The 115293-nt window shown below is 44.5% G+C and overlaps 2 protein-coding genes across 4 annotated transcripts; both read left to right on the top strand.

The window, feature by feature from the left end:
- Window positions 1-26270: 26270 nt before the first annotated feature.
- mta1 (metastasis associated 1) lies at window positions 26271-77903 on the top strand. 3 transcript variants are annotated; one of them, XR_006084537.1, is made up of 19 exons: window positions 26271-26436; window positions 26529-26629; window positions 26753-26794; window positions 34828-34895; window positions 44429-44522; window positions 64624-64756; window positions 64944-65007; window positions 66807-66924; window positions 67597-67699; window positions 68032-68131; window positions 69653-69841; window positions 70712-70845; window positions 71277-71467; window positions 71881-72032; window positions 72226-72415; window positions 72685-72774; window positions 72961-73116; window positions 75742-75995; window positions 76814-76951. XR_006084537.1 is itself a non-coding variant. In XM_042329862.1 (19 exons), the coding sequence occupies exons 2-18, from the start codon at window positions 26602-26604 to the stop codon at window positions 76915-76917; spliced, it is 1956 nt and encodes a 651-aa protein (XP_042185796.1). In that variant the 5' UTR covers window positions 26281-26436; window positions 26529-26601; the 3' UTR covers window positions 76918-76956; window positions 77191-77903. The 3 variants fall into 3 exon arrangements, 1 of the variants encoding a protein (XP_042185796.1); XM_042329862.1 differs by lacking the exon at window positions 75742-75995 and adding an exon at window positions 77191-77903 and having other exon boundaries at window positions 26281-26436; window positions 76814-76956; XR_006084538.1 differs by lacking the exon at window positions 26753-26794 and having other exon boundaries at window positions 26274-26436.
- A 65-nt stretch (window positions 77904-77968) lies between these two features.
- tmem229b (transmembrane protein 229B) lies at window positions 77969-94758 on the top strand. Its single transcript, XM_024436976.2, has 2 exons — window positions 77969-79541; window positions 91989-94758. Exon 2 carries the CDS (start codon window positions 92197-92199, stop codon window positions 92746-92748), a length of 552 nt encoding a protein of 183 aa, XP_024292744.1. The 5' UTR covers window positions 77969-79541; window positions 91989-92196; the 3' UTR covers window positions 92749-94758.
- The last annotated feature ends 20535 nt before the right edge of the window (window positions 94759-115293 follow it).

Here is a 115293-nt window from a genome sequence, read left to right as displayed (position 1 = left end):
TGTAGAATTCACAAATAGATCATGTTACAGATAATATAGTGCATTCAAAATGTGCTGTATTACTGTATATTCCTCATACATATCTTACAGTACATTGTGATTTTCAGACTTGCATTTACCTTTACAATAGTTGCTGTATTGTTGTGAATGAAATGCTGTACCAAAAGTAAAGAACGAGTACATGTTAACCTGTTTTCCCAACAGAATGTTTGCACAATTGATGACACTGTGGACCTGTTTTACATTAGGCTGTACTCTCCGACCAGCCTCTTCCATTGTCAGACCATGGTTTATGACACGGTTCACATTTGTGGCTCTGATTTCATCCTTCATGCCTTCTACCTCTTCCTCTATTATGTCTTCCCCTAACAACACCACCACCACGCATTCTTACACATCTTCTGATTTCTATTCCACGAGCATGTAGTTGCTGTTCAGGGTTGTGATGCCCCTCCGTGTTCAAAATGGCAGTGATTGTGCTGTGGGCAAGCTCCATATATATGCTTCCAAACTTGATTGGTGATTGGTAAGATTGTGATTCCTAGTGGTTAGAGCGTTGGCCTAGTAACCGAAAGGTTGCAAGTTCATATCCCCGAGCTGACAAGGTACAAATCTGTCGTTCTGCCCCTGAACAGGCAGTTAACCCACTGTTCCTAGGCCATCATTGAAAATAAGAATTTGTTCTGAACTGACTTGCCTAGTTAAATAAAGGTAAAATTAAAACATTTAAAAAACTATGTCACCTGGCAGGTAATTTGCCAATTTAGCAGACATCACAAACATTCCATGTCATAGATATTGATGGAATATACATGTATGTATATATGTCTGACTGATTCTGATCATTGAATGGATCATTTTGCATGTGATGGCCCACACGATGAAAGAATGTTTAGAAGTTGTGAAGAGTATGATAATTACACTGAGAATCAACTCACCAGTTTGTTCAGCCATGGGCATGTAGTTATTGTGCAAATTGTAGACAATTGTACTTACTATTTTGCACACGTGCCAAAACACGTACAAAGTTGTTTAAATGAATAAGAAATTAAAATCTGGTGTGAACAACAAACTAATTGTTCAGAGATTTGAACCTATAGTTTTGAATTTTTTAAATTCTCATTAGAGAATTGAGCTACAGCGATTGAGAAAAAGTGTAATAACTTGAGATCTGAAAGAGATGCCTCCCAGCCTGTGGTAGGGAAAGAGAACCGACTGAGCATGAGAGTTAGGCAGGAAAATGGTGAAAGATAGCAAGAGAGATCAAGACAAAAAGGGGGGAAAGTATGGTGTAAAGATAATGGATGAGGGGATGAAGGGAATGGATGAGGGGGTGAAGGGAATGTATGAGGGGATGAAGGGAATGGATGAAGTGATGAAGGGAATGGATGATGGGATGAAGGGAATGGATGAGCGGGTGAAGAGAATGGATGAGGGGATGGAGGGAATGGATGAGGGGATGAAGGGAATGGATGAGGGGGTGAAGGGAATGTATGAGGGGATGAAGGGAATGGATGAAGTGATGAAGGGAATGGATGACGTGATGAAGGGAATGGATGAGCGTGTGAAGAGAATGGATGAGGGGATGAAGGGAATGAAAGACTGGTTGAAGGGATGAAGAGAATGGATGAGGGGATGAAGGGAATGGATGAGGGGATGGAGGGAATGGATGAGGGGATGAAGGGAATGGATGAGGGGATGAAGGGAATGGATGAAGTGATGAAGGGAATGGATGATGGGATGAAGGGAATGGATGAGCGGGTGAAGAGAATGGATGAGGGGATGGAGGGAATGGATGAGGGGATGAAGGGAATGGATGAGGGGGTGAAGGGAATGTATGAGGGGATGAAGGGAATGGATGAAGTGATGAAGGGAATAGATGACGTGATGAAGGGAATGGATGAGCGTGTGAAGAGAATGGATGAGGGGATGAAGGGAATGAAAGACGGGTTGAAGGGATGAAGAGAATGGATGAGGGGATGAAGGGAATGGATGAGGGGATGCAGGGAATGGATGAGAGGATAGAATGGATGAGGGGATGAAGGGAATGGATGAGGGGATGAAGGGAATGGATGAGGGGATGAAGGGAATGGATGAGGGGATGGATGGAGGCTGGAATAAAGGGGGAAAATGACAGTGTAAAGGGGGTCGATGAAGGGAATGCTACGGTGAGGCCTATTTATATACAGTCTATGGGCCTAGAACGTGCCTGGCCTGGGCTTGGTCTGGAGGGGACTGAAGTGGCTGGACAGATCCAGGTCAACAGGCATCAGAAAATCACTCTGATCTGCTACTTGCTTCAGAGTTTAGACCTTGACACTAGCCTTGTCGCAGATCTGTTTGTACTGTAAGTTATAACCAATGACCTAGTAGTTGGCTATACGGCACAAACAGATCTGGGATCAGGCTACTAAACCACTGCCACCATCTCAGACAACATATGGTCCCACTCTACAGAGTGCTCTGATTATAGTGTTCCATTTTGAGTGTTTTTGTAACACTTCGTGGTGTAGGAAATCAACTCAAATTTAACACTATTGGGTAAGTAATACTCACAGTGTAATTTATATTCAAAGCTAGTGTTAATCTAGAGTCAACTCCTACTAGTGGTATGCAAAAACACTGTTACAATAAGTGATTTTGGGTGTTATTTTAGCACTAATTTGCATATGGTGCCTTTTCTTTTCGAGCGAATTGTAGAGTTACCACCCATGACTGTATTTGTTAGTGACAGAGTTGTTGAATTCTTGCCTTTTAAAAGCCTGTGGCTTTCACCAAATTAGTACCTTAGGTGAATATTATCATTACACATTTTACTTGATGACAATACATCACATATATCATAAGGCCTTGCTTTGATGGCCTAGTTTCCCCCCTAACAGAATGGTGTTAGGAAAATCCTGGTTTACAAATTACAGGCATCATCAGGCCTGCAAGTCACATTATGCTGGCTGGCAATGTGATGTCTAATTCCTTTTAGAATTCAGACAGAGTTTTTATTCAACCACAACTTGTATTCAGAATGACTACCAGGGTTAGGAACTCAGGTAAAGGAGACTACCTCAACCATTTAAACCGGAACAACCATTTCAGTGTCGCGTGCAATAAATGTAACTAACTGATTGTATTTGTTTAGAAAAATGTATGTTATTAATCTTGAAAAATGTTATTTATTATCTTTGTGTAGCATAAGATAATCAATCAATGTACATGCATAGCATGCTGGGAAATATGGTAATGATGGGTGTAGTTTTGATGGGACTGTTTTACTCTCCACAGTGTAAAACAATAACTCTGGTTATTAACACCAACACTGGGGTTGTTTTTACACTACTGGGTGTTAATTTAACTCTAACAGAGTGAATTCTCTGTTGGAACATTGCTGGAACATTTTCTGTTGGAGAGGAGTCAGTCAGTAGGCCTAAGCAGACAGGGAGAGTGACAACAGACAGACAGACAGATAGATAGTCTATGATCACTAGTCTCGAACTCTAAAGTCTTATCAAGGATGGAACATTCTGAGTGAGAGTGAGTGGGCATGTATCTGTTTTAATGGATAAGAACAAGGGGAGTGAGCTTTATCCAACCTCTTCTCTCTGTATCTCGTCATCTGAAGGATGTAAAAAAAAACAGTTAGACAAAGCCCAGGCTCCAACCCCAGTCTCAGCCTCTGCCCCAAACTCATACCCTTGCCTCAGCCCCAGACTACCCTCCCCGCTACCCAGGCTCAGACTACATGCCCTCTGGCTGGGGCTGCCTATGTGCCCTGTCTCAGATTCCACTGAATGTCATTTTCACTGTTAAAGGGGATATTGTTTCACTCAGCGATGCACATCCTTATGGCTCTCTCTAGGGAGTTCCCCCTAGCCCCCACTCCCCAGTGTTCTAACCCTCCAACCGCAACCCCTCTCTGATCTAAAACATGCATTTATAGACAAAGTGTTTATTCAAATCTGTTATTTAATTTCCAGCTCTGCGTTTGTTTACAAAGGGGAGAAGCATATTGCATATTGGGTTGTTTGGATGGATGTTTGTTTCCAGGGTTGTGTCTCCAGGGGAGTGGCATACATCAAAATTCACATAGTGGATGGAAGGAAGGAATAGCGGGTTGAAACAGCAGTAGGAGTAGAAGCTTTTGAGGTTTGACATTTCTATTTCCACCATATAGTTCTGTGTGATCCCTACCCTCCTTCATCTCCCACAGTATATACTATTACAAAATAGTATTATGCTATTACATAATAACATACTATTACCCTTACTGGAATGGCCAGCTCAGAGGTTCAGCATTTGAGGATTACACAGTATGAAGGCGTTACACTGTAAATGCACACAGGAGAAAGCATGTCGTAGACATACTGTGTATTTGTGTGTTTGAAATCAGCAATTAAAAAACGGCTGATGTTTTTATTAATGAAAGGAATGAAAGACTAAGCTGTGTTCAGTGTTGTTGCTGCCTTTTGTGTGACTGATTGGTAATTGATCAGTGATCCATCGTCGCAATGTTTGTTTGGCTGAGCCAGGGAAATTGTCAGCCGTTATTCTGCTGTGTGTGCCCTTCTTTTATGTGATGTGCTCTTTTACACGGCACCCTTCAGCAGAGGGCTCCCTCACCACTGCCAACCTATCAGACAGCTCATTCATCATCATGTCCTTCTGCATTATCATGCTTATGTAACGGTGGACCTAAAGACTTGTGTTAGAGCCCCAAACTAGTGCCTAGACTTAAGCTCAGCTGACTGACACATTTCATCCACCCCTAGTTTGTATGTGGGAAGCCTTTAATTAAAGATGCACTCTCAAACATTTGTACAATTTTAGCCACTAGTTTTGAAAATGGGCTCATGAGCCAGTGTACTACTTCATCCAATTGTGTACTATGTGATCTATTTCATATGCTATGTTACAAATCCAATTTGTGCAATATGATACCAGTAGTGTAGTCATAAATTATTTGGTGGGTGGGCCTGCAGAAATGTGTATGGGCCAAAGAAAACAGCTAACTTCCTGCAATTATACACATTTAGCCATGGGACAAAGCTTAAAATGTGCAGTTTTATAGCTAATCTCATGCTAATCTACATATTTTGCCAGGAGGCTGAGGGAAAATGATACATTTTTTAAATCTAATTCAAGCTAAAACATAGGTGTGTTGACTGTGATAAAGGCACTGGATTATAATTCATGAGATGTCTTGTTTGCTAAATTAATAAATGAAGCAGAGGCATGGTGCATATAGCCATAGAATCACAGTGACATATGCCTCAATGCGGTCATATCTGTGGCTTATTGGGGGTGTGGCTTTCAGTTAGTTATTTTTGGCCACCAATCCCATGAGAGTGAATGTCATTCCAGTGCACTGATTGCTATGAATTCTATCTGATGGTGCTTGCATGTTTAGGTAAAAAGACAAATAATGTCCCATTTGGAAAACTGACAAGTAGAGAGCATAAGAAATATATACAATACCAGTCAAGAGTTTGGACACACCCATTCATTCAAGGGTTTTTCTTTATTTTGTACTATTTTCTACATTGTAGAATAATAGTGAAGACATCAAAACTATGAAATAACATACATGGAATCATGTAGTGACCAAAAAAGTGTTAAACAAATCTAAATATATTTTATATTTGAGATTCTTCAAAGTAGCCACCCTGAGCCTTGACGACAGCTTTGCACACTCTTGGCATTCTCTCAACCAGCTTCATGAGGTAGTCACCTGAAATGCATTTCAATTAATAGGTGTGCCTTAAGTTAATTTGTGGAATTTCTTTCCTTCTTAATGCGTTTGACCCAATCGGTTGTGTTGTGACAAGGTAGGGGTGGTATACAGAAGATAGCCCTATTTGGTAAAAGACCAAGTCCATATTATGGCAAGAACAGCTCAAAAAGTAAAGATAAATGACAGTCCATCATTACTTTAAGACATGAAGGTCAGTCAATCTGTAACATTTCAAGAACTTTTAAAGTTTCTTCAAGTGCAGTTGCAAAAGCATCAAGCGCTATGATGAAACTGGTTCTCATGAGGACTGCCACAGGAAAGGAAGACCCAGAGTTACTTCTGCTGCAGAGGATAAGTTCATTAGAGTTACCAGTCTCAGAAATCGGCAATTAACTGCACCTCAGATTGCAGACCAAATAAATGTTTCACAGAGTTCAATTAACAGACACATAAACATCAACTGTTCAGAGGAGACTGCGTAAATCAGGCCTTTGAATTTCTGCAAAGGAACCACTACTAAAAGACACCAATAAGAAGAGTCAAAATGTGAGATTTTTGGTTCTAACAGCTGTGTCTTTGTGAGACACAGAGTAGGTGAACAGATGATCTCCAAATGTGTGTTTTCACCCTCAAACATGGAGGAGGAGGTGTTATGGTGTGAGGGTGCTTTGCTGGTGACACTGTCAGTGATTTTTTTAGAATTCAAGGCACACTTCACCAGCATGGCTCGCACAGCATTCTGCAGGAACACGCCATACCATCTGGTTTGCTCTTAGTGGGACTGTCACAGGACAATGACCCAAAACATACCTCCAGGCTGTGCAAGGGCTATTCGACCAAGAAGCAAAGTGATGAGTGCTGCATCAGATGACATATCCTCCACAATCACCCAACCTCAACCCAATTGACATGGTTTGGGATGAGTTGGACTGCAGAGAGTTGGAAAAGCAGCAAACAAGTGCTCGCATATATGGGAACTCCTTCAAGACTGTTGGAAAAGCATTCCAGGAGACTACCTCATAAAGCTGGTGAGAGAATGCCAAGAGTGTGCAAAGCTGTCATCAAGGCAAAAGGTGGCTACTTTGAAGAATCTAAAATCTATATTTTGATTTGTTTAACACTTTTTTGGTTACTACATGATTCCATATATGTTATTTCATAGTTTTGATGTCTTCACTATTAATCTAGAATGTAGAAAATAGTAAAATAAAGAAAAACCCTTGAATGAGTATGTAAAGCTCGTCTGAAGAAGTGGACCAAGATGCTGCGTGGGGTAGGTTAATCATATTCTTTAATGCTAACCAGGAAAACCAAGAAAGAGAAAACCAATGACACGTACAGCCTTGTAAAGCTCAACCGCAACAAACAAGAACAAGATCCCACAACATAGGTGGGAAAAAAAGCTACCCAAGTATGATTCCCAATCAGAGACAACAATAGACAGCTGCCTCTGATTGGGAACCACACTCGGCCAAACACAAAGAAATACAACACATAGAATGCCCACCCAAATCACACCCTGACCAAACCAAATAGAGACATTAAAAGGCTCTCTAAGGTCAGGGAGTGATAGAGTAGGTGTGTCCAAACTTTTGACTGGTACTGTACATATTTATTGTTGTTGTTGCTCAGTCTGATTGGGTGGGCCTGGCTCCCCAGTGGGTGGGACCCGGCCCACCAAGGCCCACGCTGCTGTATAATACAAATGTGTTGTGCTTTAAGATCCCAGAGTGCATCTTTAACAAGCTAATGTAACAGAGGTGGTTCGGGTGAACTATGCCGGTGTGATGATGAGTAAGTAACTTTGTCTGAGACTTCAAGACTTGTGTTAGCGAGCTAACACATGGTTGTAGGAGGAAGGATCCCAATATTTTAACCCCAGTCCGTCTCACTTATACAAATCATTATTGAACGATGTAGCCTAAGGGCTTATCACATGAAGAGCATTCTCAATACGAGGTGCTGCAGATTCAGAGAACTACAGAGTCGCATCCCTACATCGTTTAAGAATGATTGCGGAAATCAAACCAACTGTGGATTCAAAATGAAAAAAGGTTTTGACAAAAAACAGATCTGTCTTTGCTCTGTTTGACATGGCTGTGTGTGTGAGTGTGTGTGTCAGAGAGAATGAGAGAGAGAGAGAAAGAGTAGAGAGGGAGAGAGAAAATAGTTCATTGTCTCCTGTTTGACATATTCTGTCTGCTATCTTTTTCTGCTGGGAACTCCCTGGCTAAATCGGGAACGATATCTGCTCTGCCTCAGTGCGGAGGTCTTGCCCACATGGCCCTTCCATGGCAAACCAATTTTTTTCTAATAAAAAGGATAAAATCCCACTGGAAAGTTTCCTGAAAGCCAGCGTTTAACAAAGACTAGTCTGTGTTTCTACATCATAGCAAGGCAAGGGGCCCTTTTAAATTTCTAACAGAGCCTAGTCAGTACACTTGGTCTCAGCCAGCAGCATTTTATTTTCACAGTTTTGTTCCACTTGATGCAAGCAAGGAAACTTAGTTAGCGCACACAGTGTTCTGCTCCGTGTCGCATAAATAAACCCTTTCAACATTGGGCACTAGACGGAACTGGAAAACAAAGCCTCCTTGTCTCTCTGAGGTACACACAGGTCCCATCCTGTTGTTAGTTAGATCCTGGAAGGGCCCTTTACAAGAGGACATCCCTTGAGTTTTCCTGCTGTTTCCTATTGGAGAACAGGGCTTGAGGTGTGGATGTCTGTGGCAGACAACTCTAGTGCAGCCTCAGTCTCGCCATCTGGTCCACCTGATCGTCTTGACTCCCCACCATTTATATTTTAGTTATCAGACACTCTTATCCTGAACGACATACAATCAGTGCACTTAACTAAAGTAGGTAAAACAACCACATGTACGTTTCCACCATCCCCTTTCTTTCTCCATTTACAGACCTCACTATTTCCACATTGCATCTGTAGGCAGTCTGTAGGCAGTCTGGGCACACAGTACAGTACACTCTGTGACACTGACTATACCATTTAGCAATGCATCAGAACTAGGAGGAGGCCAGCTAAAGAAAATAGTTGGCAAATATTGAAACGTGTGTGGGTGTGTACTGTATAACCAGATGACTGAAGTAGCAGCTAACTGCCAGACTTTGAAGTATCACAGCTTTGGAAGGTGGTGGTGTGGTGATAGCCAATAAAAAGACAGACATGGAATTTGGAATAAGATCAATTCTGAATTGGGAGTCTCTAAAGCCAATTGCCATTCCATATTCCATTGATATCTTTGCCATTGCATTGATACCATTTTCATGGTCTCCGCTTTGTGGTTTTCAGCAGACACCACACATACCATCATCCCTCCACCAACTGTCAGGGTTTCTCTGTGAAGATTGAACAGCACTTGGAGGACATTTGTAACAGCTATCTCTCCAACTGAACGTATCTGGGTCTTGGTTGGATCCTGCCTGGAATTCTTGGCATATGGTGTTCCCCCTGTGCTATGGAGGGTGAGTGGATTCCCCTGCAGGTTGGGGCAGATGGAGATAGTGGTCCTTGGCTTCAGGAGAAGAAGATGGAGGTGCATTAGACACACACTCATAAAAGAGGCATTATAAACTTGGGTGGGACGAGCCCTGAATGCTGATTGGCTGAAAGCCATGGTATATCATACCGTATACCACGGGTATGACAACATTTATTTTTACTGCTCTAATTACGTTGGTAACCAGTTTATTATAGCAATAAGGCACATTGGGGGTCTGTGGTATATTGCAAATATACCACGGCTAAGGGCTGTATCCAGAAACTCCTCGTTGTGTCGTGCGTAAGAGCAGCCCTTAGCTGTGGTATATTGGCCATATACCACACCCCCTCAGGCCTTATTGCTTAATTAGACTACAACCCACACACTTTTTGACTTTACAACATTCCCAGAAGGCATGGATTATTGAGTCATTATTAGTTTTACACGTCAGATATGTGTCACGTTCTGACCTTAGTTCTTTTGTTATGTCTTTGTTTAGTATGGTCAGGGCGTGAGTTGGGTGGGTAGTCTATGTTCCTTTTTCTATGATTTGGGATTTCTGTGTTTGGCCTGGTATGGTTCTCAATCAGAGGCAGCTGTCAATCGTTGTCCCTGATTGAGAACCATACTTAGGTAGCCTGGTTTCACTTTTGAGTTGTGGGTGATTATTTTCCGTGTTAGTGTTTGTTCCACACGGGACTGTTTCGTTTGTTTAATTTATTCACGTTGTTATTTTGTACTTTTCAGTGTTCTATTAAAAGTAAGCAATATGAACACATACCACGCTGCGCATTGGTCCTCCGATCCTTCCTACTACTGCTCCTCGACTGAGGAGGAGGAAGACATTCGTAACAATATGACTCTGCCATTGTGCTGTAGAATTTATGTTTTATGTATCTTGTATAATAAATTATAAAACATTTATTTATACTGGATTAACTTCTTAGTGATCCCTTCGCGCAACGGGATTGATTTGACAACACCCAGTGAAATAGCAGTGGAACAGTGCAAGGAGGGATACCGGAAGATGAAGGCAGCACGGCAGCGTGGCTGGGACGAGAGGCAGCCCCAAAGATTTCTTGGGGGGAGGACACACGGGGAGTGTGGCTAAGTCAGGTAGGAGACCTGAGCAAACTCCCAGTGCTTACCGTTGAGAGAGGTGGACCTGGCAGGAACCGTGTTATGCCTTGAGGCGCATGGTGTCCCTGGTGCGAAAGGCATAGCCCGGTGCGTTACATAGCAGCGCCTCGTATCGGCCGGGCTAGAGTGGGCATCGAGCCAGGTGCCATGAAGCCGGCTCAGCGCATCTGGTCTCCAGTGCGTCTCCTCGGGCCGGAGTACATGGCACCAGCCCTACGCATGGTGTCCCCGGTTCGCCAGCACAGAGCAGTGCGGTCTATTCCACCTCGCCGCACTGGCCTGGCTACGGGGAGTATCCAGCCAGGTAGGGTTGTGCAGGCTCGGTGCTCGAGACCTCCAGTGCGCCTCCACGGTCCGGTCTATCCGGTGCCTCCTCCACGCACCAGCCCTCCGGTGGCAGCCCCCGCACCAGGCTGTCTCTCCGTCTCCACCCTACAGGTGCTCCCGCCTGCTCAGCGCTGCCAGTCTTCCTCCTGCCCAGCGCTGCCAGTCTTCCTCCTGCCAAGCGCTGCCAGTCTTCCTCCTGCCAAGCGCTGCCAGAGTCTCCCGTCTGTCCTGAGCTGCCAGAGTCGCACATCTGTCCTGAGCTGCCAGAGTCGCCCATCTGCCCTGAGCGGCCAGAGTCGCCCGTCTGCCAGGAGCTGCCAGAGCCGCCCATCAGTCAGGAGCTGCCAGAGCCGCCCGTCAGTCAGGAGCTGCCGAATCGCCCTTCACTCCGGAGCTGCCGGAGTCTCCCGCCTGTCCGGTGCTGCCGGAATCTCCTGTTCGACCGGTGCTGCCGGAATCTCCCGTCCATTTGGGACCCATTGCTAGGGGCCCCAGTCCGAGGTCGGCGGCAAGGGTCACCGCTCTAAAGAGGCCACGGAGGCGGTTAAGGAGGCGGAGAAAGATTATGGTGGAGTGGGGTCCACGTCCCGCGCCTGAGCCGCCACCGCGGACAGACACCCACCCAGTCCCTCCCCTATAGGTTCAGGTTTTGCGGCCGGAGTTGTGCTGTAGAATTGATGTTTTTTGTATCTTGTATAATAAATTCTATAACATTCATTTATACTGGATTAACTTCTTAGTGATCCCTTCGCGCAACAATCCCGTTAATGGGATTGATTTGACAACACCCAGTGAAATAGCAGCGCACCAAATTCAAAAACAGAAATACTCATAATAACAATTCATAAATCATACAAGTGTTATACATCGGTTTAAAGATGAACTTCTTGTTAATCCAGCCACAGTGTCAGATTTCAAAAAGGCTTTACGGCGAAAGCAAACCATGCTATTATCTGAGGACAGCACCCCATCAAACAAACACATGGAAATCATAATTCATCCCGCCAGGCGCGACACAAAAGTCAGAAATAACGATATATTTCATGCCTTACCTTTGAAGATCTTCTTCTGTTGGCACTTCAATATGTCCATTAAACATCAAAATGGTCCGTTTGTTCGATAAATACTGTCGTTATGTCCCCAAAATGTCAATTTATTTGGCGCGTTTGATTCAGAAAATACACCGGTTCCAACTCGCGCCACATAACTACAAAGTATCTAATAAGTTACCTGTAAACTTGATCCAAACATTTCAAACAACTTTCCTAATCCAACTTTAGGTATTTTTAAACGTAAATAATAAAATAAATTTAAGACGGAATAAACTGTGTTCAATACTGGAAGAAAACAAAATGGAGTGAGCTTTCACCCACCAACGACAACAGTACACTTGGCTATCCACTCAGATAGGAAATGGCTACTTCTTCATTTCTCAAAGGAAAAGCATCAACCAATTTCTAAAGACTGTTGACATCTAGTGGAAGCGATAGGAACTGCAAGCAAGTGCCTTAGAATTCTCGATCCACATATAAAACCCATTGAAAAGAGAGTGACCTCAAAAACACATTTTCCTGGATGGTTTGTCCTCGGTGTTTCGCCTGCTAAATAAGTTCTGTTATACTCACAGACATAATTTTAACAGTTTTAGAAACTTTAGAGTGTTTGCTATCCAAATCTACCTATATGCATATCCTAGCTTCTGGGCCTGAGTAGCAGGCAGTTTACTTTGGGCACATTTTTCATCCGGATGTGAAAATAGTGCCCCTAGCCTTAAGAGGTTTTAAGCCTACATTTCCATTAACTGTAATCTCATTAGTTATGTTTCAACATTCCTTCAATCTTGTGCCAACATCAGTTATTTTTAAGTCTGGGTTCCAAAAGTTTATATTTTTTCTAAGAGATTGTCAGTTGGATAGGCTCTCTGCAAGAATCTGTATAGCTTACCAATCACATGAATATCCTTTTCTGACTCAAATAGGATTCCCTCAAGATTGCTCTGATGTCCAAAAGATTTCAAAACTAAATGTTGTGACATAAAACTTAAGTTGCAATGTATTTGAAAATATCTACATTGGTCAATCCAAAATGTATTTTAAAAGCTGTAATGGGAATGTATTTCTGTTTTACCAAGTTATTTACAGTTTCCATGCCTTTAATTTTCCATGTGGACCAATTTATCTGTGAATTCCGAAACGCTCTCCAAGGATTGTTCCATAAGGGTGTGTTTTTGGGGAGTGATATTGGTTCGTGTAGAACACGTTTCATTTTCTTCCATATTGTTATAGGGTTTCTAACTATGAAGTTAATGTCCTTTGCTTTATCCATTTAAATTTCACACGTAAAAAGATTCTGGGGACGAACATGCGCATCTTCAATATGTGCCCATTGCTCCTCCTTAATGCATTTAACTATATGTCGAAAGTAAAAGCCTTGGGTAGCGAGTTGATACAATTCCAAGTCTGGAAGGTTAAAACCCTCATACTTAGGAAGATGTAAAACGTTCCTTTTAATTCTATGAATGTTATCTGCCCATATAAAGTCTGTTATGACCAAGTATACTTTTTTAAAGAATATATTCAATGGGGTAATTGGTATTACTGAAAATAAAGATAAAAGCTTTGGGAGCCATGCCATTCCGTATGGTTTATTCTACAGTACTGTACGATTTATGGGAAGATTGAATTAGACCTGCTTTTATATTGTTGAGTTAATTTCCAGCAGTTTCCAACACATTTTGCCATGGGGCGGAGAGAATTTTTGTCCAGTTTTAAAGCTAATTTCCTGCAATTCTACACATTTTACCATGACTTATGCCATGATATCTGAGTGATATTAAAGGGGGCCGACATGGGCTAATTGAGTGACTGTGAGTGACTGAAATAACAAAACCAAATTGCTGATGCACAACCAAATTCCGAACTTGCACATTGTGTATTCTACTAATCTATCTCTCAACAGTATGTTGAGACCCTGACTGAGGCCCTAAGTGACAGCTTATGTTGCTTATGCCTGGAGCCGGCCCTGGAAAAGGCCATTCAAGACAGTTATAAGTGTTTTCAGCATCAACAGCCATTATTGATAATTGTATATCTTGTTATTTTGCGTGTTATATTAAACTGAAACATGTTCATGTATTTCCTAGTAAGGGTGTATTTTTTATAAACCCTGTTTGTTTTATGTGTATCAAGTCTGGTAAGACGTTTGCCATTCTATTGCTTATAAGCTTTGTTATTATTTTATTGTCACAACTTATTAAACTTATGCATCTGTAATCAGTCGGAGACCCTCCAGATTTTCTGAATTAATTACAACATTTTCATTGATCGGAAACAACAGTCCTATATTCATTTCATTCACCTGTAAGAAAGCCTGTCCCTTTAAGAGTGACTCACAACATCACAGCTAGCAGTGTTAATGTGTTAATGAGCTCACAGTGTTAATTAGCCTAACTCCCAAGTTCAGCTCACTACCTGTGGCTGTGCAGAGAATCTCCGGTTTTATAACATGTTTTATCCTTCATTGTGAGTGAATGCAAGAACTATACAGTATTTGTTTCCTTATGTTTCCTGACGAAGTTGTCAATGTTTTAGTCATATTTTTGTCATTGTACACAGTGGCGATTTTAGCATGCAAATCTAGGTGGGGCAAACTCCCCAATTTTTTTTGTATGCATGTCAGCAAAGTCACTACACAAGGCAACACTGAACAATACATGAATTTCTCTATAACGGTGACAAACGGAGCCCACAAACTGTGCCCACAAATTGTTAGGGCCTTCATAAAGCTGTCCCAAAAGCAGAGTCCCAACACCTTACTACTGCTACACCTGGCTATCAGCGGAGCCTTGTGTCATGACGTTGCCCTCTTTGGGTACAGCAAGCCCCATCCCCCTCTCCCTGCCTCCCCCTTGCCTCCTTCAACTAGGCTGCTGTGGTCAGAGAGAGGTCGTAAATTCCTGAGGAGAAGACCCTGCCTCATGGCCACACAGTATAAGAGAGAACAAAGGAGAACAAAGGAATTTCTTCCACCTCACAGAACTTGAGGTCCGAAGAAATTTCATGATCCGGAGAAAGTATGAAAGATCGGTGAAGAATCCAGCTACGAACTGGTCCGTTTGTTACAACTTGGGGAAGCTCATGGGAGACGGTGTGGCCACATTACCATAACGCTGTTTATATAATAGCCTTAGATATGAGGTTTACATCTACTTGTTGTATAAGATGAATGAGTGAGTATGATACTGTTTGTAAAATTGTGTAATGTGATTTTGGACTGTTTAATGAAGGAAACTCCAATTCCCTTTTGAGTTGAACTAAATCAGAGGACAGCTCACGAGCCATTAAACGTTTAGACTATCGATACCGACAGAATAAGAACAAGACCTTGATATTAATTACTAGTCTGCAGCTAGGAATTCGGTATCATTGAACGCGAAGAACGACAACCGCCGAAACATACATTATACAACAACATAAATGAATGTCACTCTGAACTAGCCACTATAACCACGACAGAGAGAAAGTGACGGACAATCCTACAAAAGAAACAAACTTTTCAACAGCGATCAAGACGACACACTGAGCGTAAATATATATATTGATTGCAATTGTTCCCGAATGAGTGAGCGTTCATGTGCAAAGGATTAGCATTTCAATTGTTATAATTATCACTCTGTAGTGACTTCTCAGCTGACTCCCCCTTTTGTCCACCAAGCCGCGATGCCAGTTTAGCCCACTAGGGCACATTCCCCTATCATTTCTTGTAACCATATTGACTTTGTTTGTTTATTTATGCATTTCTGTGAATTACTTAATTAGTAATAAATAAATGATTTAAGACAATTGATGTAAGGATGACTCATAGTGAAGACTGGGTTGGTGCAGATAACCAACAATTTACGACATTTGGAATGAGACTAACGTGAGGAAAAATAAGTAATTAATTCATCAGAAGACTATTTGATCAGATATAAAATATCTGAAAAGTTATTTTAGGAAATGATAACTTTGTAATCTGAATATTTTCCTTGGTGCCCCGACTTCCTAGTTAATTACAGTTACATGATTAATCAGTTTAATCGCGTAATACTAATTACAGAGAATCTTTGATAAAAACTAAGTCTTCAATTTAATAATAGTAAAGACACGACACTTGTCTGGCAGCAAAACAGTTCATTCAGCCTCATTTACTGCCTTTAAAAAAACAGCTGATATGGCTGACTCGCTTAAACCAATGTGGTTTCTACTGACACTCGAGATGTACAAACTATGGCATAAGGGGACGACGAGCGGATAAGAGGCAATCCGTAATTCCGATGAAGACATTAATGAGCGAGCTAGGATGGACGTAGTCAATATAACTATTTGTTCAGCATGGACTCCACAGCTTACTACACAACAAGCACTTGGTATTACTTTCCTAGCTACAGTATACAGTATATCACAAAAGTGAGTACACCCCTCACATTTTTGTATATATTTGAGTATATCTTTTCATGTGACAACACTGAAGAAATGACACTTTGCTACAATGTAAAGTAGTGAGTGTACAGCTTGTATAACAGTGTACATTTGCTGTCCCCTCAAAATAACTCAACACACAGCCATTCATGTCTAAACCACTGGCAACAAAAGTGAGTACACCCCTAAGTGAAAATGTCCATATTGGGCCAATTAGCCATTTTCCCTCCCCGGTGTCATGTGACTCGTTAGTGTTACAAGGTCTCAGGTGTGAATGGGGAGCAGGTGTGTTAAATTTGGTGTCATCGCTCTCACACTCCCTCATACTGACTGGTCACTGGAAGTTCAACATGGCACCTCATGGCAAACAAAACTCTCTGAGGATCTGAAAAAAAGAATTGTTGCTCTACATAAAGAAGACCTGGGCTATGAGAAGATTGCGAAGACCCTGAAACTGAGCTGCAGCACGGTGGCCAAGACCATACAGAGGTTTAACTGGACAGGTTCCACTCAGAACAGGCCTCGCCATGGTCGACCAAAGAAGTAGATATAGGTAGATATAACGTCATTTGACTCAATTTTATCTGTGGCCAACGACCTTGAGCCTTCTTGGATGGGCACTTCTAATGTAACTCTATGGCAGCACCCAAGGGGCTTGAATTTTCGAGTACCTCAGCAAAAAATGGTAGAATAAGAGTGAAGACATCAAAACTATGAAATAACACAAATGGAGTCATATAGTAATCAAAAAAGTTAGATTTGAGATTCTTCAAAGTAGCCACTATTTGCCTTCATGACAGCTTTGCACACTCTTGGCATTATCTCAACCATTCATGAGGTAGTCACCTGGAATGCATTTCAATTAACAGGTGTGCCTTCTTGAAAGTTAATTAGTGGAATTTCTTTCCTTCTTAATGCATTTGAGCCAATCAGTTGTATTGTGACAAGGTAGGAGTGGTATACAGAATATATCCCTATTTAGTAAAAGACCAAGTCCATATTATGGCAAGAACAGCTCAAATAAGCAAAGAGAAACTACAGTCCATTATTACTTTAAGACATGAAGGTCAGTCAATATGGAACATTTCAAGAACTTTGAACGGTTCTTCAAGTGCAGTCGTAAAAACCATCAGGCACTATGACGAAACTGGTTCTATTGAGGACTGCCACAGGAAAGGAAGACCCAGAGTTACCTCTGCTGCAGAGGATAAGTCCATTAGAGTTACCAGCCTCAGAAATTGCAGCACAAATAAATGCTTCACAGAGTTCAAGTAACAGACACATTTCAACATCAACTATTCAGAGGAGACTGTGTGAATCGGACCTTCATGGTCAAATTGCTGCAAAGAAACCACTACTAAAGGACACCAATAAGAACAAGAGACTTGCTGGGCCAAGAAACACGAGCAATGGACATTAGACCGGTGGAAATCTGTCCTTTGGTCTGATGAGTCCAAATGTGAGATTTTTTTCCAACCGCCGTGTCTTTGTGAGACGCAAAGTAGGTGAATGGATGATCTCGCATGTGTGGTTCCCACCGTGAAGCATGGAGGAGGTGTGATGATGTGGGGGTACATTGCTGGTGACACTGTCAGTGATTTATTTTGAATTCAAGGCAAACTTACCCAGCATGGCTACCACAGCATTCAGCAGCGATACGCCATCCTATCTGGTTTGCGCTTAGTAGGACTATCATTTGTTTTCAACAGAGCAATGACCCAACACACCTCCAGGCGGTGTAAGGGCTAAGGTATATCTCACTGGTCACCCCCAAAGCCAATTCCTCCTTTGGTCATATTTCCTTCCAGTTCTCTGCTGCCCATGACTGGAACGAATTGCAAAAATCTCTGAAGCTGGAGACTCACATCTCCCTCACTAGCTTTAAGCACCAGCTGTCAGAGCAGCTTACAGATCACTGCACCTGTACATAGCCCATCTGTAAACAGCCCATCTATCTACCTACCTCATCCCCATACTGGTATCTATTTATTTATTATTTTGCTCCTTTGCACCCCAGTATTGTCACACCCTGACCATAGTTTGCTTTGTATGTTTCTATGTTTTGGTTGGTCAGGGTGTGAGCTGAGTGGGCATTCTATGTTACATGTCTAGTTTGTCTATTTCTATGTCTGGCCTGATATGGTTCTCAATCAGAGGCAGGTGTTAGTCATTGTCTCTGATGGGGAACCATATTTAGGTAGCCTGGGTTTCACTGTGTGTTTGTGGGTGATTGTTCCTGTCTCTGTGTTTTGCACCAGATAGGGCTGTTTTGGTTTTCCACGTTTGTTGTTTTTGTAGTGTTCGTGTTTATCCTTTTTGTTATTAAACATGAATCAGTATAATCACGCCGCATTTTGGTCCGCTTCTCCTTCACAACAGGAAAACCGTTACAGAATCACCCACCACAACAGGACCAAGCGGCGTGGTAACAGGCAACAGCAGCAGCAGGAGCAGCGTGACAAGAATTTCTGGACTTGGGAGGAAATCCTCGACGGGAGAGGACCCTGGGCTAAACCAGGGGAGTGTAGCCGCCCCAAGGTGCAGCAAGAGAAGGAATGGACATGGGAGGACGAACTGGACGGTGAAGGACCCTGGGCTCAGCCTGGAGAATATCGCCGCCCCAAAGAAGAACTGGAGGCGGCAAAAGCTGAGAGGCGCAGGTATGAGGAGGTAGCACGGCGAAGCGGATGGAAGCCCGAGAGTCAGCCCCCAAAAAAATGTCTGGGGGGGGGGGCTCACAGGGAGCATGGCGACGCTAGGTAGGAGACCTACGCCAACTTCCTGTGGTTACCGGGGGGCTAGAGAGACCGGGCAGGCACCGTGTTATGCAGTGGTGCGCACGGTGTCCCCAGTGCGGGTGCATAGCCCGGTGTGGTATATTCCAGCTCCGCGTATCGGCCGGGCTAGATTGAGCGTCGAGCCAAATGCCATGAAGCCGGCTCTACGCATCTGGTCCCCAGTGCGTCTCCTTGGGCCGGCTTACATGGCACCAGCCTTGCGCACGGTGTCCCCGGTTCGCCTGCATAGCCCAGTGCGGGCTATTCCACCTCGCCGCACTGGCAGGGCGACCGGGAGCATTCAACCGGGTAAGGTTGGGCAGGCTCGGTGCTCAAGAGCTCCAGTGCGCCTGCACGGTCCGGTCTATCCAGTACCACCTCCACACCCTAGCCCTCCGGTGGCAGCTCCCCGCACCAGGCTTCCTGTGCGTGTCCTCGGCCCAGTACCACCAGTGTCAGCACCACGCATCAGGCCTACAGTGCGCCTCGCCTCTCCAGCGCTGCCAGAGCCTTCCTCCTCACCTGCGCTGCCGGAGTCTCCCGACTGTTCAGCGCTACCAGAGCCTTCCTCCTCTCCTGCGCTGCCGGAGTCTCCCGCCTGTTTAGCGCAGCCAGAGCTGCCAGCCTGCATGGAGCAGCCAGAGCTGTCAGTCTGCATGGAGCAGCCAGAGCTGCCAGTCTGCAAGGAGCTGCCAGTCTGCAAGGAGCTGCCAGAGCTGCCAGTCTGCATGGAGCAGCCAGAGCCGCCAGTCTGCATGGAGCAGCCAGAGCTGCCAGTCTGCAAGGAGCCGCCAGAGCTGCCAGTCTGCATGGAGCAGCCAGAGCCGCCAGTCTGCATGGAGCAGCCAGAGCCGCCAGTCTGCATGGAGCAGCCAGAGCCGCCAGTCTGCATGGAGCAGCCAGAGCCGCCAGTCAGCATGGAGCAGCCAGAGCCGCCAGTCAGCATGGAGCAGCCAGAGCCATCAGTCTGCCAGGATCTGCCAGTCAGCCAGACTCTTCCAGATCCGGCAGTCAGCCAGACTCTTCCAGATCCGCCAGTCAGCCAGACTCTTCCAGATCCGCCAGTCTGCCAGACTCTTCCAGATCCGCCAGTCTGCCAGACTCTTCCAGATCCGCCAGTCTGCCAGACTCTTCCAGATCCGCCAGTCTGCCAGACTCTTCCAGATCCGCCAGTCTGCCAGACTCTTCCAGATGCGCCAGTCTGCCAGACTCTTCCAGATCCGCCAGACTCTTCCAGATCCGCCAGTCAGCCAGACTCTTCCAGATCCGCCAGTCAGCCAGACTCTTCCAGATCCGCCAGTCAGCCAGACTCTTCCAGATCCGCCAGTCAGCCAGGATCTGCCAGAGCCTTCCTCCTCTCCTGTGCTGCCGGAGTCTGAAGAGCCCCTCTGTCCCGAGCTGCCCCTCTGTCCCGAGCTGCCCCTCTGTCCCGAGCTGCCCCTCTGTCCCGAGCTGCCCCTCTGTCCCGAGCTACCCCTCTGTCCCGAGCTGCCCCTCTGTCCCGAGCTGCCCCTCTGTCCCGAGCTGCCCCTCTGTCCCGAGCTGCCCCTCTGTCCCGTGTTATTAAGTAGGGTTGCCGTGGCTAGGAGGTCACGGAAGCGGACAAGGTGGGGGACTAAGACTACGGTGAAGTGGGGGCCACGTCCAGCACCAGAGCCGCCACCGCGGACAGATGCCCACCCAGACCCTCCCCTATAGGTTCAGGTTTTGCGGCCGGAGTCCGCACCTTGGGGTGGGGGGGGGGCTTGTATGTTTGCCATGTATGTTTGCTTTGTATGTTTCTATGTTTTGGTTGGTCAGGGTGTGAGCTGAGTGGGCATTCTATGTATGTTACATGTCTAGTTTGTCTATTTCTATGTCTGGCCTGATATGGTTCTCAATCAGAGGCAGGTGTTAGTCATTGTCTCTGATTGGGAACCATATTTAGGTAGCCTGGGTTTCACTGTGTGTTTGTGGGTGATTGTTCCTGTCTCTGTGTTTTGCACCAGATAGGGCTGTTTTGGTTTTCCACGTTTGTTGTTTTTGTAGTGTTCGTGTTTATCCTTTTTGTTATTAAACATGAATCAGTATAATCACGCCGCATTTTGATCCGCTTCTCCTTCACAACAGGAAAACCGTTACGAGTATCTCTATCTGCACAATCATCTTCTGCTGATCTACCATTCCAGTGTTTAATTGCTATATTATAATTACTTCGCCACCATGGCCTATTTATTTCCTTAACTTACCTCATTTGCACTCACTGTATATAGACTTTTTGTTTTCATTCGTTCTACTGTATTATTTACTGTATGTTTTGTTTAATCCATGTGTAACTCTGTGTTGTTGTATGTGTCGAATTGCTACGCTTTATCTTGACCAGGTCGCAGTTGCAAATGAGAACTTGTTCTCAACTAGCCTACCTGGTTAAATAAAGGTGAAATAAAATAAAAATTTGACCAAGAAGGATAGTGATGGAGTGCTGCATCAGGTGACCTGACCTCCACAATCACCTGACCTCAACCCAATTGAGAAGGTTTGGGATGAGTTGGACAGCAGAGTGAAGGAAAAGCAGCCAACAAGTGCTCAGCATATGTGGGAACTCCTTCAAGACTGTTGGAAAAGCATGCCAGGTGAAGCTGGTTGAGAGAATGCCAAGAGTGTGCAAAGCTGTCATCAAGGCACATTTTATCTTTATTTATTCTTTATTAAATAAAGTGTGGCTACTTTGAAGAATCTAAAATATATTTTGATTTGTTATTCTACAATGTAGAAAATAGTAAAAATAAAGAAAAACCCTTGAATGAGTAGGTGTATCCAAACTTTTGACTGGTACTGTATAAAAACTCTTTGATGTACAATTAAAGGTCAAATACACTGTATTTAAAACAGTCAGCAATAATCTAATGAAATCAGAGCTTTTGAAATTATACCTAGGCTGAATATATGCCGTACACAACCGTAAGACCCACTAATAATTGAATTATTCTTTTGCAATAATCACTGATCTGGCTTTCAGGTCTGTCTATAAAAATGCCCTTTTTGTTACAATTTTAACCAGAACCAAGCATAATGCCCATTCACTAATATTAAAAAAATTAACACCTGTCTTATAAACAATATCTCAAGCATAAGTTCACGTGCTAGTGAGTAGCCGCTAATATTTATATTTCAAGTTTAGCCAACTGGGATCTAGGTATAATTTCACAAGCTCTGAATTCAGCTAACAAGGCAAAACAGTTGTTATGAACACACCCTTCTGTCCGTCTCCAACAGTTTGAACAGCATGCTAGCCTGTCCACTTTGTTCAGATGTTTCAATCAAGTGGCCTACCGTATTTCTCAGAATGAGAGAACGAGTTGCCAGTTCCTTATATAATTGTTTTATGCATATTGCACATTTATAAAACACAGACTAAACAGCTAGTATAGCAATCTTTATTTTACTAAAATGCTGCTAGAGATACGTGGTACCGTAATGTGCGCACGACCAACTGAGCATTCATTTGTCAAAATGAATGTTCACTGGTACATCCATTTTTAGTAGTCTGCTCTTCTCAAAATTGTCGGGGTTGAAACATAAACAGGGTATGGTTCGAAAGGTTAACTTCTCCTCTAATACAGTAAAATAATATAAGGAAGAAGTGATCTCTCATCTTTGTTGTTGTGAGTGGTAGGGAGAGGGGCTTGGGAGAAAGAGGCGAAGCGGGAGGTTTCACTTTCGCCAAAATCTGTCTAAAATCAGCCCAAAACGTTTCTATGCGTTTATTTTGAACCTAAACTCACCACCTGCCTTCTCGCCTTTGGGACAACGACTCCCATTGTTAGGGACATGAGCATCTCGTCATTATACAAATCTCTGGTGTAAATGGGAAGGTGCACGCAGCACCAAACATACAAGAGAGCAAGCAGACATAAATGCTCATAAAAACGAAAAACATTTAAAAAAAAAACTTGATTCTGCGATACAGGCGTTTGGAATATCGAGCAAAAACATAAATTCTATTTAATCAAATGAATTCGATATATGGCCCAGCCCTATCGTAAACCACCTCCAACCTCATTTTAGAGAATTTGGCAGTACATCCAACCGGCCTCACAACTGCAGGCCACGTGTAACCACGCCAGCCCAGGTCCCCCACACCCGACTTCTTCACCTGCGGCATTGTCTGAGACCAGCCACCCGGACAGCTGATGAAACTGAAGAGTATTTCTGTCTGTAATAGCCTTTTTGTGGGGAAAACAGTCTGATTTGCAAGACCTGGCTCCCCAGTGGGTGGGCCAATGCCCCCCCAGGCCCAGCTAGGGTCTAATTAATTGATTTAAATCGACTGATTTCCTTATATGAACTGTAACTCAGTAAAACCTTTGAAATTGTTGTGTGTTGCGTTAATATTTTTGTTCAGTATATTTAATAAATATGATGAAAGGGTTTCTGAAGGAAATACAGCCATTTGGGATTAAAACAACATAGGCTGAGATGCTGGTTCTGGTAAAGAGTGAAATCTCCACTAAACTTGTATAACCGCCCTCCTTCATGGCACTGCCCTTATCTTGCCATGGACTGTCTCTCCACACCCAAACTGCCAACCTTTATCATTCACACTTTCTCACACACGCACAACCCACAAACCTCTTTTTCCTCCTAATCTAACAGACCAACAGGGAAAGGAACGGGAAGGCGAGGGCAATAATGGTGGAAATAAAAACAGTGCCTCAATTAATAAAATGATGTTAATGGAGGTCAGCAGAGGCTAAAGCTCTGTTGGCTGGTCTGGGCCTCAGTCGGAAAAACACTGACTGTGTGACTCAAACAGTCCCAAAATACATAATAAATCAATTAATGAAGTGTCATGTCTGGATCCTCAGGGATCGCTGCACAGCCTGAACAGTCTGCCCTGTCTGCTGTCCATTCAGCACTGCTGTCAAGGGAGCATGTGAGGACAATGTGTTTGTAGCGATCTCTGCTGATGAAGATAGGAAACTGCATCTTAGTGCATCATGGAAGTAATGGAAAATGGGACAACAGTGCCACCTGCTGTCTCATTCATACCAGTACAGGAACGGAGTAATGCATGGTGCAGTAACAATATTTTTTATTTATTTTAATTTTACCTTTATTTAACTAGGCAAGTCAGTTAAGAACAAATTCTTATTTTCAATGACGACCTAGGAACAGTGGGTTAACTGCCTGTACAGCACTCTGACATCACCAACATCTGGAAGAGGAGCCAGCCAATCAAAGACGTCTGCACAGCAGCCAGAGAGCAGCCAAGAAAACAAACAGCATCACGCAGGAACTCCTATTCACAGTTCCCAGTTCCCTACAAAGATACACACGCACATCTGCATGAGTGCATACACACATGCACGCGCACGTGCACACTAACAGTTCATAGTATAAAACAGGTAAACAAGTTGGAAACAACTTTCTTCTAGTTCAATTTGAGAGCCTATTGGCTTGGGTTAGATCTCTGATGAATGCTTGGGTTAGATCTCTGATGAATGCTTGGGTTAGATCTCTGATGAATGCTTGGGTTAGATCTCTGATGAATGCTTGGGTTAGATCTCTGATGAATGCTTGGGTTAGATCTCTGATGAGTCACAGGAAGATGCTGTCTAGTTATAATTACATCACACTGGCAACAACGTTGGTAAAAGTATAGAAGTGCCAGCCTACAGTGGCATATACGTAAGCGCACACACACACACACACACACACACACACACACACACACACACACACACACACACACACACACTGTTACTTAATCTTGAATGTGCAAGTAGACAATAGTATCCCTCTCTACTGTTGCAAAGAGTTACTTCATTTTGAGTGCACTGGTGGTAAAATATATAGAGAGACTTGTGATTGGCTTACCATGGTCATATGACTGCAGACGCTTGGCCTAGTAGTTGAGCTTTCCATATGGAAGGGTGCTTAGTTACATTCGGCAGTTGGTCTATTTTTTCTTTTTTTAGGGGGTCGGAACAGAGTTATAAATAATTTGTACACTGCAGAATCTCAAACAGATATAGCATTTGAGAAAAAGATAATAATTTCAAACCTTGATTGCATTGGGATACACAATCACATATGCCTCACTTCTTAGGTGTGGGGATACTTGGGAACAGATTTCCTAAATTAAAATCACTTTGAGCTCATGTTGTTTTGTTCTCAGGTGACTTTAGGGGCCAAATAAAATCACACACGGGCTGAATTTGGCCCACATACCACCTATTTGGGAACTCTGCCATATGGTATAGATCAGATGTATACCAGGGGAATTCCTCCATGCCTACATTTACATTGAAAACCACCTCATAAAACACGGTAGAGATTCAGTACACCATCAGAGGAAGCACCGTCTTCCTGGAATAGACTCTCTGCTCTGTATAAAAAAACTCTCTCCCTCCTCTCTTTTTCTCCTCTCCCTGGGTTTCTCTCTCCCAGTCTTTCTCTGTTCTCTCTCCCTCTCCTTCTCTCTCTCTGTGTCACTGTCTGTCTGTCTGTCCCCCCCCCCCTCTCTCTCTCTCTGTCTCTCTCTCTCTCTGTCTCTCTCTCTCTAAGGAGACCACCCAGGATCATGTTTTCACAGCAAGCTACATCTCCTTGGACTCAGACATAGGCTATAACACACACCACAGTACTTGAAGGCATGAAGCTGTCCAAACCAGAAAGACTACGGTGTGGATAGTGGATAACTAAGGCCACTATCAAACTGTTTTAAACAGCAACTCCCATAATTATGTTTTACCTAATTTAGTTCAGAATTAGCTGTTATGTGACATCAGTGTTGGCCTACCAGTCCAGGACATGTGTTGCCTAATCATGGTCTTCTATTCTACTCTGTTTTGCTCTTATCCTTTACAAAACAAAGGAGTGATCATACGAGAATTAAACTATACTTTGTCTGATAGTAATTGAAAACACATAGCCTACAATATAGCCTAGTTAAAGACTACAGCATTATCCATCTCTCTCTTCCCTTTGAAGATGACGGGACAATGAAAAGGCTAGTTCAGGGTTATTCAACTCTTACCCTAAGAGATCTGGAGCCTGCTTTTCTCTCCTACCTGATAATTAATTGCACACACCTGGTTTCCCAGGTCTAAATAAGTATCTGATTAGAGGGGAACAATGAAAAAAAGCAGTGGAACTGGCTTCAGTAAGGTTGAGGGGGCTAGACAGAGGGAGATATGAACATACATTTTTAAAGGAACTGGCCACAATCAAAAAAATTTTTTGTTTTTGTAGGCTACTCAAACAGCAACAGTTTAATATTTTATAAATGTTCCCGTTAGTTTTGAAATAACACAGCACTGTTGTGTTGCGTGCAGGTAGGGAGGCGGGGTAGTGAGAGGGCAACGATGGTGAATAGTGCCCCCCTCCCCTCCCCTCCCACTGCAGCCCACTCCTCGTTCGTGCACTGACTTCCAGGGGAAACCGCTTTGTTACGAACTGTATCCACATTTTACGCGGGTTACTCAAGTCCGCCTCAATTAAAAAATACAGCAGGACTACCCGGACGAGTAGGTGTTGGAGAAATAACGCGTACTGTCTCTTTAAGATCTCTTGGCTAGTCTGCTTCGTATTGATCAATCCACCATTTTCCAACACACAGCGGCGGCAGTGGTAACAGCGACGGCTCCTGCGAGAGATAGCCCTACCTGGAGACGCCAGGACCCGGGGCAGTCATGGCAGCGAACATGTACCGGGTTGGAGGTAAGGGGAACACAGCTATGGACAATTTTGTGTCTCGTTCTCCCTGGTTCGTCGCGGGTTTTGCAGCATGGTTTTGTCTTTTTAAATTTGATTTCCTAAAGCTAAAGTGCCTTGTGCTTTCAGTCGGTGATGAAGATGATGGTGACTATGAGGAGGAGGAGGATGGTGATGAAGAGTCTCGTAGGGACCCCGGGTCCCCCCCTCGTTGTTTCTAAACGTCTCGCTGTTGTTGTCACACAAACCAATATGGTCGTCTTCAGAGTTAACATTTTTTTTGTTTCTATTAAAGTAATTTTTCAACGGTTTCGCTTTTAAAAGTAAGTTTGGCTTGCCAGCCGGCTGGCTAGCGCATTAGTTGGCTAACAGGCTATTTGGCTCTGGTGAGAGTTGAGCATTTTGAGGCAGAGCACGGTAACGTTAACTGCTGCCGGTCTCTGAAGTTGTACTTTCAGAGTAATGAAAATACATTACGATGGTGCCTATTGTCTAATCTGTATTTTATATTAGACCGACCTTTTTTTTTGAGCCTATATCAAATGGATCAGCGTTCGCATTTCATAATATGTACCACTTTACAGTAACAATAGCTACCTAGCAAGGTTAGTCTACTCGGGTTCAAGTTGACTTATATTTAGTTTTCAACTCACCTGGCTCGTTCGGTGCATACTGAGGTCCGGTGTCACACTCCCGCCCCCTTGCAATACATTTTAATCATCAAATTGGCAACTGTATCCAGCAGTAGGCTAGTCATGCCACAGGTTTTAAACCAAGCTTCATTCATTGTTAGCTGGTGTGTGAACATGTTTCTGTTCGACCACGACAGTGTGTGTTCAGCAGCACCAGTTGTGGATTGTGATGGATGGGGTCAATGTGACCAGTCCTAGAGGAAACGATGTTTTACTTATTTTTATTGGAACTATTTAACACGGAGGAAACACTACTATATAACAATAGCCTAGCCTAGTCTCTTACTATTACTCATGTCAACTGGCTTCCAGTTGTGTTATGAATCATTTGGTTGTCAGACGAGTTAGACAATCAAGCTAGTGTTCATAAAATATATAGTTTAGGTGGCACTGTACAGAAATGGTGACAGTTTGTCTGTCTGCTTGTGATCATGCTGATTCTGCTGAATAGAGGACCCATTTAATTGTTTTGGAAAGTGGGGAATTTAAGCCACTCATTGCTATGCACACAGTTGGTGCACACAGAGTAGTTTACAGCATATCATTTTAATTGATAGCTGGGGAATGGAACTTTTTGACAGCAGATTCAGTACTGCTGCACACATTTTTTTTAGAAATGATGGACTTTTGATGGAACTGTTTTGACAGTTTCTCAAGAACCTCTGAATAGCCATTCAATCAGTGCCAAGATAGTAAAGGTAAGCCTACATTTTAGAGGGAGAAATTATTTTGAATTGCCATGTCAATCAATAAAATGTATTTTATGAAACCCTTTTTACGTCAGCAGATGTCACAAAGTGCTTTACAGAAACTCAGCCTAAAACCCCAACGAGCAAGCAATGCAGAGGCCGTTCAGCACAGTGGCTAGGAAAAACTCCCTAGAAGGCAGTAACCTAGGAAGAAACCTGGAGAGGAATCAGGCTCCCAAGGGGTGGCCAGTCCTCTTCTGACCTGCTACATTCCCTTTAGGTCCCGTTTGGCCCGACAACCACAGTCGTTGCCTCAGCTCTTTGGTTCAATGTCGAACCACTCATAGCAGTACACTGAAATCTAATAAGGTCCAGGATCAAATGGATGCTTCTCTGGGTAGGTGCCTTGTCCCCTTCTCCAGTCTAGGGCATTGCCTGGCATCTGAGCAAAGCCGGGTTCCCCTCAAAGATAGCTGACACTTAAAAATACAATGCTGTGGACAATGCTGGATCATCAGAGGCAATGAGGAGGACTTCCCTTGTGGCTGAAGCATAGACAAAGCCTGTCACACATACACAGTAGGCTTACTATGACCTAATGTTTTTTGTTTCCACACAGCAGATCACTCTTCTGGGCCCTCAACATTTTACACTTTAAAGTCCATTTAGCCTTATTCCTTCCGATAGATCTCTTATTTGTCTTTGTTTTCTGGAGAGCGAGCCTCTTCTGGAGAGCGAGCCTCTTCTGGAGAGCGAGCCTCTCCTGGCATTTAGGGTCCCTGACCATTTTTACCCTCCAAAACCCAAGGAAAATGATAAAAACAAGGGTCTGTATGGTTGCTTTTGATTTTGGAATCACACAGCATTTTTGTGAACTAACATCATAATATCCTAAACCGATGTGCTGTTTCTGGCATAGGAGGAAAGTTGCTTGATCAGTAGCATCAATCTGGCATTTTCAGCTTATTGTCTTGGCTAACACGCACTGAATGAGCACCAAATTGAAAGCACCACGGCCACTTTCCCTGTAGGTGTGTAAACTCAGGCCCCCTGGGGTCAAAGTTCAGGAGAGGATCCAGGTAGTTGGTTGCTTGGACAAGCTTTACTATTCAGTTGAATTGGCTCTTTGGTGAAATCCCCCCTTCATGGCACTATCACATGGCGTCTTCCTTACAGATGTGATTGGAGCCGAGCTCTGGTAGAGCCATAGATACACTGCATCTCCTTGGAGCCGAGCTCTGGTAGAGCCATAGATACACTGCATCTCTTTGGAGCCGAGCTCTGGTAGAGCCATTGATACACTGCATCTCTTTGGAGCCGAGCTCTGGTAGAGCCATAGATACTGCATCTCCTTGGAGCCGAGCTCTGGTAGAGCCATAGATACACTGCATCTCCTTGGAGCCGAGCTCTGGTAGAGCCATAGATACACTGCATCTCCTTGGAGCCGAGCTCTGGTAGAGCCATAGATACACTGCATCTCCTTGGAGCCGAGCTCTGGTAGAGCCATAGATACACTGCATCTCCTTGGAGCCGAGCTCTGGTAGAGCCATAGATACACTGCATCTCCTTGGAGCCGAGCTCTGGTAGAGCCATAGATACACTGCATCTCCTTGGAGCCGAGCTCTGGTAGAGCCATAGATACACTGCATCTCCTTGGAGCCGAGCTCTGGTAGAGCCATAGATACACTGCATCTCCTTGGAGCCGAGCTCTGGTAGAGCCATAGATGCACAGCATCTCCTTGGAGCCGAACTGTGTTAGACGGCATAGATACACAGCATCTCCTTGGCAGCAGAATTGATACAGGCTCTCTGACAGAGGGCGAACACACCGCTCAGATAGAAGGCATAGCCTCCACCTTTTTCCTAACAGTCACAGACAGTATGGATGATCATGCCAAGTTTGGCCGGTGTTAGGTAAAGAAAATGCAGGGCCTATTCTATCTGAGTGAGATGGATGGACACACTGTCTTTGGGGCTCAGCTACATGCTACGATTGGCTCTGAGGGAATTTGACTGCACTGTGACGTGGCGGGTAGTGATGGCGCATGATTGGCTGAGGCAGGCAGTGGGGGAGGGGTGGGGGTAGCAAACGCGGGCTGTGGGCACATGCAGGCTGATCTGGCAGGAGGGTAGGCGAGGGCTGGCAGAGACAGGCAGGCAGGAAGAGAGACCGACAGAGTGAGCTGGAGAGACGGGCAGGCAGGTTTGCCTGTTCTGTATGTTTTTATTACATTTTTGAGCTCTTTTGAAGGCTGTGGTTGAGCATGTTCAGCGTAACATTCGCTGCATGTTTCCCATTAGTAAACCGCTCAAATTGAGTTGGTTAGTGTACTTGCCACAGGAGTACACACGTGAGTGCATGGCTGAACATTACAGTGCCTCTGGAAAGTATTCAGACCCCTTGACTTTTTCCACATTTTTTTTCGTTAGTCTTATTCTAAAATGTTTTAAATAAATAAAAATCCTCAAATCTACACACAATACCCCATAATGACAAAGAGAAAACGGGTTGTTGTACATTTTTGTTTTTATAAAAAAATATATATATAACAGATCTTATTTACATAAGTATTCAGACCATTTGCTATGAGATTCAAAATTGAGCTCAGGTGCATCCTGTTTCCATTGATCATCCTTGAGATGTTCCTACAACTTGATTTGAGTCCACCTGTGGAAAATTCATTGATTGGACGTGCTTTGGAACGGTCCCAGAGTTGACAGTACATGTCAGAGCAAAAACCAAGCCATGAAGGAATTGTCCGTAGAGCTCCGAGACAGGATTGTGTCGACACAGATCTGGGGAAGGGTACTAAAAATGTCTGCAGCATTGAAGGTCCCCAAGAACACTGGCCTCCATCATTCTTAAATGAAAGAAGTTTGGAACCATCAAATCTAATTGTATTTGTCACATACACATGGTTAGCAGATGTTAATGCGAGTGTAGCGAAATGCTTGTGCTTCTAGTTCTGACAATGCAGTAATAACCAACAAGTAATCTAGCTAACAATTCCAAAACTACTACCTTATAGACACAAGTGTAAGGGGATAAAGAATATGTACATAAAGATATATGAATGAGTGATGGTACAGAGCGGCATAGGCAAGATAAAGTAGATGGTATTGAGTGCAGTATATACATATGAGTATGTAAACAAAGTGGCATAGTTAAAGTGGCTAGTGATACATGTATTACATAAAGATGCAGTAGATATAGAGTACAGTATATACGTATACATATGAGATGAATAATGTAGGGTATGTAAACATTATATTAGGTAGCATTGTTTAAAGTGGCTAGTGATATATTTTACATCATTTCCCATCAATTCCCATTATTAAAGTGGCTGTAGTTGAGTCAGTGTGTTGGCAGCAGCCACTCAATGTTAGTGGTGGCTGTTTAACAGTCTGATGGCCTTGAGATAGAAGCTGTTTTTCAGTCTCTCGGTCCCAGCTTTGATGCACCTGTACTGACCTCGCCTTCTTAATGATAGTGGGGTGAACAGGCAGTGGCTCGGGTGGTTGTTGTCCTTGATGATCTTTATGGCCTTCCTGTGACATCGGGTGGTGGAGGTGTCCTGGAGGGCAGGTAGTTTGCCCCCGGTGATGCGTTGTGCAGACCTCACTACCCTCTGGAGAGCCTTACGGTTGTAGGCGGAGCAGTTGCCGTACCAGGCGGTGATACAGCCCGACAGGATGCTCTCGATTGTGCATCTGTAGAAGTTTGTGAGTGCTTTTGGTGACCAGCTGAATTTCTTCAGCCTCCTGAGGTTGAAGAGGCGCTGCTGCGCCTTCTTCACGATGCTGTCTGTGTGGGTGGACCAATTCAGTTTTTCTGTGATGTGTACACCGAGGAACTTAACTTACTACCCTCTCCACTACTGTTCCATCGATGTGGATAGGGGGGTGTTCCCTCTGCTGTTTCCTGAAGTCCACAATCATCTCCTTAGTTTTGTTGACGTTGAGTGTGAGGTTATTTTTCTGACACCACACTCCGAGGGCCCTCACCTCCTCCCTGTAGGCCGTCTCGTCGTTGTTGGTAATCAAGCCTACCACTGTTGTGTCGTCCGCAAACTTGATGATTGAGTTGGAGGCGTGCGTGACCACGCAGTCGTGGGTGAACAGGGAGTACAGGAGAGGGCTCAGAACGCACCCTTGTGGGGCCCCAGTGTTGAGGATCAGCGGGGTGGAGATGTTGTTGCCTACCCTCACCACCTGGGGGCGGCCCGTCAGGAAGTCCAGTACCCAGTTGCACAGGGCGGGGTCGAGACCCAGGGTCTCGAGCTTTATGACCGGATTGATCACCAAAACTCTTCCTAGTGGTGGCAGAAGGGCCTTGGTCAGGAGGGTGACCAAGAACCCGATGGTCACGCTGACTGAGCTCTAGAGTTAGGCTGTGGAGATGGGAGAATCTTCCAGAAGGACAACCGTCTCTGCAGCACTCCACCAATAAGGCCTTTATGGTAGAGTGGCCAGACGGAAGCCACTTCTCAGTAAAAGGCACATGACAGCCCGTTTGGAGTTTGCCAAAAAGCACCTAAAGACTCTCAGACCATGAGAAACAACACTCTCTCTGGTTGATGAAACCAAGATTGAACTCTTTGGCCTGAATGCCAAGCGTCATGTCTGGTGGAAACCTGGCACCATCCCTACGGTGAAGAATGGTGGTGGCAGCTTCATGCTGTGGGGATGTTTTTCAGCGGCGGGGACTGGGAGACTAGTCAGGATCGAGGAAAAGTTGATTGGCGCAAAGGACAGAGAAATCCATGATGAACCTGCTCAGGACCTCAGAATGGGGCGATGGTTCACCTTCCGACAGGACAACGACCCTAAGCACACTGTCAAGACAATACAGGAGTGGCTTGGGGACAAGTCTCTGAATGTCTGAGTGGCCCAGCCAGAGCTTGGACTTGAACCCGGTCGAACATTTCTGTTGTGCAGCAACGCTCCCAATCCAACCTGACCGCGCTTGAGAGGATTTGGAGAGAAGAATGGGAGAAACTCCCCAAATACGTGTGCCAAGCTTGTAGTCATACCCAAGGAGACTCAATGCTGTAATTGCTGGCAAAGGTGCTTCAACAAAGTACTGAGTAAAGGGAATGAATACTTAAAAATGACCCCCCCCAAAAAAAAAAATAATAATAATAATAATAATAATAATAATCTGTTTGCTATGTACTTGCTATGTATGGGGTATTGTGTGTAGCTTGAGTGGGGGAAAAAAATATTTAATCAATTTAACAAAATGTGGAAAGTCAAGGGGTCTGAACTTTTAAGATTATTGAAATGTAATTTATTTATTACATTGCTCTCTAGCTCTTTGTTTATATGAACTGGGTGGGGGGTGGGGGTGATATACAGTACCAGTCAAAAGTTTGGACACACCTACTCATTCAAGGGCTTTTCTTTATTTTTACCTGCAAAACACCAGTCTCGACATCAACATCGAAGAGGCGATTCTGGCCTTCGAGGCAGAGTTGCAAAGAAAAAGCCATATCTCAGACTGTCCAATCAAAAGACAAGATTAAGATGGGCAAAAGAACACAGACACTGGACATAGGAACTCTGCCTAGAAGGCCAGCATCCCGGAGTCGCCTCTTCACTGTTGACGTTGAGACTGGTGTTTTGCGGGTACTATTTCATGAAGCTCCAAGTTGAGGACTTGTGAGGTGTCTGTTTCTCAAACTAGACTCTAATGTACTTGTCCTCTTGCTCATTTGTGCACCAAGGCCTCCCACTTCTTCCTATTCTACTCTTCTTCCTTCCTATGCCAGTTTGCGCTGTTCCGTGAAGGGAGTAGTACACAGCGTTGTACGAGATCTTCAGTTTCTTGCCAATTTCTCGCATGGAATGGCCTTCATTTCTCAGAACAAGAATAGACTGACGAGTTTCAGAAGAAAGGTCTTTGTTTCTGGCCATTTTGAGCCTGTAATCAAACCCACAGACGCTGATGCTCCAGATACTCAACTAGTCTAAAGAAGGCCAGTTTTATTGCTTCTTTAATCAGAACAACAGTTTTCAGCTGTGCTGACATAATTGCTAAAGGGTTTTCGAATGAGCAATTAGCCTTTTTAAAATGATAAACATGGATTAGCTAACACAACGTGCCATTGGAACACAAGAGTGATGGTTGCTGATTATGGGCCTATGTAGATATTCCATTTCCAGCTACAATAGTCATTTACAACATTCACTATGTCTACACTATTTCTGATCATTTTGATATTTTAATGGCCAATTTTCTTTTATTTCAAAAACATGAATTTCTAAGTGACCCCAAACTTTTGTGTGTTTTATATATATATATATATTAAATAATTCCTAGGAGAACAGAGACCTGTTTAGTCAGATGAGATGAAGAGTTGGACCGGAGAGGATGGGGGTAGACGAGGGGGTGGGGGGTTTAGCTCCAGGCAGCCTATCAAGTGTGGGGTATGATAATCTGACATTAGTCAAGTTGCATGCAGGTTTAAGAGGAAAGGCACGCACTCTACTAAGCCCAGGGCCTGAGGGAGAGTGGAGAGGAGTGACGGAGGACTGCAGAGGGGGGGCTAGTTTTAGAGCAAGGGGAGAGGGAGGGAAAGAGGAGAGGGAGCTAGAAATGCAGTGGACAAATAATGGGAAGAAAATAGTGTTTTGATATACTGTACAAGTTATTGAAGTCCTCCATTGGTCCAGATGGCCAAATCACGCCGCAAGAATACAGTTGACGCTGTCTCTGTTGGCTATACAGAGTAGGCTAACCTTGTTAAGACGCTCTACTGACGTGTTTTCTCTCTCTCTCCCTCCTCCTACTTCTCTTCCCTCCACCCCTTTTCCTCAACAGATTATGTTTATTTTGAAAACTCATCCAGTAACCCACTGCTGATCCGGCGGATAGAAGAGCTCAACAAGGTGAGACGGTGGTGCGTGTGTGTACAGTCTCTCTGGCCATAACTAGGGTTGTGGTGGTCATGAAATTGTCAGCCGGTAGTTGTCACTCAAATAACTGCTGGTCTCACGGTAATTTACCTTTTTTTTTAATGAACATAAACACGTTTTAGCATCTCAGGGCTTCCACACGTAGCCTTCAAGCATGCCACCGATTCGGATCTTTGGAACATGAATCTATTTATTATAGCCGACACCATCACAATAAATCCATGATTTAATTTAGGCTAAAGAAACATTAGGCTACATTATCTCATCATATTTCAGAAGAACAGAAATGGCATATTCTGAGTCTTAAGTTAGGCTCTGATCTAGCTATGCTATATGGCCGTGGGCTGCAGCAGTTCATTTGGCAGGTAAGATTTGCTTCAAATTCCTGTAGCATTACATTATTTTAAAGTAAGGAGAATACAGTTGAACATGGCTCAGTAAAATTGCAAGGATATTTTCCCAGAACTATTTCCAAATATTCTGTGTTGAGAGGTTAATGAAGAAACAGATCCTCGTCTTGCCTAATTTAGTTATTTGTGATACATACTAGTGTTGCATGGTATACCGGTACCACAGTAATATCATGTTACCAAAATGTCATACTTATGATACCAACATTTTAGAATACTTTAGTTCCGTTTTGTATGGTACTACCTCTTTATTTATATAAAATGACATTCTGCCCTGCCCGTTCAAACCTTCCTCTAACCCGGACGATGCTGGGCCAATTTGTGCGTGCCCTATGGGATTCCCGATCACGGCCGTTGTGTTACAGCCCGGGAACAAAACTCGGGTCTAGTGACGCCTCGAGCACGGCAATATGGTGCCTTGGACCGCTGCGCCAGTCTGGGAGACCAGTTGCGCCATGCTGTGTTAGAATGTATTCGCGAAAAAAAAGAATATAGGCTATAGGGATTTGTTACATTGAAGCAGCGCCCAGAGGGAGCAATATTGCTACATTGTATCATTTCATCACCTGTTATAACCAGGAGTACAGGCCCAGTCTCAGCAGACTTTGCAAGTTTACTGACAATGCAGCCTCTGAAAATGGAGCACTGCTTTGCGACAGGCATGTTTACAGCCAAGAAAATGGCTGGTCTCTAGCCTATACGGTTACCAAAATATGACCCATATTACCAGATGCATATTTTACTTTCTATCGAATTTCACGTGCATTTTGTATAGTTTCACAAACTGTGTTGCGGGCCGTTTTTAAACTAATCCTGGCTCGCAAACTATTGCTTTGATAACAAACAACGTTGTTCAGTCATGTCACATACAGTGCCTTGCGAAAGTATTCGGCCCCCTTGAACTTTGCGACCTTTTGCCACATTTCAGGCTTCAAACATAAAGATATAAAACTGTATTTTTTTGTGAAGAATCAACAACAAGTGGGACACAATCATGAAGTGGAACGACATTTATTGGATATTTCAAACTTTTTTAACAAATCAAAAACTGAAAAATTGGGCGTGCAAAATTATTTAGCCCCCTTAAGTTAATACTTTGTAGCGCCACCTTTTGCTGCGATTACAGCTGTAAGTCGCTTGGGGTGTGTCTCTATCAGTTTTGCACATCGAGAGACTGAAATTTTTTCCCATTCCTCCTTGCAAAACAGCTCGAGCTCAGTGAGGTTGGATGGAGAGCATTTGTGAACAGCAGTTTTCAGTTCTTTCCACAGATTCTCGATTGGATTCAGGTCTGGACTTTGACTTGGCCATTCTAACACCTGGATATGTTTATTTTTGAACCATTCCATTGTAGATTTTGCTTTATGTTTTGGATCATTGTCTTGTTGGAAGACAAATCTCCGTCCCAGTCTCAGGTCTTTTGCAGACTCCATCAGGTTTTCTTCCAGAATGGTCCTGTATTTGGCTCCATCCATCTTCCCATCAATTTTAACCATCTTCCCTGTCCCTGCTGAAGAAAAGCAGGCCCAAACCATGATGCTGCCACCGCCATGTTTGACAGTGGGGATGGTGTGTTCAGGGTGATGAGCTGTGTTGCTTTTACGCCAAACATAATGTTTTGCATTGTTGCCAAAAAGTTCAATTTTGGTTTCATCTGACCAGAGCACCTTCTTCCACATGTTTGGTGTGTCTCCCAGGTGGCTTGTGGCAAACTTTAAACGACCCTTTTATGGATATCTTTAAGAAATGGCTTTCTTCTTGCCACTCTTCCATAAAGGCCAGATTTGTGCAATATACGACTGATTGTTGTCCTATGGACAGAGTCTCCCACCTCAGCTGTAGATCTCTGCAGTTCATCCAGAGTGATCATGGGCCTCTTGGCTGCATCTCTGATCAGTCTTCTCCTTGTATGAGCTGAAAGTTTAGAGGGACGGCCAGGTCTTGGTAGATTTGCAGTGGTCTGATACTCCTTCCATTTCAATATTATCGCTTGCACAGTGCTCATTGGGATGTTTAAAGCTTGGGAAATCTTTTTGTATCCAAATCCGGCTTTAAACTTCTTCACAACAGTATCTCGGACATGCCTGGTGTGTTCCTTGTTCTTCATGATGCTCTCTGCGCTTTTAACGGACCTCTGAGACTATCACAGTGCAGGTGCATTTATACGGAGACTTGATTACACACAGGTGGATTGTATTTATCATCATTAGTCATTTAGGTCAACATTGGATCATTCAGAGATCCTCACTGAACTTCTGGAGAGAGTTTGCTGCACTGAAAGTAAAGGGGCTGAATAATTTTGCACGCCCAATTTTTCAGTTTTTGATTTGTTAAAAAAGTTTGAAATATCCAATAAATGTTGTTCCACTTCATGATTGTGTCCCAGTTGTTGTTGATTCTTCACAAAAAAATACAGTTTTATATCTTTATGTTTGAAGCCTGAAATGTGGCAAAAGGTCGCAAGGTTCAAGGGGGCCGAATACTTTCGCAAGGCACTGTAGCTAGCTAACAACCTGGTAATGTAACTTGACAGTAGGTTTAGGCTAATTTGATTGGCACAGGAAGAAAGGAAAAGAGTCTGCTACTCGTGAGATGTGCTTCAAAGGTAGGATTCATATAGGCCTAATATAAGCCTAAACTGTATCACAAATCCTATTTCTTTCTGGTGCTCTTTAAATTTTGTTTGGGGCCTAACGTATTAAAAGTTGGGAGCAGTGTTTGGGAGAGCGAGAATGGTGTGTGTTTAGTATGAGGGAGACGGTGTGGGAAGGAGAGTGTGTGTGGTTTTTAATTGAAGAGTAGAAGGTTTCATGCAGTGTTTTCCCTTACTGACACGCAGATCATTATGCATGTACAGTTGAAGTTGGAAGTTTACATACACTTAGGTTGGAGTCGTTCACTCATTTTTCAACCACTCCACGAATTTCTTGTTAGCAAACTATAGTTTTGGCAAGTCAGTTAGAACATCTACTTTGTGCATGACACAAGTAATTTTTACAACATTTGTTTACAGACAGATTATTTCAGTTATAATTCCCTCTATCACAATTCCAGTGGGTCGGAAGTTTACATTCGCCAAGTTGACTGCCTTTAAACAGCTTGGAAAATTCCAGAAAATGATGTCTTGTTCTGATAAGCTAATTTACATCATTTGAGTCAATTGGAGGTGTACCGGTGGATGTATTTCAAAGCCTACCTTCAAACTCAGTGCCTCTTTGCTTGACATCATGGGGAAATCAAAAGAAATCAGCCAAGACCTCAGAAACAAACACCTCCACAAGTCTGGATCATCCTTGGGTGCAATTTCCAAACGCCTGAAGGTACCACGTTTATCTGTACAAACAATAGTGGGACCACACAGCCATCATACCACTCAGGAAGGAGAGGCGTTCTGTCTCCTAGAGATGAACGTACATTGGTGCATAAAGTGCAAATCAATCCCAGAACAGCAGCAAAGGAACTTGTGGAGATGCTGGAGGAAACGGGTACACAAGTATCACATATCCACAGTAAAACAAGTACTATATCGACACAACCTGAAAGGCCTCTCGGCAAGGAAGAAGCCACTGCTCCAAAACCGCCATAAAAAAGCCAGACTATGGTTTGCAACTGCACATGGGGACAAAGATTGTACTTTTGGAGAAATATCCTCTGGTCTGATGAAATAGAACTGTTTGGCCTTAATGACCATTGTTATGTTTCGAGGATAAAGGGCGAGGCTTGCAAGCCGAAGAACACCATCCCAACCGTGAAGCACAGGGGTGGCAGCATCATGTTGTTGGGGTGCTTTGCTGAAGGAGGGACTGGTGCACTTCACAAAATAGATGTCATGAGGAAGGGAAATTGTGGATATATTGAAGCAACATCCCAAGACATCAGTCAGGAAGTTAAATCTTGGTCGCAAATGGGTTTTCCAAATGGACAATGACCCCAAGCATACTTCCAATGTTGTGGCAAAATGGCTTAAGGACAACAAAGTCAAGGTATTGGAGTGGCCATCACCAAACACGGACCTCAATCCTATAGAAAATTTGTGGGCAGATCTGAAAAAGAATGTGCAAGCAAGGAGGCCAACAAACCTGACTCTGTTATACCAGCTCTGTCAGAAGGAATGGGCCAAAATTCAACCAACTTGTGGAAGGCTACCCAAAACATTTGACCAAAGTTAAACAATTTAAAGACAATGCTACCAAATACTAATTGAGTATATATACTTCTGACCCACTGGGAATGTGATGAAAGAAATAAAAGACATTTCACATTCTTAAAGTTGTGATCCGAACTGACCTAAGACAGGGAATTTTTACTCTGATTTAAATGTCAGGATTTGTGAAAAACAGTGTTTTAAATGTATTTGGCTAAGGTGTATGTAAACTTCTGACTTCAACGGTATATTCCTCCAGCCAAATCACAGGTAGGCCTTTGGCTGATTTTGCTCATATTTGCATTCTATGCAGTATTCTATTATTCACTAAACAGTGTGAAAGTAAATTCAATCTGCTGTATTGAGTAGAAGTGTGAATTTCAGTGACAGTGTTTTGCATAGCACACGCGCAGAACGGGAACAAGTGTCAACAAGTATTCCCCCTATTGTGACAACACTAATACAAACTATGCATACATGTTTGCCTTTTTTTCCCTAATACATTCTAAGGCTGCATGATGCAACTAATGATTTGAAAAAAAAGTTGCATGAAAGGAAAGAGCTCTGCTATTTCACGTCATCAGTCTTTCATCCACAATTTGACAAGCCCTTGATAATATTCTCACCTGTCAAACTATTGTCAATTTAAATCTGGTCTTTACATATCTACTAGTATGTGTGGATTTATGTTATTTAGAATGGCCCACAAAAAAAACCCATGTAATCCGTGGGCTGCACTTGAATAGGGAACGGAGGAAGAGCTTCCCATGGCTATGTTAATGTTCCAGGTAGGCTACACCGGTTGTAAAGCAGATTGATTGTGCTTCATTTTAAGAATTGAGCAAATAAATATAGCAGCACGAGGAAGCTGGCATCCTCTTTTAAATAGCTGGGAGTCAAAGCTCTGTTTTCACACGCTATTGCGCAGTTACTGGGCTGATATGAATCTGTTCCGTTAGGCTCTGTGTGTAGGTTATGAGCTCTGCAACCATGTTCCAGGACTCCTAGGCCTATTGGCTATGTTTTGTAGTTATTTGGACTCTTTAGTTGTGATGGGCCTAAATGTTTTTGAGGTTTCTATGGGATCGACTATATGATGCATGCCACTAGGATTTGGAAAAAGTCGTACTGTATGTGAAGTTTCTTGTCTTAGACTGAACATGCTGGGCATCATTCACAAGTGATGATATTCTCACCCATCAGACTATTCTCAATTTAATCTTTTACATATATTAAATAATATGTGTGAAATTAGTTTTGGACTTAGAATGGGCCATTTTCATGCACCTGTGCACTTCAACCTCTCCCTGTCTGAGTCTGTAATGCCATCATGTTTCAAGCAGACCACCGTAGTCCCTGTGCCCAAGAACACTAAGGTAACCTGCCTAAATGACTACCGACCTGTATAGCGCGCACGTCTGTAGCCATGAAATGCTTTGAAACGCTGGTCATGGCTCACATCAACACCATTATCCCAGAAACCCTAGAACCACTCCAATTTGCATACCGCACCAACAGATCCACTGATGATCCAATCTCTATTTAGGCTCTGAGGACTCATGCCAAGTCTTTTCAGTCCCCTGAGGGGGAATAGGTTTTGTCGTGCCCTCTTCACGACTGTCTCGGTGTGCTTGGACCATGATAGCTTGTTGGTGATGTGGACACCAAGGAACTTGAAGCTCTCAACCTGCTCCACTACAGCCCAGTCGATGAGCATGGGGGCTTGCAGGATCCAGTTGCAGAGGGAGGTGTTTAGTCCCAGGGTCCTTAGCTTAGTGATGACCTTTGAGGGATCTATGGTGTTGAACGCTGAGCTCTAGTCAATGAACAGCAGTCTCACATATGTGTTCCTTTTGTCCAGGTGGGAAAGGGCACTGTGGAGTGCAGTAGAGATTGCATCATCTGTGGAGCTGTTGGGGCGGTATGCAAATTGGAGTGGGTCTAAGGTTTCTGGGATAATGTTTTTTATGTGAGCCTTGACCAGTTTTTCAAAGCATTTCATTTCTACAGACATGAGAGCTATGGGTCGGTAGTCATTTAGGCAGGTTGCCTTAGTCTTCTTGGGCTCAGGGACTATGGTGAAACTTCTGCTTGAAACATGTTGGTAATACCGACTCAGACAGGGAGAGGTTGAAAATGTCAGTGAAGACACTTGCCAGTTGGTCAGCGCATGCTTGGAGTACACGTCCTGGTAATCTGTCTGGCCCTGCGGCCTTGTGAATGTTGACCTGTTTAAAGGCCTTACTCACATCGGCTGCGGAGAGTGTGATCAGTCGCCCGGAACAGCTGATCTCATGCATGTTGCAGTGTTACTTGCCTCGACGCGAGCATAGAAGTAATTTCGCTCATCTGGTAGGCTTGTGTCACTGGGCAGCTCTCGGCTGTGCTTCCCTTTTTGTAGTCTCTAATCGTTTGCAAGCTCTGCCACATCGGACGACCGTCGGCGCCAGTGTAGTACGATTTGATCTTAGTCCTGTATTGATGCTTTGCCTGTTTGATGGTTAGTCGGAGGGCATAGCGGGATTTCTTATAAGCTTCCACTCCTTTAAAGCGGCAGCTCTACCCTTTAGCTCAGTGCGGATGTTGCCTGTAATCCATGGCTTCTGGTTGGAGTATGTACGTACAGTCACTATGGGGACGACGTCATCGATACATTTATTGATGAAGCCGTGACTGATGTGGTGTACTCCTCAATGCCATCGGATCCTGGAACATATTCCAGTCTGTGCTAGCAAAACAGTCCTGTAGCTTAGCATCTGCTTCATCTGACCACTTTTTAAAAATATTTTTTATTAACTGAGACATTGGTGCTTCCTGCTTTAATTTTTGCTTGTAAGCAGGAATCCGGAGGATAGAATTATGGGTCAGGTTTGCCAAATGTAGGGCGAGGGAGAGCTTTGTACGCAGCTGTGTGTGGAGTATAGGTGGTCTAGGTCTTTTTCTTTCTCTGGTTGCACAATTAACATGCTGATAGAAATGAGGTAAAACGGATTTAAGTTTCCCTGCATTAAAGTCCCCAGCCACTAGAAGTGTCGCCTCTGGATGAGCTTTTTCCTGTTTGTGTATAGCTGTATACAGCTCATTGAGTGCGGTCTTAGTGCCAGCATCGGTCTGTGGTGGTACGTAGACAGCTATGAAAAATGTAGAAACTCTCTAGGTAGATAATGTGGTCTACAGCTTCTTATGAGAGATTCTACCTCGGGTGAGCAAAACCTTAAGACTTCCTTAGATATCATGCATCAGCTGTTGTTTACAAATATACACAGACCGCCACCCCTTGTCTTACCAGAGGCCGCTGTTCTATCCTGCCGATAGTGTATATCCCGCCAGCTGTATGTCATTCATGTCGTCGTTCAGCCACGACTCGGTGAAACACAAGTTATTATAGTTTTTAATCTCCTGTTGGTAGGATATAGTTGCTTTTTAGTTTGTCCAATTTATTATCCAGTGGCTGTACGTTGGCCAATAGTACGGATGGCAAAGGCAGGTTAGCCACTCGGCGGCATATCCTCACAAGACACCCGATCTCTTTCCGCTATACCGCTTCTGTCTTTTTCTCCTGTGAATGACGGGGATGAGGGCCTGTTCGGGTGCCTGGAGTAAATCCCTCTTGCCCGACTCCATTAAAGAGAAATTCTTTGTCCAGTTCAAGGTGAGTAATCGCTGTTCTGATTTCCAGAAGCTCTTTTCGGTCATAAGAGATTGTAGCGGCAATATTATGTACAAAAAATGTGGAAAAAACGAACAAAATAGCAAGGTTGGTGAAGAGCCCATGATACGGCTGCCATCTTACAACCACCATCTACAAGCTTTTACGGCAGTTATTTTTCATGCCAGCCAGGTAGGCTACTCCGGTTGTAAAGCGTAGCAATGTGCTTAATATTAGGAAAGTTGAGAACTAAATATAGTAGGCCAAGCCTAGAGAGAGCTTATTTTTTTGTTGTTGCAAAGCCTATAGAAGAAATGTTGTGCAACACTTACTTATAGGATCACTTATTTCATTCCATGCATCAACCAGCTATGAGGAGCTGGCTTTCGCTGGGCAACTGGGGATCCTATTCCGTTCAAACTCTGAATGCCAGGGCTCTCATGAAGTGTTTAATTCGATTGTATTTGCATTGACGTCCAAGTGATTAGTGGGACAGTGGCGCGCTGAGTACCAGACCATTAGCGACTAGCTGTTAGCAAGTTTGATAGGCTACTAATGACCATCTGCGACATCAGAGTGCAGTTTTGGAGAAGCCTAGTTACTGTGATTCAACGGTCATGTGGAATTTGGTGAGGTATGACTCATGACTGCCGGTGTAGTGGTGATACTGTCACTGTAACATCCCTTGTCCTAACAGGTGCCAACTGTCCTGTCTGGTTGTTTAATTGTACTGGAGACGAGTGTCTGTGATTGACAGACACAGAGCTGAGTGTAGGCCTAGCTAAGCTGCCTCTCTAATGTCACTCAGTCAGTCTGCCCAGACAGGCATAACACTGTCTCTTTCCCGATAAGACTCTCCTGGATCCCTCATTCTCCGAATCCTCAACGCATTGGAGGAAAAGGTAAGAGGGGAGGGACTTTGGGTCATCTTCTCCGAAGCCGTTTGAGAAAGGAGGTGGTGATGAATCAAGCGAAGACTAATTCAGAAAAATGTGCCTCATCAATGAGTAGGCGATCCACTTTGATCAACCAATCAACACTGAAATGTAAAATAGTTTAGTCATTACGTAGGCCTAGCCTAGTTGTGCTACTGTTTCTACAACATGTAAAACTTCACCAGGCTAGTTTCTCATTAGTACGTATAAGCCTAGCTGGTATTGATCCTTCTGTTCTCAGATCATCAGCAAACTCCAACTCTACTCTCTCGGTGTGTGACCAATGACGTGTGGCAGGCTGGGCTGGCGGATTACGGTCGTTACCATGGTAACCCTCCATCTCATCTCTCTCTCGTGTTGTGTTACAGACTGCCAATGGAAACGTGGAGGCTAAAGTGGTGTGTTTCTATCGACGCAGGGACATCTCCTCGACACTCATCGCCCTGGCCGACAAACACGCACGTGAGTGACACGCACGGTTCACTGTTCAGTCAGAAGTCTTCACCATCTAACCACTGTTCAACATCGAATGCCAAAATTCAAATCCCCTAGTAGTGTGACTGTTCAGTCAGAAACCACTTTTAAATGGATGGAACCTTTAAACAGGCTATTCTCATTCCGATTAAACGTCTTGCAAGAGACCTGTTCACTAACCACCATTCAGCATCCAATGACACTTCATCGCCTTGTATAGATCAAATGGACAGTTTAACTCAAGTGCTCGGTGTATAAGGTTTTCAGATGTGCAATCTAAACCTAATTTAACCTAATGACTTCTGCCTGAAGAGTGAATGTGTAGTGAACGACCTATGTATCTGTCTTGGACTAATCTAGGCAAATGTCAGTGTGTATGTTTGCTCGTCTATGCAGATTTGTGTCGGCGTCGTGTGTGAATGACTGTGCATGCCAGCATTGCGTTATATTTGTGTGTGTGTGTGTGTGTATATGTATATATTTTTTTAAATAATAAATAAATAAGCTTTGAGGTGTTTGAGGCTGTGAGGGTGGTAGGTGTTGCTGCCGGTAGCTGTGAGGGTGGTAGCTGTTGCTGCCGGTAGCTGTGAGGGTGGTAGCTGTTGCTGCCGGTAGCTGTGAGGGTGGTAGCTGTTGCTGCCGGTAGCTGTGAGGGTGGTAGCTGTAGCTGCCGGTAGCTGTGAGGGTGGTAGCTGTTGCTGCCGGTAGCTGTGAGGGTGGTAGCTGTTGCTGCCGGTAGCTGTGAGGGTGGTAGCTGTTGCTGCCGGTAGCTGTGAGGGTGGTAGCTGTTGCTGCCGGTAGCTGTGAGGGTGGTAGCTGTTGCTGCCGGTAGCTGTGAGGGTGGTAGCTGTTGCTGCCGGTAGCTGTGAGGGTGGTAGCTGTTGCTGCCGGTAGCTGTGAGGGTGGTAGCTGTTGCTGCCGGTAGCTGTGAGGGTGGTAGCTGTTGCTGCCGGTAGCTGTGAGGGTGGTAGCTGTTGCTGCCGGTAGCTGTGAGGGTGGTAGCTGTTGCTGCCGGTAGCTGTGAGGGTGGTAGCTGTTGCTGCCGGTAGCTGTGAGGGTGGTAGCTGTTGCTGCCGGTAGCTGTGAGGGTGGTAGCTGTTGCTGCCGGTAGCTGTGAGGGTGGTAGCTGTTGCTGCCGGTAGCTGTGAGGGTGGTAGCTGTTGCTGCCGGTAGCTGTGAGGGTGGGAGCTGTTGCTGCCGGTAGCTGTGAGGGTGGGAGCTGTTGCTGCCGGTGGGAGCTGTTGCTGACGGGAGCTGTGAGGGTGGGTTGTTTTTTGAGGATCAGCAAGGAGGAGCTCTACATTTCATTTAAGGGGCTTTACTGGCTTGGGAAACATGTTTACATTGCCAAAGCAAGTGAAATAGATCAAATTTTAAAAAACAAGTGAAATGAACAGTAAACATTACTCACAAAAGTTACAAAAGAATAAATACATTTCAAATGTCATATGTCAGTGTTGCAATGATGTGCAAATAGTTAAAGTACAAAAGGGAAAATAAATAAACAGGTTGTATTTACAATGGTATTTTTTCATCACTGGTTGCCATTGTGACCTGTTACCACAAATCTTCCTGCTGTGATGGCACACTGGTATTTCACCCAATAGATATGGGCGTTTATCAGAATTGGAGTACTTTTCGAGTTCTTTGTGGATCTGTGTAATCTGAGGGAAGTATGTGTCTCTAATATGGTCATACATTTGGCAGGAGGTTAGGAAGTGCAGCTCAGTTCCACCTCATTTTGTGGACAGTGTGTACATAGCCTGTTTCTCTTGAGAGCCCGGTCTGCCTGTGGTAGCCTTTCTTAATAGCAAGGCTATGCTCACAAAGTCTGTACATCGGTCAAGATTTCCTTAATTTTGGGTCGGGCACAGTGTTCACGTATTAGCCACTGTGTACTCTCTGTTTAGGGCCAGTAAATTCTTTGCTGTGTGTCAAGTAATTATCTTTTTGTTTTCTTATGATTTGATTGAATCTATTTGTGATGCTGTCCTGGGGCTCTGTGGTGTCTGTTTGTGTACAGAGCCCCAGCACCAGCTTGCTTGGGGGCTCTTCTCCAGGTTAATTTCTCTGTAGTTGATGGCTTTGTTAGGAAGGTTTGGGAATTGCTTCCTTTCAGGTGGTTGTAGAATTTAATGGCGCTTTTCTGGATTTTGTTAATTAGCGGGTATCAGCCTAATTCTGCTCTGCAGGCATTTGCTGTTTTACGTTTTACGCAGAGGATTTGGTGTTTGCCCCATTTTTTTTGTGAATTATTGGTTGGTGAGTTGACCTCACAACCATAAAGGGCAATGGGTTCTATAATTGATTCATGTACTTTTAGCCAGATCCTAATTGGTATGTTGAATTTTGTTGTTTTGATGGCATAGAAGGCCCTTCTTGCCTTGTCTCTCAGATCGTTCACAGCTTTGTGGAAGTTACCTGGGGCACTGATGTTTACGCCGAGGTATGTATAGTTTTTTGTGTGCTCTAGGGCAACGGTGTCTAGATTAAATTTGTATTCGTGGTCCTGGCAACTGGGCCTTTTTTGGAACACCCATTATTTTTTGTCTTACTGAGATTTACGGTCAGGGCCCAGGTCTGACAGAATCTGTGCAGAACATCTAGGTGCTTCTGTAGGCCGTCCTTGGTTGGGGACAGAATCACCAGATCATCAGCAAACAGACAATTGACTTCAGATTCTAGTAGGGTGAGGCCGGGTGCTGCAGACTGTTCTAGTGCCCTTTGCCAATTCGTTGATATATATGTTGAATAGGGTGGGGCTTAAGCTGCATCCCTGTCTCCCCGTCCCCCCTGTCCCTGTGGAAATAAAACCATTTTTTTTGACAATTTTATAATGTTGTATGTGTTTTTTCTTCTTTTTTTCCCCACACCACGTTCCATCAATTTGTATAGCAGATCCTCGTGCCAAATTGAGTCATGCTTTTTTGAAATCAACAAAGCATGAGGATTTTGCCTTTTTGTTTGTCTATTAGTTATTATAGGACTATTTCTCTCTCTACCATTTGTATTTCATCTACCTTTGACTATTGGATGTTCTTATAGGTACTATAGTATTACCTGCCTAATCTCGGGACGAACTTTATTTAACTCTCTGCAAACTGGAAACGATTTATCCGGAGGCTGCATTCAATTGTAGCTGGGGATTTTAACAAGGCTAATCTGAAAACAAGACTCCCTAAATTTTATCAGCATATCGATTGCGCAACCAGGGGTGGAAAGACCCTGGATCATTGTTACTCTAACTTCCGCGACGCATATAAGGCCCTGCCCCGCCCCCCTTTCGGAAAAGCTGACCACGACTCCATTTTGTTGATCCCTGCCTACAGACAGAAACTAAAACAAGAGGCTCCCACGCTGAGGTCTGTCCAACGCTGGTCCGACCAAGCTGACTCCACACTCCAAGACTGCTTCCATCACGTGGACTGGGAGATGTTTCGTATTGCGGCAGACAACAACATTGACGAATACGCTGATTCGGTGTGCGAGTTCATTAGAACGTGCGTTGAAGATGTCGTTCCCATAGCAACGATTAAAACATTCCCTAACCAGAAACCGTGGATTGATGGCAGCATTCGTGTGAAACTGAAGGCGCGAACCACTGCTTTTAATCAGGGCAAGGTGTCTGGTGACATGACTGAATACAAACAGTGCAGCTATTCCCTCCGCAAGGCTATCAAACAAGCTAAGCGCCAGTACAGAGACAAAGTAGAATCTCAATTCAACGGCTCAGACACGAGGCATGTGGCAGGGTCTACAGTCAATCACGGACTACAGGAAGAAACCCAGCCCAGTCACGGACCAGGATGTCTTGCTCCCAGGCAGACTAAATAACTTTTTGCCCGCTTTGAGGACAATACAGTGCCACTGACACGGCCTGCAACGAAAACATGCGGTCTCTCCTTCACTGCAGCCGAAGTGAGTAAGACATTTAAACGTGTTAACCCTCGCAAGGCTGCAGGCCCAGACGGCATCCCCAGCCGCGCCCTCAGAGCATGCGCAGACCAGCTGGCCGGTGTGTTTACGGACATATTCAATCAATCCCTATACCAGTCTGCTGTTCCCACATGCTTCAAGAGGGCCACCATTGTTCCTGTTCCCAAGAAAGCTAAGGTAACTGAGCTAAACGACTACCGCCCCGTAGCACTCACATCCGTCATCATGAAGTGCTTTGAGAGACTAGTCAAGGACCATATCACCTCCACCCTACCTGACACCCTAGACCCACTCCAATTTGCTTACCGCTCAAATAGGTCCACAGACGATGCAATCTCAACCACACTGCACACTGCCCTAACCCATCTGGACAAGAGGAATACCTATGTGAGAATGCTGTTCATCGACTACAGCTCGGCATTTAACACCATAGTGCACTCCAAGCTCGAGATTTTGGGTCTCGACCCCGCCCTGTGCAACTGGGTACTGGACTTCCTGACGGGCCGCCCCCAGGTGGTGAGGGTAGGCAACAACATCTCCTCCCCGCTGATCCTCAACACTGGGGCCCCACAAGGGTGCGTTCTGAGCCCTCTCCTGTACTCCCTGTTCACCCACGACTGCGTGGCCATGCACGCCTCCAACTCAATCATCAAGTTTGCGGACGACACAACAGTGGTAGGCTTGATTACCAACAACGACGAGACGGCCTACAGGGAGGAGGTGAGGGCCCTCGGAGTGTGGTGTCAGGAAAATAACCTCACACTCAACGTCAACAAAACTAAGGAGATGATTGTGGACTTCAGGAAACGGCAGAGGGAACACCCCCCCCCCCCTATCCACATCGATGGAACAGTAGTGGAGAGGGTAGCAAGTTTTAAGTTCCTCGGCATACACATCACAGACAAACTGAATTGGTCCACTCACACAGACAGCATCGTGAGGAAGGCGCAGCAGCGCCTCTTCAACCTCAGGAGGCTGAAGAAATTCGGCTTGTCACCAAAAGCACTCACAAACTTCTACAGATGCACAATCGAGAGCATCCTGGCGGGCTGTATCACCGCCTGGTATGGCAACTGCACCGCCCTCAACCGTAAGGCTCTCCAGAGGGTAGTGAGGTCTGCACAACGCATCACCGGGGGCAAACTACCTGCCCTCCAGGACACCTACACCACCCGATGCTACAGGAAGGCCATAAAGATCATCAAGGACATCAACCACCCGAGCCACTGCCTGTTCACCCCGCTGTCATCCAGAAGGCGAGGTCAGTACAGGTGCATCAAAGCTGGGACCGAGAGACTGAAAAACAGCTTCTATCTCAAGGCCATCAAACTGTTAAACAGCCACCACTAACATTGAGTGGCTACTGCCAACACACTGTCAATGACACTGACTCTACTCCAGCCACTTTAATAATGGGAATTGATGGGAAATGATGTAAATATATCACTAGCCACTTTAAACAATGCTACCTTATATAATGTTACTTACCCTACATTATTCATCTCATATGCATACGTAGATACTGTACTCTATATCATCGACTGCATCCTTATGTAATACATGTATCACTAGCCACTAACTATGCCACTTGGTTTACATACTCATCTCATATGTATATACTGTACTCGATATCATCTACTGTATCTTGCCTATGCTGCTCTGTACCACCACTCATTCATATATCCTTATGTACATATTCTTTATCCCCTTACACTGTGTATAAGACAGTAGTTTTTTGGAATTGTTAGTTAGATTACTTGTTCGTTATTACTGCATTGTCGGAACTAGAAGCACAAGCATTTCGCTACACTCGCATTAACATCTGCTAACCATGTGTATGTGACAAATAAAATTTGATTTGATAGTCTTGAAGTCATCAACAGCGCAATGCTTGAAGCATTGCGAAGAGCTGCTGGCAAATGCAGTAAAGTGCTGTTTGAATGAATGCTTACGAGCCTGCTGCTGCCTACCATCGCTCAGTCAGACTGCTTTATCAAATATCAAATCATAGACTTAATTATAATAACACACAGAAATACAAGCCGTAGGTCATTAATATGGTCGAATCCGGAAACTATCATCTCGAAAACAAGACATTTATTCTTTCAGTGAAATACGGAACCGTTACGTATTTTATCTAACGGGTGGCATCCCTAAGTCTAAATATTCCTGTTACATTGCACAACCTTCAATGTTATGTCATAATTACGTAAAATTCTGGCAAATTAGTTCGCAACGAGCCAGGCGGCCCAAACGGTTGCATATTCCCTGACTCTGCGTGCAATGAACGCAAGAGTGACACAATTACCCAGAGTTTAATATTGCCTGCTAACATGCATTTCTTTTAACTAAATACGCAGGTTTGAAAAAATATACTTTTGTGTATTGATTTTAAAAAAGGCATTGATGTTTATGGTTAGGTACATTCGTGCAATGATTGTGCTTTTTTTCACGCAAATGCGCTTTTGTTAAATCATCCCCCATTTGGCGAAGTTGGCTGTCTTTGTTAGGAAGAAATGGTCTTCACACAGTTTGCAATGAGCCAGGCGGCCCAAACTGCTGCATATACCCTGACTCTGTTGCACAGAACGCAAGAGAAGTGACAGTTTCCCTAGTTAAAATAAATTCATGTTAGCAGGTAATAGTAACTAAATATTAAGGTTTAAAAATATATAATTGTGTATTGATTTTAAGAAAGGCGTTGATGTTTATGGTTAGGTACACGTCGGTGCAAACGGAGCAACGGAGGTACACGTCGGAGCAAAAAAGATTTGAAGTGATATATCCATACATCTCTGTTTTAGATGACTCTGTTTTCCAATTTTCCCAGAAGTGGTTAGATTTGATGGATTCTTCAATTACATTGAGCAGATTCCTGATGTGCTGTTCCTTCTTCCGTAGTGTATTTCTGTCTTCAGTGATTCACCATAGTGAAGGCGTAGACTCAGGTTTTCTGGGTCTCTGTTTTTGGTTGGATAGGTTCTCAATTTCTTAAGTTTTTGCATTCTTCATCAAACCTTCTGTCATTGTTAATTTCTTAGGTTCTCTGCTTTACATTTTAAAAAATTTGATAGGGAAGCTGAGGTCAAATATGCTGTTCAGATTTTCTACTGCTAAGTTTACACCTTCACAGTGAAACCATTTTTCCAGGAAATTGTCTAGAAGGGATTGAATTTGTTGTTGCCTAATTGTTTTTTGGTAGTTCTCCACACTATTTTCCTTCCATCTATAGCATTTATTTATTATTCAATTCCTTTGGCTTTGATGCCACATGATTTTGCTGTGATGTCAGTGGACTGACTGAATGCTCTAAGAGACTCTGGGTTGAGGTCAGTGATAAAGTAGTCTACAGTACTACTGCCAAGAGATGAGCTATAGGTGTACCTACCGTAGGAGTCCCCTCAGCCTACCATTGACTATGTGCTTACCCAGCGTGTGACAGTGCTACAGGAGGTGTGACCCATTTTTGTTGGTTACAGTATATTGTGTCTAGTGAGACATGTGGCGGAGGGAATGCTGTCACCTCCAGTTAGGTGTTTGTCCCCCTGGGTGTCTGGTTCTTGTCCAGTTCTGGCATTTTGTTCGCCACAGACTAGTACATGTCCCTGAGCCTAGAAATTGTTGAGATCCCCCTCTAGGATGGAGACGCTGTCATCGTTTAAAGTATGGGGATTCTGTTGGGGGATATAGCTAGCACACAAGGACATTTTTCTCTGAGATCATTTCTAGTCAGATGTAAAATGTTCCTGTTTTGACTGATTTTAATAGTGGATTAGGTCTGCTCTATACCAAATTAGCATACACCCTGAGTCTCTTTCCTGTTTCACACCTGGTAGTTTGGTGGATGGGACTACCAGCTCTTTGTAACCTAGAGGGCAACCAGTGCATCCAGCTCTTTTATATAGTGTTTCTTGTAGGATGACTGTCTGTATTTCCAATTTCTTTGAAGTCTAGTTTGCTGCTCTTTAGGCCAAATGCATATGACCTCAGACCTTGTATATTCCAGGATGAGATAGTAGAAGCTTTGTGTTCCATAGCGTCTAGTGTGGTTTAGGCCCAGACCATCACAGTAGGTGTGAGCAGAGCATGTTGAGTATCTGATACATACCGCTTAGGTCGCAGGATGGGCTTGGGTGGGGGTAATGGTGAGGGTTGGGCTTGGGCTTGGGTAGGGGTAATAGTGAGGGTTGGGCCTGTTGCTCTGCTCATGGCCTGTTATGTTGAGGTCCTTGCCGCAGGGGCGGGGGGCGTAGGTTCGACAGAAGGGTCATAGGTCTGATATGGGATGGCCTACATAGGGTGTGGTGAGGGTTTGCTTGGGGTCGTCTTAGCTGGTTGGGGTGTGGCTGGTGATGCTGTGGTCTGGGTATAGGTCCTCTTGGCGTGGGTTCTCTCTGCATGTCCTTCGGGAGGGGGTTTTGCCGGTCTGGGAGGGTGTCTCGCTGGTCTGGGCGTTGGTGTCCGTTGCTCCGTTGCTCCTGCCTGAGGTGCTGGGGCTGCAGCTGAGGGTGATGTCCTTCAGGGTCCTGGCAAAAGTTTGGATTGCTGCCTTGTAGAGGTGGACCTGGTTGTATGTAAAGGCTGTTCAAGTCCAGGGTGGAGTGGTGGGCCAGGTAGACATTAGGTTTTGAGGCATAGTCTCGTGAAATTCTTGCATTCACCCTTTGTATGGTGTCAGTGTGAAAGTATTTTCGTGGTAGCAGGGTGGAGATTACCACTTGTGCGCTGGGGAAAGTGGAAGAAGCTTTTCAATCACTCCCTTGAGTGCTGTTGTCACCCTTTCCTGCTGGCCTCTCGGGTCATTTGTGCCTGTGTGAATTATGTGGCTGTGGAACCCTAGTCTGTCATCTGACAATAGCTCCAGGCCATGCCTTGTGTTTGGGGACCAGGGTTTAGCCACTTTGTGTTTGGGAAAAAGTTTATCCTATTGAATGCATTTGCCATTTTAAGTCAACGTGTAGCACAGTCTCTGTCATGTGTGTCCTCAGTGGATGTGGGGGGTTGTCAGGAGGGCTATCGGGGGAGCTGACAGGGGGCTGTTAGGAGGGGGTGGTGTCTGTTGGGTTGGCGGGTCCTTTGTTGTCTGTCCCACTGTGGTGTTGAGGTTGTGGTCCAGGTCTGAGGTGGGCTGTTCTGCTGTCTTGTCTGGGGGATTGTCCTGCTCTCTGTCACACCTCAGCTTTCTGACCTCGTCCTTCAGTGCCATCTGTACCCCTTTAAGTTCTCTTACCTCAGTCCGTAGAGCAGCCAGCTCTCTGACAGCTGTCCATCTCCACCTTCTGCCCTCCAGGTCTTGTTGGGTGGGGGGGGGGTGCTGCTAGTCTGTTTTGTGGGCTTGGATTGTGTGGACTAGCGCTCTGAGCTCCACCGTGTCGCGCTCTGAGCTCCACCGTGTCGCGCTCTGAGTGATGGAGTAGTGCAGTTGTGGGACCTGGATGTGTTCAGTGCTGGAGGGGGGTGGGTGGTGTGTGACTATCCTTTTAGTTTGAAGAGGTGTGATCAGACTTAGGGTAGCTTTACATAACAAAATTACCTAGAGATTATTGTCCTTTCATTTTTGGCTAGTAGCTTCGGACTGAATATTACTCACTCAGTTTTGTGTTGGAGGGTATTTCCAGGTTCCACTGTGTTTCTTCTGCAGGTTTTGGTTTGTTAGAAGTGTTTTTCCTTGATAGTCCTTGTTAGTAATAGTCCATTCAGGTCATTTTGTCCAAAATGAAGTTTACATTTTTTTGGGATTGGAGGTTTTAATGTTTAGTATCCTGTGTAAGTCCTTGTGAAAAAATGCAAGTTTATCTACATTTATCCAACACTAATATTTTTTTGCAGAAGAACCCAGGAGCCCATGAGCTCTCTCCTCTCTTCTCTTTCTCTGTGTGTTCCTGCGGGAGAACCACTGTTCATTTTTGAGAGCCGTGTGTGTCCCGGACAGTCCCAACTTGTGCTGGTTTGTGTGTGGTGTATGGGCCTCGTGGTTCTGTGCCGCCAGCACCATCAGTCAGTCCCTCCAGAATTCCTAATTGTCCCAAATGGCACCCTATTCCCTATATAGTGCACTACTTGCAACCTGGACTCAGTGCACTATGTAGGGAACAGGGTGCCGTTTGGGACGCTACCCCAGACAGCCATTTGCAATATGTGAAGTATGCATGTAAGGAATGGCTCTTCACCCCATGGGTGTGGTGGTGGTCTGCTGCTGTATCCTGTCTGAGTTCTGGAGCCGTCAGCCCAAGGACAAAGAGGGAAAAGGGGGAAATCTGAGGGCCTGTTGGCTTTCCCAAACAGTGTGTGTGTTTGGAAATGGGAGAGGCAACTTTACACTCTGAGAGTGGCCCTGTGTAACATTGTCCTTGTGTTGTACCGGATGGCTTTCTTTCTCCATTCTGGATTATTGCCTGTACGGTGTGTGTGTGTGCTGTGAGTCACAGATCAAATATTTCCCTTGCCGGGATTCGGTTGGAGCCTTCCCTTAGAGGGCCTGTGACTGCACCCTTACTCCAGGTCTTAGCCCCGCCCCTGTCGGCAGAGCTGCCTCCTGAGTGGTCGGTTCCACTGACATGGCCTTTTGCTCCTCTGGCCCCTCCCTCAGGCCCATATGACTTAGCCTCTCTTTAATTTCCGTTTCTATTCTGAGAGCTCTAGAACTCTAGGCCGTTGGTTTCAGTAAACAATAGACATCAATGGTGACGATGAATCCATTCACAAACGCACAAAAAAACGAGTGGGAAAGTACACAAGAACCGTTTCTCAATGTAGGCTAGACTTCATAACTTTTAGAAGAATGCATCTTTGAAATAAAGTAAAAGTTCTTCAGAGCTCAGGATCTGAGGTGTCGCTCCTCTCTTCTTTCCCTCCTCTACTCGTAAAGGCCTCTCATTCATCAATAATTGAGAATTGGTACGGGTAGGTGAGATGGAGAGGCAATTTGTGGAGAGTATGGATTTGGTGCTGTGCCAGAAAATTGGCTGTGTCTTTTTATGGATAGAGCGGGTCATGGCTCAGGAAGTCAGTCAGGGGCTGGTGATAATGGTGCCACTGCACCTGTCTACCACCTGGCTACATACCCCCAGGCCAAAGCAGGCCTGATGGTTGACCCTCTTCAACTCGGGCTGGGAATTGCCTGGGACGATATTAACACAATACTGCCTATACAATATGTATTGTGATTCTATATGTACTGCGATTGTATTATTGACCAGGTACAGCTGACTAGTCAAATATAATGTAATCCAAAACTAATATTGGGAGTCCCATAGGGCGGAGCACAATTGGCCCCGCTTTGGCCGGGGTAGGCCAGGCTGTCATTGTAAACAATAATTCTTAACTTGCTTGCCTAGTTAAATAAAGGTTACACACACACACACCACTCTGACCATTTACGTACGTCCCCATTACCAGTAAAGCGTTCATTCATTTTTTTTACGTGGCTATTACACATTGATTACACTCACTCGTATTTCATGTCACAGTGCTTCATTGATACATATCCAGTGATGCTGGTAAAGTTGTCTCGCTCATCTACAGGGCTGGTCATTTAAAAAAAAAAAAAGCTAGATGGATGGATGGATGCAAACAATGTTCTTCCACAAGAACATAGCGAAACGACATCTGTTTCAGTAGCTATAGTTGCTAGCTAACTATATAGCTAGGTGTCATCTAAAAATAACCCTAATTTTACAAGTCTGCTCTTGTTTGATTAATGGTGGGTCGGACCCATTTGTGAAGCTAGCCACAATAAGGATAAGCCCAATATTGGACTTTGCGGTTAGCCTTCAAAATAAAAGTATGTCATAGACAGTGATGTAAATGAATACAAAGTAGATTTATGCCATAATTGAATAGATCATGCTAAATGAGGGTGGAATGTTATATAAAATCAATAAAAGACACTCATTTGTTAATTTCACATCTGTTAATCACACTGAATGTATTATTCTTTAGAATTGCATTGGGGGCATACTTATTTCAATGTACAGTCTTAACTATGGATTGTGGATCAATGACATGGGTTATCAGTCTACTCAGTGACACCCAGAGAACATTAGCGTCGTAGCTCTTATTGCGGGACTCTGAAACCACTTCCGGCGCCGACAGAGATGGCCGCCTCGCTTCGCGTTCCTAGGAAACTATGCAGTTTTATTTTTTTTATGTGTTATTTCTTACATTGGTACCCCAGGTCATCTTAGGTTTCATTACATACAGTCGAGAAGAACTACTGAATATAAGAGCAGCGTCAACTCACCATCAGTACGACCAAGAATATGCCTTTCGCGAAGCGGATCCTGTGTTTTGCCTTTCACCCAGGACAACGGAATGGATCCCAGCCGGCGACCCAAAAAAACGACTTCGTAAAAGGGGGAAACGAAGCGGTCTTCTGGTCAGACACCGGAGACGGGCACATCGTGCACCACTCCCTAGCATTCTTCTCGCCAATGTCCAGTCTCTTGACAACAAGGTTGATGAAATCCGAGCAAGGGTAGCATTCCAGAGGGACATCAGAGACTGTAACGTTCTTTGCTTCACGGAAACATGGCTCACAGAAGAGACTCTATCGGACTCGGTGCAGCCAGCTGGTTTCTCCACGCATCGCGCCGACAGAAACAAACATCTTTCTGGTAAGAAGAGGGGCGGGGGCGGGGGCGTATGCTTCATGGTTAACGAGACGTGGTGTGGCCACAACAACATACAGGAAGTCCTTCTGTTCACCTGATTTAGAATTCCTCACAATCAAATGTCGACCGCATTATCTACCAAGGGAATTCCCTTCGATTATAATCACAGCCGTATATATCCCCCCCCCCAAGCAGACACATCGATGGCTCTGAACGAACTTTATTTGACTCTTTGCAAACTGGAAACCATATATCCTGATGCTGCATTCATTGTAGCTGGGGATTTTAACAAGGCTAATCTGAAAACAAGACTCCCTAAATTGTATCAGCATATCGATTACGCAACCAGGGCTGGAAAAACCTTGGATCATTGCTATTCTAACTTCCGCGACGCATATAAGGCCCTGCCCCGCTCTCCTTTCGGAAAAGCTGACCACGACTCCATTTTGTTGATCCCTGCCTACAGACAGAAACTAAAACAAGGAGCTCCCGTGCTGAGGTCTGTTCAACGCTGGTCCTACCAATCTGATTCCACACTCAAGACTGCTTCCATCACGTGGACTGGGATATGTTTCGTATTGCATCAAACAACAACATTGATGAATACGCTGATTCGGTGAGTGAGTTCATTAGAACGTGCGTTGAAGATGTCGTTCCCATAGCAACGATTAAAACATTCCCAAACCAGAAACCGTGGATTGATGGCAGCATTCGTGTGAAACTGAAAGCGCGAACCACTGCTTTTAATCAGGGCAAGGTGACCGGAAACATGACCGAATACAAACAGTGTAGCTATTCCCCTCCGCAAGGCAATCAAACAAGCTAAGCGTCAGTGTAGAGACAAAGTAGAATCCCAATTCAACGGCTCAGACACGAGGTATGTGGCAGGGTCTACAGTTAATCACGGATTACAAAAAGAAAACCAGCCCCGTCACGGACCAGGATGTCTTGCTCCCAGGCAGACTAACTTTTTTTCCCGCTTTGAGGACAATGCAGTGCCACTGACACGGCCCGCAACCAAAACATGCGGACTCTCCTTCACTGCAGCCGACGTGAGGACAACATTTAAACGTGTCAACCCTCGCAAGGCTGCAGGCCCAGACGGCATCCCCAGCCGCGCCCTCAGAGCATGCGCAGACCAGCTGGCTGGTGTGTTTACGGATATATTCAATCAATCCCTATCCCAGTCTGTTGTTCCCACATGCTTCAAGAGGGCCACCATTGTTCCTGTTCCCAAGAAAGCTAAGGTAAATGAGCTAAATGACTACCTTGTAGCACTCACTTCCGTCATCATGAAGTGCTTTGAGAGACTAGTCAAGGACCATATCACCTCCACCCTACCTGACACCCTAGACCCACTCCAATTTGCTTACCGCCCAAATAGGTCCACAGACGATGCAATCTCAACCACACTGCACACTGCCCTAACCCATCTGGACAAGAGGAATACCTATGTGAGAATGCTGTTCATCGACTACAGCTCGGCATTTAACACCATAGTGCCCTCCAAGCTCGAGATTTTGGGTCTCGACCCCGCCCTGTGCAACTGGGTACTGGACTTCCTGACGGGCCGCCCCCAGGTGGTGAGGGTAGGCAACATCTCCACCCCGCTGATCCTCAACACTGGGGCCCCACAAGGGTGCGTTCTGAGCCCTCTCCTGTACTCCCTGTTCACCCACGACTGCGTGGTCACGCACGCCTCCAACTCAATCATCAAGTTTGCGGACGACACAACAGTGGTAGGCTTGATTACCAACAACGACGAGACGGCCTACAGAGAGGAGGTGAGGGCCCTCGGAGTGTGGTGTCAGGAAAATAACCTCACACTCAACGTCAACAAAACTAAGGAGATGATTGTGGACTTTAGGAAACAGCAGAGGGAACACCCCCCTATCCACATCGATGGAACAGTAGTAGAGAGGGTAGTAAGTTTTAAGTTCCTCGGCATACACATCACAGACTAACTGAATTGGTCCACCCACACAGACAGCATCGTGAAGAAGGCGCAGCAGTGCCTCTTCAACCTCAGGAGGCTGAAGAAATTTCGCTTGTCACCAAAAGCACTCACAAACTTCTACAGATGCACAATCGAGAGCATCCTGTCGGGCTGTATCACCGCCTGGTATGGCAACTGCTCCGCCCACAACCGTAAGGCTCTCCGGAGGGTAGTGAGGTCTGCACAACGCATCACCGGGGGCAAACTACCTGCCCTCCAGGACACCTACACCACCCGATGTCACAGGAAGGCCATAAAGATCATCAAGGACAACAACCACCCGAGCCACTGCCTGTTCACCCCGCTATCATCCAGAAGGCGAGGACAGTACAGGTGCATCAAAGCTGGGACCGAGAGACTGAAAAACAGCTTCTATCTCAAGCCCATCAGACTGTTTAACAGCCACCACTAACATTGAGTGGCTGCTGCCAACACACTGACTCAACTCCAGCCACTTTAATAATGGGAATTGATGGGAAATGTAAAATATATCACTAGCCACTTTAAACAATGCTACCTAATATAATGTTTACATACCCTACATTATTCATCTCATATGTATACCTATATACTGTACTCTATCTACTGCATCTTTATGTAATACATGTATCACTAGCCACTTTAACTATGCCACTTTGTTTACATACTCATATGTATATACTGTACTCAATACCATCTACTGTATCTTGCCTATGCCGCTCTGTACCATCACTCATTCATATATCTTTATGTACATATTCTTTATCCCCTTACACTTGTGTCTATAAGGTAGTAGTTTTGGAATTGTTAGCTAGATTACTTGTTGGTTATTACTTCATTGTCGGAACTAGAAGCACAAGCATTTCACTACAATCGCATTAACATCTGCTAACCATGTGTATGTGACAAATAAAATTTGATTTGAAACAACTGTGAATTGAGCCACATTTTTGTCAACCTATGTATATTGAACACTATTCCCGAGGAAAACAATAGTGTGGATGTTTTTGGAGTCTAACTCTGAGGAGGACGTTGGGAAAACAACATGTATTGAGTAGAGGTCGACCGATTTAATCGGAATGGCCGATTTTTAATTAGGGCCAATTTCAAGTTTTCATAACAATCGGAAATCGGTACTTTTTTATGATTATTTTTTTAATGTATTTTTATACCTTTTTATTTAACTAGGCAAGTCAGTTAAGAACACATTCCTATTTTCAATGACGGCCTAGGAACGGTGGGTTAACTGCCTCTTCAGGGGCAGAACAACAGGTTTCACTGTCAGCTCGGGGGATCCAGTCTTGCAACCCTACAGTTAACTAGTCCAACACAATAACGACCTGCCTCTCTCTCGTTGCACTCCACAAGGAGACTGCCTGTTACGCGAATGCAGTAAGCCAAGGTAAGTTGCTATCTAGCATTAAACTTATCTTATAACAATCAATCAATCATAATCACTAGTTAACTACACATGGTTGATATTACCTAGCGTGTCCTGCGTTGCATATCTGACTGAGCATACAAGTATCTTAAGTATCTGACTGAGCGGTGGTAGGCAGAAGCAGGCGCGTAAACATTCATTCAAACAGAACTTTTGTGCGTTTTGCCAGCAGCTCTTTGTTGTGCGTCAAGCATTGCGCTGTTTATGACCAAGCCTATCAAGTCCCGAGATGAGGCTGGTGTAACCGAATTGAAATGGCTAGCTAGTTAGCGTGCGCTAATAGCATTTCAAACGTCACTCGCTCTGAGCCTTCTAGTAGTTGTTCCCTTGCTCTGCATGGGTAACGCTGCTTCGATGGTGGCTGTTGTCGTTGTGTTGCTGGTTCGAGCCCAGGGAGGAACGAGAAGAGGGACGGAAGCTATACTGTTACGCTGGCAATACTAAAGTGCCTATAAGAACAAAGGTTAATGAAATACAAATGGTATAGAGGGAAATAGTCCTATAATTCCTATAACTACAACCTAAAACTTCTTACCTGGGAATATTGAAGACTCATGTTAAAAGGAACCACCAGCTTTCATATGTTCTCATGTTCTGAGCAAGGGACTGAAACGTTAGCTTTCTTACATAGCACATATTGCACTTTTACTTTCTTCTCCAACACTTTGTTTTTGCATTATTTAAACCAAATTGAACATGTTTCATTATTTACTTGAGGCTAAATTGGTTTTATTGATGTATTATATTAGATTAAAATAAGTGTTCATTCAGTATTGTTGTAATTGTCATTATTACAAATACATTTTAAAAAATCGTCCGATTTAATCGGTATCGGCTTCTTTGGTCCTCCAATAATCGGTATCGACGTTAAGAAATCATAATCGGTCGACCTCTAGTATTGAGTAGACTGATACCCCATTTCATTAATCCCCAATCCTTAGGTAAAGCTGTACAGTGCATTATGAATGTCAATATAAGCAATGGGCTGACTGGGGAGGTGATTTCACACACACAGTCCCGAGATAAGAGCTACAACGCTAATATTTGTGTAAACTCTTAACAGTTGTGTTCTGTGGGTGGCACCGAGTAGACTGATACCCCATTTCATTGCTTCAGATTCCAACCTTGTTTAACATTTATCTAGTCTAAATATGGCATGATTCCATCAATTGTAACCTTCTGCATTGCTTTCAAAGAGGTACTTTTATGTTGAAGGCAAACTGCAAATTCAACCATTGTGGCTAGCTTCACAACACAGTCCGGTCTAGCCTACTAGCCAGATGGCGCTGGCTGGCTGCTTCTAACGTTAGCTTTGGGCAACAGGGCTAAGTAGCTGGCTAGCTATTTATTTTCTTGAACTGAAGTTCAATTTCAAAAGGTGAACAAGTGGCTACCTAGCTAATACTTACTCACAAAGATTCCTAAATCATTGCTAAGAATAATGAAAATGACTGCAGTTTCTACTGGTCATTGTTTTCAGGCTGGTTGTATTGGTGCTAGCTAGCTACCCCAGAAGTTGCGGTCGAACAAATAATACTTTATTACCAACACGATATTGTGTAAACACCGTTCGTGTCTTGTGTTTGCTTGTTTATTTGACATATCTTTTTTGACACGCAAAGACCCAAACGGCATTCCATAGTATGTCGTGAAGCTAATAGCAGTTATTACTGTGCAACTCGATCCACACAGCAGACATTGTGGGCTAGGTTAGGAGTGCTGTGTTGCACTTGTAGCGCAACATTTACGTCAAGTACCTACGTTATATAGGTATGCACGTCAGCTTTGACATCGGTGTTACGTGCTGACCACACTGCTCACGGCGCGTTCGTTGCAAAATAAATGTACGCATGCATGTTATTCAATCAATGCACTGCTCGCGCTTGCCAACGAGTTTCTGGCCTGGAAGGAGGAGAGATGACAAACGATTCGGTTGACCGTTTTATGTGTGGATTAATTGTCGGAGTAGCGGTAAAATAACAAATCAACGTTTATATCCCAAATTAGCTAGCTAAATTGCCATGTTTTAATGCTTTTGTTTGTTTTGATATTTCAACCTGTGTCGTGGTTGAGTTTGGTGTGGGGGGGGACAAAATCAATTTGCACATGCGCGCATCAGGCTTAGGCATGGTGTTAAACTAGACATCGGGCCGATACCGATGTTGTCATTTTTAGCTAATATTGTCCGATTCCGATATGTTAACCGATTTATATATCGTGCATGCAACTACACAGAAGCAAGCTTAAATGCTGTAAAAGATCCCTCATTTATGCCCATTGGCCAACTCTATTGCCTGACCGTACATGATTTGTCAGATTGGTTTGGCTGTGGGGCTATGGACTGTAGTGTCTGTCCATTCTGTGATGGTGTCTATAAGAAGAGAGTCTCTATAAGAGTCTGTCTGGTGGGTGCTGAGTGAGTGTTGGCGAGAGTGAGCACTTATTGATTCTGGTCCCACTTCCCTTCTCCTGGAAATCCTTTGATTGCTTCTCTCTCCGGTCTCGGTTTCCCTCTCTCTCCGGTCTCGGTTTCCCTCTCTCTCCGGTCTCGGTTTCCCTCTCTCTGGGTTCAGTCTCCCTCTCTCCTGGGTCTCCCTGTCTCCGGTCTAGCGCCTTCTCTAATGAAACTTCAAATGAGCTGGAGCACGTGCCTGCTGGTCTCTCTCGTCTTCACTCTCCCTTCTTTCTCTCGGTCACCCTCGCTCCTTATATATATATATATATATGTGTGTGTGTGTGTGTGTGTGTGTGTGTGTGGATCTTAATCACACAGAGTGCATTTGGAAAGTATTCAGACCCCTTCACTTATTCCACATTTTGTTACGTTACAGCCTTACTCTGAAATTGATGAAATTATTTGTTTTCCTTATCAATCTACACAGTACCCCATAATAACAAAGCAAAAACAGGTTTTTAATTTATTTTGCAAATTTATAAATAAAAAAACAGATCCTTTTGTTGTCAGACCCTTTGCTATGAGACAGGTTCCACAGTCGACAGTGCATGTCAGAGCAAAAACCAAGCCATGAGGTAGAAGGAATTGTCCATAGAGCTCCGAGAGGCACAGATTGTGTTGATGTACAGATCTGGGGAAGGGTACCAAAACATTTCTGTAACATTGAAGGTCCCCAAGAACACAGTGGCCAAAGGTTTAGAACCACCTAGACTCTTCCTAGAGCTAGCCGCCCGGCCAAACTGGGCAATCGGGGGAGAAGGGTCTGACAAAGCTCTAGAGTTCCTCTTTGGAGATGGGAGAACCTTCCAGAAGGACAACCGTCTCTGCAGCACTCCAACAATCAGGTCTTTATGGTAGAGTGGCCAGACGGAAGCCACTCTTCAGTAAAAGGCACATGACAGCCTGCTTGGAGTTTGCCAAAAGGCACCTAAAGGACTCTCAGATAATGAGAAACATGATGCTCTGCTCTGATGAAACCAAGATTGAACTCTTTGGCCTAAGTGCTAAGTGTCACATCTGGAGGAAAGCTGGCACAATCCCTACGGTGAAGTATGGTGGTGGCAGCATCATGCTGTGGGGATGTTGAATCCATTTTAGAATATGGCTGTAACATAACAAAGAGTAAAGGAGTGAATACTTTCCGAATGCACTGTCGCTCTCCTGCCTCCCCCCTCATCTCCCTCCCGCCTTGAGCTCCTTCCTCATAGATCACACGCATCCAACGCCTGCTGCAATACAGTCTCTTCTGTGTCTTCTCCCACATGGAGAGGGGGTATAAAGAAAGAGGGAGAGGTTAGAGAGAAATATGCTGGGGGAGAATAGAGGGGCTTATAGACAAACTCACCAGTCCAGGCAGGGATCAATATTCTCATTTACTAAATGAGCCTGGCACCTGCAGTGCCACAAAGCATTGACGTGAACTCCTATGGATCATTACCCTAGCTCATCTGCCTCATTACCCTAGCTACCTTCATGGTGTGAATACTGTTTTTGTTTGTCGTCACTGTTTTCCTGGAAAACAAATCTCTGTAGCATCTAATCCTTCAGTTTGGCTCTAGGTCTCTGGTTCTCCAGTATGTGGTGCCTGCACTTGGCTCAGTCCTTGCCAGTTCTGCCCGAAACCCCCGTGTGTGAGCGAGTTAACTAACATGACCTTTGACCCCTATCAGGAGAGCTGGAGGAGGAGATGGAGAACCCGGAGTTGAACCCAGTTGACCTGCCAGAGAAACAGAAACACCAGCTGAGACACAGAGAGTTGTTCCTGTCCCGGCAGCTAGAGTCATTACCTGCTACACACATCCGGTATGACATGTACTTACCATCTCACCTTATGTTAGCGCCTTGCTACAGACCATGAGAGTTGGTATATGTTAAAACACAGCCTGGAAAACAGATGGCACTTTCACCTGTATTATAGGAACGCATTGGTGTTATACGGCTGTACTGTATTGAAGAGCTACATCTCAATCAGATTGTGTGTCTGTCTCAGGGGGAAGTGTTGTGTCACTCTGCTCAATGAGACTGAGGCTCTGAAGTCATATCTGGACCGTGAGGTAGGTGGCTGTCTTTACTGTCCTCACACACTGTCTTCTCAGAGAGTGAATGGTGTGTGCCATAGCCTCTTATGTATGGCTTTGATGTACAGTACCAGTCAAATGTTTGGACACACCTACTCATTCAAGGGTTTTTATTTTTTTAAACTATTTTCTACATTGTAGAATAACAGTGAAGACATCAAAGCTATGAAATAACGCATGTGGAATCATGTAGTAACCCCCCCCAAAAAAATATTATTCAAATCAAAATGTATTTTATATTTGAGATTCTTCAAAGTAGCAACCCTTTGCTTTGATGACAGCTTTGCACACTCTTGGCGTTCTCTCCACCAGCTTCACGAGGTAGTCACCTGGAATGTATTTCAATTAACAGGTGTGCCTTAAGTTAATTTGTGGAATGTCTTAATGCGTTTGAGCCAATCAGTTGTCTTGTGACATGGTAGGGTTGGGAATACAGAAGATATTTTGTCCATTTTATGGCAAGATCAGCTCAAATAAGCAAAGAGAAACAGTCCATTACTTTAAGACCTGAAGGTCAGTCAATACGGAAAATGTCAAGAACTTTGAACATTTCTTCAAGTGCAGTCGCAAAAACCATCAATTGCTATGATGAAACTGGCTCTCATGAGGACCGCCACAGGAAAGTAAGACACAGTTACTTCTGCTGCAGAGGATAAGTTCTTTAGTTACCAACCTCAGAAATTGCAGCTCAAATAAATGCTTCAGAGTTCAAGTAACAGACAATAAGAATAAGAGACTTGCTTCGACAAAGAAACACAAGCAATGGTCATTAGACCGGTGGAAATCTGTCATTTAATCTAATGAGTCTAAATTTGATATTTTTGGTTCCAACTGCTGTGTCTTTGTGAGAGTAGGTGAACGGATGATATCCGCATGTGTGGTTCCCACCGTGAAGTATGGAGGAGGAAGTGTGATGGTGCTTTGCTGGTGACACTCATTGATTTTATTTAGAATTCAAGGCACACTTAACCAGCATGGCTAGCATAGCATTCTGCAGCGATAGTGCCACTAAGCGCAAACCAGATTGGATATATTTTGTCACCTCCCAGGCTGTGTAAGGGCTATTTGACCAAGAAGGAGAGTGATGGAGTGCTGTAACAGATGACCTGGCCTCCCCAATCCCTCGACCTCAACACAATTGAGATGGTTTGGGATGAGTTGGACTGCAGAGTGAAGTAAAAGCAGCCAACAAGTGCTCAGCATATGTGGGAACTTCTTCAAGACTGTTGGGAAGGCATTCCATGTGAAACTGGTTGAGAGAATGCCAGGAGTGCGTAAAGGTGTCAAGGCGAAGGGTGGCTACTTTGAAGAATTTAAAATGTATTTTGATTTGTTTATCACTTTTTTGGGGTTACTATGTGTGTTATTTCATAGTTTTGATGTCACTATTATTCTGCAATGTAGAAAGTAGTAAAAATAAAGAAAAACCCTGGAATGAGTAGATGTGTCCAAACTTTTGACTGGTACTGTATGACCATGTTGGGTGAGTTTGTGTGTGCCTGTGTCCAACTGACTGTAATGTGTGTTAGTTGTGAGTCTTAGTGCTGTATGAATAATTCAGTGAGTTGACCCAGAATGTTCTTCTCACAGTCAGTAATGAGGAGACGAAAGACTGCTCTCTACATACATGCATACATACACACACACAAACAATCCACAACCCGACTCAATTTCTTAATTCTTACTTCTCTAACTCTTTTCTAATGTCTCTCCTCTCTCTATCCCTCTTTTTTTTCACTTCTCTTCCTCTTCCCTCTCTCTCTCTCTCTCTCCAGGATGCGTTCTTCTACTCCCTGGTCTATGACCCCCAACAGAAGACTCTGCTGGCTGATAAAGGGGAGATCAGGGTGGGGAACAAGTACCAGGCAGACATCACAGACTTCCTTAAAGAGGGTACGTACGCCAGAGACACTCGTACACAAAACTGGACTGTTAGCATTTTCCATAGGTAAATGTGACACGCTAGCTGGTAGATTAGCCTCCTGGCTAGTATTCTCTCTGGTAGTGCAAGCAGGGTCCGATCTCATCTCAAGGCTCAGTCAGTAGGAGGGCATGGGCGTCTGTCCCACTGCCTAATAATCCCACTGCAATTGGGACAAATTTGCAACGTATGACAAGGAGTGTGTTATCAAAGTGAGTTTTACTGAGGAGCCATGTCACACCAATAGTGTTGGAGAGGGTCAAAGGGCAGGATATTCACCGTTTTGTGGATCCCTCTATCGAAGGAATCGTAACCACAACACCCCAAGACTGTTGGAAAGCCAGAACTAAATTGACTTTGGTTAACCACAGGGCTGTCTAGTCCGATAGAGTGTATCAGACTGGTGACTGTGCTGACTGCTTACTCACTGGTGACTGTGCTGACTGCTTACTCACTGGTGACTGTGCTGACTGCTTACTCACTGGTGACTGTGCTGACTGCTTACTCACTGGTGACTGTGCTGACTGCTTACTCACTGGTGACTGTGCTGACTGCTTACTCACTGGTGACTGTGCTGACTGCTTACTCACTGGTGACTGTGCTGACTGCTTACTCACTGGTGACTGTGCTAATTGGACCCCCAGGTGAGGAGGATGGCAGGGACCTGGCTGAGCTGGAGGAGAGGGTGTGGGACCCCAGCAGTCCCCTCACAGAGAAACAGATCGACCAGTTCCTGGTTGTGGCTCGGTAAGTGGCTCCGGTCCGGTGGGCTGTGGTGAATGGGTAAGTGGTTCTACTGTAGGGGTAGTGCCTTGGTAAGACTGCTGTGAACTGGATAGCCAATGTAAAATATTTTTCAGTAAGACATTTTTTGGTGGCTCGGTAAAACAGGGGGCAAGGGTATCGGATCAGTAAGAAGACTGGTCCATCTAGTCAGATTTGCACTATTCCCAAAAACATGATATCTGGCACTCTAAGTCTCTTTGGCTAAGAGCATCTGCTAAATAACGTAAATGTAAAAATTGTATCCCTGTCTCATCCATCTCTTTCCCTCTGCCTCATCCCTCTCTCTCTCTCAGGTCAGTTGGTACCTTTGCACGGGCTCTAGACTGCAGTAGTTCTGTCCGGCAGCCCAGTCTTCACATGAGTGCTGCTGCTGCCTCTCGAGACATCACCCTGGTAAGACACACACACATTGCCCACTTCCCTAGGTAGGGTCAGGCCAGAGTTGAGTGCTGTTAGCCCAGGGGTATGCTGGGAGCTACAGTAGAAGGTGTGTATGTGAGCTTGTTTGTGTGTGTTCGCTTGCCATAGTGTGAGGATCAGTAACGAGCAGGCTTCAGCCTGCCCCAGACGCCACACGTTCCGGCCCACTTCTGCACCTCATATATAAAACATGAAACACAGGCCTCCGAGCTACAGCTTTCAGAGTACACACAGCCATGAACACATGCGCACCACACACACCCTCTCAGACTCGCCAATAGAGACGCTCACACTAAGTCAAGTGACAAGATAATAGCCCATCCACTTCTGTTTTTTGACTATGCTTTGTTCCTTAAACTTGGTGGCTTTGACAAGCAGAATAATGGGGACCCTTTGCTTGAATTGTATGTTACGAGGGTGGGTTTTGTTTGCTGGGTGTATGTGGAAAAACCAGGGTTGTGTTCATTAGGGCACACTGTAAACCAGGGTTGTGTTCATTAGGGCACACTGTAAACCAGGGTTGTGTTCATTAGGGCACACTGTAAACCAGGGTTGTGTTCATTAGGGCACACCGTAAACCAGGGTTGTGTTCATTAGGGCACACTGTAAACCAGGGTTGTGTTCATTAGGGCACACTGTAAACCAGGGTTGTGTTCATTAGGGCACACCGTAAACCAGGGTTGTGTTCATTAGGGCACACTGTAAACCAGGGTTGTGTTCATTAGGGCACACTGTAAACCAGGGTTGTGTTCATTAGGGCACACCGTAAACCAGGGTTGTGTTCATTAGGGCACACAGTTATCTCTTAATTCAAAGACTCAATCATGGACACTCTTACTGACAGTTGTGGCTGCTTTGCGTGATGTATTGTTGTCGCCTCCTTGCCCTTTGTGCTGTTGTCTGTGCCCAATAATGTTTGTACCATGTTTTGTGCTGCTACCATATTGTGTTGCTGCCATGTTATGTGTTGCTGCCTCGCTATGTTGTCCTAGGTTTCTGTTTCTGTTGTGTTGTCTGTCTTGTTGTGGGGCGGCAGGCTAGTCTAGTGGTTAGAGCGTTGGACTAGTAACCGAAAGGTTTCATGTTCAAATCCCCGAGCTGACAAGGTACAAATCTGCCGTTCTGCCCCTGAACAGGCAGTTAACCCACTGTTCCTAGGCCATCATTGAAAATAAGAATTTGTTCTTAACTGACTTGCCTAGTTAAATAAAGGTAAAATTAAAAAATCTAATAATGTGTGTTTTGTCCTATATTTATATTGTATTTATTTATTTTAATCCCAGGCCCCCGTCCCCGCAGGAGGCCTTTTGCCTTTTGGTAGGCTGTCAGTATAAATAACAATTTGTTCTTAACTGACTTGCCTCGATAATGTTAAATAGAATTTTAAAAACGCACAGAAGTGCGTACAGATGGTACCTCCGCAGTTATGATGTGTTTCTTCTGTTTTGTGCCTACCGAACACTACCCGCCATTTCCCCCCTCTCCTCTCCCCAGTTCCATGCCATGGACAGCCTGGATAAGACGCGTTATGACATGACGCGGGCCATCGCTGCGCTGGTTCCCCAGGGAGGGCCTGTTCTCTGCCGGGACGAGATGGAGGAGTGGAGCGCCTCCGAGGCCAACCTGTTTGAAGAGGCCCTGGAGAAATACGGAAAAGACTTCACAGACATACAACAGGACTTTGTGAGTACAGACCGACGGGTAGCCAGTCAGGAAGGTTCTGCTGCCTTGGCTTGGACTAGCCTCGACAAGGAGGCTCTGATCTACATGGAACCGGCTCAGTTCAAGGCTCACAATATGTATCTCTGGGATGAGCAACTGGTGGCTCGCGGATCAATTTCCCCATGGCAGAATGACTATTACATGAAATTAGTTAGAAAATAGCTAAATCTTTACCCCATGGCAAAATCTGTAGCATTGCAGGAAATTAACTGTAAAACGTAAATGTTTTCTCTCTGCTTTCAAGAGGGTAAAAATGTTTTGCAAGGTGGGTGGGGGCCAACGTTTTTTGTTGTTGTGTGTGTGGCCCCCATCAAAGCTGCCCATCCTTTATGTCTCTAATAGTGAGACACTCAACTCAGAGACTCACAGGCATCCTATTGAGAGCCCAGCATGTCTGCTGTAGCCATAGAGATGGATACTGTATGTCTATATCTCTGTCAGCCAGGTGCTGCTGTTGCCCTGAGGGGGAAGAATAAATGAGGTTTCTGCTGTCTTTACACTGTGCCTCATTCTGCCACCTGGTGGTGGGTTAGTCGGTGCACTACTCAGCCCACAGCCACGGGCTGCTGTTAGGGGTGGGGCTTGCTCTCTGGCATCCTGACAATTTAGTTGCCTCTTTCAAACTTTTTTTTTTTTTTTTAAGAGCGCAGTGCTCATTTCCCCCTGCCGAAGATCAAAGTATTTGCTTACAAAGATGTAGGAAATGTACTAATGTAGTGCCCTAAAGCATGATGGCGAGGACCACTTTGCTGTGAGGTGGAAACGGCTCTAAAGCATGACGGTGGCATATCTGTGATGTTGAAACCGCTTGTGTCTCGTCCTCCCCGGCAGCTCCCCTGGAAATCCCTGACCAGTATCATAGAGTACTACTATATGTGGAAGACCACAGACAGATACGTACAGCAGAAACGGTTAAAAGCAGCAGAGGCAGAGAGCAAGTTGAAGCAAGTCTACATCCCCAACTAGTGAGTATCTGTCTGGCTGGCTACTGGGGACTGGGATACTGTGATTTCTTGTCAGGCTCCTACAGCGGGTCCCAATTTGCACCCTGCCGCTAAGTCTTCGGCCTTTGCAGATTGGAATGCTCTGTATAAGTGGAAACGGCAATGGTGGAGAGTCTGCAAACAATGGAGGGATGGTGCCGAAGGGTTAGGGAGATATTTGGGACTGGCTGCAGATGACGGTTCCCACTAGATGGTCAAGCTGCAAAGTTTTTTGGTCTTAAATTAAGGTTCGGGTTAGGCATAAGGTTATCAGGTTTAAAATCTGATTTTTAGAAGAGAAATTGTAGAAATAGGTGGGGTTTATGAATTTGCAACTTGCCCAGATAGTGACGACCGCAGATTATACAGTACGTTGCATCTCTGTCTCTGATCCTCTGCCCACTTCCTCATAGCAACAAGCCCAACCCCAACCAGCTGAGTGTTAACAGTGTAAAGCCTGGAGGTGTGGGAGGCCTGGTGAACGGCTCCGGGGCGGCAGCTGGAGCCGCAGTCGGAGCCGGGGGTTTGCCTGGAGCCCTGGGGGTGATATCAGTTCCCCCAGGACAGACCCCAGCTCTGGGCCGCGCCTGCGAAAGCTGCTACAGTGAGTAACGCCACAACTGTCCTGTTTCCTGGATGATGTAATAAAGACCACGATGATGTTAGAAAAGAGACCAGGAAGTAAACCTGGGAGTCAAGAGTACTCCTAGTACAGATATACAGTACCTCCTGAAGAACCTTGAGAATCACTCTCATCCTAGTATGATCTCTTCCCCATGCTTGGGTAGCAAGGCTCCAAGCCAAGCCTCCATCTCTATTGCTGTTCTTTAACAATGAAGGAGTGGGAGTTTTTAAGACGGGAGAGCGAGGCAAAGCTCAGCTCACGCTGCAGTAGGATCTATTCAGAGCTATTTTAGTAGTGTTAATAAAGTCTTAAATGATTTAAAGACTCACTGAGTCTGTGTGTGGGTGTCTCTCGACGTGTGTGTGTGTCGTCCTTTCTCTCTGTGCGTGTAGCCACCAGCTCGTACCAGTGGTACTCGTGGGGTCCCCCCAACATGCAGTGTCGTCTGTGTGCCTCCTGCTGGACCTACTGGAAGAAGTATGGAGGACTGAAGATGCCAACCAGACTAGAAGGAGAGCGACCTGGACCCAACCGCAACAACATGGTAAACAACTCAAACTGAGAGATCATGTATTGGATAAAACCAGGATAATGCGAAACTGACCAGAAAACTTCCCAGCCCTTCTGTATAACAACTTACAACTTTTTGTCTTGGACTCCACTCTTGTCTCTGATTTGTTGTCCATTCTCTTAACAATTTCTCATATCCTCGCTCTCTCTCCTCCCCCACCCGCCAGTCTCCTCACAGTGTTCCCATGCGTCACGGTGGGAGCCCCAAGTTTGCTGTCAAGACGAAACAGGCCTTCTACCTACAGACCACCCAGGTGACACGTGCCGCCCGACAAGTTTGTCAGGACATCATCAGACCGCGCTTCCTCGCCCGACACCCTTACCTCCCTCTCAATACAGCCCAAATCAAACAAGAGTGTGAGTACTGTACCCCTCAACCCCCTACCCTCCTCCTCACCACCCAAAATCAAGGCGTAGCGAGAGTACAACATGGACCTGGGTCCTGTTCATTAAGGCACCAAACAGACAAAAACTAAGTAAAACAGGGAGGGACTACCTGGAATTGTCCAATAAGAAACGCTTGTTTTATTTTCCTGGTGCAAAATGTTTTGAACGGTCTCAGTGGCTGTCTTATGTAACGGTCTGCTGAAATGTGGTACATGCATTCTGACTCTGGTGCATTTCAGGTGCGCTGCGGTTGCCAGACGAGCCCAAAAAGCCTTTGCCGCTGAAGCCAGTTGAGAGGAAGCCTCTGGAGTCTGTTGTCCGATATCTAGGTGAGGATCTGTTACGCCCATCTGTAGTCTTTAATTTTCAGTCTGCTAAATGGCATTCTGTATTATATATTGTCTGTTTTAGCCAGTGTTGATTTTGCGATTTAAACTCATCTTTCTGTTCTCTTCCTTTCTCTCCCTCCTGTCTCTTCTCCTGTGTCTTCTGTCCTCCTCTCTCCGGGTCCCCAGAGGCCCACCCGTGCCCTCCCAAACATGACCCCCCGCGTGGCCAGACGGTCACCACGGGTAGCCTGACACCCATCAAGTCCACACCTAACATCCTCAACAACGGCTCGCCCACCATCCTGGGCAAACGCACCTACGAGCAGCACAACGGCATTGATGGTGAGAGACCGAGGTGCGGGAGAGGAGTAGAAAGGGGTTGGGAGCCCTTGGGATGTTGATGGAAAACCGTTGTGGTCATTACTGCACTACATTGGGGTTTGAGTCAGCACCCCAACGTCTTGTGTCTTAGCGGCCATCTTTTTGTTTGTTTGTTGCAGTCTCCCTTTCTCCACCCCTCCCCCTCATCTCCCTTTGTCTCAATGTAACTGGTTATACATGCCCCTCTTTTTTTTCGCTCACCAACTTTCCGCCTTTCACTTTCTCTCTCTCCCTTGACAGTTTATTATTTTTGCACCATCTGTCTCCGTCGCTCTCTCCTTTACCCCCTCTTCTTCTCTTGCACCGTGCTCTTCTTTTTGTTTGTTCTGCTCTCTCCATTTCTCTCTCTTTGTCTCTGTACATCCATCTCAGTAGGCTGTAGTGAAGGCTGGTTTCTTTCTCTGTGGTGTATATCGCTCTAGGCTACGATGGGTGTTGTCATGGTAACGGCGCGGTAGCCAGGACCTATCTGAGACCAGAGGGGTGGTGTGGTTCGCTGGGACCTCGCCCCCTAATAAGCCTTCTCTCCTGGACCACAGCAGGGCTAGTCCACACTCACTAGGGACTATGTCCATGATCAGAAAGGGGGGGAGGCACCTGTCAATGTGTGTGTTGCATAGAGATAGAAGGAGAAACGTGGAGGGGGAAGATGTGGAGCGTAACGGCGGGAGGGAGGGGGCTAGGCCTATAGACTACCTACAATGAGTGGTTCTCCCGTGTCTTCTAATACAAGGTTTCCCAAACTCAGTCCCGCCCCTCCCTGGGTGAACGTTTTGGTTTTGGCCCTAGCACCACACAGCTGATTCAAATAAGCAAAGCTTGATGCTGAGTTGGTTATTTGAATCGTGTGTAGTGCTAGGGCATTAAACCCTGCAGTGCTGCTGGTGTCTACAGACATCTTCTCTGGGTTTGGACAGGAGACAAGACTCCTAGAATACAGTTGAAGTGGGAAGTTTACATACACGTATGTTGGGGTCATTAAAACTCATTTTTCAACCACTCCACACATTTCTTGTTAACAAACTATAGTATTGGCAAGTCGGTTAGGACATCTGCTTTGTGTATGACACAAGTAATTTTTACAACAATTGTTTATAGACAGATTATTTCACTTATAATTCACTATCACAATTCCAGTGGGTCAGAAGTTTACATGCACTAAGTTGACTGTGCCTTTTAAACAGCTTGGGAAATTCCAGAAAATGATGTCGTGGCTTTAAAAGCTTCTGATAGGCTAATTGACATCATTTGAGTCAATTGGAGATGTACCTGTGGATTTATTTCAAGGCCTTCAAACCCAGTGTCTCTTTGCAGATCATCGTGCTTCTACACCTGCATTGCTTGCTGTTTGGGGTTTTAGGCTGGGTTTCTGTACAGCACTTTGAGATATCAGCTGATGTACGAAGGGCTATATAAATACATTTGATTTGATTTGATCATGGGAAAATCAAAAGAAATCAGCCAAGACCTCAAAGAAATTATAGACCTCTACAAGTCTGGTTCATCCTTGGGAGCTATTTCCAAACGCCTGAAGGTACATGTTCATCTGTACAAACAATAGTAAGCCAGTATAAACACCATGGGACCACGCAGCCGTCATACCGCTCAGGAAGGAGACTCATTCTGTCTCCTAGAGATGAACGTACTTTGGTGTGAAAAGTGCAAATCAATCCCAGAACAGCAGCAAAGGACCTTGTGAAGATGCTGGAGGAAATGGGTACAAATATCTATATCCACAGTAAAACGAGTCCTATATCAACATAGCCGCTCAGCAAGGAAGAAGCCACTGCTCCAAAACCGACATAAAAAAGCCAGACTACGATTTGCAACTGCACATGTGGACAAAGATTGTACTTTTTGGAGAAATGTCCTCTGGTCTGATGAAATAGAACTGTTTGGCCGTAATGACCATCGTTATGTTTGGAGGAAAAGGGGGATGCTTGCAAGCCGACGAACACCATCCCAACCAATGGACAATGACCCCAAGCATACTTCCAAAGTTGTGGCAAAATGGCTTAAGGACAACAAAGTCAAGGTATTGGAGTGGCCATCACAAAGCCCTGACCTCAATCCTATAGAACATTTTTGGGCAGAACTGAAAAATGTAAAGGCAATGTTACCAAATGCTAATTGAGTGTATGTAAACTTCTGACTCACTGGGAATGTGGTGAAAGAAATAAAAGCTGAAATAAATCATTCTCTCTCCTATTATGCTGACATTTCAAGTTCTTAAAATAAAGTGGTGATCCTAACTGACCTAAGGAAGGGAATTTGAACTTGGATTAAATGTCAGGAATTGTGAAAAACTGAGTTTAAATGTAGATGGCTAAGGTGCATGTAAACTTCCGACTTCAACTGTATGTGCTGTCTGTCTGAACGCCACTTCATGTCTCATTTTCATTTAGGAAAAATAATTGATCTGTCCTCTGGTTACGCACACGTCACAGACTGCACAACTACATTATTAACATGAATATGCTACAGCAAGTTTCCATCAATCTCATTGATATGCTGTATAGATCAGTTTGATTATAGCCCTGTTCACACAATTGTCTGATATCTAATAAGACACCCTTCTGTCTGGAGTGGGGGTCAGGGTTTGGGACAGGAAGTGTGTCACTGGGTGGAGTGGATCTCCTGCTGCAGGGCAGATGAACATGCATTACTACAGAAGACCAACAGAGGGCAGGAGAGGTCAGACATGAACATGCATTACTACAGAAGACCAACAGGGGGCATGAGGTCAGACATGAACATGCATTACTACAGAAGACCAACAGGGGACAGGAGAGGTCAGGCATGAACATGCAGTACTACAGAAGATCAACGGGGCAGTAGAGGTAACCTTTTAATTCTGCTGCTCCATCAGCATCAGTCGCTCAGTACTGAAGGCAGCGCAAAGGCTTTACAATAGACTAGAATTGTGATTATGTCTGCTAGCCATGGGCACGGGAATTAGAATATTTCAGTATCCAAGCAGACGTTAGTATTCCATTACTTACAAGAGTTTCCATTTTTCCGAAGGGGAAAAAAAATGTATAGGCCTATTTTAACAAAAAAGGCTTTGTCTAAAGTGAAATGATGTAATGACATTGCTACATAGTCTGCAAGGATAGACCATTACATTAGACATTTTAATAAAGCAGTTTTATGACAGTTTTTATGAGTGTGCCCTATTAACAAAAAGATGTACCGGTAGCCTACGCACTTCACACTTGTAGCGTGTTATTGTCTGTCAATCAAAGCGGCAGTACAGTCAGAGGCTCTGTGTGTAGCAAGTGAAGTGGGAGATTTCTAATCAATGCCAAATGGAATTTAACATGATGGGATTCGGTTGGCTAAATGAGGGAGTAGGTTACAATTACAACGATCAACCAACCGGTATATGATGATTTAATATGGAGTTGTTGTAGACCAGGACAGGGAGCACAGCAAAATAGTCTTCAAATCTTCTTCACATCGATTTGATGCAGTCGAGACCGACACTACCTGATGAGAGAACCTTTTGCAGCAACACGTTTGTCTAACTAGCGCAAGTTTGGCTATTCGGTCTCTCTGTGTGTTCCAAAAATCCTGATATTATTGAAATGGTGCAATAATTTCACATGCCCTTCCCTAGTGTCTGTGACTGTATTAATATCCATCTCTCCTCTGCCAGGTATGAAGCCCAAAGCCCCTCAGTGGGATATCATGGCCAAGAGGACCGCTGAGCCAGGCCGGACCACCTCTGCCCCTATGCAGCAGGTACATGAGCTGGACTGACTGACCACAGCTGGAACCTCACTACAACCTTTACACAAGGTAGGACACCTCTCGTTCAAGGATTCATTTGTTGGCTGATTGATTTGATGTATTTGTTATTTCACTGACTTTCATCTTTTAAGATGTCCTGTCGATTTATGGGCTCATAAGATACTAGATATTCCAAAAGTAAGGCCTTTACATTGTTAAATAGTACTTTATTGTGTTCTGAAGTAGAATCATATAGTGGAGTATAAGAGATGAAGTCTAAACCCTCTTGTTTTCTTACCCCAGGTAAATGAAACGGGGAATGTATTTTTCCACATCCAGAAATGGAGTTGGGGGGGATTTGAGTGGAGGAGGGCTGACAGCCGCAGCACCATCATTGATTGTCCATCATCTCACCCAATCGGCACGAGCCTGCAAAACTGTCAAAGACCAATGGACCAATTGTTTTTGGGAATGGAAGGAGTGGCTCTAAGGCTTTGGCCTATCAGAAGACTTCCTGACTCTACAGGACTGTGTCTATTACTTAACCTTGTTATTACTGTCGTCATTGTAATTATAATTATTATTTTTTTGTTTTTTTTACCAACTATAACCCGACAGCTTATCAGTTTAATTGTTAATTAAAAAAACGATAACTTAAAGTTTCATGACAACTTCTTGGCGTTGTTGCGTGGAAAACCCCTGTGGAAAAGGGTGAAAGAACGACTGTATTGTAATATAAGCCATTTGCAAAAAAATTTTTTTTTACATGTTTATTAAATACACAACAATGAGAAATAATTTCAATGACATAAGAATAATTCCTTGGTTGTTATTGTTTATTCTTTTGAAAGCTTCTAGAGTTTTCTGATTCTGTTTTTTTTGTGAGCAGGCCTGACCCTATTTGACCCGAGAGGTTTAACTTATTGAGAAAAACTGAAACTTGCTGTTTTTTCTACCTTTTTCACAAGTAATGCATCTATGCTTCAATGATGTAATTAAAAAGATTATTGATTTTTTTTTTTTTTTTTTTGTGGGATTACTGTTCTGGTTGTGGAACTCCTTGGTTTGTCCCAAAATTTTGGCACCCTAAATTTTACATAGTGCAGTCCTTTTGACCATAGGGCCCAGGGTTCTGGGCAAAAGTCATGCACAATAGAAATCGATATAGTACAGTTACTCCCAAGTAAAGATATGTTTTTGGGTAGTTGGCTAGCACTAGTCGGCTGTACCTGTGCCAAAACTCCAGTATTTCTCCTTCTATAGGTTGGCCTCAAAATTATTTTTAAGTGGTGAGCCAACATGTTTTCACCACTTTTATTGCTATGATGGATCAACTTTTTTTTCTCATGGCGTCTTGTACCTCTGCAGCAGACACCATGAGCAATATATTTAAAACGTCGACTCAGAATAAAACCAAACTATGGAATCGCAGTGTATATATAGAATCGTGATGCATATAGAATGGCAGTCACCGGAGGCTGGTGAGGGGAGGATGACTCCTAATTGCGGCAATGGAGTGAATGGAATGCCATCAAACACGTTTGATACCATTATCAATAAGCTGTTCCAGCCATTACTATGAGCCTGTCCTCCCCAATTAATGTGTCACCAACCACCTGTGATTACAATACATTGTATTCCACCTAAGTATTTTGATATCTTATTGTGAGGTCCCTGGCAATTCCCAGTCCTACTATAGGGGTGTATATAGGGACTATATTGAATCTGATCTTTTGCCTTCCAATTTATACCGTACCACCTCCATATGTGGATCTCAATCCTGATACAAACCCAATCTGCCATATGCGACCTCTGATTGGGTGCTGAGATCTTTTTTTTTTTTTTACTGTTTTACAACTGCAGTGGTTTGGCCCTGCCCACTCCCTCTAAAAGTGCTTAAGAGGTCACAGAGGTTCTGTCAATGACAGACCGTTTTAGAGACAAGGCTCTATATCAGGTTCAGGGTATGGGTCCATTTCATTTCTAATGGAAACTCCCATTCCTGAGCGGTTTCTCTGGTCAATGCTTATGGTGACTGGGGTTCAGTGTGGCTCAGTTGGTAAGTGCGTCACAATAGAAATTCCAAGACAGTGAGTTCAATTCCCAAAGGTATTACATATAACGGTGCTTAAGTTATGCACTCTGACACTGTGTTTTGTATGTCCCCACTGTCAAGAGAAACTGTTTTCCTGGGGTATAAAGGCCTGGGTCCTCTTCAAACAGGCCCACTGTAGCAAAGCGTTTAGCTATGGAAGATTGAAACTAAAACCTGTTCTTACTGGACAAGTTCAGGTAGCACTGTACCTCTGCTTTTTAAAACGTTTCTCCCTACTGAACACGACCCAGCTCTGAATTCTGCCAGAGCTCAATTAAAACCCACTACTCACCGAGGTGAAGAAAGAGTTAATGAAAGATGCAAGAACAGCAGGAGTAGGGACCGTTCTGTCTCTGAGCATGTGCTGCTGTCCTGGCTGATACTGCAGGGAAGGAAAATGTGTCAATTTTCATTGGACAGTAGTCCCCTCCGGAATGGTGAATGAGCCTGTAACTGACGGTCAGACGATGTCCTGTTTGCGGATGGTGATTCTTCACATTGACCGTTGGTCCTGAGGTACATTTCCATGGAATCTACAACCGTGGGCGACAATCTCCCGGTAAGATGTGCGGGTTGATATAATTGTTGTTCCACTTTACTGCCTACTTGAAACCGCACAGGACAGGGGTTAGACTAGGCTACAGGCTGTATTTTGGTCATTCTGACATAGGAATACAGTTGATTAAATTCATTGTTTTTTTTTTCAACTCTGCTGCCCCACTTGACGCGCTGTCCATGGGGAGGACAATATGAATAGCACATATTTCCCGCGGTTATAACAGTTTTCGCGTTTCCCATTATTTGTATGTTTTTCCTATAATATTAGCCATTTTTATGCTCACTGATACATGTGAAAAATGTGTACTATTGGCATAGGCTACTGTAGGATAGCCTAATATAAATGCAGCCCAAGCCATCACATGAGCAATCAATATTTGATTTGGGGGGAGTAGGCAAGGTATAGCCTAGGGCTGGCACAATTACCATATAACCGTATAACCGAAGGTTATGGATGAGAAGTCATGAACTAAAAAAATTAAGCATTCGGTTGAGTCCGTTTCTGCGGTAACATGGACCCCTAACAACGTGATGAAACTTTGTTGCTCCTTAAAGAAATGTAGAATGTTAATTCAAATGATGTGTTATCTGATGTGACTCATGCAATGGAATGTATTTGTAATGTCAGTTGAGTTGAATCAACAAATCACAGCACATATTGATGGGTACACTTCCTGCTTTCACTTTCTGCTTTGCTCCAATGGGTACACTCGCAATAGCTGCCAGAAGCGTGTCCACTCGTTATGCTATCATTGACTTGAATGGGAGTGCCTGTTCTATTCGTTTTATTTACAGTGCATTCTGAAAGTATTCAAACCCCTTGACTTTTTCCCTATTTTGTTACGTTACAGCCTTTTTCTAAAACACACACCTCTACATAAGGTCCCACAGTTGACTGTGCATGTCAGAGCAAAAACCAAGCCATGAGGTCGAAGGACTTGTCCGTTGAGCTCTGAGACAGGATTGTGTTGAGGCACAGATCTGGGGAAGAGTACCAAAAAATGTCTGCAGCATTGAAGATCCCAAAAAACACCGTATTTTCCATCATTCTTAAATGGAAGAAGTTTGGAACCACCAAAACTCTTCCTAGAGCTGGCCAAACTGAGCAATCGGAGAAGGGCCTTGGTCAAGGAGGTGACCAAGAACCCGATGGTCACTCTGACAGAGCACCAGAGTTCCTCTGTGGAGATGGTTGTCCTTCTGGAAGGTTCTCCCATCTCTGCAGCACTCTACCAATCAGGTGGCCAGACGGAAGACACTCCTCAGTAAAAGGCACATGACAGCCCGCTTGGAGTTTGCCTAAAGGACTCTTCAGACAATGATAAACAAGATGCTCTGGTCTGATGAAACCAAGATTGAACTCTTTGGCCTGAATACCTAGCATCATGTCTGGAGGAAACCTGGCACCATCCCTACGGTGAAGCATGGTGGTGGCAGAATCATGCTGTGGAGATGTTTTTCAGCGGCAGGGACTGGGAGAAGAGTCAGGATTGAGGGAAAGATGAACAGACAAAGTATAGAGAGATCCTTGATGAAAATCTCCAGAGTGCTCTTGATCTCAGACTGGGGCGAAGGTTCACCTTCCAACAAGACAACGACCCTAAGCACCCTTTAAAGACAATGCAGGAGTGGCTTCCGGACGAGTCTCTGCATGTCCTTGAGTGGCCCAGCCAGAGCCCGGACTTGAACCCGATCGAACATCTCTGGAGAGACCTGACCATACCTGAACAGCAACTCTCCCCATCCAGCCTGACAGAGATTGACAGGATCTGCAGAGAAGAATGGGGGAAACTTCCCAAATACAGGTGTACTAAGCTTGTAGCGTCGTACCCAAGAAGACTCGAGGCTGTAATCACTACCAAAGGTGCTTCAATAAAGTACTGAGTAAAAGGTCTGAATACTTATGTAAATATAATATTTCAGTTTTAAATGTTTTATACATTTGCGAAAATGTATAAAAACAGTTTTTGCTTTGTCATTATGGGGAATTGTGTGTAGATTGGTGAGGGGGAAAAAAATGCAATCCATTTTAGAATATGTCTGTAACGTAATAAAATGTGGAAAAAGTCAAGGGGTCTGAATAATTTCCGAATGCACTGTATATGGCGGCACATGCAGTCGGGTGTGGAGGAGAGGAGATAATGTGCCAAAAAATCGAATAAAAAGGATTATTACTGGCCAATTACTGTCCTCCAATATTCCATGACTGGCACAGTCCTATATGGCATCAACATTTCTCCCACTATCAGTGGGGTTGCCGCAGTGAGGTTATTTGAGCTTGTCACAGTTTCAAAAGTGAGAGAGAAGGGGCATCCCCCAAATTAGTATCTCTATGGGGCAGCCGGCACAGTGATTCTGCAGTAACGGTAACTCCTCTCTTGGGCCTGCACAAGGAGTCGCAGCCAACCTGCAAGCCTTATTTACACACCCTGTTCCCTGTGTATTGTGATAAAGGGAAATCATTATTCACTCCAGATATGCACATGTGAATCTACTACAGAGTTAACAAAATCTTAACAAAGTCTTCTCCTCTCAATTTGAGCATACAGATTCCTAATCCCAGGGACATGACAAAGATGTCCGGGATTAACTCCACATCCCCAGGGTCTTTCATTAAAATTGAGAGAATTAAAGAAAGACCACAGATTGTACTTTTCTGTAAATCATTGAATTCCAGATTTAACTTGGATACAGACAACACAGTAGGCCTACCATGTAATGAGAAAAACCCATCCACATTTTTGCATCTACCTATGGAATCTTCATAATGCTTTTTGATATACCTCCAGGGGATCGGTGTCCCTCCCACGGGACGGTTGAGCTAACATAGGCTAATGTGATCAGCATGAGGTTGTTAGTAACAAACAAAAAATTCCAGGACAGACATATCTGATATAGATTAACAAGAATTCAAGATTTCTGCCTATCTGCACTGTCCGATTTACAGTGAAGGAATACCATGCTATTGTTTGAGGAGAGTGCACAGTTATGAACTAGAAAGTTACAACATTTTGAACAGATATGGAATGGTTCATTGGATCATTCGAAAACTTTGCATATACACTGCTGCCATCTAGTGGCCAAAATCTAAATTGCGCCTGGGCTGGAATAATACATTATGGCCTTTCTCTTGGGTTTCAAACGTATGTTTTTTTCTTTGTATTATCTTGTATCAGATCTAATGTGTTATATTCTCCTACATTCATTTCACATTTCCACAAACTTCAAAGTGTTTCCTTTCAAATGGTATCAAGAATATGCAAATCCTTGCTTCAGGTCCTGAGCTACAGGCAGTTGGTGAAAATGGAAAAAAAGGGTTGGATCCTTTTAACCATAGAAGAGTTTGCTCAGTCAGTCCAATGCTAACACACAGGGGACAATGGGGGAAGTCTGACCCGAGTTAAGCATGCGTAAGTGGAACGTAATTCCTTTTTTATGCACTTTTCTCTCTACGTGTATTCTGATGACCTTGAACTTAAGCATGGGAATAGCATGCTATGCACCTGCTATTCGTTTTGGGGTGGAGATCAAAGAAATAAAGGTGTGACGGATTCTGAAGGTGTAGTGGTCATATTCTGACTTTGACTTAATTCCTTCCTGATTCCACCACCTTTATGCGTGATGAAACAACTGATTAGGTTAAGCAACCTGTCATCTAGGCCTCCTTAATTATTTTCAGATAGATAAAACACCATTGTCCATGTACTGTAATTTACAAATTGATAAGAGCTAGGTAAATTAGTAAACCGTTTGAATAAGGGAATTGTAAGTACAAATGACAATTGTTTTAGATCTATTTTACCTTTATGATCGCTGGAGACAAATGTGAAACCAGTCATATGGCATAAAACTGAAGCATATCAACATCACCTATTCCACAGTTAAGTTTATGAAATGCTGGCTTTATAACCTTGCAGAGATTACATTTGGAGACCCAAGCTATAGGCGTCTGTAGCCATGCACAAATGACAGTATAGCTCCAAACCTACCGAGTTGACTCTTGATTTCTAGAATGTTTTAATTTTACTGTATGTGTAACCGATGTGAAATGGCTAGTTAGCGGTGGTGCGCGCTAATAACGTTTCAGTCGGTGACGTCACTCGCTCTGAGACCTGAAGTAGTTGTTCCCCTTGCTCTGCATGGGCCGTGGCTTTTGTGGAGCGTGGGTGTCAGTTGTCTATGTGTGCAGAGGGTCCCTGATTCGGGGACGGACTAAAGTTATACTGTTACATATGCCTGGACTTGTCACTGTATTTTTAATCATTTGGATCATGTTAAAGATGCACTTTGAATAGTTTGCTTCATTTCAGTTTGTCACGTTCTGACCATAGTTCTTTTGTCTTTTCTCTGTTTTAGGGTTGGTCAGAATGCCCACTCAGCTCACGTCCTATTTGTTTTGTCTAGTTTGTCTATTTCTCTGTTTGGCCTGATATGGTTCTCAATCAGAGGCAGGTGTTAGTCATTGTCTCTGATTGGGACCCATATTTAGCTAGCCTGTTTTGTGTTGGGTTTTGTGGGTGGTGGTCTTCTGTCTCTGTGTCTATGCACCAGATAGGACTGTTTCGGTTTTTCCACATTTGTTGTTTTGTATTTTGTAGTGTTCATGTTTGTTGTCTTTATTAAACATGTTGAACACTAACCACGCTGCATTTTGGTTCTCCTCACCTTCAACGGAAGAAAACCATTACAGAACCACCCACCAACCAAGGACCAAGCGGCGTGGTAACAGGCAGCAGCAGGAGAGGCAGCAGCAGCAGCAGCAGGAGAGCCAGCACTATTTAGAGACATGGACTTGGGAGGAGATCCTAGACGGGAAAGGACCCTGGGCACTGCCAGGAGATTATCGCCGCTCCAAAGAAGAGCTGGAGGCAGCGAAGGTGGAGAGGCGCTGGTATGAGGAGGCGGCGCGGCTGGAAGCCCGAGAGTCAGCCCCAAAAATGTATTGGGGGGGAGGCACACAGGGAGTGTGGCGAAGCCAGGTAGGAGACCTGCGCCAACTTCCTGTGCTTACCGGAGGGCGAGAGAGACCGGGCAAGCACCGTGTTATGCTGTGGAGCGCACGGTGTCCCCAGTGCGGGTGCATAGCCCGGTGCGGTACATACCAGCTCATCGCCGGGCTCATCGAGCCAGGTGCCATGAAGCCGGCTCTGCACCTGGTCTCCAGTGCGTCTCCTTGGGCCGGCGTACATGGCACCAGACACGCTGGTGTCTCCGGTTCGCCTGCACAGCCCAGTGCGGGCTATTCCACCTCGCCGAATTGGCAGGGCGACCGGGAGCATTCAACCAGGTAAGGTTGGGCAGGCTCGGTGCTCAAGAGCTCCAGCGCGCCTGCACGGTCCGGTCTATCAAGTGCCACCTCCACGCACCAGCCCTCCGGGGGCAGCCCCCCGCACCAGGCTGTCTCTCCGTCTCAGCCCTACAGGTGCTCCCGCCTGTCCAGCGCCGCCAGCGTCTCCCGCCTGTCCAGCGCCGCCAGCGTCTCCCGCCTGTCCAGCGCCGCCAGCGTCTCCCGCCTGTCCAGCGCCGCCAGCGTCTCCCGCCTGTCCAGCGCCGCCAGCGTCTCCCGCCTGTCCAGCGCCGCCAGCGTCTCCCGCCTGTCCAGCGCCGCCAGCGTCTCCCGCCTGTCCAGCGCCGCCAGCGTCTCCCGCCTCTCCAGCGCCGCCAGCGTCTCCCGCCTGTCCAGCGCCGCCAGCGTCTCCCGCCTGTCCAGCGCCGCCAGCGTCGCCCGCCTGTCCAGCGCCGCCAGCGTCGCCCGCCTGTCCAGCGCCTCCCGCCTGTCCAGCGTCGCCCGCCTGTCCAGCGTCGCACGCCTGTCCAGAGCCGCCAGTCAGCCAGGATCCACCAGAGCCGCCAGGCCATTCAGCCAGGATCCGCCAGAGCCGTCAACCAGCCTGAGCTATCTCTCGGTCCTGAGCTGCCTCTCGGTCCTGAGCTGCCCCTCGGTCCTGAGCTGCCCCTGAATAGTTTACTTAATTTCAGTTTGTCACGTTCTGACCATAGTTCTTTTGTGTTTTCTTTGTTTTAGGGTTGGTCAGGACGTGAGCTGAGTGGGCATTCTATGTTGTATGTCTAGTTTGTCAATTTCTATGTTTGGCCTGATATGGTTCTCAATCAGAGGCAGGTGTTAGTCATTGTCAGGAGAATAATCAAATTTAAAGAAGGGGCAGGCATAGAAATAGTGCACATAGAAGAGATATTTATTTTATTTTTTATTTAACTAGGCAAGTCAGTTAAGAACACATTCTTATTTTCAATGACAGCTTAGGAACGGTGTGTTAACTGCCTTGTTCAGGGGCAGAACCACAGATTTTTACCTTGTCAGCTCAGGGATTTGATCTTTCAACCTTTTGGTTACTAATTAAAACGCTCTAACCACCTGGCTACTTGCCGCCCTACTTGCTTTCAATGAGTGACAGATCTATAACACACATTTCTATGTGCATTTGGGTGGGTTGCCCAAAATGTTACATATTGCAGCTTTAAATATTAGCCACTATGGTAGGCCTACTGAATCAGTTATTTCCACCTTAGTGTTAGTTTCCTTACATTTTGCATCATTACATTACATCTTTGGTTTACCTTTCAAAGAAAACATGTAAGGAACTTGTCAAGTTTGTGCGGTTGTTCCTGAGGATCCCTAGCAATAGTAGATCACAGTTGCGCAATCATTTAGGACAGGTAGCACATTTGAGTCATTATGGGAACGCAGACCATATGTAGCAGTTTAAACCTTTAAACCTGCCTACTGGAGCGTTATAGGAGCATTTTAATCCCTCGCTGAATCTTTCTCTCTCTGTTCCATCAGCATCACCCGGTTATTTTTATATAATCCACCCAGCAATTTTCTCTCAGTGGATGACTCTCACAGTCAGACTGACCTGATCACCAGTTCATTCCTTCTGCATCACATCTCTGTTGGTGTGTAGTAGTATGTATTAGAGCAGATTTTAGTGCTATTTTTGGCCTGTTCTTACACCCTCTGAGCCCATTGTACAGAAGCAGGTAGGGGTCCCAGGTGGCAGTGGGACTGAGAGTGGGGGCAGTGCCAAGACCCAGTAGGCAGTCCAGAAGTAATTGCTTATGAGCTATCTTTCCTATTTATCTGGACCTAGAACCCAACACCTCATGCCAGGCAGCACACACATAGAATAACCAGAACAGATCATCATGATCAATAAAAAGCAGTGACAAGCCATTAAACTGTCCATTGATGCCAGTGAGGGAGCAATACCGAAACTGACATGACAACTGGGAGGTGGGAGAGGACCAGTGGTGTAAAGTACTTAAGTAAAAAATACTTGAAAGTAGTTTTTACTCCATACATTTTCCCTGATACCTAAAAGTACACGTTACATTTTGAATGCTTAGCAGGACAGGAAAATGGTCTAATTCACACACTTATCAAGAGAACACCCCTGGTCATCCCTACTGCCTCTGATCTAGCTAAACACATGCTGAGTTTGTAAATGATGTCTGAGTGTTGGAGCGTGCCCCTTGCTATCTGTAAATTAGAAAAACAAGAAAATGGTGCCACCTGGTTTGCTTAGTATAAGGAATTTTAAAATTATTTATACTTTTACTTTTGATACGTAAGTGTATTTTAGCAATTCCATTTGACTTTTTATTCCTTCGACTATTTAAAACCAAATATTTTTTTTACTTTTAGTCAAATAGGATTTTAATCAAATTTACTGGGGGACTTCCACTTTTACTTGAGACATTTTCTATTAAGGTATCATTACTTTTACTCAAGTATGACAATTTGGCACTTTTTCTACCACTGGAGAGGACCTACAACAAAAACAACATCATCAACAACAACAACAACACCCAACAGTTCCAGCTCACCACAGTGCCTTGCAAAAGTATTCATCCACCTTGGCATTTTTCCTATTTTGTTGCATTACAACCTGCAATTTAAATAGATTTTTATTTGAATTTCATATAATGGACATACACAAAATGAAAAAAATAACTTGTTTCAAAAAATTAAATGGTGCGTGCATATGTATTCACCCCCTTTGCTATGAAGCCCCTAAGTAAGTCCTGGTGCAACCAATTACCTTCAGAAGTCACATAATTAGTTAAATAAAGTCCTCCTGTGTGCAATCTAAGTGGCACATGATCTGTCACATGATCTCAGTATATTTACACCTGTTCTAAAAGGCCCCAGAGTCTGCAACACCACTGAGCAAGCATCACCATGAAGACCAAGGAGCTCTCCAAACAGGTCAGGGACAAAGTTGTGGAGAAGTACAGATGAGGGTTGGGTTTAAAAAAATATTCAAAACTTTGAACATCTCCACGGAGCACCATTAAATCCATTATTAAAAAATGGAAAGAAAATAATAATATGGAACCACAACAAACCTGCCAAGCGAGGGCCGCCTACCAAAACTCACGGCCCAGGCAAGGAGGGTATTAATCGGAGAGGCAACAAAGAGACCAACCCTGAAGGACCTGCAAAGCTCCACAGCGGAGATTGGTGTATCTGTCCATAGGACCACTTTAAGCCGTACACTCCACAGAGCTGAGCTTTACGGAACAGAGGCCAGAAAAAAAGCCGTTGCTTAAAGAAACAAATTAGCAAACACGTTTGGTGTTCGCCATAGTGCATGTGGGAGACTCCCCAAACATATGGAAGAAGGTACTCTGGTCAGAATAGTTGTGCATGCTCAATTTCTTGATTGTTTCACAATAAAAAATGTTTTGCATCTTCAAAGTGGTAGGCATGTTGTGTAAATCAAATGATACAAACCTCCAAAAAAATAGGAAAAATGCCAAGGGGGTGAATACTTTCGCAAGCAACTGTATGTCAGGCTTTAGCTCTGGGTCAAGCTGGGCTACAGAGGCATGCTAAAGGGTGTTTGGGTGTGGATCAGATGACACTGTGGTGGTAGGGACGCTATGAATGTTTTAGAGGCAGCAGGAGACAGATGGGGAGGGAGCGGAGAGGAACGGGGGCTATGGGGTTTGGGGAGAGGGTATGGGGTGAGAGAGGGAGGGAGTCAGTGGGTGAGCGAGGGAGAGAGGGGAACTAGAAGGAGCTCAGGGGCATTCAAGGGAGCAGGAGTTAGGATCCAGTGGGGCAAGACGGGGTGAGAGAGGGAGGGAGGCAGGAAGAGTGTGAAGGTGAGGGAAACAGGGTTGCGGCAGGTCAGTCCAGTCTCCTGGCCCATTTGTTCCTTGTTAGGAAAATCCTCATTAGCCTGGCTCTCTGCCCACTTCGCCAAACCAGCATCTGCTCTTCAAGCCAGTTCTTACTGTACATGGTCACACTCACAACCTCTCTCTGATAGGATTTAATTGTACTATTGTATTACGGTTGGATGTATAATCTTCAAATCAAAATCAAATTTTATTTTGTCACATGTGCCAAATACAACCTTACAGTGAAATGCTTACTGTCAAGCCCTTAACCAACAATGCTTTCAGAAGTTAAGAAAAAATAGATAAGTAAAAAAAATAGACAATAAAAGTAACAAATAATTAAACAGCAGCAGTAAGATAACAATAGCGAGGCTCTATACAGGGGGCACCGGTACAGAGTCAATGTGTGGGGACACCGGTTAGTCGAGGTAATATGTACATGTAGGTAGAGTTAAAGTGACTATGCATAGATAATACACAGAGTAGCAGCAGTGTAAACTAGGGGTCTGGTTAGCCCTTTGATTAGCTGTTTAGGAGTCTTATGGCTTGGGGATAGAGGCTGTTAAGAAGCCTCTTGGACCTAGACTTGGCGCTCCGGCACCACTTGCCGTGCGGTAGCAGAGAGAACAGTCTATGACTAGGGTGGCTGGAGTCTTTGACAATGTTTAGGGCCTTCCTCTCACACCGCCTGGTATAGAGGTCCTGGATAGCAGGAAGCTTGGCCCCAGTGATGTACTGGGGCGTACGCACTACCTTCTGTAGTGTCTTGCGGTCAGAGGCCAGGCAGTTGCCGTACCAGGCAGTGATGCAACCATTCAGGATGCTCTCGATGGTGCAGCTGTAGAACCTTTTGAGGATCTGAGGACCAATGCTAAATCTTTTCAGTCTCCTGAGGGGGAATAGGCATTGTCGTGCCAGCTTCACGACTGTCTTAGTGTGTTTGGACCATGATAGTTTGTTGGTGATGTGGACACCAAGGAACTTGAAGCTCTCAACCTGCTCCACTACAGCCCAGTCGATGAGAATGGGGGCGTGCTCGGTCCTCCTTTTCCTGTAGTCCACAATCATCCCCTTTGACGATTGTGAACTACAATCTTGACTATTATGAAACAATTGTCTCCTTTTACTTACTAATATTTACAGAACTATATATACACTGAGTATGCCAAACATTAGGAATACCTTCCTAATATCAGAACAGCCTCAATTCATTTTGGCATGGACTCTACAAGGTGTCGAAAGCGTTCCACAGGGATGCTGGCCTATGTTAACTCCAATGTTTCCCACAGTTGTGTCAAGATGTCCTTTGGGTGGCGGACCATTCTTGATCCACACAGGAAACTGTTGAGTGTGAATAACCCAGCAGCGTTGCAGCTCTTGACACAAGCCAGTGTGCCTGGCACCTACTACCATACCCCAGTCAAAGGCACTTAAATCAATAAGGGATCATAGCTTTGACCTGGATTCACCTGGTCAGTCTATGTCATGGAAAGAGCAGATGCTCTTGATGTTTTTTACACTCAGTGTTTCTTTTTTAGTGACTGTTAGCGCTGAAAGTGTTCAACCTCTTGTAAACTGGTTCCATTTTCCAATGTGCATGTGCCAGTCAGTAGGCCTATGCAGTGGAATCGAACAGATTCAGACATACTGTAAATACTATAGAATCTTTATATACTTTAGGCTTTCTGTCAAAACCAATGGGGCCTGGGGACGAGGTTATATACTATGACGGAGTGGTTGAGAGATGGCATCCCTGTTAGGGCCTCTTGACACTTGATACCAGTGGTGCTTGCTGCCTGTGTCTGGCCTTGCTCCCGTTATTTATATAGTCTTTGGTCTGACCTGGGGATTTACACTGCAGAAAGCAAGGGCACATTATGCACACAGATCATGGGGGGGCTATTCTAACTCTCTCTACATGTGAAAGCATTGTGATAGTCTGACCCCCGATACCACTTGTGATGTAATGGCATTGTGTGGCTGATACAACATTCTGATTGCCGAGGAGTGAAGTTTTCTCTAGTTACAGATCCACGACAAATCCTAACCTTAACCACTGGTGGGGGAAATGCGAAACTGACCCAAGATCAGGCTCTAGAGGCCACTTCAACCTACTCCTTTATGATCAGTCGTTGATTCTCACGGGTTCTAATATTGCAAACTGACATGGAAAGAAATGCAAGCTGACGTTAATTCAAATGTCAAGTGGTCAGTTTAAGACCTTGTACCAGCAGCCAACAATGTTGGAAGGGATATCTAAGAGGCCTCAAGTCATCTGAAGGTTAATCATTAGCAGTCTGTGTAGTTTCCATATACTCTTAGAAAAAAGGGTTCCAAAACAGTTATTTGCAGAGGGATAGGGTTCTGTTTTGATCAGAAGATCCCTTTTTGGAAGGTAAAGGTTCTACCTAGAACCTTTAACATCCTGAGAACCATTTTTGGGAGAAAGGGTTCTTTGATGATTCTTTAGAAGGCAAGAAGGGTTCTACATAGAATCATATCTAATATTTCCCAGCATGTTCTATTGCAGGGAGATTTTCAGAATTGTTTATTTTACTATAATATCAGTATTTTTGCATGTACATTGATGGTTGATACATTTGTATGCTACACAAAGATAAGTAACACAGTTTTCTAAACAAATCCAATCTGTTGGATTTATTGCACCCGTTACTGAGGTGGATGTTCCAGTTTAAATGATTGGGTTAGTCTCAGTATTCAATCTTCCCTACTCTGGCAGCCATTTGGAGTGCAGGTTGCAGTTGATTAACAATTCCATTTGTTGGATATCCCAGTTCTGTCTGGCTTCCTATAGGAATTACACATCCCTTTACAAGCCAGCAGGCTTAGGTTATAAATAGGGCCTAAAAAAAAGGCCTTATGATATTAAAGGCTAATAAGGCTGGTGGAATTCTTCATAGAGGGTTCTGGGAAGAACCGTCCAAAGATAAAAGGGTTCTCGGTAGAACCCTTCATAGAGGGTTCTAGGCAGAAGCCTTCATAGAGGGTTCTAGGTAGAACTATGTACAGGTCGTTCTTTGAAGAACCCTATATAGAGTGCTCTAGATAGAACCCTATGCAAAGGTTTCCCCTATAGGGACAATTCAAAGAGGCCTGTATGATTCGACTTAGCACCTTGTTTTTCTCTCTAAGAGTGTAGTATTGCCCTTATGAAACACTTTCCTTTGCCCCACATGCATACGGTAGGCATTTGACGTAGCAGAGGTACTCCAGCTGTCTATCTCGTTCTATAACACCAAACTGACTAACTCACTTTTCTGTCCTTTCTCCCTTACAGACCTACACTGCTCCTCCACTAGATAAAGAGCGAGGGGCGGTCACCATGGTGTAACGGCTGTCGTTGAACTAGACCTACAGTATGGCACGCCAAACCAACCATTAGACCAAGAGGAAATCCTTGTGGTCTGAGGGCGACATTTCGGCCTCCGTCTCTCAGGCAGGACTGCCTTATCACGAGGGCGTAATTCCAAATCGCGTCCACCGCAATGGCAACCCCGGCACCCCCACCAGCGCCTCTGACGGTCCTGTCTCGCTGGTACCTGTACGCCATCCACGGCTACTTCTGCGAGGTCATGTTCACCGCCGCCTGGGAGTTCGTGGTCAACCGCAACTGGAAGTTTCCTGGTGTGACCAGTGTATGGGCTCTGCTAATCTATGGGACCTGCATCCTCATCGTGGAGAACATGTACCTGGCCCTCCGAGCTCTCCGATGCCCCGTGCTGCTGCGATGCCTCATCTATACCCTATGGACGTATATCTGGGAGTTCAGTACAGGGCTGTTGTTGACCCAGTTCGACGCCTGTCCCTGGGATTATTCCCATTTTCAGTATAACTTTATGGGGTTGATCACAGCGGAGTACGCCCTGCCCTGGTTTTGTGCATCTTTCATGACGGAGCGACTGGTTATACGCAACACGCTGCGGTTGCGGATGGACAGGGACAGGGTGGAAGGGGACCAGTCGGATGCAGGCGGGGGAGGAGGAAGGAAAGTGTGGGGCGAACAAAGAGGAGCCAACTGCTATCTTAAATTGGACTGATCAAAGAACAAGGGAATTTCCTCATTTGGGGAAAGTCCGTCCTCAACCCTCGCACCTCTGCCCTCTCTCTTCTGTGACCTGGAAACGCATAAGTGGTCTCGTGGTCGAGGAGTGTGTCAACTTGTTAGTAGAAAAATGGTAGCCTCCTTTTGGCAAGGAAGCACAAGTGTATCATACCTGAGTCCTTTGCGGAAGAGTTTTGAAATCTGCCATACCCGCTTTGAATCAGCAATTTTTTTCTCAAAGGAGAAAAGCATGCAAACATTTAAAAACGATATGCTACTTATCCTTTTATCTACAAAATGTCTTGTACGACTGGCTACAGTTGTTTTCATCACTCTATACAATTATTTGGGGATTCCACCCTTTAAAAGTCATTTGCTTGATGACTCATGATTGGAGAAGGAGAGTCTCATTTCATACAAGTGTATTTTCATCCACATTCCCTCTCCTCGCCACCGCTCCACGATTACCTTGAACCTTTTTCAAAAGGAGGCCAGAGAGGCTGGAGGAGGGAGGACACAGGAGTTGAGCAAATCCAATTGAGGAAAGGCCAATCTGAATCACTCTGGAATCCTACTCAAGCACTAAAACATTGTATGGAAATGTATAACACATTTTTTAATACGAAATACACAAGTACTGTATTTCTGTATAGCTTCAAAAGCAATCTGAATAAGGTGCTATATGCAATATGTTCATAATTGATTGTCATGGAGAATGATTTTCTACAGTTAGTGATAACCCACAATATTTGTAAATGCATGAGGGAGGTGTTTGGGTTCTGTATGCAACTGTAGTCTGTTTACTCATAAGCTATTTGCCTATTGAGAAATGAGGTCTCAGGTAACTTACTCAACAAATTGTGTGCTATTTCTACTGTATATCTGTTCGAATCAGGATTTCTGATTTCAGGATCTCTGATTTTCACGTGATGTAATCATTCACTATTAGCCAAGGACGTTGTCACCACACTGAAAGAGCTGCTGCTGCCGCCTTGTGGACTTGACATGATACTGCATCTGAAAGTGTCATCTGAAGTCTCAAAAATAGGACTACAGGAGCTGTATTCCTCCCAGATATCTCTTTGGTTTTTCCCTATTAATGGCCCTTGCTTTATGGCCTCTGGCACTGTTTTGATGATGCAAAATAATGTGGATCTCAAACCACAGAGTGGATTCAAAAGCAATACATTAAAGGCCCAATGCAGCCGTTTTTATCTCAATATCAAATCATTTCTGTGTAACAATTAAGTGCCCTACCGTGATCGCTTTCAATTAAAATGGTCCAAAAAAATCTTTCTCTTTCTTATTGGTTTATCAACTAATTTACCGCCTAGTGATGTCACGATGGAGGGCCAGAACTCTATCCCACCAAAACAGACAAAAACTTCAGGCAGTCTGTTCAAGCATATCTTACACTAAAAGGGCATTATCATACTTTTCACAGTATTATTCCAGTCTCGTAGTGTGAATATATATATATATATAAAAAACACAGGATATCACATTTTTGACTGCATTGGGCCTTTCAGCAATGATTATATGAATCCTTGACTCAACATAGAAGTCTGTAGTTTGACTACCGTCTACCAGTATATAACTTTGTGCAGATAATGTTTTTATTCAAAAATGCACAGCTTTTATTTCCAAAACGCTATGTCCACTAATTATTCACATTTGTGTTTTTTCATCAGAAATGATTGCTTATGGGTACCTTCATGTGTGTGTAAAATATTACTGTTCTCAAATGTTTTTATTCATAGATTTGTGTATGATTTTTTTTGTTTTTGTTGCAAAACTCTATACGGTGAGTGTTCAAAACAGGAACACCTTCCTAATATTGAGTTGCACCCCCTTTTCCCCTCAGAACAGCCTCAATTATTTGGGGTATGGACTCTACAAGGTGTCGAAAGCGTTAGAGAGGGATGTTGACTCGACTGCTTCCCACAGTTGTGTCCAGTTGGCTGGATGTTCTTTGGGTGGCGGACAGTTCTTGATACACACGGGAAACTGTTGAGTGTGAAAAACCCAGCAGCGTTGCAGTTCTTGACACACTCAAACCGGTGCGCCTGGCACCTACTACTGTACCATACCCCATTCAAAGGCACTTAAATATTTTGTCTTGCCCATTCACCCTCTGAATGGCACACACACGCAATCCATGTCTCAATTGTCTCAAGGCTTTAAAATCATTATTTAACCTGTCTCCTCCCCTTCATCGACACTGATAGAAGTGGATTCTACAGGTGACGTAACAGGGATCATAGCTTTCACCTGGATTCCCCTGATCAGTCAATCTTATGTTCCCTATGTTTTCTACACTCAATGGAATGTTTGTTTCCTGTGTATTTGATCGTGATATGTGGTTGTCTCATGAAGCGTTCTTAAGATGAATGCACTTGGTGTAAGTCCATCTGCTAAATGACTAAAATGTCAAATGTAAATGTTTTATATACAGATCTCTTATTACTGTATAGAATCATTTTCAACAACATTTGTTTAAATACAGTGCATTCGGAAAGTGTTCAGACCCCTTGACTTTTTCCACATTTTGTTACATTACAGCCTTGTTTTAAAATTGATTAAGTAGATTTTCCCCCTCATCAATCTACATACACTACCCCATAATGACAAAGCAAATACAGGTTGTTAGAAATGTTTGCTAATTTATACAACAAAAACAACTGAAATATCACATTTACATAAGTGTTCAGTCCTTTTACTTAGTACTTTGTTGAAGCACCTATGGCAGCGATTAGAGCATTGAGTCTTCTTTGGTATGACGCTACAAGCTTGGCACACCTGTATTTGGGGAGTTTCTCCCATTCTTCTCTGCAGATCCTCTCAAGCTCTGTCAGGTTGGATGGGGAGCGTTGCTGCACAGCTACAGTTGAAGTCAGAAGTTCACATACACTTACGTTGGAGTCATTAAAACTCGTTTTTCAACCACCACAAATTTCTTGAGAGAGTTCCAAACTATAGTTTTGGCAAATCGGTTAGGACATCTACTTTGTGCAGGACACAAGTCATTTCTCCAACAACAGATTATTTCACCTATAACTCACTGTATCACAATTACAATGGGTCAGAAGTTTACATACACTAAGTTGACTGTGCCTTTAAACAGCTTGGAAAAGTCCAGAAAATGATGTCATGGCTGTAGAATATTTTGATAGGCTTAATTGACATCATTTGAGTCAATTGGAGGTGTACCTGTGGATGTATTTCAAGGCCTACCTTCAAACTTCGCTTGACATCATGGGAAAATCAAAAGAAAGACCTCAGAAAATAAATTGTAGACCTCCACAAGCAATTTCCAAAAGCCTGAAGGTACCACGTTCATCTGTACAAACAATAGTACGCAAGTGTAAACACCATGGGACCACGCAGCCATCATACCGCTCAGGAAGGAGACGTGTCTCCTAGAGATGAACTTACTTTGGTGCGAAAGTGCAAATCAATCCCAGAACAACAGCAAAGGACCTTGTGAAGATGCTGGAGGAAACAGGTACAAAAGTATCTATATCCACAGTAAAATGAGTCCTATAGAGACATAACCTGAAAGTCCTCTCAGCAAGGAAGAAGCCACTGGTCAAAAACCACCATAAAAAAAGCCAGACTACGGTTTGCAACTGTCCTCTGGTCTGATGAAACAAAAATAGAACTGTTTGGCCATAATGACCATTGTTATGTTTGGAGGAAAAAGGGGGAGGCTTGCAAGCCTAAGAACACCATCCCAACTGTGAAGCACGGGGGTGGCAGCATCATGTTGTGGGGGTGCTTTTCTCCAGGAGGGACTGGTGCACTTCACAAAATAGATGGCATCATGAGAAAGGGAAATTATGTGGATATATTGAAGCAACATCTCAAGACATCAGTCAGGAAGTTCAAGCTTGGTCGCAAATAGGTCTTCCAAATGGACAATGACCCCAAGCATACTTCCAAAGTTGTGGCAAAATGGCTTAAGGACAACAAAGTCAAGGTATTGGAGTGGCCATCACAAAGCCCTGACCTCAATCCCATAGAAAATTTGTGGGCAGAACTGAAAAAGCGTGTGCGAGCAAGGAGGCCTACAAACCTGACTCAGTTACACCAGCTCTCTCAGGAGGAATGGGCCAAAATTCACCCAACTTATTGTGGGAAGCTTGTGGAAGTCTACCCGAATCGTTTGACCCAAGTTAAACAATTTAAAGGCACTGCTTCCAAATACTAATTGAGTGTATGTAAACTTGTGACCCACTGGGAATGTGATGAATTGAATAAAAGCTGAAATAAATCATTCTCTCTACTATTATTCTGACATTTCACATTCTTAAAATAAAGTGGTGATATTAACTGACCTAAGACACAGCATTTTTACTCAGATTAAATGTCAGGAATTGTGAAAAATGTATTTGGCAAAGGTGTATGTAAACTTCCGACTTCAACTGTATTTTCAGGTATCTCAGGAGATGTTCGGGTTCAAGTCCGGTTCAAGTCCTTTTGGAAGGTGAACCTTCGCCTCAGTCTGAGGTCCTGAGCACTCTGGAGCAGGTTTTTGTCAAGGATCTCTCTGCACTTTGCTCAGCTCATCTTTGCCTTGATCCTGACTAATCTCCCAGTCCCAGCCGCTGAACAACATCCCCACAGCATGATACTGCCACCACTATGCTTCACCGTAGGGTTGGTGCCAGGTTTCCTCCAGACGTGATGCTTGGCATTCAGGCCAATGAGTTCAATCTTAGTTTCATCAGACCAGAGAGTGGCGCAGCGGTTTAAGGCACTGCATCACAGTGGTAGAGGCGTCACTACTGACCCTGGTTCGATCCTGGGCTGTGATTGGGAGTCCCATGGAGCGGTGCACAATTGGCCCAGCGTCGTTAGGGTTAGGCCGTCATTGCAAATAAGAATTTGTTCTTAACTGACTTGCCTAGTTAAATAAAGGTTACTTTTAAAAACATTTTTTATTGAAATGGTCAGAGTCGTTAGGTGCGTTTTAGCAAACTCCAAGCGGGCTGTCATGTGCCTTTTAGTGAGGAGTGGCTTCCGTCTGGCCACTCTACCAGGCCTGATTGTGGAGTGCTGCAGAGATGGTTGTCCTTCTGGAAAGTTCTCCCATCTCCACAGAGTTACTCTAGAGCTCTGTCAGAGTGACTATCGGGTTCTTGGTCACCTCCCTGACTAAGGCCCTTTCCCCCCGATTGCTCAGTTTTGCCGGGCGGCCAGCTCTAGGGAGAGTCTTGGTGGTTCCTAACTTCATTCCTAACTTGGTTTTTGCTCTAACATGCACTGCTAACTGTGGGACCTTATATAGACAGGTGTCTGTCTTTCCAAATCATGTCCAATCAATTGGATTTACCACAAGTGGACTCCAATCAAGTTGTAAAAACATCTCAAGGATGATCAATGGAAACAGGATGCACCTGAGCTCAATTTCGAGTCTCATAGCAAAGGGTCTGAATACTTAGGTATTTCTGTTTTACATTTTTTATAAATGTACCATTATTTCTAACAACCTGTTTTCGCTTTGTCATTATGGGGTATTGTGTGTAGATTTGATTTTGATTTTCTTTATTTACTCCATTTTAGAATAAGACTAACGTAACAAAATGTGGAAAAAGTCAAGGGGTCTGAATACTTTCCGAAGTTTTCCTTCAGATGGCCAGCTCTGTCATTCGTACATTTCTTTATTAAAAAATGTAGTTATTTGTTACATTTGATTTTGTAAAACCTAGCAGTACTCCTTATTTCTCTTGAGAGTGAGGCGGATATATATAGCGTTTAGGGAAAAAAACGTGATTATTTGTCTCTGAAATGAAACCATCAAGTGATAGATTTTAAACAAATAGATGTCTGTCAATGAACAACCCCATTCTATGTAGATAGTGAAAAAAACACACCAATCTCTATCATAATTTCTTTAAACAGTAATTGACCAACATTTCTGGAAATGCCTATGTACTGTAGCCTTTTAGAATTCAACTTTTCAGTTATGAATGAGAACTTACACGTAGTGTTGCGTGTGTGTGTATGTTTGCATGTTTAGTGACGCTGGGAGAGAGGCTGTTTCTGATCTCTCACCACATAAATCTAAGACTCATGCATGTCAGAATGTTTTCAGTTGTAAATCTTCCCAAACCAAGTTGTCTATTTTCTTGGTTTGATCAGTCACTGAAATGATTTATTTGTTTTAATTATTATTATTATTATTTTATGTTTTAAACAAATATTTAGTGAAAACACTGCACTGTATTGTATCATACATTTCAAGTGTGTATTTATTGTGTTTAATTTGTAATAAGTCTTTGGAATAAACTTATTTATTTGATTTTTTTAAAAGCTGGTTTTGGGACTTAGAAATAACCATTTGGCTGTACAGTAAATGTACATATGCTTAACAACGGTCGAGAACAATATTGATGCTATATGGAACCGCCAGGACCCTTCGGCTAACCTCTTGTCTCCTTCTCCTCTGTTAGTCGTCGGACGAAGTCCACTCTGTCTGCAAGCCAGGTAAACACATTAAAACACACAAGAGGGTGACGAGGATAAGCAGACCAGCCATATTTTATATCTCACTATAGAAACCCTAGACCCACTGCATGTCAATAGGACACAGCGGAGGGCAGTGATGATGATGCACTTTCCTAGTGAGCGACTATTATTTCTCACCCACCTTTCTGTAGTGTTGCAGGGATATTATCCTGCCACATGGTGTCGCTCTCGCACTACAAAATAATGAGATCAGTGGGTTTTGTCTTGTCAGAAGATGCCAGGGGGAATGCTGGGTTTTGGAGCAAGATGGTTGGGGAAAAAAATGTTTTTATTTAAGCCCGCTGTGAAAAAGGTATGACGATACTTGCAAAATGTGTGGTCCAGAATTTCAGGGCAAGAATGGTTGTAGTTTAAAAAATGTAAAAGACCAGACAAAAAAAGGATTAGACTTAGGTTACCATGGCAAAACGGCCAAACACGGCAAGAACTTCAGAAAAACTCTTCCTGTACATGAGTCTAATATAGCTCGCTAGCTTGTAATCCCAAAAACCTGACATTAATTCGCATTTTCTACATTTTCTACTTGTTTGTTGGGGGAAATTAATGGGGAAACGATCAGTTTTTGGTATATGCGCCGAAAATAAAATTTGAGATAATATCAGTCGGTTAAACATGACCTTTATGAATTATGAAGCCTTTATGTGCTTTATATGCTTGTTTCAATTATATAAATGCTTTCAAACTCACAAAAAGGGATGTTAGCAGATGAAGATTACGTCATAGAACAAAACGTGTAATATCTCCTAAGCCTGTGTGTACCACAGACCTTTTTCTTCCTGCAATTATCCCAAAATTCTCTCATAGGGTTTGGCCAACCAGCCATGGCGGAGTTAGCCTCCGTTTGTGTCTACAAAAATGCACGATTACTATTACACTCTATACATGAGCACAAAAGCAACTGCACATTGTCTACACATGATCAGCCATCCTGAGAGCAAATGGCTTAAATACCCTGAAACCAGAAATGGTCCAGAAAAACCAACAGCAGGTGGAACCAGCACAAATGAAATAAAAAGAACCTCAAAACGAGAAGGGCCGACAATAAACATTTATTTTACATTTACAGCAAGTTTTTAGAAACAGTATAATGTATTTGAATGACCACAAAATGTCATATTATGTCACTGACACATTTCAGAATCGATTATCCTAAACAATGCTTACATCTTTACCTGGCACATTTTATACCATTCCATTGGTCCTTAAGTGAAACCTCCACCCACCCGGGGCACCGGGCCCGTTGCAAAACAAACTGGCCCATTGCTCCGGCCAAATGCCACGACATACCCGCGAACGTTCGTTTCTACTCTGAAATGAAGTAATTCATGCATTAATGAAGTATGTAGAGATTGATAGAGCAGCAGAAGAATTCAGTCCGAGTCGTCAGGCAACGTAGCCTGGGTACCAGTCTCAGTAGCATTCCACTCCTTGTGCCATGACTCTGTGTATACGAATGGACAAAGCCATCGATCACGTGACACCATTCATTCCTATGTGAAGACTCAATAGTGCATTTGAAGCCAAGGAAGTGCAAAATATTACTGTTCTCAGATTTTTTTTTTCTATGAATAGATTTTAGATGTGTATGGAAGAAAAAAAATTGTTGCAAAACTACACAGTGAATGTTCAAAACAGGAACACCTGTTCTGAAGGTTTTAAAAGCGGGACCTTCAGACAAGTCTTGTGAGACCTGTGGGCGTCATAGAGCAAAACAACCAACATGGACGTGTTCGTTTTAGATGGTGTCTTACATGCGACGTTTGAGCTACTCCAGGAAGTGACGTTGCAGAGGCTAGCTCAGTGACGCATCCTCTAATTGAGTATTTTAAGTTGAAGGCCGACCGGGGTACTGCAGGCGGCCATTAGCTACTAAATTATCCTTATAACTTCTTCTGTGTGCGATTTTAAAACAATCGGTTTAAGGACATACATCTGGGGTGAAATAAGCAATTATTGGTACCATGATTGTCTCCAAATTATAATTTTTTTTACAGAAAGATTGACAATGAAGATTGCCATTTTCCTATTCATTATAATATGGGACTGCTGTTTCCTGTAAACAATGCCTGCATTCTGGCTTGAACGTTGTTACTTCAATGGAGGGGGCAGTCATTCTCTCCTGACTCAGTCATATATGCCAAAGACAACATAAATCATTTCATGACAACGTGTTAGAATTATAACAATGTAAAAACATAACAATAATTTAGCTGTAGGCAAGTTGTTGTCCCTACAGTGAGGATTAGAACACATCCAACCCAAAATACCATAGATAGATGGCAGCATTCGCAAAGACACGGAAATCGCGAAAGCATCGCATTTAACCACAGGATGGTAACTGGGAACGAGTACGAGTACAAACAGACCAGCTACGACCTCCGTAAGTCATTCAAAGAGGCAAAAAGACATTACAGGGACAAAGTGGAGTCACAATTAAATGGCTCAGACACGGGACCTATGTGGCATTGACTTCAGACAAATAAGGATTAGAAAGGGACACCAGCCACGTGGACGCCTGCCCACAGATGACGCAATCGCCATTGCACTGCACACCGCCCTATCCCATCTGGACAGGAGGAATACCTATGTGAGAATGCTGTTCATTGACTACAGCTTTGCTTTCAGCACCCTGGCGCCCTCCAAGCTTGTCACTGTGCTCAGGGCCCTGGGTCTGAACCCCTCTCTGTGCAATTGGGTCCGAGATTTCCTGACGGGCCGGCCCCAGGTGGTGAGGGTAGGCAACAACACCTGCGTCATGCTGATCCTCAACACGGGGGTTCCCCAGGGGTGTGTGCTCAGCCCCCTCCTGTACTCACTGTTCACCCACGACTCCAACTCAATCATCAAGTTTGCTGACGACACGACAGTGGTAGGCCTGATTACCAACAGTGATGAGACAGCCTACAGGGAGGAGGTTAGAGCCTTGGTGGAGTGGTGCCAGGAAAATAACCTCTCCATCAAGATAAAACAACAACAAAGGAGCTGATTGTGGACTCCAGGAGACAGAAAAGGTTATCTATAAGTCTTTGCTAGGTAAAGCTCCACCTTATCGCAGCTCACTGGTCACCATAACAACACCCACCCGTAGCACGTGCTCCAGCAGGTATATCTCACTGGTCATCCCCAAAGCCAACACCCCCTTTGGCCGCCTTTCCTCCCAATTTTCTGCTGCCAATGGCTGGAACAAATTGCAAAAATCTCCCTCACTAACTTTAAGCATCAGCTATCTGAGCAGCTCACCGATCACTGCAGCTGGTCACAGCCCATCTGTAAATAGCCCAATCAACTACCTACCTCATCCCCATAATGTTTTTATTTGAACACCAGTATTTCTACTTGCACATCATAATCTGCACATCTATCACTCCAGTGTTAATTTGCTACATTGTAATTACTTCGCTACTATTGGCCTATTTATTGCCTTACCTCCTTACTCCATTTGCACACACTGTATATAGATTTTTCTATTGACTGTATGTTTGTTTATCCCATGTTTAACTCTGTCTTATTGTTTTTTTCGCACTGCTTTGCTTTATCTTGGCCAGGTCGCAGATGTAAATGAGAACTTGTTCTCAACTGGCCTACCTGGTTAAATTGAAATTAAAAAGAAGAGGGAGCCCTCCTGTAGTAAGTGACAAAGACAGACTCACCCAAACAAAACACACACACACTCACCTCATACACAAACAGATTCCTGTACTCACATATACACTCACGCATACTCACAAACGAACACGGACACACACACACACTGGACACTATTTATTTTATACTGTTGTTTTTCACACTGTATTCATACGTTATACTGTATTCTTCACATAGCTCATTCTAGTATATCTACTACTGTACAGTACATTGCATTTTTCTTACACTGTTTATACACACTGCATATTTATATACTGAATTATTGACATAGCTCACTCTAATATATCTACTGCATATCATTCTTAGTATATATTGTTGGTGTATATAAGCATACGCAGGGTTCTACTTAACTTTTTGGAATTGTTTTAAGAAGGTCATAACAAGGATCATTTTGCTATTTGACCCCTTGAAGTATCAAAAAAATATATATATTTTTGAGGGCCTTACTGCTATTAGCCCATACAAATGCATTGAAGTTTGTATTGAAGTGTCAGTACTATATCTGAGAGATATAATACCTGATTAAAAACAGGTATTTAACCCCATATATACTTCCATACATTTTTTTTCAACTGGTACCAGGAGACCCTCAGACGAGTCTTGTGAGCGTCCTAGAGCGAAACAACCGACATGTACGTGTTCGTACATGAGGGGTCATGTTAGTGTGTAGCCAAAACTGTTCGGCTGCTACAACAGAAGTTGGCAGATCATCTGTACCGACTTCAGACGAGTCCCAAGACGCTTGTGGGGGTTGGATAGGAAAACGGAGAACACCATCGTGTTCGGGAGATTTGATCTTTCCATAAAAAGGGGTCATAATAGCTAAACTGTTCGGAAGCTACAGACAATTTTGTGAGAAGACTGATTTTCAGGATGTGTCATGGTCTGACGAACTCTAGCTCTAGCTCTAGCTCTCACCTCTCAGCGCAGATGCGGAAGTGCAGATATGTCTAGCTTAAATTGACAGATTTTTTAATGGGGATTTTGTATTGTGCTAATTCGACTCTAGGGGTTTAACAAGGTTTCCAATAGTTACCACAGCCACAGTCTGTCACGTTGGTTATAAGGATCAGACCAAGATGCAGTGTGGTATACGTACATTCTGATTTATTAAAAGAATGAACCCTGAACAAACTAACAAAACGAACCGTGACGCTATACAAACGAGTGCTGACAGGCAACTACACATATTCAAGAACCCACAAACACAAAAGGGAAAATGGCTACCTAAATATGATCCCCAATCAGAGACAACTATAAACAGCTGCCTCTGATGGGGAACCATATCAGGCCACCATAGACATACAAATGACCTAGACCTACAAAACCCCTAGACATACAAAAACCCTAAACAATACAAAAATGTGCATACCCACCCTCGTCACACCCTGACCTAACCAAAATATAAAGAAAACAGAGATATCTAAAGTCAGAGTGTGACACAGTCAAAATGGTCTATATTGTCAAAATTCATGAAAACAAAAATGAGCTTTTTTGGTCTTCTTTTAAGGTTAAGGTTAGGCATAAGGTTAACAGTGTGGTTGAGGTTATTGGTTAAGGTTAGGTTTAAAATCACATTTTAAGAAGATAAGTTGAATAAATAGGCATGGTTTCTGACTTTGTTAACTACAATTTGAGATCCCATAGTGATGTTACGTTTGATACCGGAGCTCCGAGTCACGCGTCAAAATCGTTAAGCAGCTAACTTCGAAGCAGTGTAAGATGCGAACCTGGTATTCCAACTGATTGTAGGCAAACAAAGCCAACAACTTACCGCTGCGCCAGAGTACTGATGAAAACAGTGGGGAAAAAAACATCTATCTGATAATCACACGCTGCTATTTATTGATGAGCAGCAGATTTCACTCACGTGTAAAACTGATAATGAAGCTCAAAGTAATGAAGCATTTTTGGGCACAATTTGGTGAAAGCTCTGAAGCCTTCAGGAAGCCTTGGATATCAATTTGGTGAAAGCTCTGAAGCCTTCAGGAAGCCTTGGATATCAATTTGGTGAAAGCTCTGAAGCCTTCAGGAAGCCTTGGATATCAATTTGGTGAAAGCTCTGAAGCCTTCAGGAAGCCTTGGATATCAATTTGGTGAAAGCTCTGAAGCCTTCAGGAAGCCTTGGATATCAATTTGGTGAAAGCTCTGAAGCCTTCAGGAAGCCTTGGATATCACTAGATATCCGTACCTTTTGACAAGACCTCTCAGTGTTGGATGAAGGACATTACAATAACACATAATTGCCAGATACTCTTATCTAAGTAATTAAAAAGACTTGAATTGGAATTAACAAAACCGTAGACCTTTTAAACTGGTAAACCCCCGACTCAAAATACGTGAAGTAAACTGGCAAAAGAGTTGTGCCCTCATTCAAAGGCAAGGACAGTGTGAATACAAACAGAGCTGAGTTATATAGCTTTTTGTTTTTACCCAAGAGTTTAAAGAGGACTATATGTGAAAACACCCTTACTCTACACAGAGTTAAACTGACACGATAATACTTTCACGCTCAACACGGGTTATTCACACCAGCACTGTTTCCATCCACTCCATCATATCTTATGTTCAGTTAGGCCTTTAAAGACAATTTATTTTCTCTTATTAAAATCTCAATGACAATGCCTTGAAGGCGTTTCTTCTACCTCTCCTACTTTCACTGCCTCCCTCACCTTTTGTGTGTGTCAGAATCTCATACATGTGTGTGTATGTGTTTGCTTGCGCTTAAGCTGGAATCTAGGTCAATTACTCTTCACAAATCCTTTAATTGCCAGTTGCTGGCCCCTGGGCCCTGGGCTTGTCCCTGGGATTAGTAGACCTATGACTCACCTGAATCTCAGGTGAGGGTGTGTCCACTATGCCCTGCGCTCTACTGCACTTGAAGACACAAAGAAAAACCACACACACACACACACACACACACAAAAACACACAGAGCCTGGTCAGGCCCCACCTCTTTACCTGGATTACTTTACCAGCTCCCCTCCAATCACAGTCCAGCACTCCAAATATGGAAAGGTGGTGTTGTCCACCTGTAACAATGGAAGCTACTCTCCCAGGAGCAATTGTACTCGTCTTTCAACCGTGTGTGTACATGTGTGTGTGTGTAGTGATCATTTTTTTGTGACTTCTTTGTGTTCGTCTTGGCTAGTTTCCAATTCAGTCAAGCAGCAAGGAGGAAGTAGCCACAGCGACATGAAAGCACCTTCCCACATCACATGTGGTTTGTAAAGGCATGAATGAGGTGAACAGATATAGTGTTACTGGATCCCTGCGTCTGAAGGGAGAGGAGGGGGTATGAGAGGGGTATAAGGTGTCCTCAAAGCGTGTTAAACACTTGCATGTCCGCGTTGGCAGTGGAGAGAGGTGGAGCGAGTGACAACGCCGCGGTGCATGTGTTAGTTGTTGGGGGAGTGTGCGTGTGTACGAGGGGTGGGAGCATTGGTTGGTTGCCGAAGTGAATCGCTCCTTCAACAAGACCAAGGCCTGGTCCATTCGCTGTCCTTCGGGATGCAGGTCGAGAAAGAGGGGGGAAAACAAGCGAAAGACGTGTTTGAATAAATGAATGAATGCCTCTGGATTTCGCTGGAACACATTCATATGCCTCAGCCGTAGACAGTCAGAAGTTTAGGTGTGTGCGTTCATGTGTGTGTCTAGTTGAGACCTTTGGAAAACTGTGACTCTTGAGTCACTTTTTCCCCATCTGGTCCGCTTGGCAAACTGAACTGAACTGGGTCTCCTCTTCTCCTCCAGTCTGGTTGGGACTGTACAGAAGACCAGGGTGTGGGTTATAGATTACAGCTACTTTTGGAGCTATAGTGTAACTTAATGGTTTTCTCTCTGGGTCTGTGTGACCTTTCAGTTTGAGCATATGGCTCTATAAAAACATTGCAATAAAGTCGCACACCCAACAATTTAACCTGAAGTAGGCACTAATGTGCTGGAACTTTGACCCATTCAATTGTTAGGACCAGACATAGTGTACCACTGTCTTTTCTTTCTTTTTCTACAGTTTACTCTCTGTTAGTCAGCACCTCCACAAACATTTGGTGTGCATCAGCTCATGCTTTTGACTAGACTAGACTACACACTAAGAAACGAGGGTTCCTCAAGGGTTCTTTGGGAAGGGATATGGTTCTATGTGGAACCATACTGACCCCAAAACTCTTTGAGCCCTTCAATGGTTCTTCACAGTTTAGAAAAAAAGTGTTCTTTCCTTTTTTAGTTATAATTCAAATGTAGCGGGAAGTGGTTCATTAGAATATTTTGGGGAGTGGTTTGTACACAGCTCTTTTTTTTGTGCAACCATGAGTAAGAGTGTCATTCCAGTTGATCTAATCTGTTGTGTTATGATATCAAGTGTGAAACATGGCAGGGGAAGAGATAATGTCTTATAAATGACTCATGGAGGGCCTCGTGTTACTTGAGAATGCTTGACTAAGTCAGTAGTTCTCTCCTCTGGGACTGCCAGCTGTTCCTGAACAAGCACACCTGATACAACTTGTTAACAAATGGAATAAGGAGAAATATAATACTCTACTATTGCTAGCAGAACCAAAAAGGGTTCTGCTATGGTTACAAGCCAAATAACCTCTATTTGGCACTATATAGCACCATTGGTTTTTAGTATGTATCTCTGAAATCGCTATTATGTACATATCTGTAGTAGTCTTCCTCAGAGTTTCATTGGCTACTTTTATTGCTGAATCAATAGGCCTGTTGGGAGAAGCAGCCTTCTTTATCCCACTTCCCTTTTCAAGGCACATTAAACAATACAGACAAGTCACTTCTTTTAAATGAGAGTTATTGAGCCTGTTTTGTTTGTGGCCTGTATTCTGTGGAATAGTGGTGGAATAGTACTACCCTGGGGTGTATTCAGTGTGATCCAAACGTAAGCAAATGGAACGAAACGGGGCGGGACCTACTTGAATTTGTCAAATAGAAACGGTTGTTTTCAGAGAAAAAAAAGGTTTCACACAAAACAGTTTAAGGGCGCGCTCGCGCACTCATAGCAGGCTGTTTCCGTTATGGAAACGGTTGCGCCATGTTCTTATCTCCCGCCAAGCTTTGCATAACGAGATACAGCGCCACTGCGGAGAGAACAGAGGTTTCCCACGCTGCTTTGCATCATGGCACACAGGGTTGTCCCAAGATAAAGAAGAGAAGAACTGCAACAGTTTCCCTCTCCTTCAACATGAGTAGAATAGATTAGATTAATAGTCATATGTTGCAGATGTATTTACAGGGTACAGTGACATTCCAACAATGTAGTGAAATAAAACAATGAGACAACAGTAAATCATGTATAGTAATACAAGTTGAAACAATAACATAAACATGTTAACAATTGTGCAATGATAAATGTCCATTCGGGTGGGGGTAGGAAGGCAGGGGGGGAGAAGGGGGAGCAGTAGCTGTCTAGTGGTGGCTATTCAGCAGCCTTGGGGTCTGGGGGTAGAAACTATTGGGCATTTTGACACTTTTTGCCATGATGATCCTATACTGCCCATGCCTGAGTGATGGAAACGGGCTCTCGATGGTGCTCCTGCAGAACACTGTGAGGGCCCTCAGGGACAGGCTACATTTCTTCAGCATCCTGAGGTTGAATAGTCGCTGTCATGCCTTCTTCACCACGGTGTCTGTGTGGTTCGACCATTTCAGCTCCTCGGAGATGTGTTTGCCAAGGAACTTGATGCGGATGGGTGGTGTGCCCATCCCGGGTTCCTCCTGAAGTCCACAATCAGTTTAACTGGCGTTGAGGGAGAGGTTGTTTACCTGGCACCTTTAGGCCGCCTCATCAGTGTTGGTAATCAGGCCTACTACAGTCGTGTCGTCAGCGAACTTGATGATGGAGTTGGAACCGTGTGAGGCCACTCAGTCGTGGGTATACAGGAAGTACAGGAGGGGGCTGAGGGCACACCCTTGTGGGTCCTCCGTAGATGGTGATTTGGGTCACAAATTTCTTCTTCTTCAGAGTGTGGGCTACATGTGTTCTGAAGGCAGCAGAACCATTCAGCCCAGGTCACAATACAGAGGGTTAATGTAGGATCTCCAGTCGTAGTAGTTGTTGTAGTGTGCGTCTCAAGCTAACAGTATAGACTGTTGTACTCAATCACAACCTCCTGTACTCAAAGGATAACTTGCCAAACAGTCATGTGTGCCACCACAACAACCTTTTTCATTTATATCACGCCGATTCCCATATTCAAATTGAGCCGGCAAGCTTTGTTTGTACAGTAAACACCAGTGCCCAAGTGTGTTTGACGCGTCTGTGCACTTCTCTTTCTCTTTCTCTCTCTCTCTCTCTCTCTCCCTTTCTCTTTTTTTATTCTGTCGTTCTCTATTAGTTGTATCAAGGCCTGTTAACATCAAGGCTGGTACACACCCCTGCTTCAACCCCCAGACCGCAGGAGAAGCAGCACCCATTTATTTTAATAACTGCTCTTATTTTCAATCCTGCAAGAAATCATTTCCATAATTCACGCTCTGCCAACTACTTGGAGAGCTGTATGTGTGTGTGTGTGTGTGTGTGTGTGTGTGTGTGTGTGTGTGTGTGTGTGTGTGTGTGTGTGTGTGTGTGTCTGGAGTTATTCGAGGTCTCAGCTTAACTTGTGCTAGACCTTTCAACAACCTGTGTGTGTGTGTGTCTGGAGTTATTCGAGGTCTCAGCTTAACTTGTGCTAGACCTTTCAACAACCTGTGTGTGTGTGTGTGTGTGTGTGTGTGTGTGTGTGTGTGTGTGTGTGTGTGTGTGTGTGTGTGTGTGTGTGTGTGTGTGTGCCTCTCCTGCTATGCTTTTTTTAATGGCAAAATCTGACTTCTAAGTCTTTTTCTTTTTCAGCAATTTCTGACACCATGATATATGCTGATCAACTGGATTTGTCTTGTGTCAGGAAAAAATACCACATTAATCTGATAATATACCTGGCCATTACAACAGATCAAAGATTTCTGACCAAATTCACAGTCACTGTGTTTTGCCTTTGTAGGGCACTATAAATCTCAGTCTTCTCCCCTCTGACTTTTCAGAGTTTTGGGCAACACTTCTAATGCTTCACCCGCCACCCTGCTCTAATGCCAGCTATTCCTCAGTCACCCTGGCCTGTGGCCCCAGTCTGCTTAGTGTCTTCACATTCTCCACCGGTTTTCCAAACAGACCAGGCTCAGTGCTAGTCTCAAATGGCACCCTATTCCCTATACAGTGCACTACTTTTGACCAGAGCCCCGTGTGCACCACATAGGGAATAGGGTGCCATTTGGGAGGAAGCCCTGGAGCCTAGTCCCCACTGCCAGAACTTTGAAGTGGGGATCCTTACACTTAGCCCATTCTGACGTCAGAGGCGGTTCTGATAGGGTCCAAACTCAAGTTCCAAACGCCAGGGCTTCCTGTCTGTCATCTGTCTGTCTGTCTGTCTGTCTGTCTGTCTGTCTGTCTGTCTGTCTGTCTGTCTGTCTGTCTGTCTCTGTCTGTCTGTCTGTCTCTGTCTGTCTGTCTGTCTGTCTGTCTGTCTGTCTGTCTGTCTGTCTGTCTGTCTGTCTGTCTGTCTGTCTGTCTGTCTGTCTGTCTGTCTGTCTGTCTGTCTGTCTGTCTGTCTCCATGCCCAGACCAAGTCAGGCCATTTGGGCTAGCTAGCTAACTAACACATGGTGAGCCTGATCGTACAACCAGACATGTTGGAATATACTGTATTCATCACGTCAGTCTATAAAGAAGCTAGTCACAGTCTAGTTCCCCTGGTCGACTGGAAGGAGATAAAGTCATATCGGCACTATGTACAGCAATCACTGTAGGTCCTGTTAGGGTTAGGGATGACAACTGGAGGATCTTGGTGAATGGTTAGGTGGTTTTGCCTGCTTTTTAAAACCTTTAGTAACCTTGAACCATCTACTGAAGCAGACGTTACTGTACCAGTCATCTCTTTCGAACAACGCCTGCAGCCTGTAAGCTCATTGCGTAAGCCTCCTAGTCAGGATCCGCATGTGGAAGAAGGTTTTCCTCCAGCAGAAAAGTTGACTGTTGAGTTTTCCATACCAACTGTCCAATCTGGCTCCAGTGTGTGTGGGCGTCACTGTGCTCCTGAGGTACTCCAGAATTTCATTAAGGGTGTGTGTTTGTGTGTGTGTGTGTGTGTGTGTGTGTGTGTGTGTGTGTGTGTGTGTGTGTGTGTGTGTGTGTGTGTGTGTGTGTGTGTGTGTGTGTGTGTGTGTGAGAGAGAGAGAGGGAGAGACAGTAGGGAGTGGGACTTCTATAATGTACTGTCCTATGGAAGGCATTGGGCCTGTGTCAGACCAGGAGGACTACGGGGGAGTGCTGTTTGTGCAGGTGTGTGCCTCATGTATGACGTCCAATTATGAAATATGTGAGACATTCATCACCTTTGTTTTTTCAACCACTCGGTCTGTATAAAAAACAGCCATTAAAGAGTCAAGAAAGGCAGCTTGGTTTCCTCTGTGGGTCACTGGGAGAGTGGCTCTAGTATCTCAGTACACAGGCTGAGGACCAAGTGTGCGTGTGTGCGTGTAGTATACCAGTAGAGAAACTGAGTTTCAGGGGGAGAGTGGGTTTATTTACCGAAATGTCTGATGTGACAGAAGTGTGATAGAGATATAGGATATGTGCCAAATGGCACCCTATTCCCTATGAAGTGTATTACTTTTGTATAGGGCCCATAGGGCTCCACTCAAAAGTAGTGCACTCGATTGGTACAGGGCCAGTAGTGCACTCGATTGAAACAGGGCCAGTAGTGCACTCGATTGGAACAGGGCCAGTAGCGCACTCGATTGGAACAGGGCCAGTAGTGCACTCGATTGGAACAGGGCCAGTAGCGCACTCGATTGGAACAGGGCCAGTAGTGTACTCGATTGGAACAGGGCCAGTAGTGCACTCGATTGAAACAGGGCCAGTAGTGCACTCGATTGGAACAGGGCCAGTAGTGCACTCGATTGGAACAGGGCCAGTAGCGCACTCGATTGGAACAGGGCCAGTAGTGTACTCGATTGAAACAGGGCCAGTAGTGCACTCGATTGGAACAGGGCCAGTAGTGTACTCGATTGAAACAGAGCCAGTAGTGCACTCGATTGGAACAGGGCCAGTAGTGCACTCGATTGGAACAGGGCCAGTAGCGCACTCGATTGGAACAGGGCCAGTAGTGTACTCGATTGAAACAGGGCCAGTAGTGCACTCGATTGAACAGGGCCAGTAGTGCACTCGATTGGAACAGGGCCAGTAGCGCACTCGATTGGAACAGGGCCAGTAGTGTACTCGATTGAAACAGGGCCAGTAGTGCACTCGATTGGAACAGGGCCAGTAGTGTACTCGATTGGAACAGGGCCAGTAGTGCACTCGATTGAAACAGGGCCAGTAGTGCACTCGATGGAACAGGGCCAGTAGCGCACTCGATTGAAACAGGGCCAGTAGTGCACTCGATTGGAACAGGGCCAGTAGCGCACTCGATTGGAAAAGGGCCAGTAGTGCACTCGATTGGAACAGGGCCAGTAGCACACTCGTTTGGAACAGGGCCACTAGTGCACTCGATTGGAACAGGGCCAGTAGCACACTTGATTGGAACAGGGCCACTAGCGCACTCGATTGGAACAGGGCCAGTAGTGCACTCGATTGGAACAGGGCCAGTAGTGCACTCGATTGGAACAGGGCCAGTAGTGCACTCGATTGGAACAGGGCCAGTAGCGCACTCGATTGGAACAGGGCCAGTAGCGCACTCGATTGGAACAGAGCCAGTAGTGCACTCGATTGGAACAGGGCCAGTAGCACACTCGATGGAACAGGGCCACTAGCGCACTCGATGGAACAGGGCCAGTAGCACACTCGATTGGAACAGGGCCAGTAGCACACTCGATGGAACAGGGCCAGTAGCGCACTCGATGGAACAGGGCCAGTAGCACACTCGATGGAACAGGGCCAGTAGCACACTCGATTGGAATAGGGCCACTAGCGCACTCGATTGGAACAGGGCCAGTAGCGCACTCGATTGGAACAGGGCCAGTAGTGCACTCGATTGGAACAGGGCCAGTAGCGCACTCGATTGGAACAGGGCCAGTAGCGCACTCGATTGGAACAGGGCCAGTAGCGCACTCGATTGGAACAGGGGCAGTTTAGATGATCCAGGACAGTGTTGAGCTGTCATTCCATAAGTAAAAGTCTCTAGTTTAACCTCAAGTCCCGTCATAGTCTGATCCAACCCTGTGGGGTTCTAGGGCCATGTTCAGATTTGTTACAAATGCGTCCTTTCCTTCCTCCAGTCCTTAAAGTAATCTCTGTTCTCATAGGGCTCTGGTCAAAAGTAGTGCACCATATAGGGAATAGGTGGCCTTTTGGGACGAAGCCTTTCACTGTTTATTAACAGGGTCAAATAGTGAAGTATAAGAGCATCGTTTAGAGGGAAGAGAAGCACCTGCTTGGCATAACCGAAGTTGATTTTGGCCGTGGAGCTCAGCTTGCTTTTTGTAGACAGCCTGTGACTCCCAACTCTCCTGTTGGCGCTAGGGGAATGTCCCTTTTCCTCTCTCTCTCTCTCTCTCTACCTCCCCCTCTCTCTCTACCTCCCCCTCTCTCTTTACCTCCCCCCTCTCTTTACCCCCCCTCTCTCCCCCTCACTCTCTCTCTCCCCCTTCTCTCTCTACCTCCCCCTCTCTCTCTCCCTCCCCCTCTCTCTCTCCCTCCCCCTCTCTCTCTACCTCCCCCTCTCTCTCTCCCTCCCCCTCTCTCTCTCCCTCCCCCTCTCTCTCTACCTCCCCCTCTCTCTCTCCCTCCCCCCTCTCTCTCTCTCCCTCCCCTCTTTCTCTACATCATGTCTACTCTCAACAACATTTTAGCTCACCTCCCACCCCCCTTTACAAATCTCCCTTGTCATTAAGAAAATATAGCTTTCTGCAGCTTTGCACGCTAGGGTTGAGCCATATAATAGTTCCTGTGTATGTGTGTCTCAGTGTGTGTGTCTCTGTGTGTGTCTGTGTGTGTGAATGGGAGACATGAGATGAGTGATTGCCCGCAGGTGACTGGAGCGAACCTGTTGATTGGAACCAGTCCGGAAGGTTAGCCTGGAACTTTAGAAATGTGGAACTTCCGGTGTAATAACGCCAAATGACCCTACGTGTTCAGACTGTGGATTAGGAGACTGGGCCCTCCCACAGATGTGCTCTATCAAATTGTCTGGATATCAGGGGAGAGATAGAGAGACAGGATGTGACCTGTGAGATTTGAAACCTGTGAGGTTTGTTCTTTATCTACACACACACAGGGAACAAGACGTGTACTCTTGATCCACATCCATCAACTAATCATGACTGGCCCTTCCCACTGTGCTGTTTGTCCTACCCGGAGACACCTCACACTGGGCTCTGATTGGCTCAGAGCCAGTCACCAGACAGAGTGGGGAGTTAGTTGAGAGTCACAGGGAAACTCTTCCTGAGGGCTCTGCCTTTGTCTGCCTCTGACCTCTCTAAACGTCTTAAGTGATGGATTGGTTTGGTCTACAAACACACACACAATTGAATGAAAGAGCACAGACACACACACACGTGAGCACGCGCGCACACACACGCACACGCACACAGATACTGCAGTGCACACCTGGAGTGGCAGCCCTGGGGTGGGGAAACTGTCTCAAAATAGAATTAGTGTCCTTGTCACTTTAGCCAGTCCAACAATACCTGTGGTCACAGTATTGATCAGGTCATGATGCTCTTATGAAATACGCGTGGCTCAGTTGGTAGAGCATGGCGCTTGTATGAACTCACTACTGTAAGTCGCTCTGGATAAGATTGTCTGCCTTAATGACTCAAATGTATGTGTGGGAAATGGAGGAGTTGTGTTTGGGTGTTTTTTTTGTTTGTGTAAGCGTGTGAGTCTGTGCCCCTGTGTATTTTCTCATGTGTGCGCGTGTTTGCATTGACATTAGTGTGTGCACGTGTGTGTGTGTGTGTGTGTAAATGTCTTTGCATTTCAGCATGTGTGTGTGTGTGTGTGTGTGTGTGTGTGTGTGTGTGTGTGTGTGTGTGTGTGCTTGGGCATTAACATGTGTGTGTGTGTGTGCACGTATGCATGGGCATTACCGAGCGTATGTGGGTGTGTGTGTGTGTGTGGTGTGTATGTGTGTGTGTGTGTGTGTTTGTGTGCTTCCCTGCTGGGTTTCATAGTACCACATGGGGTCTTTCCCCCCAGCAGCAGTCTGGCTGTGCTGTGGTGCAGTAGTCTACAGGTTATAGGGTTGTAGTTATAGGGCCACAGCACCGTAGGGGAACATAATGCTCCCATTGACTCAGTCTCAAGCTTCAAACTGCTTGCCAGGTAGCCAGCTTTGTGAGCTGCCCTGCGAGTCAGCCATATTGTAAAAGGTTTTAAAGA

Source organism: Oncorhynchus tshawytscha, linkage group LG11 (genome assembly GCF_018296145.1).
Source record: "Oncorhynchus tshawytscha isolate Ot180627B linkage group LG11, Otsh_v2.0, whole genome shotgun sequence".
Lineage (NCBI taxonomy): Eukaryota > Metazoa > Chordata > Actinopteri > Salmoniformes > Salmonidae > Oncorhynchus > Oncorhynchus tshawytscha.
This window is presented reverse-complemented; position numbering and strand designations above follow the sequence as displayed.

What these genes read in the sequence shown, in the direction of transcription:
- mta1 (XM_042329862.1), top strand. Translation starts at nt 26,602, where the DNA reads ATGGCAGCGAACATGTACCGGGTTGGAG. An exon ending in CCTCTCGAGACATCACCCTG is followed by an intron (nt 68,132 to 69,652) that starts GTAAGACACACA and finishes TCCTCTCCCCAG; the next exon opens with TTCCATGCCATGGACAGCCT. An exon ending in CAGACATACAACAGGACTTT is followed by an intron (nt 69,842 to 70,711) that starts GTGAGTACAGAC and finishes CCTCCCCGGCAG; the next exon opens with CTCCCCTGGAAATCCCTGAC.
- tmem229b (XM_024436976.2), top strand. Translation starts at nt 92,197, where the DNA reads ATGGCAACCCCGGCACCCCCACCAGCGCCTCTGACGGTCCTGTCTCGC.